The sequence below is a fragment of the Aedes aegypti genome, chromosome 1 (genome assembly GCF_002204515.2).
Source record: "Aedes aegypti strain LVP_AGWG chromosome 1, AaegL5.0 Primary Assembly, whole genome shotgun sequence".
Lineage (NCBI taxonomy): Eukaryota > Metazoa > Arthropoda > Insecta > Diptera > Culicidae > Aedes > Aedes aegypti.
In genome coordinates, this window is record NC_035107.1 from 228,979,245 (window position 1) to 229,123,423 (window position 144,179).

General features: G+C 37.9%; 3 protein-coding genes across 3 annotated transcripts; 1 reads left to right on the forward strand and 2 right to left on the reverse strand.

The window, feature by feature from the left end:
* Positions 1–19,527: 19,527 nt before the first annotated feature.
* On the reverse strand, positions 19,528–62,526 carry LOC5580171. Its single transcript, XM_001655530.2, has 4 exons — positions 62,080–62,526; positions 53,427–53,822; positions 42,921–43,148; positions 19,528–20,246 (listed from the first exon to the last, which is right to left on the reverse strand). Exons 1-4 carry the CDS (start codon positions 62,404–62,406, stop codon positions 20,037–20,039), a joined length of 1,161 nt encoding a protein of 386 aa, XP_001655580.2. The 5' UTR covers positions 62,407–62,526; the 3' UTR covers positions 19,528–20,036.
* Positions 62,527–86,988: 24,462 nt separating this feature from the next.
* On the forward strand, positions 86,989–91,703 carry LOC5580174. The gene is made up of 6 exons (XM_001655529.2): positions 86,989–87,716; positions 87,990–88,524; positions 88,629–90,029; positions 90,084–90,255; positions 90,320–90,925; positions 90,986–91,703. Exons 1-6 carry the CDS (start codon positions 87,650–87,652, stop codon positions 91,634–91,636), a joined length of 3,432 nt encoding a protein of 1,143 aa, XP_001655579.2. The 5' UTR covers positions 86,989–87,649; the 3' UTR covers positions 91,637–91,703.
* Positions 91,704–101,250: 9,547 nt separating this feature from the next.
* On the reverse strand, positions 101,251–103,924 carry LOC5580173 (myosin regulatory light chain 2). The gene is made up of 3 exons (XM_001655528.2): positions 103,766–103,924; positions 102,443–102,658; positions 101,251–102,371 (listed from the first exon to the last, which is right to left on the reverse strand). The coding sequence occupies exons 1-3, from the start codon at positions 103,766–103,768 to the stop codon at positions 101,958–101,960; spliced, it is 633 nt and encodes a 210-aa protein (XP_001655578.1). The 5' UTR covers positions 103,769–103,924; the 3' UTR covers positions 101,251–101,957.
* Positions 103,925–144,179: the final 40,255 nt, after the last annotated feature.

Sequence of the window (144,179 nt, forward strand, 5' to 3'; positions counted from 1 at the left end):
TGGTAAATCCTTTGCCGATATCGTAGCAGGAAATTTGAACTCCTCCCATATTCGTACTATGAGTACCCATTCTACTTGTTTCAAATCAAATGAAAAAAAAAAAACCACCGCCACAGGTAACATCTACTCCGCCTCTTCGTCTACCGAAAATTCTAATGGGAAATCATCAGACAATGTACCCACTTCAAGGGATATGTCTGCCTCTAATTTTAATTTTCCAACTGAACAATTGAATCTAATGATTGATGCAATGTTCAAAGCCACCACTATGACTGAAGCAGTCCAAGTAGGTGTAAAATTTACAAATCAAACTGTTATTGGATTACGTTTTTCTAATGGATCCAAATAATAAATTAAATATTTTAAATTGGAATGCTCGTTCTCTAAATGGTAAAGAGGACGAGCTGTTTAATTTTCTTACAGCTAATAACGTGCATATAGCAGTTATTACTGAAACGTATTTGAAACCTGAATCTAAACTCAAAACAGATCCCAACTTTTTTGTTTACCGTAATGATTGACTTGATGGGGCATGTGGGGGAGTTGCAATCATCATTCATAGGCGTATAAAACATCAACTGTTTTCGTCATTTGAAACTAAAGTTTTTGAAACTTTAGGTGTTTTAGTTGAAACACAGCTCGGTAAAAATACTTTCATAGCTGCCTATTTGCCTTTTCAATGCTCTGGACAGAAAGTTAATTTACATAAAGTTAAAAAACATCGGTCATAGAATAATTCTCAAAGTAATTCCAACGGCAGATTTTTATTTGATGAGTGCTCTTCATGATATTTCTCAATTCAATACCCTGATAGCCCTACATGTTTTTCCTCTTCTAGAAATCCATCTGCGATTGATTTGGTCTTAACCAACTCTAGTCATCTTTTTAGCCAACTGATTACTCATTCTGATTTTGATTCTGTTCCTGTTACATTTCAAATATCTCATGAAGCGATTCTCAATCCTACCAGCTCCACTTTCAATTATTTTCGAGCCGACTGGAATATATATGAAACATTTATTGACTCTAATCTTGATGTTAATATCCCTTTACAAACAAAACTTGATATTGACAATGCTCTTAAAACTTTAACAAATTCCATTGTTGAAGCCAGGAGCATTGCAATTCCAAAATGTGAAGTAAAATTTGAATCCGTGATTAAAGACGATGATCTTAAACTCTTGATCCGTCTTAAAAACGTGAGGAGAAGGCAATTTCAACGCACTCGCGATCCTGCTATGAAAATTATATGGCAGGATTTGCAGAAAGAAATCAAGAAACGTTTTGCACAATTAATAAACAAAAAAATTGAAAATAAAATTTCTCAATTGGACCCTGGCTCTAAGCCCTTTTGGAAATTATCTAAAATTTTGAAAAAAAAACCTCAGTAGCCAATACCGGCATTGAAAGAGGAAAACAAATTATTGCTAACTAATTGCGAAAAAGCTCAAAAACTTGCTACACACTCAATCTGTTCGGTAAAAATAACTGGGTTTTGGAACTACCGAAAAAGTCAGTAAACTAAAAATAAATGTCAGAAATTGAAAAACAGAGATTTTTTACTGAAATTTTGCAGAGAGCTTTCTTTTTATACCATATATTGATAAAAAATATAACATGGTGAAATTTGCTTTTCAATTACGCGTGGCGACAGTTTTCATTTTACTGACTTTTTCGGTAGTTCCTAAACCCAGTAAAATTTTACCGACCCCAGTAATTTAATCTAAGTGTGTATGCAGTTTGAAAGCGCGCACAATTTTAATTTAGGACCTTCTAGTCAAATTGAAAATCAAGTTTTTCAGGACTTCGAAAATATTCTCAATCAAGAGAACGTTTTCAAAACTTCCAGAAAGTAACATATCATTTTTAGTTGATATATTTAACAAATGTTTTCAATTAGCATATTTTTCTGACAAATGGAAAAATGCTAAGGTTGTTCCAATTTTAAAAAAAGACAAAAATCCTGCAGAAGCTTCTAGCTATCGTCCAACAGTTTGCTTATCTCCATCAGTGAACTTTTTGAAAAAGTTATTTTGAACAGAATGATGGTCCACATTAACGAAAATTCATTTTTTGCCAATGAACAGTTCGGGTTCCGCCATGGACATTCGACCACTCATCAACTTTTACGTGTAACAATTTTTTTCCGTTCCAACAAATCGGAAGGCTATTCTACTGGTCTTGCTCTTCTAGACATAGAAAAAGCATTCAACAGTGTTTGGCATGAAGGTTTGATCGTAAAATTAAAAAACTTTAATTTTCCAACATACATTGTTAGAATAATTCAAAGTTATCTGTCAAATCGTACACTTCAGATTAATTATCAGAACTCCAGGTCTAAAAGACTTCTTGTAAGAACTGGTATTCCTCAAGGCAGCATTTTGGGACCAATATTATACAATATTCCCAAGTAACACCGAAAACATCTTTCCAAGAGCAGATAGAAAATGATGTTATATAACAGCTCTATTGGTGGAATTTTTAACTACTTGAGTAATATTGAAGCTATTGAACAGTTCACAGAAAACATAACAGAAAAACATTTATTAGAAGAATGACGAATTGTCTAGGTAATATTATAGCTCCATGTACATCTAAATAACTTCATAAAGACTTAGTTCTCACTTGATGACATTGATCATCAAATCAAATGGATTTCACCCAAATGTCAACATCGACATAGATTGCCAGCAGCAAATGGTTCACTTTGACTCAAACAACTTCTAATCGCTCCTATTTACCAGTGTTTACTTCCATAATTGTGAAGTTCTGTCACACAATAGCAATGATTGTGCTCCATTTGGAAGCTGCTGGTGTTTTAGCGGTATGTTCTGCGGGAGCTGAAAACTACATTGGTGGCTGTGGCTCACCGACCAGCATGTTCAAGTGGCCTCGGCATTCAATCGATAGGCGTGTTGCTATTGCCGTTACTTCAGACTGTTTCGTTCGAATTCCACAATTGAACTTCTATAAATTCGTTCTGTTGCCGTATCAAGACGTCCTATTTCCTTTGCAGCAGTTCGTCACACTCCCGTCAAACTTAATTGAACGCCTTTTTTTCTGAATGCCGCGAAAATTATCACCGGAATGTTTACAAACAAACAATATTTTGACGTTTGGATTGATTTTGATTTTCTAGAAAAGAAGCTATAATTCAGTTATTTTAGTGTTATAATGACTATGGAAATACACAATAATAACTCATTTGAGAGTATGTTGTAAATATGCTTTTATAATGTATTACTGAAGTAAATTGTAAGTATATTTGCAGACATGTTATAAGGCTGTCGTCAAAACATAAATTAAACGTAATAATAACACATTTCTTCATCATAGCACGATTGGTTAAGAAAAGAATGCATTTTAAAGTACCGATCAAAAATATGAATCTGTGAATGCGAGTAAGTAATACCCTAAACTTTGAGACCAAAGATCTGAATTTACTTTGGTTAGTTGATTCAAATATGGAAATTTCCAAATTAAAAAAGTATTAGGTGAAATTAATGTGACCAGTAGAATTTTAATTTATTATCATAAATTTAATCAGTATCTATATCATTTTGGAATTTCAATACAAGTATGTGTTGAAAATATTAACTGTCTAAATATTTTTCAACGGCACAGTAAGCTCTGTGCCATATTGGTTTGTTTTGTCTATCAAAACAAATGTTTTAAGAAAACTGCAATTTTGATGATTACGTATTTCATTTTCCAATTACATTGATGGCGCACGAATTATTGGAGAGTTAAATAAAAAGTTGCGCCATGTATCTTGAACCGCATTGAAAACATAACTCTCATTGTTGTATTTTATATTCAACCAAACCGATTTTGTAATTTGACTTATAATTGGCGATCATTGGCTTCATCATTAGTCGAATTTTTTTCGAGTTGAAGAGGCCATATATATTCCGAAGATTTTTTTTTCTTTTAGTTGTTTTTAATTTACTATACTTTACATACAGCTGGATTTACCCATGAGTTTTTTGTAATACAAATGTTTTCCGCAAGTTCGATAACTTGCAAATAGCATAATTTCAACTTTTGAATCTTGCTGTAATATAAATGTTTTTACCAAGTTATATCACTTGCATGTAGCTTGATTTCAACATATGTAAGTGATTGTAATATGCATGTCTTTTGCAAGAATTAATTGTAGATCAAACACTCAATTACAACTAACTGGAATGTAAATGCAAACGTTACTTCTATGATGTTTGAAATACGTCTATAAATCGACTTATGAACACATTTACTACATCTTTAAATTCATTGCGAGACATCTATGAGATGTTATATAAGCCGCCATTTTTTGCGCTTTTTCAGCTGTACAAGTGTATGTTATTGAGCTAATAATGCTAGAAAAATACAACCGAAGATGTGTGAATCGTGAATTTTAAACTTTTATACAGCTAGCTGTGTTAGTTGGGTTTTCACATCTGACTTAACTGAGTTACCTCAGGGATGTCAAAAATCTTTGTTTGCGGATGACACAGGCCTCTCCGCCAAAGGACGAAGCCTGCGTGTCATCTGTAGTCGATTGCAAAAAAGTTTGGATATTTTTTCTTCATACTTGCAAAAAATGGATGATTTCTCCTAATGCTTCCAAAACTCAACTAATAATATTCCCACATAAACCAAAAGCTCTTTATTTGAAACCTTCAAGTAGACATGTTGTCACGCTGAGAGGGGTTCCAATAAATTGGTCAAATGAAGTTAAGTATCTAGGGCTCATGCTAGATAAGAATTTAACTTTCAAAAATCACATTGAGGGCATTCAAGCCAAATGTAACATATATGTAAAATGTCTCTATCCACTTATTAATAGAAAATCAAAACTTTGTCTTAAGAACAAACTTTTGATATTCAAACAAATTTTCAGGCCAGCCATGTTGTATGCTGTACCAATATGGACTAGCTGTTGTAATACCAGGAAGAAAGCTCTGCAGAGAATTCAAAATAAAATTTTGAAAATGATTCTGAGGCTTCCTCCCTGGTATAGTACCAATGAGTTACATAGAATATCCAATGTTGAAACATTGGAACAAATGTCAAATAAAATAATCAATAATTTCAGGCAAAAATCGTTACAATCTTCTATTGCCACGATTAATGCGTTATTTGTTTAGGTTAAGTTAGGTTGAGTACCTATATTGAAAACGTTTTTTTTTTATAAGCAGGTGAAATCAACTCACCTGTAAAAAATCTGAACTGCTACGGCAAATGAAATGTAATATGTTGTTAACAAAATGGTAATACAATCTTAAATTTGTTTTACCAAATTAGGATGATAGTGTTATCTACTAACACAAAACACCTAGATATAAGAAATGAATGTAATGTTTGGAATGATACTAATGAAGAAATTAAAAAAAATGCGCTCGCGATCCTGCTATGAAAATTATAAGGCAGGATCTGCAGAAAGAAATTAAAAAATGATTTTCACAATCAAGAAAAAAATTTAAAAAAAAATCATTTGGACCCTGGCCCTAAGCTCTTTTGGAAATTATCAAAATCTTGAAAAGAACTGGAATGATACTAATCAAGGAATTGAAAAATTATGATAGGAAGTGAAAAAAAATCGTATGAATCGATGTATTGTCACATACATATATCTCTAAGAATGAAAATCAAACAAACGATGCCAAAAATTTCAAAAAGTTGATTTCAAAACCCAGGATTGTAAAGGTTAACTCCAAATAATTACCACCCTTTTCCTTCACATCATACGTTGTGATGATTTGCGTTGCGGTAAAATTCCTCACTCGACATTTTTGCAAGAAGAAACGGCAATCATGTCCACCGAAAAACGCGTGGCCATTTAACCCTTGTTCCAGGGATGGCGGGCAGCTAGCGGCAAGAGGCGACGGTTGTCACTCATAATAACCGCACGAGTTCCTTCCGGGGAGCGATGGATGATTTCTTTCTCCCGCTGAGGTAGAGAGCGGGTGGTCAAACAGGGTCGTGTCCAAGTTTTTTGGAAATATGGTATTCACCGTCATCCGAAAACCAGTTATTAACAAAGGAAGGTGTGCTGCCTAGCCCCTGACAACTCGAAGAATAGCATTCGCGAAAGCACACCAAGTGTTGGGTTGCCAAACGGGATGATGGATGCCTTTTGATTTCATGGACGCGAAAGGGAAGTTATGAGCATTTCGGACGATGTCGATCGAAACGTATGCAAGGTGGTTTCTCGAAGTTCGATTCGAAAGAAACACCGTATTCCATTCACTCTCTACAACTATACTCTTGCATTTCTCGTAGATATCGATTTCAAGTTACCAACGGGCCTCCTCCAGACAGGTATAAATTCACTTTCATCGATCATGCCCTAGGGAAAACAAACCATAAACCTCTTATCAAAGCCATCTCACGGGTTTTGTGGGGTTCAGCAGCACCACCGGTACGGTGCAATGCTGACACCTCACCGTCGTTTCATGGCATTGCGCTATTCCCGGTTCCTCTACCCGAACAGGAAATAAAATCTAAATGATATCACATTTAGTTTTTCAGATAATTTAAATTTTGATTTCAATATTAGATATCGGTTGGTCTGACTTAAGGGTTAACATAAAATAAATACATGGAAGATCTTTGTAATAATGGGGGCCCAGATAGCCGTAGCGGTAAACGTGCAGCTATTCAGCAAGACCAAGCTGAGGGTCGTGGGTTAGAATCCCACCGGTCGAGGATCTTTTCGGGTTGGAAATTTTCTCGACTTCCCAGGGCATAGAGGATCTTCGTACCTGCCACACGGTATACAAATGCAAAAATGGTCATTGGCAAAGTAAGCTCTCAGTTAATAACTGTGGAAGTGCTCATAAGAACACTAAGCTGAGGAGCAGGCTCTGTCCCAGTGGGGACGTAACGACAGAAAGAAGAAGAAGAAGAAGATCTTCGTAATAATATAACTAGTATTCAAAGTGATTACTGAATAAGATGAACAAATTTTCGTGTCAATGTCATACACAGATATCAGAAAGATATTGTCTATCTAGCCTAAAAATTTTCCTTGTGATTGCTAACAAAAACTGAAAACAAAAGTAGCTTTTATCAATATACATTGCTTGTTGGTCCAGTATCTTTTCGTAATGGAAATTTTCTTGATTTCACTGGACATAGAACATAATCGAACCTGCCACACGCTGTACGAATGTGAAAATGGCAACATTGCGAAGAAAACTCTCAGTTAATAACTGTGGAAGTACTCATTGAACACTAAGCTAAGAAGCAGGCTCTATTCCAGTGAGGACGTAATACTAAGAAGTAGAAGATCCATTTGAAATAATGTTTTTAAGAATAAGAACAATAAGATATCTCGTATTGTTATTGGAATGAAAATCTCAAAAAGACTATTTATACAGACCACACTTTGTAAAAAAAAATGGTGTCAATTGATTATGAATATGCTTCCTTGCTCGGGTGAGCATTCCGCGTGACTATCCAGTTCTGTGCGTTCCGCTCGATTCGCTGTACCAACATCCCATCCCAGCAGAAGTTCATTGAACTCCGAATCGCTTAGCAAACAGGCCCAGAGGAAGCTCGGACAGAAATGAATGTGACACTATCAGTCATATGTTTCTTCGCTCAGTAACTTCGCGGTCCATATCCAACGAAGTCTATCCGAAAAAAATACCAGGAAAAGCGAGAGTGGAAAGCAAACAACAACAACGGAACAGAAAGCAAGCGAATTGGCAACAACAACAAAAAACCTTTAGCATATAAATTGATAAACGACACCCGGGTCGAGCATGTGCCATGCCGTAGTTCAGCAAAGGCAGGAAAGCAGGGAGCAGGGATGTTGGTCAGCAGCACTTTACCACCAACTGGCTGGAGCACTGGGAAAATGGCCGGTGATTTCGATGTGTGGTGACTTTAGCTAGCAGTCCTGAAGCAGGGCTGATAGCAGGCCAATTTTTAGAGACTTGGTCACTATTTTCATGCAACTCTCTAGACAGTCTCTTTTTTCAACAAAAAGGTCTCCATAATACTTCGTTCCCATTTATCCATGTCAATGAATGCTGGTACCGAATTCTAAAGGCTCCTAAAATTTCTTCAGAGCTTCTCACGTGACAATTCTACAGAGTTTTTAGGAAATCATTCATCATCAGATTCTACGAGAAAAAAAAATCGGGAATTCGTCTAGTGGCTTCTACAGAAAATTCTCCTGAAATACTTCCATTGAGGTTCCCCCAGAAAGAGATCGATAGATTTGTTCATGAAACATCCTAAAAATCGGTCCAGAGGTTCCTCCATCTATGGGGATGCTTAAAGGAATTTCTCCAAAATTTGCTTTACAAAATTATTCAGTACCTCAATGCTACTTCAATTAGTTGTTTTCAGTAACATTGATTACAGTATTTTATTCCAGCTGCTAGCTTTTATTCCAGTCGAAGTGCTAGCCAATATTGAAAAGCATCCTGGAAATACCGAAACATCTTCCAGTATTTTCTTGTCAGCATTAATATTTGCAACATACCCGTGATATGGCCAGCCTCACTGTGCAGACTTGGGTTTGCAGATAATCCTATCAAATTATCCACGTATAAATAACGTGATAAACGCATATATTTGAACATGTTATTGAAGAAACGGAGACTACCGTACCAACCGTTTCATTTCAGGGAGATAGATAAGATCGTTCGGTATGGCGTGATTATATCATGGATCGCGTCACCAACCATCGGTGACTCCCAGATCTCAACATTATCCCACTAACCCAATATTCTTTCCATGACAAATGTGGAGATGCAGAGGTATACTCGGTCTCTAGTAACAACGGAAGTCACACTAACATTCCTTCCCTTCCCCGATGACCGTAAGTACGTGGCCGGCGCCGTTATTGACATGTTGGTATGTTTTCGATGTTGAATGGCATATGAAATTTAATATATGACTTTAGTAGGCATTCCTTGAAGAACGGTTGAAATTCTGGAATACCGAGTGGAATTTTAGAATTCATAAAAGATCTCCAGGAGTCCAAGAATGTGCACCAAAATCTCAAGTGGATGCCGTTTGAATTCTCAAATAATCGATATCGTTGGCAATACAAAAATCTAATCTACCCAGTGAACCACGCATCGTATAAGGATGTGCGCCGAAAATCTCATATTCATACGTCAAAAATCAGAATCACACAATGTGTCAAATCAAAACGAATAAATGTTAATACAAATTGTATATAATTCTCCACTACGATTCATTGTCGACAAACTTTGTTGACAACAAACCATGCCGTAAATAGTATAATCTAGAATCACATCAAGTTGTTTAAACTGACCGATCATATATCAATGCATATTAGCATCAAATGAAATCGCAATAACTTAGCAAAATTTACCACTCGAGGTTGGTATCTTCTGGCGGTGGGCTTCAAAGAACAACAAAGCGTGTGTGCTGTATAGCAAACTTCCTTTCATGTTGGCAAATAATCACACCTTATTCAAGTAGCGGTCTGTGGTGTTGTGGTATGGTACCGGTTTAGGTATCCAAAGGCCTGGAGTTCGAGTCTCACTGGAAACTTTATTTTTTATTTTTATCGGAATTTTGTGGCATCGTATTGTTGACCATGGAAAGTCTGAAAAAGGTCGTGGGAAGTGCGTATATGGCCTCCACTTTGGTGTGTATATAGCGTTTTCATGCATTTTATACGAGTGATTTGATTCATATATAATGATGTATAGCAAAAAATATATCAACCGAAATGTTGACTGGGTACGAGATTTTTCTAGTATCTTAAAATTTCTGAATTGAAATCCTAAAGCTATTATCATTTTTTTTTTCAAATTTCTTCAGTAAATTTCGCAGTTCTGCCGAAATTTTTGTACACACAGTACAAAACCTGAACTTCCAATTCGAAATTGCAATCACATTCTAATCGAAATCTCACAACTATAATTCTCCCTGTAGTAATGTGGAATTTCTATCACTATCAAAATCCTAGGAATCGTACCACAACCCCAAATATTTTTGAATTTTCATTGTAATCGCAAAATGCAATCGCACATTGAAAACCTAGAATTTCTCTCATAATTCCTATTGAAATGGCAGGTTTCTCTTTCAAATCTTTGGATTCCCTCCAAATTACCAGGGTTCTGATCAGACTCATTAAATACCCAACAAAATGTTAGTTTGCCATTTGATGATGATGATGATGATGATTTGGTTCTACCATCTATTGTAGCAAGGCATCTGCTCCCTGTCCAAATCGCTTCATTCGGGTGCCCTGATAGTCCCTCCCAACCCAGTTATATATGATATAAAAAGATAAATAAATACAATATAAATTAGAACAATCTCACCGAGTGAGTTGGAACCCCATGCAGATTTGTAACACTTGGTGAACTGGATGAACTCTTCGATGACCGCTTGACGCGCCGCGTTACTATGTCATCGGCCTACAGCTTTAGGTGGTTCCACTTCTTACACCAAATTTTGTAGTTGTCATGACAACATAATGCTTGATGCGCTAAGTTTCACGCACACCACTTACTGATCTGAGGTACCCATGGCTTCCAGAAAATTCCATGCGCACTTCAACCACTTGATTTTATATAAATTCTTAAATTAAACGACCATATTACGAAATATTTATAAAATGCATACAAAGGTATCGACCGTGATAATTTTATTTTTGCCGATAAACAAATTCAAAATAAAATTATCACGGTTGATACCTTTGTATGTAAACTAACAAACGGCTAAAAACAAAAAACGCAGTTCATAAATAAATGGTCATGTGTGTGGCTTATCGGGGAGAAATACACATGATATGGACAAACCATCCATGATTGTGTAATGATTCCCCAATAATATAAGCCATCGATCGATAGAACCTGCTTGATCACCAAACAGTATTAGGGCGCTTGAAACCTCCTTCCTTTTGGCTGTCTTGGTAGTGTCATTCTCAAAACACACCCAAGCCGTTCCCATAGGGGACGTTAGCCACAAGGAAGTGACGTTTCAAGTAATACTGTTTCATATGGTATGCCCTCTTCAACATCTAATCCAATTTCTCTCGCCGTTCCCTTACGGTACCTATCCATCTAGTATTCATTGCTTTCTTCTCCATGCTCCCTCTTACTTCGAGCAAAATAGACCGATATGCCGATAAACAAATTTATAAAATGCTTTACATGCCAACTGACAATAATTCATTCAACACCATTGAACCCCATTAAAACATCATCATTCAAGCTTCAAATAAAGAAACTTCTCACTTAACTCCACCCACACGACAATACCAATAGGGCTCTGCGCAAAAATCTTTCTCTTTCTTTTACTCTTACATAAAATGTGTAAACAACAAGGCCAGTAAACGTCAAAATCCCAAACAAAATCAAAACAGTGCAGAGCCCCATACAATGACTATCTTAGCCCCATACAATACAGATTTTTTTTTCACTTCACATTGGCCAAGCCAAAATCGATCAAATACCTTGAAAATACCATAATTTCACAATTTTTCACTATACACCATGAAAATTCATTCCTATATCCACTGACACGCACTATCCGCTACTTTTTTGAGAAATTTCTTCCATATTATCGAGAACAATGCATTTAAAACAGGAACCGCTTCCGCGCACGTCCCCTCTGACCGAGCCTGCAGTTAGAATTCACAAAATTCTAGTTTGCCATTTATACACAAACTATACCATAAAACTAAATTTTCCCACGATACACCAGGATTACTTTCGGAGTCCAGTGGTTTGCATTGAAATCAAAGGAGGTCCTACCGAAATCTCAAACTGTACCATTTGAAACCCCAGAGCTCCCATCGGAATTCGGGATTAAGACAAAATTCTTAAGTTTCCTTCCGGATTCCGAACGTTCGTATTGAAATCTCAGATTTTTTCTAAAACAAAAAAAAATCTTTATAAATTATTCCAGTATTACCGAAATTATTAATCACCCAGAATATATGTTAATGAAACCGTGGAATTTCTAACCGAAATCTATAAATTTCCATCGAAATACCTGTACTTCAGAAAACGAAAACTTTGTTCCAAATCCAAATCCATCATTCCTTCAAAAATTTCAAGGCTCTTTCTAGATTTTCAAGATTCAAGATTCTCTCCAGTGTTCCAGAATGATCTTCGGTACTCCAGAATTCCCACGAAACATCTGAAATCTTACCGGAATCTAAGAATTCTCCAAAACGCCAGCAATCTCCCTTAAATCTTAGAATACTTCCCATAAAACCAGAACTTCTCATTTCTACTGAAATACCGGAACTCTCATCAAAATCTCAGAATTTTTACAGGAATTCAAGAATTCCAAGTCCACAGCTCGCACCGGAATTTCAAATCACCAATCGAAATCCAGCATTCGCACCAAAAATTTATAACACCCTCCATAAACCTTGCACGCTTTCTGTAGTTTCCAATAAATCCAGAATTTCTTACTAGAAACCCAGAGCTTTGATCAAAAACCTAGAATTCATAAAGGAATCTTGAAAGTTTTTACATGATATGCAGAAATCCCTCCAGAATCCTTGCAAAATCTCAAAATTCCCACCCATGGAATCAGAATTGCTTTCAGGGTCTATGAATCCCCACCAGAATCACAAAATTCCAATTGGAGTCCCAGGAAACCTTACACGAAATTCCAGGGCAATTTTCATTGAAATCATTGATTTCATCCGGAACTCCCCCATAATTTCTTCTGGAATCGTAGATTGTCTTGAATATATCTTTGGGTTCATTATAGGAGAGTTCACCAAGATATTTCAGTATTTCTACTGGAATCCAAAACAACTCTGTAAATTTTTGGCAGCCCAGCCTAAATCTTGGAATACCAACAATAAAACCAAAACTGCCACCGGAATTTCAACTAAAATCTCAGAACTCAGAAGTTTTGATAACTTAGAGCTCCCATTGCATTCTCAATTCATACAAGAGCCTTATAGCTTCCTTCAGGATTTCTGATCACCATTTGGGATCCAACGCTCAAAAATTTAGAACATGCACCATAAACCACTAGAATCATTAACCCCCACTAACTATCTCCTATCTAAAGTTCGAAATTCCTTTGGTTCTAATATTCCTTGCAAGAATATTATCACCAGAATTACCAAACTACTCTGGAATATCTACATGCATCCAAGAAGTATTGCTACTGAAATCGCAGGATTTCTGATTCCAAGAATTTACACTGATTTCTAGAAATTCGTATAGAACCCTCAAAAGCTTTTAACATATTCTTGGTAATCTCTTCACAATCTAAGGTCCCCACTCATTTCAAATCACAAATTCCCCAACGGATGCGCGCTTCCAAAAGCAGACTTTTTTCGTTTTTTGATGTCTTATGATCAATATAAAACCCCTTCTAAAAAAATCGTATTTACTGCTACCCAGATCAGTCATTATAAGCCGGGAAGGGATTCTTTCATCATTTTGATATATGTGGAAAATATGAACTGCTTTGAAATCACCCTCTTTGCGGTGGTAAGCATAATTTCTATAGTTTTGCATAAATAATCATAAAAATTTTAAACTAAACATCGAGGAGGATGGGTGAAGGGGATGCGCCAACTTCCAGCGTCACCAAAAATAGAGGCCAAGGGTTTGCTGCCGAATACTGACCACAGTATATTTGATTAGTATATGACTGAGATACAGCTATTTTCACATAAACACTCTTATATAAATGCGGATTCATCGGTGTCCTCTCCCGGGAGGACCTTGGACCTATAAAGGTCCAAAATGCCTACTTTGGACTAAGTTCATCATTTTGACCAGTTTGGAGCACAAGAATCTGTATTACCTTTTTGTTTTCATGATGCTTAGTAAATTTGCTATAGAAAAACACTAAAAAGCCGAAGTTTTTCGTGTCAAACAAAAGCAGGGAGGAGTATGGAGGGATGGGTCACTTAAGGGGATTTTTTTTTATTTCCGTACAAAGTGGGCCGAAGGGTCTCAGATTTTCATGAAACTTTTTCCACAGGCAGGGCTCATCAATATATGAATAAAAAAAAATTGAGAAAAATTCAGGGTCGCTTATTTTCCCGGAAAACTCAGTTGGATTTTTCTGTTGTAATGTCAAATTTCAAAAATGTATGCAACCATGAAAATGATTTTAAAATTAGAGCAGAATGGCTTTTTTCCCAACCTTGGAAAAGGTCCTTGTGATGGTATCGGTGGCAACATTAAGCGAATGGCTAGAGATGCTAGTATTAGAAAGTCAGCAGAAATTAATAACGCCAAACAATTTTTCGACTGGGCTGTGTCGCAAAAGGTGAAAGACCAATTTGAAAAAGATTGGGAATTTATCCATGCAACTGAAAATGACTATTCAGAGGCTGAATAATTTCTTCAGGAAAGATTTTCTAACCTTGTTCCAATTCCTGGAACAAAAAAATATCGTTCATTTATACCAAAAGACGAACGAAGCATTTTTGCTAGTGAATTCTCAGATGCACATGAAAACCAAGAAAATACAGCATGCTTTGTTCTTAATAATACAAAGAAACGAAAATCTTCTGGTGTTAGCAACCAATGACAATCTTCCCGGTTGAAAAAATAGATAGTATTAAGATGAAAATGTAAGTTATATACTGAATAATTGAATAAATAAAATTAAAAAAATAATAATAATAATAATCTTATTTGTTCTATAGAAAAGAAAGAATTCCTTTTCAGTGTAATGAAAAATTGAGGCAGAATTTTTTTTTTTTTAGTTTTTCTTGGCGGTGTAATGTTTCATGAAAAATATCATCCATTCCGACTTATACTTCATTACAACCAATCCCATATCTTTTTTTCAGATGTTTTAGAAAATTTGCAATTGCTTTGATAAAAAATTTTTGTTTATCCGATGCTTTGATTGAAATATGGGTTTCCAAAGAAAAGGCTTGTATGGTCTTTTTCCACAAAATTGGCCATAACTCAAAAATGAAAAAAAAAGTACATTTCAAAAATTTCAGCGATTAAAGCTTATGAAATTACCTTCTCAAAAATATATTTTTGAAAGTTTTTCACTAATTGGAACATAGTTTTTCCGGCTTTTCTTTACGAATTTTCTCAACGGTGGAAAATTTTGTGGAAAACTGTTTACAGTTAATATTTTTTTTTATTCCTGAGAAAATTTGCTTTCATTTTCATAAAAAATGTGTTTCTAAAATGCTTCTTTCTTGAGTTATGATTTTTCAAAGAAAAGGCTCAAAATGGCACATTTGCACATTTTTTACAAAATTGGTCATAACTCAAAAACGAAAAAAAAGTGCGTTACAAAAATTTCAGCGATTAAAGCTTATGAAATTATCTTCTCAAAAATATTTTTTTGAAAATTTTCCACGAGTTGGAGTTTTTCCGGCTTTTCTTTTCTCAACGGTGTAAAATTTTGTGGAAAACTTTTTCCAGTTAATATTTTTTCATATTCCTGAGAAAATGTGCTTTCATTTTCATAAAAAAAAACTTTGTTTCTATGATGCTTCGTTCTTGAGTTATGATTTTTCAAAGTAAGTACAGTCGCCTCTCCACATCTCGATATCGAAGGGACCATCGAGATAGGGAGAGATCGAGACATAGAACAAATTTTTAACGAATACTAGATTAAAAATCACTCCGTTGCCAGGAAAATCAATAACAAACAGATGTCATTTCGTCTTCGCAAATTGTTTTCAATCTCTAAAATCTAGTCTAGTTACCTTTGCTAATGGGCATATCGACATACGGAGAGAAAATTGGGAACGAAAATCACATCGAGATAGGGAGATATCGAGCTAAGGAGGATATCGAGATATGGAGAGTGAAAATGTATGCAGAATGAAGGGACCGAAAAAATCATCGACATAGGGAGAGATATCGAGATGTAGAACATCGAGATGTAGAGAGTCGACTGTAGTGTCAGGGGAAAACAAAATATTTCCATCTGAGTTTTCCGGGAAAATAGGCGACCCTGAATTTTTCTAAATTTTTTTTATTCATATATTGATGAGCCCTGCCTGTGGAAAAAGTTTCATGAAAATCTGAGACCTTTCGGCCCAAACCCGTACGGAAATAAAAAAAAAAATTCCCTTAACATAACTTTTTACAGAATTGGATTCGGATGACTATTGACTGAGATCGAAGCATTTTTGTGAACTAAGGTCCGTCCTGCCACTTTACGAGTTAATTGAAGTTTTTATTGTTTATTATAAGCTATTAAAAAAAATCAAATCTGCTAAATTTAGTCGTGTATGTCTAATAATCCCGTGATAACTATAGTGTGAAGCATAACATTTCCATGCTTCAAATCCCGAGGCACCGTTCACATGATTTCCAATGACACCCGAAGCCGCATATCATGGTCAGTGAAAACGGTTCATAGAGGGCAGACAATTAATCGTTCCATTAAAAATATAAAATTTCCATAAAAAATGCAAAATTTGCCAGTAAAGAAACAAGGGTAAAATCAACAGAAAAGTTAAAAATTTCCATAAAAAAATAAAGAAGTGCATAGAAAAAACAAAAATTTCCATAAATAAAAAAAATTTGAGCAATAAATAGATTCAAAAGTGCAGTAGAATCGACAATAATCTCACTAAAAAATATCGAATTTTACATTTAAAAACCTCAAAATGTCCTTATTTTCTTCACAAAAAGCAAGAAATAATTATAAATTTTCCACAAAAAAAAGCCAAAATTTGCAATAAATAAACAAAAATTCGCCCATAATAAATCAAAAATTTCCATTCAAAAAATCAAAAAGAGCAATAGCAGTAAATGCAAAGTTGCAATAAACAAACCCAACTGAGCAATTCAAAATGACAATCAATACATGAAAATGTTGTATAAAATTCCAATATTTAAGTAAAACTTTCCATAAAAATAACGTAATTTTCCAATAATGAGTAATAATGTTTGTAATGGATTTCATAAATTTTCAGTCAAACTGAAGCATTGTTTTCACAATTGGAGCTAATTAGTCGTCGTATGTAGATGTAGTAATTGCATTTTAGAGTTCGATAATTAATTACGTAAGAATTTAGGGGAGGGGAGAGCGCGGAGATTGGCCGGGTTTGAAAAAATATTTCTTGCCATATAGAAAAAATAATATTTCATACAAAAAATCATACATGGAGGGGAGGCGAGGTTTCGAAAAATCACAAAAAATGTTTTTTAATACACCCCATCGTTAGGCGCTACAATTTTAATTATTTCGGCAAAGCTGAAATGAAACATGGAACATGGGATATCTAATCTTCCAATATTAGGAACACTTATGTCACTGCTTTGGTTATGTCCAACTAAATTGATGGTAGAAGCTTATGCTCTCATGCCCCACCAGCCAGGGAAATGGTGCTTACAAACTAAGCATCATTTGTGGCAACACTTTATGCGGCATGATGGAACTTTGCCGAGCGCGCTAAGTGTTGTTTGACCACTGACGTAGTTGCATGAAGTCGGTGAGAAGGTACAAAAGTAGCGTTACAGCATGCTTAACCATATTTGTAGTACTGAGACAACCCATTAGATCTAAAAATGAACCTATTAGAAGATACTTTAAAAAGCGTTATGTTCGTATGCAAATAAAAAAAAATATATAGGAAAAAACTCATCAATCGAAGTATACACATTTCTGCAACTGCTGTGGGCAGTTACACCAAAGATGAAAGTGAATTTCCGTATTATACGTCCGTATTATGTTTAAAATCACTCGCCACTAGCTCAGTAGAGAAACCTATCATACAAAAAAAAAACACACACATTATTACTCATTATTGGAAAATTACGTTATTTTTATGGAAAGTTTTACTTAAATATTGGAATTTTCTACAACATTTTCATGTATTGATTGTCATTTTGAATTGCTCAGTTGGGTTTCTTTATTGCAACTTTGCATTTACTGCTATTGCTCTTTTTGATTTATTGTGGGCGAATTATTATTTATTTATTGCAAATTTTGGCTTTTTTTGTGGAAAATTTATAATTATTTCTTGCTTTTTGTGAAGAAAATAGGGACATTTTGAGGTTTTTAAATGTAAAATTTGATATTTTCTAGTGAGATTATTGTCGATTCTACTGCACTTTTGAATCTATTTATTGCTCAATTTTTTTTTATTTATGGAAAATTTTGTTTTTTCTATGCACTTCTTTATTTTTTTATGGAAATTTTTAACTTTTCTGTTGATTTTACCCTTGATTCTTTACTGGCAAATTTTGCATTTTTTATGGAAATTTTATATTTTTTATGGGACGTTAATATTTTAGCCTTCATAGAGGAAACACTGCTGCAAGTCGAGCGATACGCACTAATTGATTACCGTTGGGCTTTTTTCTTTCACTAATTATCAACGTTTCATCGATTGTTGCAACAGCAAGAAAGTGGTCGTTGTAAATTAAATTCGGAATTTCTCACCTTTTCGAATGCAGTTCAAAAGGGTTGATTTAGGGTAGATACCTTTCAATTTATTAATAGATTAACTACCGTTTGCAGTACTATGGACTAGATATTTGGTACAACGTATCTCTGTGCTTTACATCTAGAAGGATTTGTGGTGAAATTATTAACATCAATTTTTACACCATTACTTTCATTACACTAGACTACCACTGGAGGCGATTACTCGTTATTGTTTAAATCTACATTTCGCAGATATAGGAGAGCTACGGTAGCAGGAGGGCGAGGGTCAAATTCCAATCAACTGGTGTGTGGTACGTTTCTTAGCTAGATACTTCTTGTTTAGTTTTTAATGCATTGGGGACTTAAGCTCGCTCAAGTTCACTGAGCTCATCAACGCGTAACTGCTTCCAAACGCGCGCGCTGAACGGAACATGGAAAAGTGCTAATAAACCGTTGAACTTTAGTATCGATTAAGTTTCACTAGCAGCCAGAGGGGACGGTGCCAATTGCAGGATAGGATCAATGCAAATGAGCTTCTCGCACATATAGATTTTACACAGGCGAGTACCTACCAGTAGCGAGTGTAAAATCAAGACATAAAACGCTGTCATTGTGCTACGGGAATGTCCCCGTGCGATGCATATGAGGGATGTCAAACGATTGAGAGGGCTAGGGTGAAACAGAAGGAATTTCAGTAATTTCAAAATAAAATTTATGATATTTTCTGTATGAAACAAATGAGAGAATCAGAAGAAAATACTAGAATTATTGAGAACTAATGGTCCAAGCTTGTTGATTTAAGTGAGAAAACTAAGGCTGCCGCCAATCGTGGTCAGTTGTTCCGAATTAGGAAGATTTAGGAAGGAGATCTTCAACTCCATTAGGGCAATCAAGGTTTCCTTCCAAATCGTAAAGCAAGGAGACTGTCGAGCTTTGACGGAAACTCTTAAAGATCGCAAATTGCTTGAAGAGAAGAAGCACAGTTTTTTTCACTTATGACGACAAAACTGAACGTTTCTTCAAGGTCGTCTTGAAAGGTCTCCCAAGTGACTAGAATTAACCTAAAGAGATCAAAATTGAAATATATGATTAACTTGGATTATTCCCAGTCCAAGTTATCATTATGGAAAAAAGAACTCAATCTGGCGTTCTTCGGAAAGGGCTTTCTCAAGAATATTATTTTGATCACTTTAACAAAAGTTATCTAAAAGTGGGGTCATGGTGCAAAACATAACAAACAAAAAAATAAAGTGATAAAAATTACAATTATTGAAAAGTTTTACATCCAGTCGTACCCTATTGAAACAAGATTGGCGGTACGTAACGCACTTTGCATAGCTATTTGCATTGATTTAGTGGAAACGCAGGAGAGTTTCCCCGGTTAGTTAGTTCCGAAGCAGCGGCGTTGGTTGGTTGGCGGTTTCAAGAGGGAGCGGTTTATTTTCTATTTATTAATCTCTCCACGCATCAACAGCAGTGGCGTTTGTAAACTGTGTCGTTGAATCAAGACCCACGGTAATCGCCATGTACCCTCTCTGGTAGACCAGGTGATTAACTCCTGGCTTTTGCTACTACACACTATTTTCTTCGTTATTTCAGTCGGCTCTCGTACGCGTCTGCGTCCCCTCAATGTAGTGCTAAAGGTTGTTCATGCGGGTCGCTAAAAGGTTAGAAGCTATTGACCACGGGCCACTGGGGGGTGGTCCTGCTTACTCCTGTACGGTGAACGTGAGTTGCTTTCCGGTGCGGGACTCGAACCGGTTCGGAGGTTTGATGTCCAGTATGGCGCAGATGGCCAGTGCCAGCCCGACGGCCATGAACGATGTCACGAACAAACCGGACCAGATCGGGGCCGTTGTGAAGCCGATGCAGTCCCAGGCGCTGCCGAACTTGGGACCATTTTCCAGCGCCGGTTGGACCTGTGTGGGCGAGGGAAGATGCGAACAATTAGCTTTGGTTAGCGGCTAAAGATTTACTCATAGACAAGATAGAAATAATGTCAGTTTTCGACTATTTAAGGCGGAACAGACAAATGCACAATGTTTTATTTTGTCGACTTAGTGCGATTCGTCTAATCTATAGCTTTTAGCGATATGGTTTGTTCGAAGAAGTTTATATTGAAATGCATCTTGACTCGAAAAGTGAGTACACTGAAACCTCTATTTACGTAATGGGTAGGGGCAGAGGCGCGTCCACATTCGAAACCATTGGTAGGACAAACGTTGGCAAATATTGAATGTTACTATAAGACCAAAAAAGCTTTCCGTCTTTACAGGGCTGGTAGTGACTGAGTACCTTAAAAATATGATAATACCAACTTGTCGCCTAAAAAAACCTATATGGAATCAACAAGAAGCCGAAAAGATTCAAAAAAAGAATATAAAACAAAACTTAAAAGGAGCCATAAAATAAGAGTTGGATTCTTCATACCTTCAGAGCAGATATTTCTCTAAGATCTAAGGCTTTTTTTCAGAATTCCTCGTGATATTTCGTCAAGTATTACTGCTCGTATTACTGTATGTATTTTTTCATGATCTTCTCTAGGAATTCCATCAGAAATTGTTTCAGATATGTTCGAATATTACTACGGAAATTTCTAAAGATTTTCATTTAGCTATTAGTTTCCAAGGAATTTCCCCACGAATATTCCTATGGAATTTATCCAACAACTTTGCTTAGGATATCTCAAAAATTTAACCTTAATTTTCCTAAGAAGCTTAACAGAAATAGACTTTCTTCAAAGATTATTTCACAAATTATCAAAATTCCTCCAAAATTTCTTTGAGAAATTTTTCAAGAAAGCCCAAATTTCTCCAAGATTTTATCCAGTGATTCGCCCATAGATTTCCCTGGGACATCATCCAATATTCCTGGCCAGAACATCTTCTAAAATTCAATTTAGAACTTCTCCAGAAATGCCTCCAGAAATTTCTAGGAATTTCCTATGAAATTGTATTTTAGGATTAATATAAGATTTCAACTAGAAATTTATCTGAAGATACCCTCAGCTATTGCTCCTGAGATTCCTTCTAAGATTTCTACAGAAATTCATTCTTTATGAGGTTTTCTGAAGTGAGTCTTGGAAGTTTTTTTTCAGGAATTTTCCAGAGAAACGCTAAGAATTCGTTTCTGAAAAATAAATCCGTGAACTTTCGAAGAAGTTTTAGATGATTTCATAGATAAATTGCTGAGATAATCGAAAAAAGATCTCGAAAAAATTAGACAGAATCTCGAAATAAATTGTGCAGGATTGATTGGAGGAGTTGTTTGGAAACTTGCTGTAGTATTAACTGGTGTGAAAACTCAAATACACTTTTTAAGATTGCATGGGAATGATTTTTGGGAAACATTTTAAGAAATGTCTGAAAAAACTGCACGAGTAATATTTGAATTGAATACTGGATAATACTTGGGTGAAACACTATAGCGATTCGGGACCCAGATATCCGTAGCGGTAAACGCGCAGCTATTCAGCATGACCATGCTGAGAATCGTGGGTTCGAATCCCGCTGGTCGAGGATCTTTTCGTAAAGGAAATTTTCTCGATTCCCAGGGCATAGAGGATCTTCGTACCTGCCACACGATATACATATGCAAAAATGGTCAGTCAGCAAAGAAAGCTCTCAGTTGATAACTGTGGAAGTGCTCATAAGAACACTAATCTGAGAAGCAGGCTTTGTCCCAGTTGGAACGTAACGCCAGAAAGAAGAAGAACTATAGCGATTCCTAGAAAAATATATACTTACTCGAAGAAACCCTCAAGGAATTCCTGGATCCCTGGGAGGAAACGTAGATGAATTTTTGAAGGTATTTACATGAACAGGTGGAGGAATTCTTGCAGGGTTTCTTGAAAAAAACCTTTGAGCTATTCCCAACAATCCCAAAACAAAAACTCTAAAATAAAACTTTGAGTATTTTTTTCAGGAGAAATTCTGTGGAAATCTTTAGAAGATCTCCTGCAGTAACAATTGGAGAACTCGGTTATAGGAGCAGTGGAAAAAATATCTGGAGGAAATTCTAGGATAGCTTTGGAGAAAAAACAATATTTGAGGAAATTAATGGAGGCAGTAGTTTTGGATTTCTCATGGAAGTCCTGGAACAAATTCTGGAGAAGTTTGTCTAAGCATACTCTGAAAAATCGCTGGAAAAATTTCTTCAAGAATTGGCAGATAAATCTCTACAAGAATTTCAGGAGAGATCCCTCTCGGAGACCCTGACCCTGTGTTATGTTTTTGAAGTGCTCCGACGTGTTTGTGTGTATAAAACTTCAAGGAATTCACCGGAAAAGTAAAAAAACGAGAGTTGACGCTTATGAATTACTTCCAGGAACACTCACGGAAATTTGTCCTAGAGCATATAGAGGGTTGATCGTTGATATTTTTAAGAAACCATCCATTGATTTATTCAGAATTACCATAGAAGATTGCTCCATCAGTTCTCTTAACGGTCAAAGAAGTTTCTTGTTAGAAAGCTTGTGATAAACTAAATGTAAGCTATATGCTGATTTACCTTAATGTTGTAGGCTAGTTATGCACTCAGCGGAATACAGGCCTTCGGATCTACAAGCGTAACAAGTGATCTTCCACATTGATGGACAATATTAATATTCATATAACTCTTCACTCTTTTGAGAATAGGCCTCTAAAACTAAATACATAATCATCGATTTTAGCCAAGGATCGACTTAACTTAAGTATTGCAGGAATTTCTCCACTCTATTTCTACTGTCCGTCATTTGGGCAACTGTATTTTTGGCTTCTTTAATGGGAAAACTGAAAATTTGTTACATGAATCATAGCTGGTTTACAGAGTTCTTGTCTTGTACTTTCATTAAGGATTAAAGGCTGCAAGCTAGAAATTCCTCCTTTAATCATTGTTCTTTCGAAGGATTATGAATAAAGATAATATCCCTATGGACTCATTAAGATATATTCTATGGTTTCATATGTTTATCATCAGATCCACAAGCATAACGAGTAACCTTTACCAATAACTCCTTGTAGTAAAGGACTTCAGATGGTATTTGTACATTTGGCCGAATACCGTTTGGCCAAATGTCGTTTGACCGAATGTCGTTTGGCCGACTGTCGTTTGATTGACTATTGTTTGGCCGAACACCATTTGCCCGGATGTGCTACTTTTCCCCGAATGTCGGTTACCCGAATATCGTTCCCTCGAACGCCAGTTTCCCCGAATAGCCCATTTCCCCGAAAAATCGTTCGTATCCCCGAAAAATGTTCATATATTTCACCGCGGTAAACGAGCGGTTCTTTAAAGTTGCACCAACCTCGACATCTTTGACTATATGTATTTAGAAGAGAATGACCATATATCACCTGCTTTTGATTGCTTATCGTTCTTTCTAGTACACTACGCTGTCACTGAAGACTATTCTTGCCCTTTTTTGAACTGTATCTCTTTTAAGAAAAACGGGTTGTTCGAAGAAATGGAATTCGGGGAAAATGGATGTTCGGAAAACTAGCGGTCGAGGAAATTACATTCGAAAACAGAAGGGAGTATTCTTTCAACGTGGGGCAGTTATTTCGAGAGGCACACTTCTTTAAATTATTAAGACCTAAGCAACTAACATTTAAATTTGAAATTTTCGTAAATTTTTAATATTTAATTTAAATTTGATAGTCACAATCAGTTCTTCAAGACGGTGATTATTTTCGTTATAGCTGCATTCAATTTCTACATAGTGGTAAAACTGTCATAATGATGGCTGACGTTATGAATTCTAATCCTTTCATCATAGATTTTACCTTCTTTAACAAGTAAGATTTTCATTCAATTGATAATGATAAAATAATCATGGGTACTATTCATCAATCTGCATGTTGTGGCCTGGAGTAATGTTTACTTAGGAAGGGATGTCATTATCCTAGAACACGTACTCTGCAAGGTTTCATTCATTATATACACATAGCTCATATCATCCTGGACGAGATATGGACTCCACATCTTGTATCCGACTTGCTATTCATAGTTTCTCATTAGTTTCATTTTTCGGCTAAGAATTCAACTGAAAGACCTTTTCGGCAAAATGGCTTTCGACAGAACGGCATCTGACACTTTTTAATATTCTACCAAATGTTTTGTAGAACCATAAGTAAGGAGGTTGTCCAAAAACTGTTTGGAATACAGGTCATGGGATCCACAAGCGTAACGAACGACTTTTCAGCAAGCATGGGAACACTCACTCGATTTTTGCGTTCGCTTCACTCTCTTCCACACGCAGTCAAGAGCGAGGTTGCCGTTTCTCCAGCCAAACTCAATTACAAATGCGCTTCTTCGCTGAGTGACAAGTAAGGCAAAAACGGTAACATAATTATTGATTACCGACTTCGTGTGCCAAAGGCATCCGATTGCAGTAACGTATGTTTATTTTTTATTTCAATTCCGTTGGAGTGGCATTCATGTTTGAGTGATGATGAGCGCTCACTGAATGACAATACACCCGGCGGAATGATCCAGTGAGTGGAAATCTGTTCATTCAGCTGAATGCATTCAGTGATTGAATACTGAACGCGTTCTTTCGTGTCTCTCAGTTACGAGCGGATTTATTCTCACTCCACTTCGTGTGTTTTTCGATTTTCGGTTTACCTCAATCGTTTGTTATTCGCCGGGATTACGCTCACCCTAGTTGCGTTTGGCTGTCACTGAACATTCGGTGGCAGCAGATACCTTGCTATTGTTCATCGGTAGCGATTGGGTGAACGAGTGAATTTTCCCATGATTGCTTTTCAGAACATTTCGAACAATCACTTCTGTCAAGTGATGTGTTCAACAGCTATATTAAATTATCCAATTACTCCTTAGAATACAAGCTTCCAGGCCTACAAACGTAATCAGTAATCTTCCTCACAAATAAAATTCAGTTCAAACATCTACACTCACAAATAAAATTCAGTTCAATTTTAATTTCAACGTCCATTTAATGTTGTACAAGATCTCTCTTGGGTCAATAGACTGGCCCTTAAACAAAAAAATTGTAAAATTCAACGGGGCACCCCCTTGATATGTGCCTTAGGATAAGAAAAAAGCTCTCTCAAAATTTCAACTCATTTGGTTGCTCCCCCAGCTGGCGCATTCAATTCAAAGTTTGTATGGAATATTCGTCTCAAATATATTGAAAATTGACCCTATGTCACTGTTTCGTGTCGTACATTAGTTAATCGCGTTCAATTGAGCCTAGAATGACAAATTCACTAGTTGATACGCTAATGAACATAGTTGCCGAAGGTTGTATCTGGATTTAAGCTCATTTTCATTAAGCTTTCAGTTGTTGAAAGTTAGGCTTAGATCAGCACTCCCGTACAATCACACATGTGCATGCACCTTGTGCCGCAGCTCGCCCAGCGTCATAGGTGGCTATGATGCGCTTAGTGGCTACCACCCAGCTAAGTTGAAGGAATACTAAGCAATATTGCAAATCTACTTCAGATAGTTAAAACACCAACTTTATCAATTTTAATCATCATACAACCTTCTACAATATTGTTTGCTATAGTATCAAGTAGTGTTTTTGACATTCTGGGTTCAATTGAACGCGATCAACAATTTTCCTGACTCAAACAGGAGATGATGTGCTGTTTCCTATATGTTGGAGCTGAAAATCCCATATTAACTTCAATTCAATTGCGCCAGCTCATGGAACGTCCAAATGAGCTGAAACTTTCAGGAAGTCTTCCTCTAACCCTAAAGAATAATCCTGGCGGGTGCCCCGTGGAATTATACAACTTTATTTTTCTCCCATACTGAGGTGGGCCAGTCTATTGGGTCAATGTCTTTAGATCTACATGCGTAACTTATTATCTTTGCAAGTAAAACGTATAAGGCTTATACAGTATTGACTCAATGAATTATATTCTATCAAGATTTTAGTTCAACGAGTGTCCCAAGAGTTATTCAAGATTTTTTTTTAATTACTGGTCATGAGATCCACAAGTATAACAAGTGATCTTTCAGAACAGATCGAACAATGGATATACTCATAAAGACTCATAGAAGCTAAGATCTACCAAGTGTTGAATTTAACGGCTAATTAAGGCTATTCAACTCCTTGGAATACAAGTCTTCAGATCTTCAAGGAGTCCTTTCCTTACAGGCTCACATAACAGGTGCTGCCTGGGTTTGTATTCAACGAGTGTTGAACGTTATCCAATAACTCCTTTGAGTAAATGTCTTCGGATTCAAAACCATCACCAGTAATCTGAAGAAAATGTATGAACAACATGTTGTGTTCACTGATTTTTGCCTCGCATGAATAAGGATCTCGTACCCAAATTTTTGAGAAATCTTTGGTTACATCTGTACATTAGAAGACCACTACTAAAAGAAGTTCTTGGAACAGCGATACAATTTTTTAACTCAAAACTTGATATGACATATTTCATTAGTCCTGTTTGGCTGTACACCTTATTCATTATCATCAGATAGGTTACTGGTAACACTTGTAGGTCTGAATTCTTCAGATGTGTTCTAAGAGTGCCTTACATATTCGTTTCACCTAATAATTGTAAAGTTATGATTGTTTAAGACTGCTGGAGTATGAACCTTTTTCAGTAACCTTCAAAAGATAACTGGTTACACCTGTAGTTCCAAAGTTCCATTCTCAAAAGAGTTCTTGGATAACATCACACAGTTGTTGGACTTAAATATGAGTAAGACATGGTTTAAAGCGTTTCATTGGGTACAACCCTTACTCGATCATTTGCAGGAGATCATCAGTTAAACTTGTAGATACTTGTGTGAGTATGAACATTAATCATTATTCATATACTATCGCCTTGATTTTGGGTCCCTTCACATTGCTCGATGTCGAGCAATGAGAAAACGGACTCGCTCGCCAAGGTGGGCGCTATGGAAGGTGATATTTATGACCGACAAATCTCCTTCAATGATTTTTTTTTCAATTGCTCGTCAACATGCATTGATCAGCTAGTAACAAAAATGGGATGCCAAAGAATTGGGCAGGTGTTTACATTCCATTCTCCCGCAGTTATCGAAGAAGCCGTGGTTCAAGGGGTTGGACTTAAGTCGAGAGGTAATGTGTCGACTTATGTCCAACCACTACTCTCTAGGCTCTTATTTCTATAGAATAGGGCTCACAGATAGCAATCACTACAGCTGCGGTGCAGGTTACCAAGATATCAACCACGTAGTTTGGAAGTGCCTCGAATACGGTATTGCCAGATCTAATTTTTGTGCATCCCTCAGGGCCCAAGGGAAACCAGAAAAGGAAGGCATTAGGGATGTGCTGGGTAAACTTGATCTTGTGTACATGAAGCTTATGAACATTTTTTTAAAACAAGCTAATATCATTGTTTGAGTCCCCTTATTGTCGGTCCACTTGTCCACCTTGTGTCCTTGTACCAATGTTGGCTGAGCAGTCTTCAGGGAATTAAAAACGCTATTTTTTATTTTTCCCGACGTTTCGATCCGTTTGGGACCTTTTTCAAGGGTTCTAAAATTTTAATGTTATAATCAATTTTAAAGTTTTACATGTAATTTTAAGTCAAACACAAGCTTCCGAATTCTCACTCACTTTCACGATAATGGATTTCTCCATCACCACAATTTTCAGCGAAAAGCTGCCTTGCGAAATTATCCGTCTACAAAACAAAGCGAAAATAGATAATGGCACAACTCCACAGCTGTGAGAATTTTATTTTATCATTCTCCTCTCCATGGAGAACTTTTCATGTGTCCATCGCCACAAGCAGCAGTTGCTTTTATGCATCAAATTAACTGCTGCTTTCGTCAAGTTGATGTGGTAGCATGGATAGCGTGCACGCATCGCGGCTGTTTTTAGCTATGTTCTAGGTTCGAATCCAATCGGCGGCACCAGTTTTTGTTTATCCACATAGTGATAATTCTCGGGAGAAGTTGGTGAGCGAAAATATGATGGGGTGAAAAAGAAATTATCCCCGGAGTGGAATGATTTTCGGTTATCCTCCATCGTAACTCTAGGGAAAATAAGTGTGAGCGAAAAAAGATATTCACGTGAGGAAGCGAAAAAGCATTCTCCTTACGTGCGAAAAATCGTAGATTTCGCATCATTGGTACGATAATTCAGAACCCTGGTCAAAAATAATTACCAATCACTACGGTTTTCTAGTCAAGATGGCGTTGCTAAACGCTAAAATGTCATGTATGTCCCTTCGAAACCCGTCTTTTTGTATCTTTACAGGTTGTCATTGTCCTCTCAACGTTCGACCAGCATCAAAGCAAACCCGCCACAACTTAAAGCTGCTAAATGTCAACGGAACGATCCCATTGTCCTATCCCTTCCTTGAAATTATTGTTACCCCTAACCTCGACCAAACCGCGAGTTTTTTGGTTCCCCAAAGCTAACATAGGAAGCTAAGAAAACACCATGAATTTGTAAATAAAATCAAAGATCTCGGCTCCGTAATGCCTAATGGCACATGAGCCTAATAAATAAACGATTAAGTAAAAAAAGAACATTAGTCATTAACCTCCGAAAGATCGTGGTCACGCCTTTAAATTCGAATGTCTTTACTTTGCAGTAATTTCTGAATAAATTTGTCGAAATCAAAACTTGACAGGACAAATTTTGTTGTAAACCTTATTTAATAACGTCAGAAAGGTCGCTGATTACGCGTATCGATCTGAAGTCCTGTACTCAAATGAGTATTTGGATAACCTTCGATTGGCAGTGAACACAATTGATTACAGTTTTTTTCATTCTGCGTGAATATGAATTGCAACGAAAAAGATCTCAATGATCACTTTTATGTATCTGAAAACTTTGTGTTTATCAGAGTCTTTTATAACTTTGGCCGTAGGAGGATCTTGAAAACTTCGAGAAACATCATCTTGTAAGTTTGAGATATCTTGGAAGAAACCATTTTGTATGAATTGTTCAAGGAAGCTCCATATTACCTATTGGCTCCATCCCATTACCCCGAACACCACTACCCCGAATAATATGAGATACACTGCAGTACCTTGTTTTTGGGTTAAAATATTGACCATATTGTTATAAAGAATTGACCATCCATGCATATGTTTCTAATGTAAACTAGTTAATTAATGGTGCATAAAACTCATCGATAAAATGTTCATCATATATTTTCCCTTCTTCCATATGTAAGCTATTCTTTCTAAATATCTTGTCGGCAACTTTCTTCTTTCTTCTTCTTTCTCAGACAGCGGCTGTTTCTCAGCTCAGTAGGCACTTTCGAAGTTCACGGATTCATTCACAAATTACATAGCGCCACAAATTGCCATTTCTGACACCCACCCGTAACAATTTTTGCATAGAAATTGTTTGAGGACAGTTTGAGGACAACCACATTGTTTGCCCCCTTTAGCGTTATGAAATTAGGAATGTGCTTTTAATAACATAAGCCTTTTATTGACTGAGGACTTTCCTTGTCAATTTACCATTTTTCTACGCGCAGGGATGTCAACATTTTTTCAATGCAGTAAGATCCGTCCCGGAAAAATTCGAACCCAAAACCCTTAGTATGGCCTTACTGAACAGCTGCGTGCTCACCGGTATTCTTGGTGGTGATCATATTTCATTTTTTTTTTGTAACAAAGATATTCCTTTCTTATGAATATAGGTTTTGCCATAGCATCACGTTGCTTCAGTGATTTTTCACGCCATAGCTGCAAGCATTTCACCAGAAATGTGTCCTTCTTTCTTAAATAGGATGTTCTTCTAAATTTTCGTTGGATAAGCTAAACGCTAGTCGTATAGAACAACTTTTTTTTAAAGCAGGGCATCCTTAAGACATTCATTGAAGGTAATCCTGCTATAATTCTAATCAGAAATTTTTCATGGTTTTATATGGGGAGTGCCAGCGTCCAAAATGAGACTTTATTACATCCTTAGTTTGAGCATATTATACCTATTCTTTTCATAATAAATTCACCCTTTCTTTTAAAATTGATCTCAAAATGCTATTTATTCGGGTAATGGCGTTCTGGGTAGTGACCCATTCGGGGTAATGGCGTTCGGGGTAATGGCATTCAGGGTAGTGGCGTTCAGGGTAGTGGCGTTCGGGGTAGTGGAAAAGAGTCTACCAAACATTGTATAGTCCACATCTAATTTTTTTTGATAAATTGACTAAAACCAAAATGGCGGATATCGATCCCTTAAAGAACAAAAGAATATCTTCAAAACCAGTTTATCAATGATCATTATCGACGCAGGTTCTGAAAATAGAATAGTTTTTTGAGAACTTGGGAAAAACGATTGAAAAAATATATTGAGAAACAAATAATAAGTTATAGCGATTTGAACACTTTTTTGACGGTAAAAAATGAAGCTGCTGGTAGAGATATATTAACTTGAAGTATTCTTCAAAACCACACATGACACATGTCAGTAATCTGAGTGAAAACTTATGAACAAAAATAGTTCTCAACATTTTTGTTTTCATATACAACAGCGCAAATAATTTTGAAAATTGATTCACACAATAACAACAAGTTTTGTGACAAAAGATACGCTTTGATTTATCTAGAAACATCTTCGAACGAACCATGTCGCAAAAATCAAAGGTTAAGGTGATTATAGAACAAAGCCACACCTCAAATTTTCAAGAGCACAAGACTTGAGAACCAAACAGCGCTCCGCGTTGAAAATCTGTCCCGTTGGTCAACACCAGCAAGCAAGCAATTTGATTGGTTTTCAACGCGAGCTGTTGTCGGATTCTCTCGTCTTGTGCACTTGAAAATTCAAAGTTTGGCTTTGTTTTATAATCACCTTAAACGCTATTCAAAGAACGCACGAAGTCGACCAAATAAAACACTGTGGAATGCGGAGGAACAACATAAGTTGCATAATACAGTTTTTTTTGTTTTCCAAAATAGGAATTCGTTTTATAAATTGTTCGATTGTAACGCGCTAACCGCCGGGAGCTCTGAAATTTTGCGGCTATACCGTTGATGTGCAAATTAAAGAGTTCGTCATGGATGAATGAAAGCCACATGAATGATGAACGAGCAGTTGGATGTCGAATAATTGCAGGCATTACCATAGGTCCAGATCAAAACACGATTTGATCGTGTTACGAAACTGTGTGAGTAGGGAGTGCAAATCTTTAAACGAATTACTTATGAGCTCCTGTAAAGAGAAACCAGTGTAAGCAAATATCAAAGAATATCGCTCAATTATAGGTAAGTCGTTTGAGCGTCAAGTTGTGCCTTGGATCGAAAATATACGAGTTTTTATTAGAGACAGCACCAAGTCCTCTAAAAATAGGAAGCTAAATGGGTTTTCAGGAGTGCTGATGAGAGTGTTAATGTATTATTATTTATATCGACAAATAGCTTGACGGTATACAACAGTAACTTATTTTTCAACCAATTTTCGGATCCTTGTGTGGTTAAATAAAGTTGTGTTAGATTGATATATTATTTCATGTATTGCCCTTTTTCCGAACCAAAAAGCCAATGAAATCGAAATAGGCTTGCAATTTTTAAGGCACGGCAAAAATTTGAGTCGAATTAGTTTTAAACATTGTTTCTTCATGGCATGCGTTTGTAAAACATCGAGTGCCACGGCACGAAGGTAGCGGATTGAAGAAAGCCGACATGATTAGGTTGAAGGTATCACCATTCGTACAAGACCAACTGGATCAACCTGAGATTTCGTGAGGGAGGGCGATCATCCCTCTGGCAGTCTAACGATACTCCATTATCTGATGTTATGTTGCTTCTGGCAGCTCGCAAGTTAAAGTGTCAGACAGCGAGATGGCACTGCGTGTCATACGCGTCATCGGTACATACGTATTTGGTAATCTCGCGCGTATGCAACAATTTTCACGTAGGGTAGAAGCACCGGTTACTATCAGTAGTCGTCCCACTCGAAGATTTATTATCATTGATTGTAAGCTTTTTTGTTTGCGGATGACATGGGCCTCTCCACTAAAAAACGAAACCTACGTGTCATCTGTAGTAGATTGCAAAAAAGTTTGGATATTTTTTCTATAAAAATGGAAGATTTCTCCTAATGCTTCCAAAACTCAACTAATAATATTCCTACATAAACCAAAAGCTCTTTATTTCAAACCTTCAAGTAGACATATTGTTACGATGAGAGGGATTTCCAATAAATTAGTCAGATAGAGTTAAGTATCTAGGGCTCATGCTAGATAAAAATTTAACTTTCAAAAATCACATTGGAGGCATCCAAGCCAAATGTAATAAACATGTAAAATGTCTATTTCCCCTTGTTATTAGAAAATTAAAACTTTGTCTTAAGAACGAGCTTTTGATTTTCAAACAAATTTTCAGGCCAGCCATGTTTTATGCTACACTAATATGGACTAGCTGTTGTAATATCAGGAAGAAAGCTCTGCAGAAAATTCAAAATAAAATTTTGAAAATTTCCAATCCGAAAAGATCCTCGACCGGTGGGATTCGAACCCACGACCCTCAGCTTGGTCTTGCTGAATAACTGCGCGTTTACCGCTACGGCTATCTGGTTAAGTAAATTGAAAACTTTTTTTCTCCTATAATCAGGTGAAATAAACTCATCAGTAAAAATTCTAAACTGCTACGACAAATGAAATGTAATGTTGTTAACTTAATGTTAATGAAAGCTTAATTTTGTGTTACCAAATTAGAATGATAATGTTGTCTAACACAGAACACCTAGATATTAGAAATGAAATGTTTTGAATGATACTAATAAAGCGATTGTAAGCTTTCATATAACATGCAATTTGTGAATACAGGACAGTCCATATAATTTATTCCTAAGCTAACCAAAACCGGTGCATCTACTCTAGTTTGGGGTGATGTGCACTCTCGATCTTCGGGTTGGGGGGTTGCTTCTGCCTTCAGAGACCTACACGTGCATATTAGATGATCAGTGAATGTTTATGGCACCCTTTTTGATGCCGGCGGCGCCTATTAGGTTGACTTGAATGGGTGTGCTTGTTTGTGAACATGGACTTTGCATGCTTGGTTTTAGACGCAGAAAAGCTTGCGTGAGTCGGAGTCGTCGTCGCCGAAGTCTTCTGTAGACTTTGGGTTACTAGCGAGTTAGACTTCTTAGCGCTTGTGATGGGTGCAATCTCGTTGCGTGTGTGTGTCGGCTGAGTATGTTTAGGTTGTAGTTTGATGACTTATGCATAAGTAATAGATGGGAAGATGCTAGTAGCAACACGAAGGGCCTAAATTAGTAAATCTGACTGAGAAACGACTTCGGTGAGTACCCGTGTTTTGGGCACGTCGAAATGGTATTACATGGCGAGATGGTGTTTGGAGATTTACGTCATTCGAGTTAGGTACGTCGTCGAAGAGAAAATTGACGACGGTTTGTTTGAGTTTTGGTTTTAATTGTGAGGAAAATCTCAATTATTGCATGTAAATAAGACATCTAAGCATAGATGATTGTGGAGCTGATGGTTTTGTCTCTAGTTTTCCTGTGTTATTTTTTCCTAGTTGGAAGTCTGTAAATGTCAGCAGTTGTTGTACAAGCAGATCAAGAATCCTGAGAGGATTCTGAACAAGATTCCTGAGAGGATTCTGAACAAGAATCCTGAGAGAATTCTGAACAAGAATTCTGAGAGGATTCTGAACAAAAATCCTCAGAGGATTCTGAACAAGAATCTTGAGAGGATTCTGAACAATAAACCTGAGAGAATTCTGAAAAATAATCTTGAGAGGAATCTGAACAAGATTCCTGAGAGGATTCCGCACAAGAATCCTGAGAGGATTCTGAACAAGAATCCTGAGAAAATTCTGAACAAAAATCTTGAGAGGATTTTGAACAATAATCCTTAGAGGATTCAGAACAAGAATGCTGAGAGGATTTTGAAAAAGAATATTGAGAGGATTCTGCACAAGAATCCTTAGAGGATTCTGCACAAGAATCCTTAGAGGATTCTGAACAAGAATCCTTAGAGGATTCTGAACAAGAATCCTGAGAGAATTCTGAGAGGATTCTGAACAAGAATATTGAGAGGATTCTGAACAAGAATCCTGAGAAGAATCTGAACAAGAATCCTGAGAGAATTCTGAACAAGAATCCTGATAGGATTCTGAACCAGAATCCTGAGAGGATTTTGAACAAGAATCCTGAGAGGATTTTGAACAAGAATCCTGAGAAGAATCTGAACAAGAATCCTGAAAGGATTCTGAACAAGAATCCTGAAAGGATTCTGAACAAGAATCCCGAAAGGATTCTGAACAAGAATCCTGAGAGAATTCTGAACAAGAATTCTGAGAGGATTCTGAACAAAAATCCTCAGAGGATTCTGAACAAGAATCTTGAGAGGATTCTGAACAATAAACCTGAGAGAATTCTGAAAAATAATCTTGAGAGGAATCTGAACAAGATTCCTGAGAGGATTCCGCACAAGAATCCCGAGAGGATTCTGAACAAGAATCCTGAGAAAATTCTGAACAAAAATCTTGAGAGGATTTTGAACAATAATCCTTAGAGGATTCTGAACAAGAATGCTGAGAGGATTTTGAAAAAGAATCCTGAGAGGATTCTGCACAAGAATCCTTAGAGGATTCTGAACAAGAATCCTTAGAGGATTCTGAACAAGAATCCTTAGAGGATTCTGAACAAGAATCCTGAGAGAATTCTGAACAAGAATCCTGAGAGAATTCTGAACAAGAATCCTGAGAAGATTCTGAACAAGAATTCTGAGAGGATTCTGAACAAGAATATTAAGAGGATTCTGAACAAGAATCCTGAGAAGAATCTGAACAAGAATCCTGAGAAGATTCTGATCAATAATATTGAGAAGGTTCTGAACAAAAATCCTGAAAGAATTTAGAACAAGAATCTTGAGAGGATTTTGAACAAGAATCCTGAGAGGATTTTGAAAAAGAATCCTGAGAGGATTCTGAATAAGAATCCTGAGAGGATTCTGAATAAGAATCCTGAGAGGATTCTGAATAGAATCCTGAGAGGATTCTGAATAAGAATCCTGAAAGGATTCTGAACAAGAATCCTGAGAGGATTCTGAACAAGAATCCTGAGAGGATTCTGAACAAGAATCCTGAGAGGATTCTGAACAAGAATCCTGAGAGGATTCTGAACAAGAATCCTGATAGGATTCTGAACCAGAATCCTGAGAGGATTTTGAACAAGAATTCTGAGAGGATTTTGAACAAGAATCCTGAGAAGAATCTGAACAAGAATCCTGAAGGGATTCTGAACAAGAATCCTGAAAGGATTCTGAACAAGAATCCCGAAAGGATTCTGAACAAGAATCCTGAGAGGATTCTGAACAAGAATCATTAGATGATTCCGAACAAAGAAAGGTTTCTGAACAAGAATCCTGAGAGAATTTCGAGCAATAATCTTGAGAGGATTTTGAACAAGAATCCTGAGAGGATTCTGATCAAGAATCCTGAGAGGATTTTGAACAAGAATCCTGAGAGGATTCTGTACAAAAATCCTGAGAGGATTCTGAACAAGAATTCTGAGAGGATTCTGAACAAGAATCCTGAGAAGAATCTGAACAAGAATCCTGAGAAGATTCTGAACAAGAATCCTGTGAAGAATCTGAACAAGAATCCTGAGAGGATTCTGAACAATAATATTGAGAGGATTCTGAACAAGAATCCTGAGAGAATTTCGAACAATAATCTTGAGAGGATTTTGAACAAGAATCCTGAGAGGATTCTGAACAAGAATTCTGAGAGGATTCTAATCAAGAATCCTGAGAGGATTCTGAAAAAGAATCCTGAGTGGATTCTGAACATAAATCCTGAGAGGATTCTGAACAAGAATTCTGAGAAGATTCTGAACAAGAATCCTGAGAAGAATCTGAACAAGAATCCTGAGAAGATTCTGAACAAAAATCCTGAGAGGATTCTGAACAAGAATCCTGAGAGAATTTCGAACAAGAATCTTGAGAGGATTTTGATCAAGAATCCTGAGAGGATTCTGAACAAGTATTCTGAGGGGATTCTGCACAAGAATCCTGAGAGGATTCTGAACAAAATCCTGAGAGGATTCTGAACAAGAATTCTGAGAGGATTCTGAACAAGAATCCTGAGAAGAATCTGAACAAGAATCCTGAGAAGATTCTGAATCCTGTGAAGAGTCTGAACAAGAATCCTGAGAGGATTCTGAACAATAATATTGAGAGGATTCTGAACAAGATTCCTGAGAGGATTCCGCACAAGAATCCTGAGAGGATTCTGAACAAGAATCCTGAGAAAATTCTGAACAAAAATCTTGAGAGGATTTTGAACAATAATCCTTAGAGGATTCTGAACAAGAATGCTGAGAGGATTTTGAAAAAGAATATTGAGAGGATTCTGCACAAGAATCCTTAGAGGATTCTGAACAAGAATCCTGAGAGGATTCTGAACAAGAATCCTGAGAGAATTCTGAGAGGATTCTGAACAAGAATATTGAGAGGATTCTGAACAAGAATCCTGAGAAGAATCTGAACAAGAATCCTGAGAGAATTCTGAACAAGAATCCTGATAGGATTCTGAACCAGAATCCTGAGAGGATTTTGAACAAGAATCCTGAGAAGAATCTGAACAAGAATCCTGAAAGGATTCTGAACAAGAATCCTGAAAGGATTCTGAACAAGAATCCCGAAAGGATTCTGAACAAGAATCCTGAGAGAATTCTGAACAAGAATTCTGAGAGGATTCTGAACAAAAATCCTCAGAGGATTCTGAACAAGAATCTTGAGAGGATTCTGAACAATAAACCTGAGAGAATTCTGAAAAATAATCTTGAGAGGAATCTGAACAAGATTCCTGAGAGGATTCCGCACAAGAATCCAGAGAGGATTCTGAACAAGAATCCTGAGAAAATTCTGAACAAAAATCTTGAGAGGATTTTGAACAATAATCCTTAGAGGATTCTGAACAAGAATGCTGAGAGGATTTTGAAAAAGAATCCTGAGAGGATTCTGCACAAGAATCCTTAGAGGATTCTGAACAAGAATCCTTAGAGGATTCTGAACAAGAATCCTTAGAGGATTCTGAACAAGAATCCTGAGAGAATTCTGAACAAGAATCCTGAGAGAATTCTGAACAAGAATCCTGAGAAGATTCTGAACAAGAATTCTGAGAGGATTCTGAACAAGAATATTGAGAGGATTCTGAACAAGAATCCTGAGAAGAATCTGAACAAGAATCCTGAGAAGATTCTGAACAATAATATTGAGAAGGTTCTGAACAAAAATCCTGAAAGAATTTAGAACAAGAATCTTGAGAGGATTTTGAACAAGAATCCTGAAAGGATTTTGAAAAAGAATCCTGAGAGGATTCTGAATAAGAATCCTGAGAGGATTCTGAATAGAATCCTGAGAGGATTCTGAATAAGAATCCTGAAAGGATTCTGAACAAGAATCCTGAGAGGATTCTGAACAAGAATCCTGAGAGGATTCTGAACAAGAATCCTGATAGGATTCTGAACCAGAATCCTGAGAGGATTTTGAACAAGAATTCTGAGAGGATTTTGAACAAGAATCCTGAGAAGAATCTGAACAAGAATCCTGAAAGGATTCTGAACAAGAATCCTGAAAGGATTCTGAACAAGAATCCCGAAAGGATTCTGAACAAGAATCCTGAGAGGATTCTGAACAAGAATCATTAGATGATTCCGAACAAAGAAAGGTTTCTGAACAAGAATCCTGAGAGAATTTCGAACAATAATCTTGAGAGGATTTTGAACACGAATCCTGAGAGAATTCTGAACAAGAATACTGAGATGATGCTGAACAAGAATCCTGAGAAGATTCTGAACAAGAATCCTGAGAGGATTCTGAACAATAATATTGAGAGGATTCTGAACAAGAATCCTGAGAGAATTTCGAGCAATAATCTTGAGAGGATTTTGAACAAGAATCCTGAGAGGATTCTGATCAAGAATCCTGAGAGGATTTTGAACAAGAATCCTGAGAGGATTCTGTACAAAAATCCTGAGAGGATTCTGAACAAGAATTCTGAGAGGATTCTGAACAAGAATCCTGAGAAGAATCTGAACAAGAATCCTGAGAAGATTCTGAACAAGAATCCTGTGAAGAATCTGAACAAGAATCCTGAGAGGATTCTGAACAATAATATTGAGAGGATTCTGAACAAGAATCCTGAGAGAATTTCGAACAATAATCTTGAGAGGATTTTGAACAAGAATCCTGAGAGGATTCTGAACAAGAATTCTGAGAGGATTCTAATCAAGAATCCTGAGAGGATTCTGAAAAAGAATCCTGAGAAGAATCTGAACAAGAATCCTGAGAAGATTCTGAATCCTGTGAAGAGTCTGAACAAGAATCCTGAGAAGATTCTGAACAATAATATTGAGAGGATTCTGAACAAGATTCCTGAGAGGATTCCGCACAAGAATCCTGAGAGGATTCTGAACAAGTATTCTGAGGGGATTCTGCACAAGAATCCTGAGAGGATTCTGAACAAAAATCCTGAGAGGATTCTGAACAAGAATTCTGAGAGGATTCTGAACAAGAATCCTGAGAAGAATCTGAACAAGAATCCTGAGAAGATTCTGAATCCTGTGAAGAGTCTGAACAAGAATCCTGAGAGGATTCTGAACAATAATATTGAGAGGATTCTGAACAAGATTCCTGAGAGGATTCCGCACAAGAATCCTGAGAGGATTCTGAACAAGAATCCTGAGAAAATTCTGAACAAAAATCTTGAGAGGATTTTGAACAATAATCCTTAGAGGATTCTGAACAAGAATGCTGAGAGGATTTTGAAAAAGAATATTGAGAGGATTCTGCACAAGAATCCTTAGAGGATTCTGAACAAGAATCCTTAGAGGATTCTGAACAAGAATCCTGAGAGAATTCTGAGAGGATTCTGAACAAGAATATTGAGAGGATTCTGAACAAGAATCCTGAGAAGAATCTGAACAAGAATCCTGAGAGAATTCTGAACAAGAATCCTGATAGGATTCTGAACCAGAATCCTGAGAGGATTTTGAACAAGAATCCTGAGAGGATTTTGAACAAGAATCCTGAGAAGAATCTGAACAAGAATCCTGAAAGGATTCTGAACAAGAATCCTGAAAGGATTCTGAACAAGAATCCCGAAAGGATTCTGAACAAGAATCCTGAGAGAATTCTGAACAAGAATTCTGAGAGGATTCTGAACAAAAATCCTCAGAGGATTCTGAACAAGAATCTTGAGAGGATTCTGAACAATAAACCTGAGAGAATTCTGAAAAATAATCTTGAGAGGAATCTGAACAAGATTCCTGAGAGGATTCCGCACAAGAATCCCGAGAGGATTCTGAACAAGAATCCTGAGAAAATTCTGAACAAAAATCTTGAGAGGATTTTGAACAATAATCCTTAGAGGATTCTGAACAAGAATGCTGAGAGGATTTTGAAAAAGAATCCTGAGAGGATTCTGCACAAGAATCCTTAGAGGATTCTGAACAAGAATCCTTAGAGGATTCTGAACAAGAATCCTTAGAGGATTCTGAACAAGAATCCTGAGAGAATTCTGAACAAGAATCCTGAGAGAATTCTGAACAAGAATCCTGAGAAGATTCTGAACAAGAATTCTGAGAGGATTCTGAACAAGAATATTGAGAGGATTCTGAACAAGAATCCTGAGAAGAATCTGAACAAGAATCCTGAGAAGATTCTGAACAATAATATTGAGAAGGTTCTGAACAAAAATCCTGAAAGAATTTAGAACAAGAATCTTGAGAGGATTTTGAACAAGAATCCTGAAAGGATTTTGAAAAAGAATCCTGAGAGGATTCTGAATAAGAATCCTGAGAGGATTCTGAATAGAATCCTGAGAGGATTCTGAATAGAATCCTGAGAGGATTCTGAATAGAATCCTGAGAGGATTTTGAATAGAATCCTGAGAGGATTCTGAATAAGAATCCTGAAAGGATTCTGAACAAGAATCCTGAGAGGATTCTGAACAAGAATCCTGAGAGGATTCTGAACAAGAATCCTGATAGGATTCTGAACCAGAATCCTGAGAGGATTTTGAACAAGAATTCTGAGAGGATTTTGAACAAGAATCCTGAGAAGAATCTGAACAAGAATCCTGAAAGGATTCTGAACAAGAATCCTGAAAGGATTCTGAACAAGAATCCCGAAAGGATTCTGAACAAGAATCCTGAGAGGATTCTGAACAAGAATCATTAGATGATTCCGAACAAAGAAAGGTTTCTGAACAAGAATCCTGAGAGAATTTCGAACAATAATCTTGAGAGGATTTTGAACACGAATCCTGAGAGGATTCTGAACAAGAATACTGAGATGATGCTGAACAAGAATCCTGAGAAGATTCTGAACAAGAATCCTGAGAGGATTCTGAACAATAATATTGAGAGGATTCTGAACAAGAATCCTGAGAGAATTTCGAGCAATAATCTTGAGAGGATTTTGAACAAGAATCCTGAGAGGATTCTGATCAAGAATTCTGAGAGGATTTTGAACAAGAATCCTGAGAGGATTCTGTACAAAAATCCTGAGAGGATTCTGAACAAGAATTCTGAGAGGATTCTGAACAAGAATCCTGAGAAGAATCTGAACAAGAATCCTGAGAAGATTCTGAACAAGAATCCTGTGAAGAATCTGAACAAGAATCCTGAGAGGATTCTGAACAATAATATTGAGAGGATTCTGAACAAGAATCCTGAGAGAATTTCGAACAATAATCTTGAGAGGATTTTGAACAAGAATCCTGAGAGGATTCTGAACAAGAATTCTGAGAGGATTCTAATCAAGAATCCTGAGAGGATTCTGAAAAAGAATCCTGAGTGGATTCTGAACATAAATCCTGAGAGGATTCTGAACAAGAATTCTGAGAAGATTCTGAACAAGAATCCTGAGAAGAATCTGAACAAGAATCCTGAGAAGATTCTGAACAAGAATCCTGAGAGGATTCTGAACAAGAATTCTGAGAGGATTCTGAACAAGAATCCTGAGAAGAATCTGAACAAGAATCCTGAGTGGATTCTGAACATAAATCCTGAGAGGATTCTGAACAAGAATTCTGAGAGGATTCTGAACAAGAATCCTGAGAGGATTCTGAACAAGAATCCTGAGAAGATTCTGAACAAGAATCCTGAGAGGATTCTGAACAAGAATCCTGAGAGAATTTCGAATAAGAATCTTGAGAGGATTTTGATCAAGAATCCTGAGAGGATTCTAAACAAGAATCCTGAGAGGATTTTGAAAAAGAATCCTGAGAGGATTTTGAAAAAGAATCCTGAGAGGATTCTGAACAAGTATTCTGAGAGGATTCTGAACAAGAATCCTGAGAGGATTCTGAACAAGAATCCTGAGAAAATTCTGAACAAGAATTTTGAGAGGATTCTGAGAGGATTCTGAAAAAGATTCCTGAGGGGATTCTGAACAAGAATTCTGAAAGGATTTCGAACAAGAATCCTGTGAGGATTTTGAACAGGAATCCTGAGAGGATTCTGAACAAGAATTCTGAGACGATCCTGAGACGATCCTGAACAAGAATCCTGAGAGGATTCTGAACAAGAATCCTGAGGGGATTCTGAACACGAACCCACAACCAATCAAATTTATCACAAAATCGAAATTTGTGTCTAGATCTTTGACCCCAGAAATTTCATCAAAACTTTCTCGAACGGCGATTGCACTTTACCTATCAGCGCAAACCTGTTTTCAATCGCTCGATTGTCACCCAACACCGTTCCCCAAGCCATCCAATCAGTATTCGAATAGTATTCAAATCAGCATCGCCTAATCGACACTACTGACCCTCTGCCACAGATTACCCCCATATGCGACCACTTGGCCGCCTGAGGCACATCTTCACAGCAGTAGTACCATTTCGAGACTCTCTTCTACTACATGACCCGTTCGAAACACCTACTCGAGTGTCATCCACCTGAAGAAGAGACGATTTGAAAGTGAAATGACGGCGTATCTGTTTTCAGTCTCTGAAATGACTTTACATTGCGCCACCACACTTCTCGCCGTTTGGAGTAGAGGAAGATGATTTAAGATGGCAGCTTAAACTCAATTGCATTTTACGGAGAAATAACAAAGTTTTGCTTGATACTTGTAATGTAACACATCAGATAACTATTTCTTATTGACGAATCAAACATATTTGCAGGAAAACAGCCTATCTTTGAAGTAAAATATTCATTTTTTTAAAGGTTGAGATAAGACTAGTCAAAATATCAAAGTATATGTGTACAAGGTAACGTATCATAGAAATCAATTAGGATTAAAAAAAGGTATTAAATAGTAGGAAAGTTCTTAGAACAATATTATACATTTTATCCAAAGAGTGCATTTTAAGCCACTTTGCCCCAATTCGAGATTCCTCCATTCTCAGAGATCTTCATATTGGGGAGCTGCGGCGCGGTCAGTAATTGTAGCACTTTTGAGTCGAGCCGTCCCACGCCTCTGCGGTGAGTACACACTCACTTGAGGTACGCACCACTTCGGTGGCGGTGATAATTTTCAGGTGTTTGCGGTGCCGCAATAATACCAAACGCTTTTCATTGTGAAGACTTTGCTCTTGTTTTGGCGGTTCGTTATAAATACTATGATTGATAAACTTGCGAAACGTGAGACAAGACGTTAAGCCACCCGCCACATTCAGTTTCAGTGTTGCAATGCCGTTTCCATGAGGGTACCCACCTGAATGTTTTCCAGTGTTAGAACAGTGGATCCATTGCGGAATACCAGCTGCCTAGAGCAGGAGTAGGAGAATCCGAGGGGTGCGTACGGGGTGTCGGCTTCGCTGATTTCCAGAGTGGTATCGGGCGTTTTGCTGGTATCTTTACTTTTAGTGTCGATCAGCTGGACATCTACCTTCGGCATGCTCCAGTAGCCGGCGTCTATCTCGAAGCGGAACTTGAGCGTTACCTGGGGAAAAGAATATGAAAAAAATTTTCAATGACTAAGTAATTAATTATCAACCCAACATTGAAACCTTTCCGCCGAAGGACGAAGCCTGTTTGTCACCAGTAGTAGATTGCAAAAAAATGGATAATTTTTCTTCATACTTGCAAAAATCGGTGATTTCTCCTAATGCTTCCAAAAGTCAACTTATAATAATCCCACATAAACCAAAAGTTCTTTACATAAAACCTTCAAGTAGACATGTTTTCTCAATGAAAAGGGTTTCAATATTGCTGTGTGCGTTTGAAATGCAAATATCAAATGCAGGAACACTAAACGCGGTAAGATTTTCCACAAACAACCCGATGTCAAAGATAGCTTTTCATTGCTAGGTTGGCGGTGATATAAGTAATCGTTGCTAGGTGTCCTTTGATTGTTTTGTCTTACCGCATTTGAAGCTCGTTTACCGTTTTGATTCATATTACGGACAGCTTCAAATTCCGGACACTCTACTTCGTATGGGAAACTTTTCACACGAAATATTTCAATATTTGTCGTTCAAAGGTTCCCACTTTCGAGGCTCGTTTTGATAAGCATTTTTCACGGAAATCTATTAAAATTTAGAATGTTCAACTACCTTACACGTCTCTCTAGTGGTTGGGTAATTTCAATTGATGATTTGGCATTCCCAACTATGATTTTCATGAGCTGTCTGGAATTCGAATCAAAGTGTCCGGAATATGCGGCAAAAGTGAAGAAGCGTCCGGAATAAGAATCATGAAAAGTATGCACATTTCCATTTATTTCAATATTTTTTTTTGTTGCGGCATCGAAATCTTCACCCACCATCCGAAAGTTAAGTGGTTTAGGAGTTCGGTGACGCTGAGGAATCATACAGAATGATATATTTTATACGCTTTTTGATAAGTTAAACTTCACTGAGTGCTTAAGTGTTCGTAATATGAATCAAAACGGTAGTTGAGATTTGCACCTCAAATGCAAACAGCAATAAATTGGTCAGATGAAGTTTAGTATGTTAGATAAAAATTTAACATTCAAAAATCACATTGAGGGCATTCAAGTCAAATGTAACAAACACATAAAATGCCTTTATCTATATTAACAGAAGATCGAAACATTGTCTTAAGAACAAACCCTTGATCCTGCAATGTTGTATGCTGTACCAATATGGACTAGCTGTTGTAATACCAGGAAGAAAGCTCTGCGAATGCCAGAGGAGGACTCCAAGCTAAACTGTACACTATGGTCCTCCGAACTATTAGGGGGAATGGTCTTCCGAAAATCTAGGGGGCTGGTGTCAGGATTTGGCAACTGAAGTTGAGGAGTTGAGTTCAAGGTCGGTTGAGGATCAAGGGCCGGTTCTTCAACCTCAGCATAATAAACGTACACAGCCCTCACTCCGGAAGCACTGATGACGTTAAAGACGGTTTTTACGCGCATCTCAAACGCGAATACGACAGCTGCCCATGCCATGACGTCAAAATCATCACAGGAGATCTAAACGTATAGGTTGGCCAGGAGGAGAAGTTCATACCGACTACTGGAAAGTTCAGCGCAAACCGGCTTCCAAGCACAGCCTTCCATACCGATACACCTGGAGATCACCGCAATAGACAGAATCACTTTCTGATTGATAGACGACACTTCTCCGACATTATCGACGTCAGGACTTCTCGTGGCGCTAAATCGACTCTGACCACTACCCAAGTAACACAGCTTGCTATATAAAAGTTTAAAATTCACGTTCTAAACATATTCGATTGTATTTTTCTTGTATTATTGACTTAATATCAAGCACTTGTATAGCTAAAAAAGCGCAAAACATGGCGGCTTATATAACATCTTGCATATAGATACACAAACTCATAGAACTAAAATAAATGTGCAATGCACAATTTATTAACGTACTTCCAACATAATTGAAGCAACAGTTGAAATGAGAAAATTTATTAGTTATAATATAGTTTTTTGTTAGTAATAAATACTCACAAAAGACAAGCATATTTCAACCACTTGCTTTTGTTGGTATCGAGGTCATTTCAAGTGATATGACTTGGAAAATACAATTGTAACAGCAAGCTATATTAGTTGAAATATAGTTATTTGCAAGTGATTGAACTTACAGAAAACATTTGTATTTCAAACTTTGTATGTTCTCAAGTTAGAACGAATCCAACAACATGCCTAGCGTAGTGAACTCTAGAAAATTGACAAACAAAATGTTTGGAATTCATATGGCTACTGAAACCCAAACAAAAATTCTAAGTGATGAAATCGATGATCCCCATAAATATGTCAAATTACAGGAACATTGGGCAAATGCGTTATAATTAAGAGTCATATTTTCAATGCGGCTTTTTTGTTTCACCCTCACATAATTCATGCGCCAGTGAAGTAATTAAAAAAGAAAATACTGAATCGTCAGAATTGTAGTTTTTTCGTAATATTTGTTTTGGTTTACAAAGAAAACAATATGGCACGAGCTTACAGTGCCGTTGAAAAATGTTTAGACAGCTTATATTACCAGCACAAATTTATTGTTCAATAAATAGATACCGGTTCATCGTACGATATAAATCCGAAGTAATAAAAAAAAAGAAATAACTGAAAATTGACCTGTTACATTATATTTATAATAATGTCTCTTATCAAGATCACCGAGTTCGCATCCATTACCTCAAGTCTTTGCTACCATAGGTTAACATATTTAGCCAGTAGTGTAGTATGTATTTTCTAACTCTACTAGTCCAGCTTTAATTTGGATATTTGTTATCATAACGCTCTATTTATGTCCTGACAACAATCTAATTCGACGTTTATAAAAGAGCTTATAATAGACATCAATAATACACCTTATGAGCATGATTGAAATTTTCTCTCAAATAGGTTATTATTATGTATTGCGATTGTTGTTATAACACGAAAATAACTAAATTAGAGCATACTTTACAACGAACCGAAATCAATCATAACATCAAAATAATATTTGTTTGTAAATATTGCAGTCGAAGGACGCAATTATTGCAGTAACTCGTATTTTTTAATGCATTGAGAGCGAGAATAATCATGCAAGCCATAGATGGATTTGCGGCTTTCAGAAAAATAAATGAAACCAAACACTTAACAAGGCTGCTGGCGGACTGCTGGGAAATAAATGGACCATAGTGATGCGGCTGCAGAAAAACATGATTGAAGCTAAGTTCTATCTTTGAATGTGAGACAAACTGAGAAAGGGCAGTTCTGGCCAAACGTTAAAACTCCAGCAGGTCATTATTCATTAGAATGCTTCAAAAAGATGCAGTTTTCTATCAACTGTGGAGTTTTTACCAGCTGATAGTAAGCTTTAATTGTGACCGCAAGATCGTTTATGAAGTGAACATTGGTAGACGGGAACGGGAGTAAACAACAATTGCGAAGGTCGAAAAGAAAAAATCGGTCATGACAATGTAGCTTCAAGATGATGTTTGAATTTTGTTGACGATCATTTTAAAATACATCTCTAGAGCTTATTTGTGATTAATATTTAGAAGACAGAATACAAAACAAATGAAGTTATATAAACGTTCAAGGAGCTATAATTTTACGTAGATAGCTTGTCAATCTTTGATTCAATGTTTGGACATATTATATTTTGAGGATACTAATTTAAGACTTAAACATCACACAAGCTGTCACGGTATTCGCATATAATACACTTATACAACATCATTTACTATCTGTTGAATAGAAAGATGTTTTCGGTGTTACTTGGGTATCTGGTGATGGTTAAACTGCGCCCAAAACATTACGTCGTTTACAACGTACGGTACTAACGGCCAACCCAGTATGACCTAGAGCGCTTTAAGCAACCGGATTTCGCGGCTGCATACGCGCAGTATCTCGAGGTCGATTGGTTCGACGAGGAATGTACTTAGACAGATTCTGGAGGAAAAGAATGCAGCGCGTGGACCCGGCACAACGTGGAACGTTATGGACGGAAACAGCAACAGCAGAACAATATTTTTCGGGAGAAAAAAACGCCCGCTGAAGGAGATGGAGTGCGAGCAGATGGAACAACTGTGCCGGTCTCAAGAAAAACGTTAGTTCTATCAGAAGCTCAACGCATCCTACAACAGCTTTGTGCCGCGAGCCAAGATGTCCAGGGATAAAGATGGGAGCATCTTGACGGACGAGCGTGAGGCGATCAAAAGCTGGAAGCAGCACTTCGACGAACACCTGAATGGCGCTGAGAACACAGGCAATGAAGGTCCGGACAACGGAGGAAATGCCTTCGTCAGAACTGCGCGCGATGGAAAACAACCAGAAGTTCATGTAAAAGTTCCTCCAGGTGTTCATGTAAAAGTTTCTGTAGGAGTTACTCCGAAAGTTACTGTAGGAATTCCTCCGGAAGGTTCTGTATAAGTTCCTCCGAAAGTTCTTGTAGGAGTTCTTCCGGAAGTTCCTGATTGATTGATTGGCTCTTAATTATGGGGAAGTTCAGCCCGAAGTTGGTTCATCCCCGACCGGAAATTCCTGTTAGAGTTCCTCCAGAAGTTCCTGCAGGAGTTCCTCCGGAAGTTCCTGTAGGAAATCCTCCGGAAGTTCCTGTAGGAGTTCCTCCGGAAGTTCCTGTAGAAGTTCCTCCGGAAGATCTTGTAGAATATCCTCCGAAAGTTCCTCCCGAAGTTTTTGTAGGAGTTTCTCAGGAAGTTCCTATTCTTGTAGGAATTACTCGGCAAGTTCCAGTAAGAGTTCCTCCGCAAGTTCCTGTGGGAGTTCCTTCGAATGTTTTTGTAGGATTTCCTACGGATGTTCCTCCGGAAGTTCCTGTAGGAGTTCCTCCGGAAGTTTTTGTAGGTGTTTCTCAGGAAGTGCCTATTCTTGTTGGAATTCCTCCACAAGTTCCTGTAGGAGTTCCTACGGATGTTCATCCGGAAGTTCCTGTAGGAGTTCCTCTTGAAGAACCTGTAGGAGTTCCTTAGGAAGTTTTTGTCTAAGTTCCTTCTGAAGTTACTTCGAAAGTTCCTACAGGAGTTTCTCCGGAAGTTTTTGTAGGAGTTTCTCAGGAAGTTCCTACTCTTGTAGGAATTCCTCCACAAGTTCCTGTAAGAGTTCCTCCGCAAGTTCCTGTAGGATGTTTCTGTAGGAGTTCGTACGAATGTTCCTCCGGAAGTTCTTGTAGGACTTCCTCCGAAAGTCCCTGTAGGAGTTCCTCCAGAATAACCTGTAGGAGTTTCTTCGGAAGTCTTGTAGGATATCTTTCTGAAGTTCCTTCTAAAGTTCCTGGAGCAGTTCCTTCGAAAGTTCCTACAGGAGTTCCTCCGAAAGTTTTGGTAGGATTTTCTCAGGAAGTTCCTATCCTTGTAGGAACTCCTCCACAAGTTCCTGGAAGAGTTCTTCCGCAAGTTTCTGTAGGAGTTCATTCGGATGTTTCTGTAAGAGTTCCTACGGATGTTCCTCCGGAAATTCCTGTAGGAATTCTTCCAAATTTTATGTAGGAGTTTCTCAGGAAGTTCCTATTCTTGTAGGAACCCCTTCGCAAGTTCCTGTAGGAGTTCCTTTGGATTTTTATGTAGGAGTTCCTACGGATGTTCCATCAGAAGTTCCTGTAAGAGTTCCTCCGGAAGTTCCTACCGGAGTTCCTACGGAATTACCTGCAGGAGTTCTTTCATACGTTCCTATAGCAGTTCACCCGAAAATTCCTCTGGTAGTTCCTCTAGAAGCTCCACTAAAAGTTCTTCCTAAAGATCCCCGGATTTCTTCCGGAAGTTCACTAGTAGTTTCTCCATGTGATCTTCCGTTCTTCTAGGATTTTATCTACATACCTCTTCTAGAAGTTACTGTAAAGTTTATCCCGTAACTTCTTCTGGAATCTTCTTGGAATGGATTCCTCCGTTAATTCCCCAAGGAGTTATATTCTCCGACGATGATTTCCCCCGCGGCGGAAGATCTCTCGAACTGATGCTATCCGGGCAGATGCCTGTCATGTCTACCTATCTCAAGTGATATTAATTTTTCTGCCTTTTGACTTGGTTCCTTTTATCTGTTCAAACCTACGGTATTTCTGAGCTATAAGTACTGGCTGCAGTTGGCGCAGAAGAGAGACTTCCCGAACTGTGGACTGATTAACATATTATTTTATTCTTTATTTGCAGGATATAAAAGTGGCGACGAGGATCATGGAAACGTGTGTTGAAGATAATCGATTTTCTTTGGGGTGGCGAATTGCCAATTGTATCTGTTTTTGAAAGTGTGGTGAAATTGCCAATTTGTGTTGAACCAAATTGTTCTTCAGAGCTGACGAAATTGTCGTTTATTGTGAGCATAGTTGTTCTTTTGTGAAGCGATTGCTGTATGGAGATGAACGAAAGTATATTCTAAATCATTGTCCGCAAGGTTCCTTAAGAATTCCTCTAGAATATCCCCTTGAAATTCTTCCTCCTCCTCCAGTTCCCCAGGAGTAGCTCCGAAATTTTCGCTAGGAGTTCCTCTAAAAATTCTTATGATAGTTCTGGAAATTCTTATGGTACCGTAATCCGGGGTATCATTGATCAGCGGGGAAACATTGATCGGCATGACTCATCTCATCAAAAGTACGTATTATCATTTATTGATGAAACATTTCCAAATTATGAATGGTGCTTCTCTTTCTTATATTCATGAGCTGATGAAAGTTAATGTTTTTGAGAAAATTGAGTTCACCTTATACGTAAATTTATGAACTTTTTGAAATAATGATTTTAATTGTTAAGGATGACACTACCGAAGATTCATGTCTCACACAAAGTCCGCAAACGATATAAGCAAGGAAAATGTGATTCTTACTAAAAATGGAATCGCCGAAAACGATTCCGTTGTCAAAACTTTTATAAGTATGCTCAATTAGGCAACATTACCGAATTACTGTTAAGAATGTAGAATTCCCTTAATAAATTGCCTACCTTTAGGCGTATTCCGTGGTTCGAGGTGTTTTTAATTTTAAAATAACTCAAAAAGTAAATGACTTGTAAGCGTTTGGCCTTCATATTCGGCTTCAGGGGACATGGTTTAAGTAAGTATCGACATTTTTAGTATTACCGAACTTTGTTTATATATGTGATCAATGTTACCCCATATCAGATAATTCAAAAAATCGCCTAAAACATTTTTTTTTAGCATGCTTAAATCTTTCAATTGACAAAATACAGTATATGGTCTCGAGCTATGGGTGGCAGTACTTGTTTTAAAACTATAAAATTTGCAACATTTGCATTTTCAAACGAAATATTAAAGAAACATTCAGAAAAATGATCAATGTTACCCCGGATTACGGTATCAATAAGTTTGAAATCCCTCAGGAAGCTTCTGTTGGATTTCTTCCGGAAGTTCTTCGAGTAGTTTTTTTTTCGGAAATTCTGCTTGAATCCAAAAACTCTTCAGGATTTCCCAGGAGTTCCCTTGATGGCTAACCCAGCAATCCCACTAGGAGTTCCTTTATGAATTTGTTTGGGAATTCCTCTTGGAGTTCCTTCGTGATCCAGTATTTTCTCTAGAAATTCTTCTGATTGTTCCAGATTTCGTGCAGGAAAAATCCTATAGATATTATTTCTGGACTTTTAAAGAGAACCTTATTACTGAGTATTCTTGGATGAAATAGCAAATAATTCCCTAGAGAGCTTCTGGAGTAATTCTGGAATTTCTAACGTTATGCCCTGGAATGTTTTCTCCGAAAGTTCCTGAAGGAGTTCATCCGGAAGCTCCTACTGGAGTTCTTACGGAATTGCCTGTAGTAGTTTCTTCAGAAGTTTCTATAGCAGATCACCAAAAAATTTATTAGAGGAATTTCCTCTGGATGCTCTTGTAAAAGTTCTTCCTAAAGATCCCCGGATTTTTTACGGAGATCCGGAAGTTTTACTAGGAGTTTCTCCAGGTGATCTTCGGAAAGGTCTCCTTGGATTTCCTCTAGATAACTATTCTAAAAGTAGCTGTAAAGTTGATCTGAAACTTCTTGGAATGGGTTCCTCCGTTAATTCCCCAAGGAGTTGTTCTGGAAGCGAATATATTCTAAAGCTTCGTTCGTAAGTTTCCTTAAGAATTAAGGAGTAGCTCCGAAAGTTTCTCTAGAAGTCCCTACGAAAATTCCTCGAAAAGGTCTTATGATAGTTCAGGAAGTTCCTCCTGGAATTCCTTCGGAAGCTTTTGTAGGAGATCTTCCAGAATTTCCCCTAAAATTCTTATGGTAGTTCATCGAGAAGTTCCACCAGAAGTTTCCCCTTGGAATCTATCAGGAAGCTTCTGTAGCAGTTCTTCCGGAAGTTCTCTGAGTAATTTTTTTTCCGGAAGATCTGCTTGGAGTTCATTTGAAAGCTCCTCAAGCTAACCCAGGAGTTCCCTTAATGGCTAACCCAGCAATTCCACTAAGAGTTCCTTTATGAATTTGTTTGGGAATTCCTCTTGGAGTTCCTCCGGAATACAGTATTTTCTCTATACATTCTTCTGATTGCTCCGGATTTCTGCAGGACAATTCCTATAGAAATTATTTCTGGACTAATTATAAGAACTTCAGCGTTATTACCTAGTATTCTCGGATGAAATTGCAAATAATTCCCTAAAGAGCTTCTGGAGTATTTCTTCAAAGGAATTTCTAATGTTAAGCTCTGAAATGCCCTAAAATGAAATTACATATGGATTTCCCGAGGCAATTTTTCGAACAATTTACGGAGCAATATCTTAAAAGATTCTCTGTGGAGTCTCTGAGAGAAATTACTGGAGCATGTAGTTACTTGGGGGATTCCTAGAATAATTCATGGAATTATTCCTAACATGTTTCATGGAGGAGCTCCCAGATGAATTTTCTGCAATGACTCCCAAAAAAATCAAAGTGTTTTCTGAAGCAAACGCTGATTAATTCGCGGAATATTGATTAGTTCTTGCAAAAATCTCCTGAAGAAATTTTTGAAGTGGTTCCTGGCGAAAACCCTGAAAAGGTTCTGGTAATAATTTCTGTATAGAAATATATGGCGGAACTTGTGGAGGAGTTTTCGAAAAATAAATCCCGGAGATATTTCTGGAATTTGTCCCCGACATATTTTCAAGATATTTTATGAAGAAATCCCTGGAAATATTTTCGATTCGGTTTTCAAATGAATTACTGGAAGATTTTCCAAAAGAATCCCTAGATAAAGAAATGTTAGAACCGATTCCCGAAGAAATTTCCAAATTAATTCATGAAGGAATTTCCAAATAAATGTATGGATTTTTTTAAAGGTATTGATGGAGAAATTTCAGGAGTCTTCAGAAGAATTTCTGAAATATTTATCCGGAAAATTACTGAAAAGAACCTTGAGGAATCGCGAGATTATTTTTCTGAGAAATTCCAGCAGAATTTTCTGAAAAAATACCGAGCGTCGGAATAAAAAAACCTTTCATAATTCTTTGAATAATTGCTGAAAAAATATGATGGAAAACGTTATATCTAAAAGAAAAAGAAATATCAGGGATGATTCAAACAGGGTTCTCCCGTAGTCGTAACGGAAAGATTCGTTAAGTATTTTCCGTCATTCTTAAGGCTATGACCATGGGCATACAAATTTCAAAATTTGTGTATTGACAAATTACCCTGATGGGGAAGGGGTTAGTCTGAAAATCCCGAAAAAATTACCACTTGGTTAATGGACGGCCCCTAATTTAGTTTCACCAAATTTTGATGATAGTGTTGCCTTAAGCAGAACACCATAAGAAATGAATGTAATGTTTGCAAGGATACTGATCAAAAACCATGTGAGTCCCAAGGCTGTTTTCCGGACCAAAGGTAGAATCGAACCCATATTCTTAGCATAACGCACGATTGATAGTACCGAGCAGGTTTAATATGACGATTATGTTATATAAGCGACTATTAAATTCGTAACAGTATGAAAGGAAGCATCATCAAATCAGGTTAATCGTCGTACAATTGGTAATAATGCTATAGTTGATGGATGAAAAAAAAACGGAAAGATATTTATCTGCAATCGTAACGATAAAAATAAGGAGTGGTCCAAACCCCATTTAAACCTGCAACAACTTTCCAATCTCGCACCAAAGTATTTTCTTGTTCCCCAATCCATAGCATTGATTCCAACAAAAAAAAATTTAATGCCTGCGAACAGCCGAAAATTCCAGTCATACTACCTTTCCTCCTATGATTATTTGGCAGCCCATAATAAAGTCAACTGTTACAGTTTATCACGGTTAGTAGTTAAATCTTATGTTTTGCATGACATCACTGTAATTGCGACTTATTAAAAAATTGCCTTAATCTTTGACTAAATTTCTGCTCACCTTGGTGGTATCCTCCGTCTTGAAAGTGACCATCAGCGTGCTTTCGCCCTCGCGAGAATCGTACGTCACGGTGGTGTGCTTGTTGAGGACAATGCTCTCCTCGTCGGTGCTGTTAATGCTCAGCACCGGAGCCGAGGTCATGTAGATTATGGCCTTGTCCTTACCGTTGTAGATGGCGTCTTCCATAACGGGCTCTTCGGTGGGTCCCGCTGGCGTGGTGCTCGTAGCCGAATCGTCCTGTTTGGCTTCACGCTTCCACAATTTGTGGTGCGGTTCGTCCCAACGGCTGGCCAAAATTCCGAGCACTTTGTGCTCGCCGTAGTTGGCCGTTGAATCGCGATAGAGGGCTGCCAGTTCCACGTCTTGCTGAACAGGGGAACCGACCAGGTTGATTATCTGCGAAAGGCGGGAAAAATGATTTCACAGTGTAGTTATAGGGGATATGAAATTTGCTATAATTATGGCGGTATGTATAGCGAAGACTCTTCTTTTTATAGCGAAGTTAGGATACCATCTGTTTGTCATCCTGGTGAATAAAATCGCCATAAACACACAAAATAATATTTACAAATAATCATCTTAAAATGAGAATGTAGTCCTAGAAAAATAAATAAATCATGGAAAATTCATGGTGCCTGCAACCCAAGAACGAAGGAAAGACCTATTGAAAGCATGGGTGGAGGGCGGCTGTCAAATGGGAGTAAAATTGGAAAGCCGCCAACCTTCAGAACCAGTTTTAAGGCTTAACGCGGAAAAGTGAAAATCATTATTCGCAAAATTACAGGTAATCAATGCGCTTGAAGAATATTGTTTGCAAGCAGTAATTTGCTACGTGCTACTGCGCTGTTTTTTAGGTGTTGAAATTTTGAGTGTATTAAAAACGGTATATTTTATCCTAAATATAATTCGTCGATTTAAATTCAGATTTGCAGTAAAACAGCTTCTGGAACTAGAGGTTTTTGTTGCTTCTTTAAGTGAAAGGAGCAGTCAGACTGATCCCGTGTTTTTTTTTTTCTTGCTCGAACATAGATACCAGTCCAATGAAATTTATGTCGAACTACATGTTGTCGCTTTGAAACTCTTTGAGTGAATCCAAAATTGACTGTTTCTTTTCAAACATATTCCCTAGATGCCACATGCCACAAAAACTACATGGCATTGCTTTGAACATTGTTTTATCCAGCTCTTTACGCTGACTATAAAATTACAAGGGGTGATACGGTTTTGACATTTCTTGCCTACAGATTTTATAGTGAAGTCTTGATAGGCAATGATTTTATTGTGTTGTTTGAACTGCCATTAATATTTACCTGATTTGTTTTGCAGCTACAACATCTTCGTGTTCAATTTTTTATACTTACATCAAACATTTTTCTATAATTTTGAATTATTTTTTTATTATTTTAAGCAGCCTATGAACATGCCCTATATCAATTGCAGCGATTTTCAGTAGACAGGATGTCCCGGGCCCGCTCCATCTGACAAGCCAATCGAACCCTCTGTTACCATAGAAGATGGTGTCTCCATCGATGTCCATAGCCTGATTTTAAGTAATTATTTATAAGGATTCATCAGAAGATATGCAATGGGCCCAAATTTCAGTAAATTATTGGATAACGGGATTAAAGTTAACGCGCAAGATTACATCGTCACTAATCATTTTACATTCTATTGTGTATTTCTTTCACTACTGGACTGCGAAGAACGGCTACATTAGTGCGAAAATGCGATTAAAAGTGTGGGATTGCATTGAATCATGTCGGTGTCTTCAGAACACTTATTCTTTGAATTGTGAAGAATAGGCCCGCTGAAGACATCGGCTCGATTTTATGCGATTGCGCACACTTTTTGAGCAGAAGCAATGTGCAATGGAATTGTATACCGCACGTTTTCCGCTTTTTCCAATCATTAGATACCGAAAAAATACATTTAGGGTGGCTGATTCAATGGTAGTGTGTGTACCAATAATAGTGGTAGTGCGGTTTCAAGCGTGTTATAGGCAATTTTTATTTTTATGTGTATTTTTCTAACATGGCCCTAGATAGAATGATATGAATATGTATAAAAAAAATCTTGGAAATTATTAAGAAAATAGTATAAAACAATTAAAAACCTTAACTTTTTTGCTACCTTGCAACAATAATAGTGGGGCGTTCCTATAATAGTGAGTTTCAATGGAAAACCAATGTAAACAACTATCATAGGAACAGAAGTTAGCAAATACCACTATTACTGGAACATGTTCCAGTAATGGAGCAAAAGCTTTTTTAAAAAAATCAGTACCGTAATCCGGGGTAACATTGATCATTTTTCTGAATGTTTCTTCAATATTTCGTTTCAAAATGCAAATGTTGCAGGTTTTATATTTTTAAAACAAGTACTGCCACCCATAGCTCGAGACTATATACTGTATTTTGTTTATTGAAAGATTTAAGCATGTTAAAAAAAATGTTTCAAGCGATTTTTTTTATTTAGTTGATATGGGGTAACATTGATCACCTATATAAACAACGTTCGGTAATACTGAAAATGTCGTTACTTACTTAAATCATGGCCCCTGAAGCCGAATATGAAGACCAAACGCCTACAAGTCATTTACTTTTTGAGTTATTTTAAAATTAAAAACACCTCGAACCACGGAATACGCCTAAAGGTAGGCAATTTCCTAAGGGAATTTTACATTCCTAACAGTAATTCAGTAATGTTGCCTAATTGAGCATACTTATAAGAGTTTTGACAACGGAATCGTTTTCGGCGATATCATTTTTAGTAAGAACCACATTTTGCTTGCTTATATCGTTTGCAGAACTTATGTGAGACATGAATCTTCGGTAGTGTCATCCTTAACAATTAAAATCATTATTTCGAAAAGTTGACAAATTCACGCATAAGGTAAACGCAATTTTCACAAAAATATTAACTTTTATTAGCTTATGAATATAAGAAAGAGAAGCATTATTCATGATTTGAAAATGTTTCATCAATAAATGATAATACGAACTTTTCATGAGGTGAGTCATTCCGATCAATGTTACCCCGCTGATCAATGATACCCCGGATTACGGTAATTTAATCGTTCTAAGTATATTTTTTACGTAAAATAGAATAGAAAAGCTTTCTAATGACGTTTTCAGATATGAAAAACGAGCTTCCGCTATTTTCTGGCGAGGGGTTGCTTAAACCCATTACTATTGCCTCCATCACTGGTGCATACAAATAAAAGTATTTGCTAGAGACCGCAGCTAACTCAGAGTTTTAAAGAGAAACTAGCTGCCTTCGCTAATGAATTATCATTGCAAGGAAATATACTTCTCTCGTGCATTACTTATTTCTAAGGTCCATGGCTATCCATGGCTCAGCGACCGTACGTCCTCATACCTTAATCTCTTTTGTCAAATGACCCAACTTTTGATAGGCTCGCTCAAGAAAGCCATCGTAACCAAGGACAAATCGATTCGGGTTTTGTAAAACCACTGGCGTACATCTAAGTCCAGACGGAACTTCGTATTTAGTAGTTTGAAATTCCTATTCAGTTTGTGAATTTGACTACAATCCAGTTTCATCCACTTAAAATAAATTAGCATTATTGCAAACAGTAAAATATGAAAAGAATACAACATCTGAAGTATTTTTTTAGATTCAGTCTCCTGGATACACGAATGACGTTTGAGCGGTGCCGTGTTATTTACGTGACCATGGCAACAAGTGAATTCGGCACCGCTCAAACGTCAAATTAGTGAACTCGTGCATCGGTCCATAAAGATTGCTTTGATCCAACTGTAAAATATTGCTGTGTGCGTTTGAAATGCAAATATCAAATGCGGGAACACCAAACGCGGTAAGATTTTCCACAAGCAACCCGATGTCAAAGATAGCTTTTCATTGCTAGGTTGGCGGTGATATGAGTAATCGTTGCTAGGTGTCCTTTGATTGTTTTGTCTTACCGCATTTGGAGCTCAGTTATTTGAGATTTGCACCTCAAATGCAAACAGCAATATTATAGTATGGGCAAGAAATGTCAGAGAGGGGTGATTCAAAATTCATGGCATGCTAGCGTAAAAAGCTGAATAGGCAAACGTGATGAAAATTAAGGGGTTTCTCGTAGGTTTTTAATGAAATAAATTTTGAGTGTAATCCAACGTTCATATATCTGCACAAACATGCTTACTGAACTCGTAAAAATGTACAAATTCAATTGAATCAATGCCGAAAAAACTACACGTTATCACTTTTAAATTTGATTTATATGCAAACAGGGTAAAAAACTGCGTTTTATTGAAGTTTTATTTTTATTGAAATAAAATTTTGAGTATAATCTTGAAAATCTATTACTATCCTAAAATGTTTTCTGGACTGCTGCAATCAAATAGATTTAAAAAGGAACGCTGCTATTGCTTTTAATTTTGGTTCATAGGAAAACAATAGAGAAAAAAGATATTTAATTATTTTTTTCAGTAACATATATTGAAAGTGTAATAAAAAAATTGTCTTATTGAAGAACATTGCAGAAGGAAGTTTTAATTCTTTGCAGTTTTGATTTTCATACAGTTTTAAGTAACAAATTTGTATTGGTTAAATTACTCTAGAGGAAATTGGAATTCCTCTAGGAACAGTTTTTTTTTTAACCGAACAAAACTTGAGGATATGGACATTAGTTACATTAAATTATTTTGAAAATCGTTTGAGCCATATCGTTTATATATAGCGGAAAATCCATTAACCCCTCTACCGGCAGCTTCATATTTTACCGCTAAAAAAAAATATTCAAACTACGATAATTTTTTTGTTTCTCGATTTTTTCACAAGATCTCAAAAAACTCTTCTAGTTTGAGAATCCTTGTCGATGTTAATCATTGGTGATCTAGTTTTGAAGATATTCGGATGTTCTTTGGGAGACCAACATTCTTCATATAAAATATTTTTGGCGGCCATATTGTTTTTGGTCAATTTATCACAAAAATAAAATGTGTACTATATAATACCAGGTAATAAACAGCTACTCTGAAAAATTGGTTCCAATCGGTTCTGTATTCTTGGAGAAATCTAAAAATTACGATATGAGGTTTTTTAGAGTTTTCAAGATCTTTATTTGTACAGCGTGGTACCAGAAACATAAATATTCATTACTCAAAGACGACTGCACCAAATTGATTCATTTTTTTCACAACATCTCGCATTAATGTACCGTTTTGATTCATATTACGGACACTTAAGGCCTTAGTGAAGTACAACTTAGCATAGATCATACGAAATAAATCATTTCGTATGATTTCTCAGCGTTATCGAGCGTCGGAAATTCTTAACTTTCGAATGGTGAGTAAAGAATACGCTTCAGCAACTTGAATAATTTTAAATAAATCGAAATGTGTGGCCTTTTCATGATTCTTATTCCGGACGCTTCCTCACTTTTGCCTCATATTCCGGACACTTTGATTCGAATTCCGGACAGGTCATGGAAATCATTAATAGAAAAGTCAAACCATCAGTTGAAGTCGTCAAGCCACTAAAGAGACGTCTAGAGCAGTTGGACATTATCAGTTTGCATAGATTTTGATGAAAAAAGCTTATTAAAATGAGCCTCTAAAGTATGAACTTTTGAACAGCAAAAATTGAAACATTTCATGTGAAATGTTTCCCATACAAAGAAGAGTGTCCGGAATTTGAAGCTGTCCGTAATATGATTCAAAACGGTATTATTCCAAGGAGTGAATATCCCAATACGATGGAAATTCTGTAGGCTAAGATATTTACGCGCCGCACAGTGCTTCGAATGTATGGGACCTCGGGACAAAAATCATAACTTCCGTTATTGTCGTTTTAGCTCAATAATGTTTATAGGAAAGTTGTAAGGCATCATTAGGCCTATAATTGACATAAATGATCTATGTGATAAACGTAACCGCATAAGTGACATATTCGCCAATTTGTGTATTTAGTTTCATAAATTTGTGATCTCTTCAAAAATTATTCGAGATGGCAAAATTTTATACAAGAAAAAATTACTCGCAATATATTGATCTCATGAGCGGCGTAAACGCCAAGAGATCATAGGTTATTTTCCAAATTATCACAGATAAAATAAAAATATAAAATCACTTTATTAGAAAATCTCTATTATATCAGGTTTATTTAAAAGTATTTTTTAGCGAATAGATCAAAGCAATAATCTTGACGTTGCATTTGATGATATTTCATTACTTTTTTTTGTTTTGCAGAAATTCTTCTTCTTTCTGGCGTTACGTCCCCACTGGGACAGAGCATGCATCTCAGATTTGTGTTCTTATGAGCATTTCCACAGTTATTAACTGAGAGCTTACTATGCCAATGACCATTTTTGCATGTGTATATCGTGTGGCAGGTACGAAGATACTCTATGCCCTGGGAAGTCGAGAAAATTTCCAACCCGAAGAGATCCTCGACCGGTGGGATTCGAACCCACGACCCTCAGCTTGGTCTTGCTTTATAGCTGCGCGTTTACCGCTACGGCTATCTGGGCCCCATTTTGCAGAAATTATAGAATCGAATTTTGCAGCATAGGATAGGTGTACCAGTTATCAACATAATGGTTCCTTATTTCGCCATACGTGATAATTAGATTATTTTCAGATTTTTGATCATTCTGTGTGTTGCAGCACTTTGAGACCAAATATATCTTGATGCTGAAACATTCAAAAATGTTCAAAATGTGAAAGTTTTCGAGAAGACACATATGGCCAAATAGGGAACCACTATGACCATAACTGGCACACTTTCCCTATATGCCATTGAATCCTTGTGATTATTGAAACCTAATAATTATGTCTATATATAAAAAAATGAAAAATCTTCCAAACTTTGAGCGATGTTGATCAAACAATAAAAGCAGTCGATCTAGCAATGAAGTTCTTGGGTATCAAAAATGCCATTTTTGACGTTATGATATATGTGAATTAACCCAAATGGCAAGAAAGTTCACCGCACAAATTCAAAGCAGAGCAGTACAGGCTATTGTAAAAAAAAAATTAATCCATTTTACGAAATTTTTCAGCAATACCATGCTCAAGGCCGTGGGTTCTAATCTTACCAGTTGAGGAACTTTAAGAGTTGAAAATTTCCTCCAAGAATGCATGAATGCAAAAATGATCAATTGGCAAAAAGGGCTCAATTAATAGCATTGGAAATAATTATTAGAACACTAAACTGAGAACCATGCTCTGTTCCAGTTTGAACGTAACGCTAAAAGGAAGAAATTTGGAAGTATTTGTAAAATGTGCTTTCAATGCAGAAATGATCAATTGGTACAAACGCTCTCAATTAATAACAGTGGAAATGCTTATTGGAACACAAGCTGAAAAGCTGCTTACTGTTCCAGTTGGAACGTAACGCCAAGAAGAAGACGTTCACTGCATCTATTATAAAAAGTGCTTCGTCCGCCCTTGTTCAAACTGCATAGGAAGCTAAAGTAGGTGATTATTTTGTTTCAATAGATCAGCATTGCACATGTGTACAAAAATCATGTTTATTTATCGCAAGACCATCATCCATAAAACCAAAGATTGCAATCGAAAGATCAGACAGGAGCAGCTGTAATTTCAGTGTTTAAAAGGCATCCTAAACAAAAACTGATACAAAAATTAGAGAGGTGTTTTGAGGTGAGTTTTTGTTCTAGTTGTTTGAAGTTTTGCTAGTTATTTTGTTCTATATGAAAATGAAATTGTATGGGAACTTTCGTTCTCACAAAATTCCTGTATGAAAAAAATCACAATTACTTACAATAATATGTATCGAACTTATTTAGTTTGATGCATACCATTTTGTACATCACTGAAGAAAATATCATAAAACAACATTAATCGCTACAATCGCCATTGTAATTCGCACAAATTTACAGAATCCGCGCCATTCAATCAAACTGTTCTACAACTTGGGTTGACCTGGTCTCATAAATAATTGCGCTCACGATGTTTTGCTACTCATTTTACACATATCAAATATATGTAAACAAAGTAGTATAGTCTGCAATAAAATAGTTGATTTTTTCTCTTTTGTCCAAGGGGCGCAGCACTGTGCACCGGACCCCAAGGAATTTTGGAATATTTCCGGATCCAGATGACCAATTATCAATATCGACAAATATTCTAAAACTAGAAGAATTGTTTGAGAGCCTGTGAAAAAATGGTGCAAAAATATCGGTAAATAAAGTTGATTTGCTTAACAAAAATGCAATATATAAGTATATATTTTATTATTGTGTTGGTCATCACGACTTTCCAAAAAATATGTTTTTCTAGGGCAGTTAGAGCGGAATCCGATAACTCTAAATACATAAAAAAAATGTTTCAGTTACATTGGTGACGCTATAGTCGAAGAATATATTCCATCATTGGTTTGAAGAATCTCCAATCAATATATTTACTAGCGATGTATTCCAGTCAGTCCTTACATTGATATATGTATTCCAGTAAGCTTTGGATTGAGAATCGCTCTCTGGGTTATTTAAAATGTAACAGGGACATGATTAGAATCAAAGTCAGCATGAGTAACCAGTTGGCTACAAAGGTGACTAGAGTCGGTTCAGACCAAATCAATCGTTAAAGTGCTGACAATTATTTCCAAAAGCTTTGTAATAAATGAAACACTAGTTTTCTATTCTCGTTCCCCCTGTTGTACATACCTCGGCATTGATGTTGTAATCGAGCGGGTTGGAGCTCAGCTCCTCCTGGGCACTGTACACATACTCGTGCTTCTCGATTATCCTCCGGAAGCTGGGGAAGTTATCGTCGTTCAACTTGGCCGTTCCGTTCCGTAGAAAAACCACCACAGCCGCCGCATTGGAGTACACATCCCGCAGAAACTTATCGTCGAGCCCTTCCAGAGCAGACACTTGGACGCCCTTCAAATCACTCACTCCCCAGAAGAGAAATGGGCCACTGTAGTGGGCCAACGCCGAACCGAGCACCGTTCCCAACAGAATCACCGTTCCCAAATTGAACTTGGCCATGATGAAAACGATATTTATAACGACGCAAACTCTTGAAAGTTATTTATTCGCAACTACGGACCGACTCGACGACCGACCAGTTAGGTGAAAAATCTACTTCGGCGACAGAAACGGGTCGATATTTCGATCACGGCGTGTTGGACGGAAGCGCGCATGCCCCACCGCCGGAAGAGTGCAGCGAGATGAGGTTGTTCTGCTTCGACCAGCGGATTGTTTTCAAACCGGCACCACGTGGAGGGATTGTTTGCAAACAGCTGCCCCATCAAGGGGGTGGGGAGAAGCGTTGGGCGAGGGGCGAATTGAGATCATATATCTAAACGAGGTAGTTGAAATCTAATCGAACTCAATTAGGCGTATATTGAGAATGAATTGAGAATTTTATGGAGGAGACATCTCCAAACGAAATTAAAAAGAAAAGCGGTGTTCTAGAGAGTATAAGTAATATCATCAAAATCAAAATATATTACTTTTTAGAAGATCTCTACTATGCTGATACAAGTATTCCCCGCCGATCTGACCACAGCTCCCCACACGTGATGGAAATTTGAACCATAAGACATGAGACATGAAGACATAAGCGATAGGGTGATGTGCTAGTATCTATCGTATTAAGCATTGATCAGTGAGAACTGCAATTTTCCCAGTATTGCAGTGAATGATGCTGATACAAACCGATGCCAAACAATTCTTTCTTAAAACGGCTTTAGCATTGTACAAAAACATTTTGATAAATCTTGATCTCTTTTTGGAAATAATGCAAAGAAAATGCATCTTATCGTATTCTCAATCCGTCGTATCGTTTTCAACTCCGTCGCAATCAGTTTCCAGATTCGTTTCACAACTTACGGCTCACTGTGTGTATTGAGTGGTTAAAACACAACATATCAACGCTATAATAAAATGTTTTACTAGAATATATAGATCTACGGGCATCTCCCTTCATTCCTTCAGCATGATGGAATATACTAATTTCCTTTAAAATTAATTGTTCGTCATCAAAATTCAGCCCAAACATATGAACACAATTGCTTTTGACCGTACAATTATGGCATTTGCTCACAGTACAGCGAAAACAACACAATCAAAGGAATCGTATTTTTACGTCGAGCGTCGCGCACACATTGATGCACACAAGCTTTTTTTTCTCAGTACGACGGATTGGACTTTGTTTACATTCTCAATTATACGCGGCAGTTGAGGAAATTTCGTAAAATTTGGCGATTTATTAAAGTTTTACGGCGTGTGATTGGAATGAAATCCTTCAGTGAAGAAGTACGAAGGATTTCCATAGTGAAAATAAGTGCCCGGCGAAGTAAGTCACCCACGGGGGCGGAAAGAAACTTGTGTTGGAAAGTGGTGTGACTGATGTCGATCGCTAAGCATTTCTCGATTACTTTTTCAAATCGACGTAAGTAACTTTCATACGGTTTTGAGAAAACTAATTGAGAAGAATCACAACCTGTCTTCTAAAACTGTTTTAAAATGAATCACCTTTATAACATTTTTTCACCGTGTACATCGCTCAAATTTTGCATACAATCAGATCGCGTTCAAAAACTAGTTAGTTTCTATTATTTTCAACAAAAATAATTATAACTAAATGATAAGCCGTTTCATGCAGTTACTTTCGACGTTTTTCTATCAGTGTAAAATCGGCTCAAGTAGTGTTTTGTTTTGATTCGTGGTTAAGTCACTTTGTCTCTCTATACAGCGGGGCGGCGAAAGTAGTGGTTAAGTTGCGAAAGTTGAAAATCTTACTTTCGTCGTTTTGTAAATCCGGAAATTAAACGTTCTAAAAGTGAAAAATCGAGTTGAGTAGGAGCGGAACATGTGGAATTTCGCCTGCGAAACACGTAGGATCAATAAAGTAAGTTTATTCACTTTTTTGACTTGAGACTATTTGAATAATTTTTCGAGATTTCTCTCAAATCGTGTTCGTCCATGCGATTTCGGTGAAAAAGTGTAAAGTGGATAATTGAACTGAAGTTATTTATCGAAATACAGTAGTTTCATTGCATTTTTGGTGTACAGGTGGACGAATCATGAAAGCTTTCACAAAATTACATTTGGAAAATGAATCTATGTTGCAGGTAAGTTGGAATATCTGCCGTAGTGGAACATTTTAAGTTTGATACGACGAACAGTAGCTCTTACGACGAAGTAGAACGAAACCCTAGTTTAATAATTTTTAGCTATAAAAATCATCAAAATAGCATGACTGGCGAATGTATAGTGAGGATGGCGTGCAGTTTCGGAATGTGTTCGTATGTTTGATGGTTTTAAATAATGAACCACGTATGGACAATGAATAGAACAAAAAAAGAAAAGTTTTAGAAGTTTCAAGTAAAGACGCGAAACGTGCATAGTGTGTGTGTGTTGGTGCCAATGAATAATGCGAGAAAACGAAAGGGTGCGAGAGCTGAGAGTGAGCGCCCACCTTGAGAATGTGTAGCAAAAGTGTATGGAAAATGAGGAAGAAGAGAAGAATCAAAACGGTGTTGTGCTAGGGTGGATCTACGATAAATAATATATAAAACGTTTGTAATGATTAGCGCATAGGGTGGAATCAACGAATCATTGTGGTTTAATGTGAAGCACTTTTAATAGCAGTTTGGGGGGGGGCAAAGTAAATTGCTAGTAGTATTGTGTGGAATTTATCGTCTGGAGTAAACTGGATCGAACAAGATGAATTTTGATTGGAAGAGTATACGTGCACATTGGGAATATGATATATGAAGAAGATAAAAAACAAGAGTGACTCGAATACAAGAGAGACTTTTTTACGAATTGACGGATTTACTTATTTGGCTTGCACGTCATTGATTGCCCAAGCAGACAAAAGTTTTAACGAAGTTCCAGTATAGCACACAAGGAAAAAAAAAACCGGTGAGATCTTTTCATGATGGATTATGTTTCATTTTACATATATATATATATATATATATTTCATATACTTCTATTATTGTATGTATTTTGGGTTGGGTTGAGACCATCAGGGCACCCGATTGAAACGATTTGGACAGGGAGCTTGGGACTGCCTCCTCCCTGTTGTTAACATTTCGTGGATTGAGGGCGGGCTCTTCGACCCCATCTATTGGGAGTATTCCGTCAATCGAGGGCTTGATTGTACAGTTGTTAGTGATAACTTTCTTCTGGAAGGAGATTCTCTTCCCCTGACGCGGGTTTCGTGCAAGTGTCTCTGCTTGCGGGTCCGCACAACCGTTTTTGGCCCTTCATACAGGAGACTGACTGATCACAAACAACAATGCAATCTTGATCAAATCGCTTTTCAGATTATTCCAGTGCTATAGGCAGATGCCTTGCTACAATAGATGGTAGAACCAAATCATCATCATCATAAAAATCATCAAAATAGCATTAAAATAGTTTTGACGTATGTAGGACTAGGTCTGTCTTCTCTATACAGGAGTAAAACTGGAATTTCAAAACCAAGAGCGTTACGTTGGCATGAAATATTTTAAAAGTTTATAACTTTTTGCTGGCCTAACGAAATTCCTTGATTAGCACCTCAATCGATAGACAAGGCATCAAAGGTTCATGTCGTTTACTTACCGAATCCCACATACCTGTCCAAATAGTTTAATAACTGTTTTAAAGGAGAACGTAGATTTCAAGAAAATCTATAAATAAGGGTGGTAGAGAAAAGTAGACGTCATTTGCTTTTCACTCTCCGCTTGGATCTCATCTCAGCAGGCTTGCTCTAACCGGGCGTGCTTCTCAGGCACAGACATCGATAGCGAAGGACCCCCCCCCCCCCCCCCCCCCGTTTGTCTTGCCTCGCTCAAATCGAAGCGGCCGAGACAAGATGCCGTCCGAAGCCAAAGCCATCACCGCTGCCGCCGCCAAGAAGAAGAGGAGGAGACAGTCCACAGGAGAATAAGATGGTTGAGGCCGCCATCACAGCCCTAAACGAACGGAACGGGTCCTGCCTGCAGGTGATCGAAGAAATACATCGGCGGAAACTACAACTGCGATGTCGGCAAGATTGGCAAGAGTGAAGTGAAATCCCGAGAAACTGTGGCTGTGGCTGGCATCGGAGAATCATCAAACCTCATCGAGCGAGGAGGATTTCAACCAGTGCGCCGTCAAAATGTGTCCGTATTACTCGAATTCAACAATTCAGTCGGCCCTTTTCTGGGTCAACAAATGTGTACTAAAGAGTTATTTGTGTAATATTTCTCAATGTGTTTACCACATACTTGCTATAATCTTTTAATTCTTCTCGTAGCATCATACATTTATATATGATTTGTTATAAATAATTGACAGTAGGGGCCTTCCTTATCCGAGTGGTTAGAGTTCGCTGAAGGTGTCTGAGTTCGATTCCCGGTCGGTCCAGAAAATTTTCGTTATTGGAATTTCCTTTACTTTCCTGGGCATAAAGTCTCATCGTACCTGCCACACGAAGTACTAATGCGAAAATGGCAACTTTGGGAAAGATAGCTCTCAGCATAACTGGGAAGTGCTCTCTGTCCCAGTGAGGACGTTATGCCAAAAATAAGAAGAAGAAATGACAATACGGCAAATTGAAATTTACTGTGGCAATGACGATATCGATGACTGGGGCACTTCTCCGAACGGAGAGCTCCTCATTGTTCTTAAATTCACAAACCATTACATTCTGGACTATAACTAAAGGAAGGTTGCAATTATGACAATTGACTTAAATTCAAATGCAGCAAATCACATGGCGTAGTTCACGTCATGCAGTCGTGTCTTGCACACAACCCAGACTGATTTTTTAAAGTATTTTACTTTGAAATCCGAAACTCTGAAAAAGATTCCAAACCAAATCACAGTTCTCCCTTAAATCCATAACGTAATTGAATACTCACAATCACAGCACCTATCATCTGTCATCAAACATCCTATCAGCTGCAAAAAGCTACTGCACCACTGTTGTTAGAGTCTGACCCAGAATTGATCGAAATTGTGTCCATAGTAGTCCTACGTCAACGCCGCGGTAATATAACAGACATTACCCAACCCAATTTCTTTTTATATTGAAAGCAAATGTTTCCCTATTTTATAAGTTTTAAGGTGAAACAGTTTGGAATCTAACTTCTAAGCTTGCACTAATACTTTAAAAGCACAAATCTCGCCATTGTGACGGCCATCTTTAGATTCCAAGATGTTTCACCATTAACGCGAAATATGTTTCTGGTAGTGACGACTCGTACGTAAACACAAGTGTATCAAAACACGGGACACCGTCAGGGTTGCCACATTAATATCTATATTTTTTGACGTTAACTACGTGTTACGGCAATAAACTGGGTGTCAATTGAAAATCTAAAATGATGCGACCGCCACGAAATTATGTAAGATTTTGAATACTAATAACTCAGCCATTTATCGGTAGATTTTCAATATTTTCCCACCATTCCACACTGGTCCAGGAAGCTAATTTAGGCGGACATGAGGTTTTCGTCAAGATTTATTGATTTTAGAGCCATAGTTTCTTCTGAGAATATGTTCATAATTTTCAGTACCACAAAATGTACGGATCAAAACGGTGATCTTAAGAGTGACGTATACGCCAACTTTTTTTTATTTTAACGAATCGGAAGTTGGTATGTTCAGCAAAGTTGTAGCAAATGATCATAGAAACAACTTTGCCGAACAAACTTTTTCTCGGTTTTGCTTCAGAGCCGAGATAATTAAGTATTTTTAATAAAAAATCGTTTTTAGCATAGCATAGCATAGACTGACTGTACATGTCAATGGTTGCTACTCCGTGATTAATCCGAACCGGTAAGAATTGCACTTCGATCCAAATGAATAAGGGATGGGATTTTCTGCATATTCTCGAAGTGCAATTTTAGCAGCTCTCATATTATTGATCAATAACGGCGCCGGCCGTGGGGGGCCCAGATAGCCGTAGCGGTAAACGCGCAGCTATTCAGCATGACCATGCTGAGGGTCGTGGGTTCGAATCCCGCTGGTCGAGGATCTTTTCGCAAAGGAAATTTTCTCGATTCCCAGGGCATAGAGTATCTTCGTACCTGCCACACGATATACACATGCAAAAATGGTCAATCGGCAAAGAAAGCTCTCAGTTAATAACTGTGGAAGTGCTCATAAGAACACTAATCTGAGAAGCAGGCTTTGTCCCAGTTGGGACGTAATGCCAGAAAGAAGAAGAAGAAGAACGGCGCCGGCCAAGTCCTTACAGTCAGTTGGGAAGGGTAAGGAACGTTATTGTGTAATGATCGTTGCTTCTAAAGACCGAGAATACCTCTGCATCTCCACAATCATCACGGGACAGGTTGATTAGTGAGGGAGGAAAAAGATCTGGGAGTCACCTTATGGTCGGTGATGCGATCCATGGATTAGGAGGGAAAATACGAAACTTAAAACTAGTGTTGCATTTTTGTATCGCAGTAAAAATATATTGAGAGAAATTATAAAAAAAGTCGACATTCATACAACTATTACACGGCAGTGGTGTTGTCCGGCATGCCGCATTACCAAAGAAAAACATGAAAGATTCTGGGAAAATCATGCCACAGAATTCAATCGGACTGCAAATTTTGTATACCGTAAAACGGGGTAACTTTGATAATGCGGGTAACTTTGATAGTGCGTAACCCACCGCATACTAAATGAAATATCATAATTTCTGTCAATCAGTTAAGCAAAACTTATGCAAAACTAAAGAATATTAGTATGAAACTTCATGTAAGAGCAGTTTTCATCTTAATCAAGATTATTTTAGGCTTTTGATACGAATTTCAAAAATTTACACAATTTTAGCATTTTCAAAACGCTTACAAACAATCTGTTCTACGATCACTATTTGATGTAGTTTTGAATAGTTGGCCACTTATCTTTGATAGCCTAGTTATCATAGAACTTGAATACGGTCTCAAATATCTTAGCGAAAAGCATATTCACAAACTGGGATCATTTTTGTAATCTAAGTCAGAAATTTCCATATAACGTTAAACGCCTAGAGGTATGCAATGCCCTACAAATGTTCGTTATTCATTCAATTTTGTTCGAATCATACTCCATTATCAAAGTTACCCCAAAACAGAAAACCAACTTTCGATTATATGAAAAATTATATATCCATTCAAAATGAATATTTTGCCAATTTATCGACTGAAATCGATAGCTAGGATGCCAGTACTTGTTTTAAAAATATAAATTGCAAATCTTTGAAACAGCATGCAAAAATATTCAAGTTTTCTTCGAAAAAACTATCAAAGTTACCCCGTTTTACGGTATGTATTTTATACGGCTCAAGTTGATTTCCAACCCGGTGATCTTGTTTAGGAATAGATTAAATCCTTGTAGAGGAAAAGACGATGAATTTCTTGCAGAAGCTTCCAAGCTATAAAAAAAAACTTAAAAAATATATATTTTCGTTGCTTTATTTATAAGTTATTTTCAAACCCAACTTTTCTTACCTACATTCAAAACTGCAAAACCATTCATATTTTATATTGCAATACCAAATTATCTCAAATTTATGCATAAAATATTTAAAACAAGAATGTCAAAGACAAACTCAAGAAAATAGAGTCTAAAATTCCGGATAATCGAGTGCGATCTGTATCACGGATAACTTTAGAATAAGTACATTTTTCACAGCCTTAGCTGTTCAAAGCAGGGTTGGGAAAAAATCTGAAATTCATTCTACAGTGGCCAAACAAAGCCAATCGCAATCAGCGAAGCCAGTGAAACTCACGCCTATCGCTGCCTTGAAAATTAGTGTCATTTAAGTAGTCGTTTCTGTACAGTTTATATGATTTGAGCTACAAATCATCATGAACTACAGCAGCAGCGGAAGTTGTTTTAGAAATTTCAAGCGAACCATCTTTCGGATAGAAACTTCAGAACTTCGCTTGATTCGACGCGAGGATCTTCTCACGCAATTGTGAAGTTTTGAACAGAGTGTTTTTTTTTTACCTCGCCCGACGTGATCAGCAAGCATTCCAAGCTCTTGGTATCGTTTTATTGTGTCACTCACAGTTGATTTCGCCATATTCAGATTTTTGCAAACACTTTAACGGGTTTTCCTTGACGAAAAAGTTCAAATATTGCCCCGCACAACACATTGGGATTCATTTTGAAGGAATTTTAAACAACAGCTGTACTAATCTCACGACGAATAAGGGATCGTTCAAAAATTATGTCACGCTCCAAGGGGGAGGGGGGTGTCTGTTGAGACTGTATCTTTGAGACTGGGATTTCTGCCAATTCAAGTGTGAATCTCTGAAATTCTTGTAAAAACTATGAGATTCAGCTGATTTCTAGTTCCGTTGGGGTTTCAGAGCAAAACTTCAATACAAAATGTTGGTAAATTGGTGTTCCGTAAACATGTGCGACTTAAAGTGTATCCGAATGTGGCCCCTTCTCGACCCACCCTGACTACTCCACTGAGTGCATGAATATCAACAGTAAGCGTGAGTACCATGTGAGTTACCAACAGGAACTCAAGTGCCGTGAGTTCCCTATGAGTGATGTATCCCCGACGAGAGTTCCAGTGAGTTCCGTAAGTGAGTGTCAGCTAGCGTTGGGCGATTTTGAATCGATGTTCTGAAAATCGATGTTTTCATTCCGATTAATCGATTTTTTGAATCGATGTTTGCAGCACCCGAAATCGGGTGAACCGATTTTCTTCTTTCGATTTTTTGATTCGATTCATTTTGGTGAAATTAGTTATTATTCATTGATGAGGAGATGAAAAACAAACAGGAATATGGAATATTTACAATCATCTCTCCATAACTCGATATTCAAGGGACCATCGAGTAAGCCATGAAAACCAACTTTTACTATGGTTCTCTAACTCGATATCGAGATACCGAACATCGAGTAAGGGAGAGTTAACTGTAGTACCGTAAAACGGGGTAACTTTGATAGTTTTTTCAAAGAAAACTTGAATATTTATGCATGTTGTTTCAAAGAATAATAATTTATATTTTTAAAACAAGTACTGGCATCCTAGCTATCGATTGCAGTCGATAGATTTCCAAAAGATTTATTATGAATGGATATATATTTTTCGATTATATAGAAAGTTGGTTTTCTGTTCTGGGGTAACTTTGATAATGAAGTATGAATCGAACAAAATTGAATGAATAACGAACATTTGTAGGGCATTGCATACCTCTAGGCGTTTAACCTTATATGGAAATTTCTGACTTAGATTACAAAAATAGTCCCAGTTTGTGAAAATGCTATTCGCTAAGAGATTTGAGACCGTATTCAAGTTCTATGATAACTAGGCTGCCAAAAATAAGTGGCCAACTATTCAAAACTACATCAAATAGTGATCGTAGAACAGATTGTTTGTAAGCGTTTCGAAAATGCTAAAATTGTGTCAATTTCAATATTCGTATAAAAAGCCTCAAATGTAGACCTGTGCGCCGAAATATTTTTAATTGGCGGTGGCGTGAGAGCATTTTTATACCGGCGGCGGCGGCGTCATCGGCGTCACGCCGTTAACAAGTTTCGGCGGCGGCGGCGGCGGCGTGCATCGGCGTGGAAAAAATTGGACATCAAAATGTTTGATTTTGTCTTCTTTTTTCCGGCGTTACGTTCCCACTGGGACAGAGACTACTTCTTAGCTTAGTTTTATACAAGCACTTTCACAGTTGTTAAGTGAGAGTTTTTCTTGCCAAATCGATTCCATTTTCGTATTAGTGTTTCGTGTGGCTTGTTCGATGATACTTTATGCCCAAGGAAAGTATGGATATTTCCTAATATACGAAAAAATCCTGAACTAGCCGGGGACATTGCCATTAGGCTAAGAAAGGCCTCCAAGATACTCTATGTCTTGAAATGTCAAGAAAATTACGTTAAAAGTCCTCTAGCAGTGGGAACTCACAACCCGAACCCCAACATCATGCTAAATATTTTCGCGTTTAATGCTAGACACATTTGGGTGCATTAATATAAACTACAATTAAAACGATGAAACAGTTAATGCATTATCAACATAATTCAAAATAACAGCGATTGAAATTGTTGTCCCATGGTTATTTCTATGGGAAATCTTTTCAAGTAAACTTATGGAAATATTCTTGGTAGCAATCACCTGATATATCCCCTGGTAGGATACTATCCGAATATATTTGAAATATTTATTCATTGTCATTAATCTTCGGACAAAATCTGAATAAAGTTCCTGGACGAATCCTTGAGAAAATAATTAGGAATCAAAACAAAAAAAAAATACTCGAAGAACCAGAAAGGAACTCACAGAATATTGGGTAAAATTACCAATGAAAAATATGTGTGATTTATCAAAAAACTGTGTTGGGCAAGTGGATCATTTGGCGCAATTTTTTATGTCCCTCATACTCAATACATAACAATAAGATAAATCGAAATAAATGACGATTTGAAGAATAATAGTTCCTTATTTGTTATCCAAAGAAAAAAGTTTGAATTACATTATTAACGTTTGCTGTACATAACAAAGAAGTTGACTATTGATTTTTCTGTATCCATTTACCCCACGGTACCTTATTACCCAAAAAAATATATTGAAGAATCCCTAGAAAATGGTTTAAGTAGTTATTGGAGTAGCTCTTGAACAGGAGCTCTAAGAGGAATATCTGTAGTGCGTGGAACTCCAATTAGCACACAACTTTTCCATCAAACACAATACATTTTCGTCGATTAAAAAATAATACTATATTAACCCCTCTACTGGCAGCTTCATTTTTTACCACCAAAAAAATATTCCGATCGCGATAACTTTTTTGTTTCTCGATATTTAAGCACCATTATTTCACAAGATCTCAAAAAACTCTTCTAGTTTAAGAAACCGCGTTGATATTAATCATTGGTGATCTGGTTTTGAAGACATTCCGATGTTCCTTGGGAGACCGACATTTTCCATATAAAATGTCCTTGGCGGCCATTTTGTTTTAGGTCAATTTTTCAAAAAAAAATAAAATGTGTACTATACAAAACTAGGTAATGAGGAGCTACTCTGGAAAAATCATACAAATCGGTTCAGTATTCTTGAAGAAATCTGGAAACTACGATATGAGGTTTTTTAGAGTTTCCAAGATCTTTATTTGTCCAGGGTGGTACCAGAAACATAAATGCCCATTACTCAAAGACGACTGCACCATTTTTTCACAGCATACTCGCATTTATATATCATTTCGAGGAGTGAATATCCGAATACGATAAAAATTTTGTAGCCTGAGATATTTACGTGGGTTATGACTACGCATCGGTCCCCCAAGGAATTTTGGAATATCTCCGGATCCAGATGACCAATTACCAATATCGACACATATTTGAAAACTAGAAGAGTTTTTTGAGAACTTGTAAAAAATGGTGCAAAAATATCGCGAAACAAAAAAGTAATCGCGATTTGAATATTTTTTTAGCGGTAAAAATGAAGCTGCCAGTAGAGGGGTTAATACATAAGCATAGGCATTGATGACCGTACAATTCGTAGTTGCTACTCCGTGATTGACCAGAATAATCGAAATTGTACAGGGAACCACCCGAATAAAAAATACAATACAAAAACAATATCACGTATTGTAACATTACCATTTAATATATTGGAAATACAAACAGTATGTGTAAAATGACAATACAATTACAGTACAATATATTGTTTTGAACAGTTCACTGTATGGTATATGAGATTTCTGCAATATAATGTATGGGTGGTTAAGTATCGTAACAATACAAATATAGATATTTTCTCATACAAACATTTTGAAAATACAATACGATATAATGTTAATGTATTGTCTTGATTAGCAATTCGTGTATTGTTGTACAATACAAAAACAATTCAACGAACTGTATCATGGTTGCATTCGTCTTTACAGCTAATGTCAAGTGACTTCTAAAAAACTACTTATTTTAACTTTTTGAATATTTTTCACCCAACATTTCTTGCTTTCTGAACTTGTTTTGTTTATTTCTTTCAGCAAAGCTACATAGAAAAAAGCAACAATTGTTTTACGTGAAAATAGGAATTTGACCAAAATTGTAAGGTATAAAACCAATTAAAAACAATACAATGTTCTGTTACAATATATTGTTTTGTTTTTGAATTGTATATCAAGAATAATATTGCTTCGACATTTAATTACAATACGCTGTATTGTATCCAATACGTTATATTGTACATTATTCCATTCACTGAATCCGAGATCCGGGCAGGAGATGTAGCTTGGGAGTAGCATACCATCTTCAATGTAGATTTTCGAGGACTCTGGAATCAGTAATGTCAAAAACGGCGCCGGCCACGTCCTTATGGTCATCGGGGAAGAGAAGGAACGTTAGTGTGACATCCATTGTTACTAAAGACCGAGTATACCTCTGCATCTTCATGGCTGTCACGGGCAGGAATTTTGTTAATGGGAGGGCTTAAAAGCTACATGATCAGGATTCACCTTGGTAAGTGATGCGATTCATGTAACCTCTGTATAAAAAGCTATCTATCAATGCGTCGACATCTTGAACATCGAACTATTCAAAGGTTTTAATCTCAAAATTTTATAAAACATGAATAAGCGCTTACATCAACACTTTAAGTGTCGAACCATCCATAGGTCGTTCAACAAATACATAAAAATACATGTCCTGGTACAAATGTGTTATTACAAGCATGAGACGAGCTCATCAGTTTGGTAATCCATCCTTGACTGACCAGTCACAATCTCAGCGTCAACACGCATAAGCAGGGATACATAATCACTCCGATGGCGTGCGAATGAAGTGCTTACTGAAAAAATCACTCAAAGCGCGCGAAAACTGAATCGGACAGCTTGGGCCTTCGCAAAGCACTCATAATACTATATTAATACAGTATACATACTATGAAAAATAACCGAAACTCTAACTAGAATGAAAAATTGAATCAGTCATTGACTTGGTTATCATGTCATTTCATAAGAAAATTGTTATTGTTTTCTATATTAACAGAATTCCTAGTTCAATGTAAGAAGTCAAGTCAATAACAAGTATAGAAATTCAACCGCTCAGATAGAACGATAAAAATGTGCATAAAATAATATGTTTGAGTTTATTTAAAAAGTGGTATTTTTAACTTGTGAAACCATTATTGTTACATTTTTCTGATGGAAAACAAGCGCTGTGTTTGGAGAATTACTTTCTTTAGCAATGGTTGCTTATTTATTTTATCAATCCATTAAAAATTTACATTGAAAATATAGGTGCGCTTATAGAAATTTACATAGCCACCATACAAAAATCAATCTTTTATTTTTTTGAACCGTTATGAATTTTTTTGAAAGAATTCTTTTTGAAATCAGCAAAGGAATTTTTGAAACTACATTGGAAAAATTTTTGAATGAACATTTGATCGATAAAATCGAAGAAGTATCTTCGGTGGTATTCCGGCAGAAGTCGATGAAGAAAATCCATGTGAAAATTACTGGAGAAACTCTAGGAGATTTGATTGAGAATGTTCAGAGTGATTCTCAATGGATTACCTACTTACAAATGCGATTGAGAAATGTAGGTATCCTATATCCATGTGATCCTTTGAGAAATTCCAGACTGCTGGCAGAAATCTTCAAGACATCTTTGTAACAATTTCTCGATAAATCCGTATAACAACGTTCGAAGTTATTACTAACGGAATTTCTGAAGTGCTTCTTAATCAAATAATTGGAGGAATTAGTGCAGAAATATATGAAAAAATCCCGGAAGGGTCCTTTTTTTGTGGGTTTATAAAAAAATTCCTACAAGATTTTTTTTTGAAGAAACCCCTGCATTATTTGTTATAACACTATTGTTTTCAAAAAAAGATTGTAGGGTAAATCTCTGAAGTAATTAATGAGAGAATATTTAGAAAAATTCCTTCAGTAAGAAATTTTCAATCAGTTCTATAAGAAATGCCAGAGGAATCTTAGAAATATCTGTGAAATTATTTAGGAGGAAATCACTGGAGGAATCCCTAAAACAGTGGTCACCAAACTGCGGCCCGTGGGTCGCATGCGGCCCTCGAGAAGGATTTGTGCGGCCCGCGAATGGATTTTAAATATTAATGTAATGTTTTTTTACTACTTTTAATGTTATATTTTTTTATATTAAGGTTCATAATCCTTTACTCTTGAAACTTTGCTCTTGAAAAGTCAATCTTCGAAATCACACATTTGATAGTATCTGCGTTCATCCATCTCTATGACATAAGGAGTGACATGAAACTGACTTTTTTTTATCAATTAATTATCAGCTCACAATCATTAAAAGATTCAAAGTTTCTAAAACCAAAAATTTTCTTGAATTTTTAAAGAAGTTCTGGTAAATAGCAGCCTGCAAAAAATCTTCAAATCCCCACTCTTTTGAACATACTTCAGTTTACAAAATTGTGCCATTTATGCTTATTCTGCGCGGCGTGTGAGGTGAGACGAGTCGAATGAGGGACAATTGTCGACTCGCTTCCATTTGATTAACATTAGTCGTCTCACGTCATTCGAGGTGAGAGCGACTCGTCTCGACTCACACGCCGCGCAGAATAAGCACAATTATCTTAGTCTTTTAGAGGTGTCCACAGAATTATGTTATTCGAAGTATTTCAAGATTAATTGCTTTTTGAATGTTTCCAACTGTTTCGATCTTCCATAAAAAAAATTTTGATGAGCTGACTGAGTATACTAATGTTGTATACTATTTTTTTGTATAGATTTTTCAAACTCAAATAATGGCGCGTACATGGTTAGTTTGAGTTTTCACAGAATTTTCGTGTTTTAAGCTCAGGTGAACCCACACTTTTGCACGATGACTTGAATGACTGCTTCATTGATATGTTGAATAGTTGAATAGTTTTCAGATTTTACGCTAAAATTTTGTGAGTAAAAAAGAATATATGATTATGATCTTAAAGAGACTTTGATTTAAAATTCTAGTCAATCCAATGCTGAGAAAATCATCCATGTTTTAAGTGTGTGTTTTTTTTAAATGTCACAACTTTAAGTAAAAATTTAGTACACAAATCTCAAAATGAATTTTCATGAATACTGTTATATTACCTAACATAATTTATAAAAAAATGGCCTTGTTTCTCTGACATTTATTTCCTTTGCACAAACCCTTTCCAAACCCCTCTGTTTTGGTCATGAGGTTCCCAGAAATGTTTATCCATTTTCATCGAAATAGTGATTTTTTTTTTGCAATCACATTAAAAGCTGTTAAAATTAATCCTTACAAATCTTGCGGCCCGCGACTCATTTTGAAAGCGGTGTGATGGCCCGTGTAGTCGGTTAGGCTGAGGACCACTGCGGCCTAAAACAAGCATATGAGAGAAAACATTGAAAAAACTTCTTTGGAAATAATTCCTGGGCATATATTTGCTTCAATTATTTGAGAAATATTTTATAATCCTCCTTTAGAGATTCCTGAGTAGTGTCTTGGAGTAACTCCTGGAAAAAAATCAATTGATTTTTATCAAGGATATTTTTGAGATTCGTCGAAAGCTTGCTGATGGAATCTGTGTAAGCATTCTTAGAGTAATTGATGGTCTTATAAGAATGCTAAAGAAAATTCTGAAGGAATTCGTACAGGAAACTCTGAAGGAGTTCAAGGAGAAATCCGTGTTTGTATTCCAGGATAAATCCCTGAAGAATCTCTGAAAGGTTTCAAGATGTAGTTGATAGTTAAATTCCTGAAGTTCCCAAAGAAATACAAAGAGGAATTCATTGATTAATTCCTTGATGAATTTCTGTAAGAATTTCTATAGGAATTCCGTAACCAACATTGAATTATTTTGTTAAGCTTTTTTTTTAAATAAAATTACCAAATTTTACGAGCCGAATTATTTATCGGCGTGAAAATACAAAATCGGCGGCGAAGTGCTGGTCGGCGTATGGCGCGCCGCCGATGCCTCATTCGGCGTCGGCGTGACGTGAAAATGATCGGCGGCGGCGGCGTGGCGCGGCGGCGCACAGGTCTACTCAAATGCACTTGATTCCAATGAAAATACCTTTGACATGAAGTGGCATACTAATTCTCTTTACTTTTGCCTTCGTTTTGCTTAACTGAGAAACAGAAACTTTGTTATTTCGTTTAATATGTTGTGGGTCTCGCACTATCAAAGTTACCCGCATTATCAAAGTTACCCCGTTTTACGGTATGTTGAATTCTAACGGATTTGATTGAAAGATGTTAAAAGCAAAAGCAATGTATTTGGTATTTTTTCAAATTTAATGAATTTCAGTTTGCTTTCGATTCGAATCGATTCAAAAACATCGATGCAAAGGATTCGATTAAATCGGAGAATCGATTCGACAGCTTAAATTTGAATCGATTCAGTAACATCGATGTTAGGGACAAATTCGCCCAACGCTAGTGTCAGCTGTTCCAGAAAAATACAGTCCACCCCGACCCGACCGGAGTTGGCCACGGTTAACGCGCCAACCATAGGGTTTCAGTGCTAGTAATGGACCCTTTAGTAGCTGAGGTTCATTCTCGACGCTTTTTTGCAATGATATATTAGATAGATATACGTTTTGTGCAGCCTGTCAACAAGTTCCATGTCTTTACTTCATAGTGGGCTTTCAACAAAATCATTCGATTTAGCCCGTGGAATACTCATCTGTCCATTCGATTCACATGTTAAAACTATTCAAATATCTGTATTTATGCACCTTAGACCAAATATTTTGCCTGAAACTGTTGAATAACAATGCAATCGAAGTTCCCCCGGGGGATTTTCAGAGGAATGGAGTTGCTTTAAGTGTTAATTTTATGATTGGGGGTCCATACGCAAAGAGTTCATAACCGGCATCGACTCTCATCTGCTGTATTCCGATGGGAATTTTTGTGATATCGTTAAGAGTTTTAATAACTTCGATGCGAACCCTCATGTTTAAGGGGGAACCCCATTCTAACTAGACCTGTGCGCTGAAATATTTTTGATTGCATCAGCGTGGAGAAAATTAAAGATCAAATTGTTTGTAAATTTTCTTTTTTTTTTGCGTTAGACCCCTTCTGAATCAGAGCCTCCCTTCAGTTCAGTGTCCTTATTAACATTTCCTCAGTTATAAGCTCTGAGCTTTTTTAAGCCATTGACCATTTTTGTGTTTCGTCTGGCAAGCATGAAGATACTCTATACTTTGGAAGGTCGATGAAATTATGAAAAAAAATACTCCAGTGGCATGATTTGAACCCTACACCAGAACTTAGCATGATCAAGCTGAATAGTTGTGCGTTTAATGCTACGGCAGTTTTAGCTCTAAATTGTTCTTGCAAAATTTTGTGTGGAAGTTTTCATGAAAGGAACTAATGAAAAATATTTTAGAAGCATGAATGATGGAAGTCTGATGAAATATTTGCAGAACAGAACGGGAACTAAATCCAAAGAAATCACCACGATTATTTCGGAATTTATAACTACTTTTTAATAATATCTATACAAAATTTAGAGATATTTGCTAGAAGATTTTTTGAAAAAAATATTGAAGAACCAGAAAAACATTCCCAGGAATATTTAGGAAAATTCTCCCAGCAATATGAGGGTCCTTAATTGAAGAATTATGTACGAAGAATATTTGGAAAAACTTTTCCAGAACGGCCGAGAACTGAATAGCTGAGATTTTGGTAATTTTCAATACCGAATCGTGATACTTATTTTACCGACATTGCGATTAATTCGGCAAATAATAACCGAGATATCAGCTGTAGGGTTCATTTTTAATTTGAACATCTAGTCCAGGGACGAAAATACTCAATCTACCCTCGCTTATATTGACACTTGCTGGGTTGAATCTTCGTTGATTTTTATTTGTTTTTATCCTCACCTTGACAACACAACAAAGATTGGCAAAGCGCTTGCCGCAAGATTTTCGGTTTCCTTTAAGCCTGCTGATACTCAACCGCTTTATGAGTATCGAAAACAAAAAATGATATTCATTCTAACCAGCTTGACTTTTTTACATTCCGTTTCGGGAAGTTGTAATTTTTGCACGAAGCACACTAAAGACGCGTCAATATAATCGATTCCGTGCATCGGATTGTTCATTACCCGTATAGCAGAATATTGTTTAATTAATATGAACCTCATTGATAATCAATTTACTAAAACTGACACTCTTCTGCTTCTGATAATCAAAAACACCAACGACACACGGGCATCGTTGTTTGTTTTCTTCATCTACTTTTGTGCCATCTTCATTGGTACACTCATATTGATGGTGGTGCGGTTACTTTGATGGAGGCATAAATGTCAGCGAATTGAGTATAGTGAGCATGATTTTTTTCGTCCCTGATCTAGTCACCCTAGAAACGTATTTTTGGTTATCTCTTTCACTGTTTTGTTTTGATTCTGCGTTCCGTTCCACAGCGTTCCATGAGCTAGATGACGTTTGAACCATTTTTAATCTGAACGATGTGCAAATTAGCGGCGTACAAATTAAAAAGTGTTCAGATTAAATGTGGTCAAACCAACGGGGGTACCCGGTATTCCAGATTTTTGAGGCCCCATTTTACGAAAATCTGAAAGATCCGGATAAAATTTTAAAATAATTTGTAAGGTTCTCCGTATACAACATAAACAATCCAGACTTTTCCAGACAAATTTTTCAAAATCTTCCAGATTTTTGAAAAGTTGATTTGGAATCCCTGGTTGTGAGTATTATTGGAAGTATAACTGAAGTTTTGGGATGCATACATTAGGAGATTCAATGCGGAGTCCTCTGAGATTTTTTTTAAGAATCTCTAAAGGAACGCATTGAACAATTTCTGAGAAATTTGGGGAAATATGGAGATGGTGGTGTACCCAAAATAATATATCGAAATGTTCCTGAAAAAAATCCTTGGCGATTTCCTGGAGTGACGCTTGAGCAAGTCTAAAGAGGCATGGACACCATCTTCAGCTATTTAGCCGTACAGATTGTTATATAACACTAGACAATGGACAAACATGATCCAATGGCACAGCCGTCGAGACATTCCTGACGAAAAGTGTCGTCAATGGATAAACTGCCCATAACTGCAAAACAGTCACATTCGACATTTTTGACAAAATGGAGTTAATACCATGGAGAGTCATCAAATGATAAATACTTTTGATCAACTTACTGAAATCTGTGAGATTGTTCTAGAAAATTCGAAAAAAAAATACCAAGTTGTTATGTCACATTGGTAATTATAACCGCATAACAGTCACATTGAGATTATAAATGAGCCTCGTAATGTAATAGCAATGAAATTTCTATCAGAATTATTTTCTGACTATTCCTCTAGTATGCGATTTGCGTTGTACACAACATCAGCCTCAAATAAGCATTTTTGTGTTCCTGGTAATTTTTTGAAATTTTAGTTTCCTCCCATACTGCCATAAAATGCACACTTGGTTTACTCAATGCCTACTTTAGTCGAATGCCTACTTTAGTCGAATGTTACAATTATGCAGTTATGGGCAGTAAAGCGAGTCAACTAATCGGTCCACGGAATTCATTGATTGACTTATGAAAGATAATCTGTTTTAATTCCATAAAGTGAAATAGATAGGATTTTAAAATAAATTTCTTATTTATTTATTTCTCAAACATACTCAGAAAAACTGTTTTAAAATAAAAACGCACCATAAAATGATTTTTATCTATTAAACATCTAACGAAATTCCAATATGTTTTTTTTTTCAATTTACTCTACAATAAAGTTAAACTGATCCTTACAACCGGTAACACAATTTTCTAACAATTTCTGCTAGATTGCACCTACTGATAATAGAAAAAAAAACAAAAACATTTAGATCAATAATATTGCTTCACAAAAAAAAAATATTTTTAGGACCAATTGTCATTTCGCTTAAAAATTAAAAAAAAAATGCACCATAAGCATCATCTGGCTGTATCATAGATATTCGTAGGATGACATAAAAAATCTCAGTTATACTCCACTGCACTGTGACGTCACGCATCAATTTTGACAGGTACTGGTCCTGTTGTTTACAGTTTGGACTTAGTACTTTTTTCGAATCATTCTTAATTTCGTGAAAGTTTGCTGCGAGAAGAGGTCAAATCCACTGCAGATACCCACGGATTATTCGTATTCGTATTATTCTATCTTCCTACCGTGGAAAATCGTCACCATCAGCATGCTGGTGATAGAAATGCGAAGATGAAAAAATGATGGAAAAAACGATGGAAAGTCCGAAACGTAAACAACAGGACCAGCAGCTGTCAAATAAGTGAGGTTAGGCTCGTCATATGCAGCGCTCTATTGCTAGTTCTGCTAAAAAATAAAAAAAAAATAAACCTAATGGCGGGTGGCGAACTTTCGCACAGTGGCAACATAAGTTTGATTTATTTTATTTTTGATGGTGTTTTCATATTGTTTTATTGATTTAATTTGACATAAACAGTAAGAAAGTTTTATGTTTTACCTATAGGGGGAAATCCCCCAGTACCGGACAGCACCCAATACCGGACTAAGTTGAAAAATTGAGAAATCATGGTCCAATTAAGATAATGTAGGGGACAAGCACCAATTTTCGACCCAACACTAGTTTTCGACCCTTTCATACAATTTCGGCCTACTTTGTATGAGAATCCGAAAATTGGCACAGAATTCTTGTAGGTCGAAAATTAGTGCTTTTAGAAAAGAAAGCTATTATGGAGACTAAAGTTAAAAAATCTTTAAAAAAATGACGTATCGTCTTAATTTTGAGCCAATTTAGTAATTATTTTGATTATGAAAACATACTTTGAATCAAGCAAGCATGATCAAACATAGAGTAAGGTGGGGCAAAAGTTCAACCTTAGTGGTATAATCAAAGTTTCCAGGAAAATAATAGCAGATGAAACAAAACAAATACCATACAGCGAACCTTCAACATAATGGCTATAACTTTGCTGAAGAAACTTGTGTCAAAATATTTACGCATTTTTAGTTATAACAGTTTCAAAATTGATTGTCCTAAACGAACTTTTGCCCCACCGGTGGGGCAAAAGTTCGAATCTAGTGTGGGGCAAAAGTTCGTTGGCTAAAACACAAAATATCAATACTTTTATGCCAGGCATAATTTATACCAGCCGTAAACTTATGTTTGCCGAAAAATACACACTAAATTTTCATCAAAAAATGCCCAAAACAAGGTTAATTGTAATACACCCAAAAAATAGCAGTTTTTCGCAAAACTAAGTGAAAATGTAAAATTTTTGTGAAATTTTTCGCACGATCAGGCAAATTTCGCTAAATTTAAAGATAATATGTAGATTTCAGGTAATTTGAAAAATTTTCCGTGGGTTTATACATGGGTCGAACTTTTGCCCCGCAGATTCGGACTTTTGCCCCGCTATGAGCCAAAAATTGATTCCAACTATTTATGGAAAAACTAATACACGTCAAAGCATCCTTATGATAGGCCTAGAAACACCCTTACATAAAATATTAAAAAATATGTTATCTTCATTTGGTTCCATGCATCGAAAGTTTGACCAAATATTACAATATTTACGTCGTAAAACAACAAATAGCCATAACTTTTCCAAATCTCAATCGATTTTTATGATACTTGGAGTGAAAGTCTCTTACTTGAATAGCATTCGAACCACCATGACATTTCTAAGTTTTGATTTGATTTGAGCTAGAAATCTTAAAAAGAAACTCTTGCCCCACTCGAACTTTTGCCCCACTTTAATCCTAATTTGATAGTATGAATGTATTTTGTACCATAATTGAACTAAATATGGACAAATTACAATTTTGGTTAAGCATCTCCTGTCCCCCAGTTTCGGACAGCTTGATTGTTATATGATATCTTTGTAATTATTGTACATTCATTTTTCATGGATTCTGTTAATCATGGTATCAAACATGCAATATAATCAGGAAGAATGAACATTCAGAACAACATCGTAAAATGTCCTATTTTTCATCATATATGAAAGAGTTTTTTGATGGACATCTTGCAAACTAAGAAAAACTCAAATTGTTCATGTAAATGTTGTAAATGCATTGAATTGGTAATTATATACTTTTCCTATAGTAAACACATTTAATGATGTTCAAATTTACAGAATTCGAGGCATTCTCAGATTATGTCCGGTATTGGGTGCCACCTTTCAAGATCGATCAATATGGCACTAAAATACATCATCAAAATGCAATGTCAAAATTCATATTTATATTTTCAAATTTATTTTTGTCCGCTATAAAAATGATAATATTTATCATAAATGGGTAACACGAGCACATAAAACCAATATTTTTGGAATTATGAATTGTGTGGCTTAAGTGTCGGGTACTGGGGGATCTCCCTCTAGATATTTTTATGGAGCATAATCGATTAATTATGGTGAGAAATAGACAATATGCAAAGCAAATGCAAAATGAGATATATCTATATAATATTCTGCAGAAATTAAAAAAAAACTCGTGAGTAATTTATATCAAATTTCCTAAAGAGACTGCAAGGATAATCCCTGACCTTATTTATGAAGGAATCTTTTGAAAAAATCGTACAAAAATCTTCAAAAAAAAAAAAATTAAAAGTTTCAAAAAAGAATAAAATAAAATATCTAAATGAATTCTGTACAAAAAAAATCAAAATGGATTATTTATCGCTAAATGAATTCATTCAATCATTAATCAAATTATTTATATGACAAAGAGTCTTATGAATAGCTATAAAGTTATTTATAAATAAACAATAATAGCAATAGAAGAAATTTCAGGAGGTATCTCCCGAGGTATCTATAGAAGAGTGCTCGATCGAGTTCATAGAAAAATGACTGAAGGATCTCCAAGAGGAATCAATGGAGAAATTCTTTGCAAAATCCCTTGATGGTTTTCTGAGAAAATGTTCGTGGAATGCTTATATACCTAAATATTAGAACGTAGAACTTTTTTTAATGATTTATTTTTCCTAGCTGAATTATTGATCGGCGTGAAAACACAAGTTCGGCGGCGTTGTTTTGACCGGCGTATGGCGCGCCGCCGATACATCATGCGGCGTCGGCGTGACACAAAATTGATTGGCGGCGTGGCGCGGCGGCGCACAGGTATAATTCTAACGATTCGGAGTCACTATAATTCCTATCAAAATCTCAACATTCTCACATGAATTTAAGAATTTCCACTAGATCGAATGTTTTACTAGATTTCAACGAATCTAATTAAATATATTGATCAAAAAAAAAAAACAAAAGAAAAAACATAGCAATTTTACTGGACTAACAAGAATTTGTAAAGGAGATTGCTACCAGAGCTGCAAAAAATCATTTTTCAATTCAACCACCATTGCGAGAACAGATTTTTAATTCCAGTAACCCTACCGGAATAACTGGAATATCACAGAAATACTTACAATTTCCGGAATTTAGCATGCTGTTAAGAAAACGTACAGTGAGCCTCAAAATTAAGAATCCGTGTCGATATTAATCATTAATCTTGGATTTCAACGTATTTAAATATTCCTAGAGACCGACATTCTCCATATAAAATGTCTTCGAAAGCCATTTTGTTGTACGTTCATTTATCAAAAAATAAAATAAAATGTGGACAATGTATTGTTTCGAAAAATGAATTTCAGATGACGATGAAAATTCTGTAGCCTAAGATATTCACGTGGGTTATGGTGCAAAAATATCGAGAAACAAAAAAGTTATCTCGATTTGATTTTTTTTTGCGGTAAAAATGAAGCTGCTTGTAGAGGGGTTAAACACTGGCATTGGTTTCCGAAAACCGCTCAGAAAAATCTTAAATGTGAAATCATCATTAAATTATGCACATAGAGAGAATACCAGATGTTTCGCTCAATTACACTATTGTCTCGTAATCGACTAGATTCCATGCTCGATTACGCAAATCATAGCGGATTCTTGTGTAAATGGGTTCCTGCCATTTGGCCGAACGCCATTTGGCCGAACGGGTCGTTTCGCTGAATGCTGTTTGGCCGAATAACGAACAAAAAAAAATCAAATTGCTTCTACTGATCAGTAGGATCCATAAGTGTGGCCCAATAACTGATCAGCTAATCGATTTTTATGATGTGGCCGAACGTCATGTTTGTCGCTATACCAGTGCTCCAAGAAAATCGCGTCAAGGCTCTTAGCTGATGGTTGATTCCGTTTCGTACCATCGGTGTCTATACCCTTTTCCCTCTATGAACATGGTTCTCAGCATTCTGCTGCATTTTACATTGATTTTTCTTTTATGTACCATCAACTGATAGCTAACTGCTACACGTTTGTAGTAAGCGCTTAAGTTATGCATTGTTTTGAATCTTGGAATGGGACGAAAAAGACCCAAAGCCCTTACAATGTTTTATTTATGACTGTAGAAATTGTAATAAATCCCTTCATATTGATTTCAAAACTGTTAAGAATAACATTGATAAAATATATTATTGAAAATGTAGTAAATGAGAAATTATATTTTGAACTCTTTTTTGTTCCATATTTGTGTCAAATTTTTCATAACTGCGGGGCAACTGTAGATGTACAACTGTTGCAGCTCATTGGGAATCCCTCATTTAAACTACACCTACTAGTGCTTCCCCACGTTGTTTTCGTGCAATAGCCCCACCCATGATTCTTTGAAACACTACTTACAATTCAATAGCTACAGTGCAATATATGGCATCGCAAGCAATGATCAATGATCAATTTCTGCTGCTCAATAGGTTATCGCTAAACAATAATAATACAGGGAAAAACGGTTCATCAATTGATTGACTCTGATGTCAACTAGGTAAATGTACGCAATCAAGTCACTTACGGTACTTTCCAAAACATCTTAGATCTGTAGTAGTTCCATTGTCGCTAAATAAAACACTTCTCCAACATGTTGATCACGCATTCGGCGTTGGCGCGCCGAAAGAGAGAATCAAAACAAATCTTCAATAGCAGGTGATCGTATTCCAACATACCGTCCACGAAAGAGAGACCCTATTGAAGTCCCAACACAAGCTTAAAGCCCGTCTGGCTGGGAGCCCAACCGAAGCTCTATTCGTAACAGTTGAGAGTGAGCGGCGAACCGAGCCGGACGCTTATCGGAAAGCACACGATCGTGATCAGCTCCAGCCCAGGTGCGTTCCATTGCAGAGCAAAACCTGAAGAAAGTGACTCATGCTCGCATACTCGCTTTGCTGGGGCCAATCGTGGAAACGGGTACACAGTCTACACTGGATGGATGGAAAGTAGTGGACATGTCTTGTTGTGCAACTCTGGCGTCGATATCATAACATTCTGTGCTGTTCGGAATACAATGTGATTGATAGGAAACTCGTGGAAGATTGTGAATCAAGTGAGTGAGAATGCGGATGCTTAGTGATACGTTTGGTGTTTTGGCGATCGCCACCATCGTCACGGTTATTGATCAAGGTAAGTTTGGATCGAGTGAGTGGTCATTTTGCACAAGCGACTGTTCTGATTTCCTGTTGCTTTTGCGTGCCACGTCAGGGAGAGACACATAAGTTTAAGTGATTGAAATTCTTTAACCTTGTCTGATTGATCTTGGTATTGATTGACGAGAGTTCTTGCAACGTATGTTACCGGTGAAAGGTTTCGCCCTGGGAGTTGCATAAGCAATTGGAAATTGGAGTGATCGACGCGTCACGAGCGCCCTGATATTGATTGATGGCTCTCTCTTTTCAGCTGCGGCGGTCAATTTGGTGGCTTACATATCGCAGTTCGGTCTACATGGGGAGATCTCTTTCTCCCAGTATTCAGACCGGCAGGTCCAGATAAGCTCCGATTTGGAAACAACTCTGCAATACCCTGATCAGGCGTGGAGTTGGGGCGTATATCAGTTGCCGGTGGACTACGCGATCGTGGATGGACGGGAAAGGTGTGACGTGAAGCAACTCGGAGAACAGTTGTGGTCGTTTGACGATGACTTGGGATTTCTAACGCTGCCCGGGAATGAGTCCGTGCAATGGCTGAGCGACATTCCGTTGACCGGAGAAAAGGGTCTGTGGGGGAAATCTCTGGTGCTGTTCGATCCGAACAGTGGTTTTAGGGTTTGTGCTACGATCACGACTCGCGATGGATCTCAGGATCATATTGCAGAAGCCAGGTTCAACAGTCCCATCACGGGGTCAATCTATTTTCGGTGGCTAGCGGCCAAGGAGACGAATCACTCGGATACGTTGATCTACTCAAATCTGTTTCACATCAGGGAGCAGTCCAGGTAAAAATACAATACTCTGGAACCTCAATTTGAGTATTCCTAGCCATTGCATAAAAGTTTTAGAATATTAAAAATATTACAGCACTAATTCATGTTTTTCTCAGGAAACTCAACAATCCCGCTTTTACCGAGCACTCGTGGAAAATTTACGTGACGGACATCTTCGAAAACGATAATGCCGAGGAGAACTGCAACAAACTCCAGCTAGTGTTCGACCCTCAAGTACGAGGCACCGGAAAAGCTATCGGTGACATAGACACTCGCCTCGGAAACCTAAAGATCACTACCAACTCTCAGAAGAACAAATTCCCACAGCTGTTCAACGATCGGGAGCTGCGGTTGTTACCCAGTGATCTCTACGGACCATCCCGTAAGCTGTACGTTGTAATCTTCGACCCTATTCACCCGGACACGTTCCTTGCCTGCTCGAAAATTCGTCATCTGAAGGCGAAATCTGCCCGAGCTATGGTCAACGGTCAAGGAATGCGAGGGGAAATTCGATTCGTCCAGCGATCACGATTTGAACCAACCTGGATCAATGCTTCGTTCGCATCTGTTACCAACAACCTTCAAGATAACGTTAACTATGCCAAAGATGTCGCTAGTTTCAAGATCAATCAACTACCTCTACAGTCCTACTCAGCCAATCAGGACACTTTCTGTCATACCTCTGGATCAACCTTCAATCCAACCAACGTCGAAATGCAAAGTACCCCTCCACCTGGTTATGGGACGCAAGATCAGTACCCGATTGGAGACCTCACCGGGAAGCTTACAGGTCGTAATAAAAGGGAAACCCACCGGATGTTCCTCCCTGGAACAAGTGCCGAACTTAGTGGATTCTACTGGGATGCTTTCCTTCCACTGCAGGGAAGGCACAGCGTAATACACCGAGGATTCAGTGTACAACGCTACAACCGTACTGATCCCACCAACATCACACATACGCCGTGGGCTTGTGGGCCTGTTACTCTCTACGAAATCAGCCGTTCTTACCAAATTCCCATAGTTACGGCTCAAGTTCTGTTCCGGTATCCGATCGTCGGGAGAATCCTGTTCCGACAGGTTAAGGACGAGTTCTGGAGCGATACGGCCGTGATCTTTGAATACCTTATCCACGCAGATGGATCAACGGTTAACAATACAGCCGAGCATCGGTGGACAATAACAGATCAACCGCCGGGGAAGGACTTTTACGACTGGCAGAATCGGTGCGTTAGCTCGGGTGGAATTTACAACCCGCAGAAGGTTTCGGTTGGTGTTTCCAACTGGGAAGAACGATGTGCTTCCCATTCACCGGAACTGTGCCGCATGGGTGATCTTTCCAATCGACTGGGAATGCTGGAAATCGCTGGAGGGAAAGCAGACGCCGAGCGGATAAGCCGACGGATGTTTGTCGATGGAAATCTCCCGCTGAGTGGCTTTGCTAGTATCATTGGGCGATCCTTGGTGATCTACGACGATCACGGACCGAAAGCTAGAGGTGAACGTTTGGCTTGTTCAATGTGAGTGTGTTAAAACTTTATTTGAGTGAATTTGAAGAATTACTTATGTTCTAGAATCGGAGGATATCACCGACGGAAAGTTGTAGCAAGAGACTGGTACTCCAACGGAGACCCGTTGACAATCAAAGGAAAGTTAGAAATGGTACAACAGTCCGAGTACGACTTGACGAATGTTGAGGTCGATTTCAAGGGTCTGATAGAAAACAGCGGCTATCACGTTCACATTGTGAGTTTTGTTTTGATAGGTTCAACTGTCGATCAAGTTCTATTCACCACATTTCTCATTCTAGGCTCCCGTAGAAGGCGACCTGCAGTTTCCATGTGAAGATTCTACTGTCTACGGCCATTGGAATCCACGCTCCGTGAATCCCAAACTGTCGCCACCACCAGCCCAGGGCAGTACCGATGAATACGAACTGGGTGATCTGAGCGGGAAGTTTGGCACCCTTGACGGAGTTTCTATGTACGAGCAGTCCTACAACGACTCCCGACTACCACTTTACGGATACGAGAGCATCATCGGTCGTTCAATTGTGGTTCATAAGAAGGCGAGTAACCGCCGGTGGGCATGCAGTACTCTTGAACGCGGTTATAGCCCAAGTGAAGCCAGGGAAATTCGAGCGATCGCATCGTTCCACCATCCGGCAGGGTACGCCTACGGGTATATCCGGATGACGCAGCTAATCGGAAACGATGGCAGTCAGAGCGATACCATCATCGAGGTGAAGCTGAGATATCCGGGAAAGCACGATCGAAATATGACTGCCAACCATAATTGGCACATTTGGGTGAATCCAGTTGGGGTGGATGCTACTGTTAAACAAGTTGAGACACGATGCGTGGCCGCAGGATACGTATGGAATCCGTACTACACACAACTTGCTGATCCGTTGAATGTAAGACCGCTCGTAACTTATCATAGTTCGCTCTACAATACTTTTCGATTTCTATTTCAGCAAGATTTGTACCGCCAGGAGTGTGGACCAGATAACCCCCTGAGGTGCTACGTAGGTGACGTATCCGCCCGATTAGGACCCATCGACATCGGTGGACGGCGAATGGTCTTCGCGGACAGTAACTTTCCGCTAGAAGGGACGCAGAGTGCCCTTGGCAGAGCGATCGTAATATTCGGGCCCGAGTTTTCTGGAGATCGTTTCGCCTGCGCAAAGATAGAGCCGGATCACGACATCGTCAAGTACATCAATTTGAAGAAACCACCGCGATTTGTGGTGACGCAGTTTTTGGAGGACGTCCGAGCCGTGATGGGACTTCCCGAGTGGATGCTGGCGATCGATTCACGCAGTACCAAAACTCTGCACAACGACGCCTGTATTCAGATGATCATTCACTTCAAGGGTCCGAATGCATTCCAGATTGAGCAGGACTTTTCACGGCTGTTGGCCAGCGGAAGACTTGACAGTCCAACCATTAACATATCGGGCTATGTGAATGCGAAACGGAAGAAGACACTGTCCTACCGTACCTGTGGAGTGCGTGATCCGAATGATAAAGATAACCGGAAAGGTTTCTTTAGCAGTGGAAGTGGGGCTGTTGAATACTCATTAGGATTACTGTTACTTGTAATTAACGTCATTTGTTTTGTTTAAGAGAATTTGTGATATAAACAGATCGATGTTATCCTAGGTGATAATCAAATACATTACTCAACAAAAACGGTTTTTTTTTCTTCGTACTTCTTTCAGATAATTCTGGCAAAAGCTTGCACGGGTTCCTCACGAGACACAGAATATAAACACAAACACACAGACGTAGCTCTCCCAACTAACAATTAGTGCAAATGTAAACATTCTCGAAGCTTTCTTAATATGGCTTTATGCTGATTAAATATGCTATATAAACAAATGGTGAAAATCGAAAATACTTAATAGCTTAGTGTTTAGTATTTCGTGGACATGGTTTACATTAATCCTTTGCTATGCATATAACATATGGGCTCGATGATTATGATTTATACGTTGTAATGAATATCGGACGTTTATTTATTCCTGTACATAAGCGTTACTAGTGGATAATCTTGGGACTTGCGATTTCCAGCATGCAAGCAACGACACGATTGGTGAGCTTTTTTGAGTTGAAGAAAACATACGGACTGGAACATGGATTTGTATTAAGAGGTAATTTAAAAACTAAATTGTATCGAATGCAATTATATAGCAGATTCAATATTTTTCACAAGATTTTTTAGATGATGGCAGCGGGCGATTTTTCCGGCAGGAACCATTCCAAGGTAAGCAATCAACTGTGCGAGATTTTTCTATACTGCTGATTTTCTATAAATGTTAGTCCCGAAATTATTATTCCTAGGGGTCTATTTTGTAAATCGAACAGACTCGTGTGACTCATCTATAATCACTGTCGATCAAAGTAAGCATGCATATTCACCCGTCGACTCCCATTGTAATCCAGTGACATACATAGAGTGACAACTGTCGAACAACTCGAGTGACAGACCGTGTCGAACGATATATTTTGGTCGACAGTGATTCCAGTCGAGTCATTTTGATCGACTCGATTTATAAAATAGACCCCTTAATTTTTCACCATAAGATCGGTGGTCTATTTATTACTTGCAGAGTCTAAGATCAATCGTCTGCAGATCCTGGCTATAAATCGGTGCAGACAAGTGGCCAACCTGTCCGGGCCCATTTTAATAACTTCCGCTCCAATACCATCCCTTCCAGCTACTTTGTTGTTCTTGAGCGTTTTGATAGCATCCTTAACTTCACCTATTGTGGGAGTTGGCACGTCTGCTTCAAGGCTTTGCGCGTAGTCAATTGTGACTTCGGGTAGCTTGAGTCGTTCCAGATTGTAGCGTGGAGGGCGTCGGTACCGAATTTTGTTCACAATGGAGAGTCTTTGGCGCACTTTAACCGCTACAAGGTAGTGGTCCGAATCGATGTTTGCGCCTCGATAGGTTCTGACGTCGATAATGTCCGAGAAGTGTCTTCCATCAATCAAAACATGGTCGATTTGCGATTCGCTCTGTTGGCGTGATCTTCAGGTGTACCGATACGGGAGACTGTGCTGTAAGTTGGTACTACGTATGGCCATGTTCTTGGAGCCGGCGAAATTTGGGGTCACTGATCCCGAATCAAGTCTAAAAAATCTTAAAACTTGTTGAAAAATCGATCAATTTCAGAATTGAATGTTGTGAATTACAGAATACACCACATTAAACGCCTAAAGCTATGAAATTTTCTTTGAAATTAGTAACTCGCTCACAAAAAGAACACTTTTTTTCTCTGAAAAAAATATTTTGTTCTCAATAGGGTAACGACTGTTTATTTTGATCTTAAACGCTAACAGTTGGCGCCAGCGGCAAAAATTACAAACAACAACCTTTTGAACATTCAGTTTCTCTTACCGACCGCTGAGCGGCGACACTGATATTTGTATTCCACCCACTGATCGCGCTATGCTGGATTCTCAAATTTCTCAAACTTTCAACACAAGCGCATGGAAGAATGGTAGTCGGAGAACTGTCAAAACGTATGGAAAAGAATGAATAACTTAATAATCATCAATTAGGAAACTGGATCAAAAAAGTAGTGATTAGAAATCAAGTGTAAAGTGAATACATAACTTTTTGTGTTTAGTTCATCTTCCGTGCTGCTTTCTTTGCTTCAGGATTTCGTTTTTGCTAGCATTGAAAAAGAGCCATCTATTTGCCTTTTGAGTTTTGAATATCGCCCTATTGATCAGAAGGGTGAAATTGATCATCGTATCTTACGATTTTATTTAATCGTAATGGAGCACAAATATCAATGTAAGCTGCAGTAAATGAACGTTGTTTGTCGTAACTATTGTCAAACTGTGTGTTGTAAAGTTTTTTGCGTTAAAAAATGTTTATTACTATGAAAATAATGTAAAATTTCAAAATCATGCACGGTGCAGTATTGACAAACACCTATGAACTTCTATTTATAAGCAAGGATTCGAACATGGTATAAACCTGAAAGTTTGTGAGGATGCTTGAGATATATCCCCAAACCAGACTTCATCATCAAAACTCGTACCAATTAGCTCATATGGCTGAAATAATTGAATTTTTGTTAGATATCATTGAATTCCTTAGGAAATTGCATACATTTAGGCGTTTTCAGCGTTATTCTTGAAATTTAACTATTCGTTATTTATATAAATATTGCAAATTTTCGGTACATAAGTCGATGAGGCTCACCTTCGTACTTGTTTTCCTGCATTTAGTTGTTTGGCATTGTTAACATTATAGAAAACAGACTAGAAAAACCGTGAAAAATGATCAACTTCACCCGAAATTACGGTATGTCCGATGTCATGATTGAAAAAGAGCATAAAATTAGCGCTTTTTTTCTTAACATGGGCAGATCACCCCTATTTTCCCTAGCCAAATGGCATTTCTGTTCCCTTCAAGGGTGAAGAGCGGCTGTCAAATGGGAGTAATATTGGAAAGCCGCTAGCCTAAGTCTAGAACCAATTTCCTTTTAAGAACCAGCGACACGTTGCACCGTGGCCCAAGGCTGGCCAAAAGTCAAAAATATGAAATTTGCAAATTCCTTCTCGAATATTGAGTATTGAATAACAATTCTCCGAAGTTTCAGATCGATCGGTGTATTTTTCGATTTTTTATAGCATGTCACCTGGAGAGATGTCAACTGAAATTTACCCTTTGAATTTTTCAAATTTTTTGAAGGTTGTTTTATAGAAATTGCATTTTCTGTGCTAAATCATGGCCAATTTTTTCTCAACCGATCTCATTCGAAAGAATATACCTTAGGCTTTCTTGTGACGATGTTTCAAAATATATTTGACATGCTTACCATTTGAGAATGTCAATAAGTGCATAACATAGAGCTCCTTCAAAAATAAGGCATTTTTCAAAGGTAGTGCAAGATATCTGCAAGATATGTGTGGCAAATATTCCATAGTATTCGATGTACTATGGCACTTGCGCTTTTTTGCGTTAAGATAAGAAAAAATATTTTTTAGTTACACTGCGAATCTGACTATTAGACCATTATACTTGTTATAACTATCGCATTTTTTTTACCATTATAAGCTCCCGAATAGATTCAAAAACGAACTCAAGCTTGTCCACGATGTTTAACTTCAAATTGGCATCCAAATGATGACCTTTCATTTGATTTTGATCTGGATACGGTTTTCATTGATTGAATTAAAAAAAAAATGCTATTTTAAGCTAATTCTGACAAATGTAGGGGAATTTGGGGTAAAACCGACACCCTAAGCTCAATGATAAAATGTGTGTACTTTCGCTTGTTAAGCAAGCCTAAAATTGTTGTAGAATCACATATTGGTTATAAATCTAACAATCCTTGCGATGGCTGGATGATATATTTGGATTATATAGTGATTTAAATCAAATTGAAATATCATCATTTTGAGGTGGGACAATTGAGAGTGCGGGTAAGATCGACACCCTGTTGGGGTAAAACCGACACATGTAATTTGAGTAGAATTCATAAGTTGTGATCAGCACCATCACATGGAATATTAAGAAGAATGCTTTAAACATTACTTTCGACTTTGATGACCCCTTCATCTAAAGGATTGTACACATATTACGTAAATTATTTAGGAGAGGCCAAATATCCACTAAATAAATGTGGAAATTTCAAATAACCCATGCTAATATTAAGAAGTTGGGATGAATTCACATGGATATGATTAATTTGTGTTCATGGAATGCGATTTGGATTTTTTCCACATCGATACGAAACGAAACGATACGCGGAATATCTTGTGCTGATAATGACGAAACGAAACGAAATTTAAAAATGTTTCGTGTAACTCGATACGAAATCAAATATCTCACGGAAGATTTCGAAACGAAACGAAATTTTTGAATTTGTTTCGCGGAATACACGTTTAAGTTTTTTTTTTCTTGCCAAAAGCTGGAAAATTGACAATAGGCATACAAAACGTCTTTTTAAATCCTCTACCATATGGAAACCTTAGTGTTGCTCAGCGGAATCCTTACATGTTTTGGTAGGTAAGATTTTTTTTCTGTTTGTTTGAAATCTTCTTAATAACTTTATAAGGTTTCATTTCAACATACATATCTGACATTCACACAAGGCAATGGGTGGGTTTGATTTAAATGTTACAACTATGAAGTGTTAATTAATTTAATGTGATATATTCGTTTTGTGAAACGAGCATGCTGATTAAATTAGCTGCAGCTTCTCAATCAAGGATGGATGAGGATCAGTTTGGTGAAAAAGCCCATACCTTTCCGTTTTCCTGATTTTTATCATTTTAAAAAATAACGTTTGAATGGTTCGACGCTAAAAGAGTCGACTTATCGTTTGTTCACGTTGTCTTAAGAGTATTGATAGGTGATTTATTGAACTGAGGTTGCATGAATCGCATCACTTACCAATGTGAATCCTGATCATGCAGCTATGATTCCTTCTCACTAACACAACTCCTTCCCATGACAACCATGGAGATGCAGAGGTGATCTCGGTCAATGGACAATGGATGTCACACTAACATTCCTTCCCTTCCTCCGATGGCCGGCGCCGTTATTGACTTTTTAATGTCTGAATTTCTCGAAAGTGTACATTGAAGATGGTAAGCTACTCCCAAGCTACATCTCTTGGTTCCTTGTTCAACTTCGATTATTCTGGTCAATCACGGAGTAGCAACTACGAATTGTACGGTCATCAATGCTTATGCTTATGCTTTATGCGGACTAGTCAATACTACAGTTATCCCACAGTTATGGATAGCACACAGATATGGATCAAAGATGGATTAAACGGAGAATAACTCATCGAATAGAGTAGCAATTACGCAGAACCCATTTTACCTACGCGAACCATAAATCTATGCAGCATCGCAATCAACAATAACATGCTTAAATACATTTGTTCCATTCGTAGGAAATAAAATGTCATACATATGCCTAGAAGCATTGATTCATATCTGTGGGGCATTGAAACCCATTCGCGATGACGGAGGCAATTACCACAGTTGACCCTATGCGTAAAGCTCCCATTTCTTTGCATGGCAAAGCATAGGAAGTCATCAAATGCTTCTAAAAAGTTCAAAACTATATTTAATTAAATTCTGTTTAGTGTACGGGGTTAGATTTATTATAAGCTATAGAATCCGCAGAATATTGAGGAAGATATATAAAAATCAAAATAATGTAGCCCATCAATAGTCTATCAACATGTACTGAAAAGAATTTAAATAGCTATTGCAATTTATTTTATATAAGCAATTGTAATTTCACTTCCTATACCTTGCCGGGTTAAATTTTCGACGCTTTACGCATAGAGTAAACTTTTTCCAGATGGCAGCACCGTACCTTCGTTAGATCGAATACCACAGTTAGAAACCTATGAATCTAAGATAAGACGATTCCTAAAGAAACGCCAAAACGTATGCTTTCACTAGCACACCATTTGTTTGCCTCGCAGATAATTTGCTGTTATAGTGTTCTGATCCATGATATGAGTCGATTTGATCCATAGTACGGACGACCCATTTTTGACTGTAGCTAGGAGAAGAAGCGAACGCTTTGCCTTTTTTGCTCGAAATTAAACTCGAATTTCGCGAAATTCCGTTTTATTCCGTTTGTTTCAATTTTCCGTGGAAATATTTTAACAATTTGGCGAAACGGAACGAAACAGCAAAATACAAATTTCGCCTGTGCGAGTTCCGTGGAATTCCGCGGAATTTCGTTTCGAAGCGTATTTGACGGAATCATTCGGTATTTCGCATACCCTTATTTTCGAAGATGAATTTGTGGCGAATGATTGGTTGTGAAAATAAATACTGTTTTATTTTAACAAAACAGAAAAGTGTAATTATAAAAACTGTCGAACCTCATGGTTTGTAAATAAACAATAAGATTAATTTATTTGAAATTGCAATGCTTTCACATTAGTTTCGTTAATTCTTCAATTTTAAATAAAAAAAATCCTTCATAGTGGTGAAATAAGTTTAAACGTGATAACATAGAAATATTTTTTTCAACACCTAATGATAGCTTGTGGCAAGTCATATTTTACAAGTTAATCAGTTCGCCATCCGTGAACTTCACTGGAATTCGAAAATATAGACTCACATAAACTACAGAAAAAGTCTTCCGACAAGAAAGATTCCCTGAAGTTAGATTATGAAGCAAAGAAATGTGTCGATTTTACCCCAAATTGTCGATCTTACCCCGAGTGGACATTTATTTGTCAATAGCGTTTTCAGCTGTCAAAAAACCATAAACTAAATTTTCTCCATGTTGTATCAACGTAATAATAGTAAATGATGATGTAAACGCAGAACTGATTTTCACATTTTTAAAATTTCACATGCGAAATAGTTAAAGAATAACAGCAAAATATTGCACCTGCTGGTGCTTCTATGTTATCCAACATGGTTTTGTTGTTTATTTTGGCAGTTTATTGGTAGTGTCTGTTGTAATGTCATTCGAAACACAACATTTCACAAGTGAAGATAGAGCGTGGTGGAAACTGCATGAAAATCTGCTCAAAACATGAAAAATCAAAGGGTATCGATCTTACCCACAGTGTCGGTTTTACCCCGATTACCCCTACGGGAAATATCGATTTTATGTTTCAGCTACTTTTTCTATCAAAATACCTCTAAAAATTATGTTTTGTTAAATAATTAGCATTTGTGAACGTTTTGAGTGAGAATTGTACTTTTGACCAACATTTGTATGGGATGCGGCCACTGTGCGTTGGGGTAGCAGTAAAGAGCCGCCAGTATCTCCCTTGATTCCCTTACGATTACAAACTATCCACATCGTTCCACTCTTGTTTTTCGCCTAGTACTTATGCAATCTTTTAACATGTATGCACGCTGATAATTTTGTATTCTGGTTCGATAAGAAATTTTAAAAATATGCTCAAGTTCAGCTCAATCGTATGAAGAGGATTTTCTTCTTAGGAATCATATTTTTTCGTTTTTTTTTCATGACATAGGGTCGGACAGTCCCCTATGGTCGCACTAGTGGCTTTTTACGGCCGTTTCGCTATAAATCTTTTCAAAATATTTTTTGACATGAAGGTCAGAAGCTATTTATCTAAGTACCATTGATACACAGCTTGATTTTGTTCATAAAATGATCGAAATAATTAGTTTTGTTAAAACTTGAGCTCCCTTGCGCCTATAGTAAACCTATTGTTCCTATAGTAGCACTACTGAGAGAAACTATTTTTTATTATACGAAATAATTGATAAATTTAGAACTTTTTTTACATCAAACGAAAGCTTCTGATCAGTGAATCAAATTATCATCAAAACAGACGAAAAACAAACAACAATGCAAGCTCGCTCACAACCGTTTGACAATCATAAAGCGCAATATTGTTGCAACCTTTTCAACTAGCGATTAATCAGTTATTTTAAAAACTAAACCAATTTTTTTTATGGATGCTGTTCGATAATTTGTCAATGTTTACCAACACGGAGAATGTTCTCGAAAATTGCAATTCGAAGCCCAGAAAATCGCTGTGCACGCGGTGATCGATCATTGTCATATTCTGTTCAAGTGATGATAAACTGATGTTGCGGAATGGAATTGTTGCAACAAGAATAGAAGATGACAATGTCGTTGTTGCTGCGTGTTGGGTGACAATTGATTCACTGCTTCTGATACATACTTTGTAGGAAAAATATAAAAGTTTTGTATATATATGGTTTTGATTAGTGTTTTGCCAACGCCGTGATGCTAGTGCTACTATAGGAACAGAAATTAGAAATAGTGCTACTATAGGCACATGTATTCCTATAGTGGCACAAGCGACAATAAATACAAACATATAAGTTTTCGTAGTTTTCATATTTTTTTCCACAACACCAAGATAAAAAGCTTTCAAATGATGTAAAAATAATGACGCTAGCGTTATTTTTCGATTTTATACGAATATTTGTTCTTAGGTATGCGGCTAATGGTACATCGACCCTACCTTTGCCAAATCTAAATAAAAAAAATAGCAACAAATCATAGATGTGTCCCCGAGGAGAAGCTGCCCTGCAGGCTGAGTAGAAAGTTGGTGAAGTGTACGGTCGATTTGAACATTTTCTTGTTGCATGCAACATTTTTATTATACACATATGTGAAGGAGACGCATGGTCGTTCCTAATTTCAAGTTGTACCAGTAAGGTCTGGTGCTACATCCTCCTGACAAAAGTCAATTTACAAATTTCATAACGTTGAAGGGGTAGATGAGTGAGTTTACCCAAGATGTTACAATCCTATTGTATGATTGTTCTTTTCTTTTTGGAGTTACGTCCAACTAGGACTGAGCCTGCTTCTCAGCTTGGTGTTCTTATGTGCACTTCCACGCATGCATGTAGGGGAAAAGCACTAAAACGCAAAACATTTTTAAAAGGAATTGCATCATAAAATACCACGATTTTAGGCAATATGTTTCACTGACAGCAACACATTCGCGAGCATGTTAAGGTGAACAAACCAGAATCGGGCAGCAAAACGATTGGAGGAACGGCAAAAATGTATGCAGATGACAGCTGTGTCAGTACTCTGACCAGACTATTGGAGATTCAAAAGTTTAAGAGATCCCAAATAGCCGTAGCAGTGAACGCGCATCTATTCAACCATACTGAGGATTGCGGGTTTAAATTCCGCTGATCGAGGATCTATTCGGGTTTCACATTTTGTCCTGGTCTTATTTTCCACACGATATATCAGATGCAAAAGTGCTCAAAAAAAGCTCTCAGTTAACTGTGGAAGAGTTCGTAAGAACAATCAGTTGAAAAACAGGCCTTGTCCCAGTTGGGGTGTAGCGCCAGACAGAAGAAGAAGAAGACAAAAACGTCTTTGTAAAGATCTATCAGTTACTAGAGTGTTTAGTAGCAAAATGATTTACGTCGTAAAATTTGTAAGAGACTGTTGCTATCGTTAGTATAGGAGCCAGCTAAAGGATTGATCCTATACATATAGATAGTTACACATCCTATCGGCCTGTATCAACCCGGTAGTCATGTACCATTAGATCAGTTCAAGCTTCAAAGATGTTTACTGTGCTAAATTCAAAAAGCTATTAATAGCAACAGCTATGCTTAAAATAGCAAATGCGCCTCCAACAGGCAAATACGGTCATCTGGCAGGACACCATCGAGAACTCGAGTAGACAATTCCCTCTCTCAGACAGAACGACATTGCCTTCTTTCACCTGAGAAAAGTAAAAGACCATCCAACGGCTCTTGTTTCGTGTCTCGTTAGAACGAGATTCTACTATTCGAAACCGAATCACATAAATCACCATCACCACTCTTTCTTAACTGGAAAGATCGAGAGAACGAAAACAAATTCTTTCTCTTGCTCCAGGAATGCCAGTACTACTTTCACTCGTGTTAGTGTGATTTTCATTTAACAGAAAACACATTTATTTTTGCAAATTAGAACAAAAAAAAGTCAAAGTGCTTCTCCTACGCGTGCATTCCTCCTGTCTCACTTTGTTTTTTCGAGTTCGCTACACGGTGATCTGACTACGCTACCCTGCTGTGACACTGTAAGAAAGACGCAATCGAGTTTGTAAGTTTTTCTCCTCGGTACGAGAGTTCTTTTGCACTTTTTTTCACTTTATTTTTTAGGTTTTTTTTTCAGTTTTCTATATAACTTTATTCTTCTTATAGCTTAAAAATTCATGTCTTATCATAAGAAAATAAAAATTAATAATTTAGAATCAGATGATGTAAGCAAATGGAATTGTGATTAACATGAAGATGTTCTCCGTATTGTTGTTGTTGTTGTTGTTGTCACTGCTTGATCTTTTTTGTAGATGTTGTTTTTCTCTTTTTTTATACAAGTTTAAGTTTGGTATTAAAATAAATAGAAAAAAGGATTGTTTTTTAAATGGGTTTTGGGGTTGGGGGGATGAGGGGATGTGGAAGGGGGAGGCGAGGAGTTTATTCTTCCTCTCCCTCTTCGGTGCCGGTGAGCATTCCGATCAGGGCAGCAGTGTCGATGAAGCCCTTATCGTCAATGATCATCTGGTCGAAGGCATCGTCAACCTCATCCTCGGAGAACTTATCGGAGCCCCAGTGGGTCAGTGCGTAGCGGAACTTCTCGCCATCGATCTTGCCGTTCATGTCGAAGGCCTTGAAGGCGTTGATGACGACATCATCGTCATCTTGTCCTCCGCCGGACATGCGGTTGGCGAACAGCGTCAGCAGCTGGGTGAAGTTGAGTGGGCCCTGTGCTTCGCCAAGCATTTCGTCCAATTCCTTATCGGATACCAGTTTACCCAAAGCATCGAAGGTCGAGCGGAGATCGTTCTTGCCGATCACACCATCCTTGTCGTTGTCCATTAGCTGGAAGGCCTGTGAGAGGAAGAAACGAGGAAGACGGTTGATGATACAGTTCAAGAAAGGAGCGTTCAATATCTGCTTACCTCCTTGAATTCGGCGATCTGCTTCTGGGAGAAGAGGACGAAGACAGAGGATGGGGCCTTCTTAGCCTTGCGGGAGGAAGAGCCGCGGGTGGATCCTCGCTGCGAACCAGAGTCCGAGGGGGTTGGTGCCGCTGGAGTCTCAGCTGGCGCAGGGGTATCGGCGGGAGTCTCTTCCTTGGAGGAGGCCTTCTTCTTGGTCTTCTTTGGCTTCTCAGACTGGAAGGGGATTGGCAGAAAGAAAGATCACATCATACCATTAATCAACTATCAAAGTGCCAAAATCTCGCCGAATTGACGACGCTGCGTTAGATTCCATCTTTCCGGTCTACGTCTGCGATGATCTTGATTAGTCACTGCGGAATGGTGGCCAAACGAGCCAACATGATCAACGGTAATGCGAAGGCAAAGGTATCTATTTTCGGAAGATCAAGTATTTCACGACCTATATGTGCTGGCGGCGCTCGGATGGTGCGTGTGCATGTAGAATATAGATTTTTACGTAACCACCGACAAACACCTCACTTGAGAGAGACGTCGCCGTCGACGGTGCTCGGTGAAAAACAGGACTATTTTTAGAAATGTGCGAGTGAACAGATTTTCCACACCGAGTAGCTTCTGCGATGTCTATCATAAGTAGAACTAATTTTCTCAATACAGTTTGCCGACTAGAAAATTCAAAACTGCGATGTCACCACCCATTAATTGGAAACTGATTCAACTGATTAGATAATAACTTGAAAACTTTTAAGAATTCTTAACATGATTGCTCAAAAGAGAAAACTGCGGAATCACAATAATCTATCACTTCAATGATGATGCAACCTCGCTAGGCGTGGAGATATTCAGCGAGCTCGCATTCCAAAGGCTCGATCGTTTGACATTCACTGCAAGCAAAACTATGACGTAATCATTGAATTTACTGTTCAGCCACCGGAATAAGCTCCAAATTCGGCTCTCATCATTGAACTCTCCTTCAAATGCACAATTCTGAATCGTCTTTCAGAAGTGTATCCTTTAGACCACTTTCTTCACCTCGATCGCTATTTTCTTCCAATCTCCTCACATTATTTCAAGTTTCATCACCTTCCCGAACACGTGCACATGTCCAAACTTCCAAATCTTCCACGAATCCTTCGCCTTCCCACAATCCGTTATCATAATCCATATCGCGATCACTTTCCATCACCACAGATCAATCAAAAAATCTTCACTTCGCAGACCACAGGAATCCAAAATCCGCAGCAGCTCCACCAATATCTCCAATCTCCATCAAAGGCAGATAAAGATGATGATCACTTAGAAAGCCCCACACTATCTCCTTACCATGGTGCTTGGGTGGTTGGTTCTTAACTAGAGCGACTTAACTTGGCCGAAGCTCCTGAGCGACTGATTGCTGTAGAGCACCGGCGTTGATAAGTACAGCTGCCGTCGAGTTTGACCCGTACATATCCCGATTGGGTCGGATTGGTGTCGAATGGCTAGGACTCACACATACACACACCCAAGTGCCGAGCGGACAGGGCGCTATGCTGTGCAGTTGCCTTTTTCGGCAGAGGCCCCTGGGTTTGCTGTTTTGCGGTGGCCCGAGCCGGCTGTTGGGCCGGTCGAGAAAATCGCTAGCGGCCAGCTAAATTTAGACGCCCACATCGGAGGGATCGGACCAATACAGACGTGAGCGAATCCCCCCATACAAAAGGGGGAAAGAATAACGGCGCCGGAGGGAATCCGCGGCCGAGAAGAATGGCATTCCCGTGTGTCCCGGGAAGTGTGGACGGCTAAACGCGCATACGCAACAGGTTTTCGCTCCGATGGTGGGTGAGTGGGTGGAAAAATCTCGGGTGATGATCTGTACTGGCGGCGGCGCAGGTTGAACACACCAGACGACGACAACGCACATACACATCGGCATATGACACGTAAAAGGTGGGTACGGGTTGAACTTTGTGCAGGATTTGCGTACTGGGGGCTGTTACGCACAAAATGAAAATTTAGAGTGCGATCAGGCTGTTGACTGCACAATGGGGTTACAGTTGTGAAAAGATGGACAGAATATCTATATAAATAAAAATGAAATGGTGTTTGTATGTCAAGAAATGGCTTGAGAAAGGGCTATCGGATTTTTAAAATTCGATCTTAATTATGTCCCTGAAGTGTTCCGACGTGTTTGTGTGTATAAAAAGCTCAGAATATTCCGCGGGAATGTCTAAAAAAACGGGATTAAACGAAACTGTCATTTTGAATGGGACGTCCATAGCGTTTTCCAGCAGCCTACTTGATGGAAAGACGAAGTTTGCCGGGACCACTAGTAATCAATAAACTGAAAAGTATATTTTCTTTCAACACTCAGCTGAATATGGAATCACCCCAAAAAAAGTTTAGCATCACCTCAGAACAGGTAAATTCACATTGCTATATCTCGAGATCCTTACGACTTGCAAAGAAGCGATCTTCAGCAAAGTTGTTCAGGGGATCAAGGACATCCGGAAGGCCAAAAGTTTAGTTCGCGATTTTGCCGCTAGGTGGCGGTAGTGAGCATGTAAAATTGAGCATTTTAAACTAGTTCTTGTTTGTGATCCATGCTGTTCAGAAAGCCTTTGGTATTTGGAAGTTGAAGTGATTAGGGACAGAATCATATTAAATTAAAGTGATTCAGGTCTGATCAATTCTATATTCAAGTGTATCAGATCTGATTCATATTCTAGTGATTCTGGTATGACTTACTCCATGTGCGAGTGATTTAGTTAGGACTCATATTCATCATATTCAAATTATTTAAGTCAGAATCTCTTTATATACAAGTGGTTTAAGTTTGATTGACTTCATATCCAAGTGATTGATGCCTGATTCTCTCTATATTCATGTCCTTCGAGTTTGATTCACTCTATATTCAAGTAATTCAGGTTTGACTTGAATATGGAGCCAAAAAAATCAAGTCAAATTCACTCCATGTTCAAGTGACTCAGGATAGATTTGTTTTGTATTCAAAAGATTCAAGTTTTGTTCGCTCCATACCCGCAAGTGTTTTACATCAGATTCACCTTATAATTTAGTGATTCAGAATAGATTCACTTGATATTCAAGTGAATCAGTTCACTCCATATCCAAGTGATTCTTTCCTGATTCACTCATATAGGGAAAGACGGGGTAAGAGCGCCCGCCGGGGTAAGACGGACCACCTTTAGTTTGGCATAAAAACGGCGATTTTCTTGAAAGTTCACCAAGCACTTTGCATAAACACAAGATTTTTGACATTTCAAAGCATTCAGGGTGATGCCAACATTATTTTTTTTCATAACAAATGTCAAAAACAATGTTTTTGCTTGTAGATACTGAATTTGATCTAATTTTAACAGATGCTCACTTAAGGGTTTTGGAAGGGATTTTTGTGTCAAAACATAAAAAAAATACCCGTCCATGCTTTAACATAAATGTGAAATATGCTTCAGTGAAGTGAAATATGTATTGTAAATTTTTAGCTTTGAAATAAGGCTCTACTAGTGAAAATTGCGTAAGCGGGGTAAAACCGACCACTGTTGATGGGGTAAGACCGCCACCCCTAATTTATACCAAATATAATGTCTAAACCATTTTAAAAGTTGTAACTACGTTGTACATTATAATTCAAGTTAAATAAAATCAATTTTGTTAAAAATACAAACTAAATTCGCATATTTTTCAAAAATATGGGTGTCTTAAGGTAATGATAAGTATACAGTAATGACCCGATTTTGTCAGCCCCTTTTTGCGGAGAGCTTTTTGCTCCCACGGTTTTAATTTCAAATTTTTTCCAAATCTTATTCAACTCAGTCAAAGTTATTATAAATATGCATAAAATAGTGAAGAAAGAATTATGATAACTTGTTTTATTTTTGAAGGAGAATTGAAAAAAGTTTTGAAATAGGGGCTGACAAAATCGGGTCATTACTGTATATCTAAGTATTTTGAATTAATTAACTCTAAAAATGATTCAATATCCACTTCAATCAATGTAGAATTCATAAAACAATATACTTTTTACAATAACAGAGAACTGATATAATTTTTCGCAAAATTGTGAACGAAAATCGAGGTGGTCGCTTTTACCCCGTGGGTGGGCGGTTTTACCCCGTCGCTAAAAACAATCGTGATGAGAAATCACTTTTTCAAGCTTCAAGAAATAAATAAATTTTTACAAATACAAAGCCTGTGATATTTTTTGATCATGCCCAAGGCTTCAAAAAAAGACATGCTGCATCGAAAAAGGATTCATTGATTCTTGATTTTGACATGTGAATTAAATTGCTTGGGCCCAGTCTTACCCCGTCTTCCCCTACGACTGTTTCAGGTTTGATTCACTTAATGTTCAAATGATTTCAAGTGATTCATGCTTGATTCACTTCATTTTCAAATGGTTCAAGTTTGATTCACTTTATGTGCATGAGTTCCAGGTCTGATTTATTTCATATTAAAGAGATTTAGGATTATTACAGTGATTTATGTTTGATTCGCTTCATATCCAAGGGATTCATGTCGGACTCGCTCCATATTCAAGTGATTCAGGTTTGATTCGCTTTATATTCAAGTGCTGCAGGTCTGAATAACTTCATATTCACTTATTTCAAGTACGAATTACTTGATATTCAAGTTGTTCAGGTTTGATTCATCTAGAATGTAGGTGCATTTTCAACTTTTTCAGATATGACTCCATGCTCATGCTGGTTAGGGCTGATTCACTTCATTTTCAAGTGATTGAATCACTTTAAACACCGCTAGCGCATGACGGCTCACCATAGTAGCATGTCCGAAAGAACTGGAAACTATTGAGAACCAGAGCTACAGGTCCAAAGGTAGATGGTTGTGATGGCTATGACCGTGGTCATCATATAAAGAACAAGCGGACGATGCTGTATCGTGTCAGCACCGAGGAGGCAGCCTCTCTAGCACGATGTAGGTAGCGCAACCCTGGTTAGGTGGCCTATCGAAGACTCTTCACCAACCAAGAAAGGCAAAAGTAGAGCAAACGGATTGATTTTACGGCAACAGACCCGGCAACGAATAAAGGACAACGATTGGAAAGTTGGATCTTGGAACGTGAGAACTTTGAATGAACCCGCGCGTGTTGGGCTCCTGGCTCATGAACGTCATTCATCGCCAACACTTCATTCAAGTACCACATCTACTACAGCGGTAGCGACAGAGCAGAACGTGGAGTTGGCTTCATAGTGATTGGAAAGCAGATGAAGCGAATTATTCGGTGGAAAACGGTAAGCGACCGAATCTGTGTGTTGAGAATGAAGGGCAAGTTCTTCAACTACAGCCTGATGAGCATATATGCGCCAATGAACGATAAGCCCGATGACATGAAGGATGAGTTCTGTGCCCAAAACAAGTGGATGAGTGAAGTGCCCAAAACAAGACGTCAAGATAGTCATCGGCGACGCAAATGCGCAGATCGGGAAAGAAGATTTCTTCCGACCCGTCATTGGAACGGAAAGCCTTCATTCCGTTACCAATGATAATGGCCTGCGGCTAGTAACCTTCGCTGCTGCTAGAGGGATGGCAATCAGCAGTACATACTTCGCTCGAAAGAATATCCGCAAACACACCTGGCGACACCCAAGTGGCGATGCCTGCTCCCAAATAGACCACGTGCTGGTTGATGGGCGACATTTTTCAGATGTCATTGATGTCAGGACCTTCCGAGGCCCTAATATCGACTCGGATCATTATCTCGTTGTAGCTAAAATTCAGGCGCGGTTATCCAGCGTCACGAATTCCACAACAAACAGAACGCTGCGCTTCACTATACAACGCTTGTCGACTGATGGGGTAGCTGCGCAATACCGTCAGCAACTAGACGAGCAGTTGGGAAGAATCAACGATGCTGGAGACGTCGATAGCGTATGGGACCCTATCCACGAAGCTGTGACAACATCGGCATGGGAAGTGATCGGCACTGGTCAACGACGAAGACGAAACGACTGGTTCGATAAAGAATGCCAGAGAGTGACAGACATGAAGAATGTCGCCAGAAGCCGTATGCTTGTGTCCGGTACCCGACAGAACAGAGAGCGGTACAGGGCAGCGAGAGCCGACGAAAAGCTAATCCACCGCAGAAAGAAAAGGCAGCACGAAGAAAGTGTGGTAGCTGACGCTCAAGAAAGCATGAACCAGAATGATATGCGGAGATTCTATGCAACGGTCAATGGTGCGCGGCACAATACCGTACCAGTGTCCGCCATGTGCAATGACCGAGAAGGGAATTTGCTGACCGATAAAACGGCGGTGGCTGCCAGGTGGAAGGAGCACTTTCAGCAATTGCTGAACGGTGAGAATGGAAATTTTTACTTTCGATCATATGAAAAAAATATATCCAATCAAAGTAAATCTTTTGGATAGCCACCAATTGCAATCGATAGCTATGATACCAGTACTTGTTTTAAAAATGTAAGCTATAATTCTTTGAAACAGCATGCATAAATATTCAAGTTTTCTTTGAAAAAACTATCAAAATTACCCCGTTTTACGGTACGTAAAATGTTTCAAATAGCATGATACTGATGACCGCAAAATCGCCTAAATTTATGCTTTGGCCATATTCCATCGTGCACGTGGCGTCACCCAAGCAACACAGATGTTATAATAGAGTATTTTTAAACTATATATGACCAAATTTAGTCATATATCAGTTGATAATGCTCAATTATAACATGTGTGCTACTCGGGCAATACTACTGTAGTGTTCTAATCTTAAATAATTATAGCCTTATATGCTGTTGTAGTGCTTCTTCTGTTGTGAAATATTTCAAAAGTTCCAGAAGATTTTCTTCTTCTTCTATTCTGATCGGTGGTGCTTTTCTTTTGTGCGATCCCACCTTCTAATGGACCAGCATCTAAGGCTATATGTCCAACCTATTTCTATTTATACTCCGTGGAGTTTACAATGATCAGATCTTCTTTATCGATCTACAGAATGTTTATTGTGTCCGTAGACTTTCCTATTCTTTTAACGTCCGTAGACGAGTTCCCTTGCTGCTAAAGGGTGAAGGGGGTGGGAATCGAACCCATGACCATCTGATTATCCATCAGGCGTGTAGACAACTACTCTACATCCCCCCTCATTCCAAAAGATTCTTTGAATTAGAGAGTAGAATCGACCCAGGGAAATATCGAGTCATGGAACAGGAATGTTTTGGAAAGCTGTTTTAAGGGATCATCATTTTGTGTATTTCTTTCACTACTGGAATGCGAAGTGCGGTCTCACAAGTGCGAAAGTGCGAAAAAAAGTGCGGGATTGCAATGAATCCTGTTGGTGTCTTCAGAGCACTTGTTCTTTGATTTACGAAGAATAAGTCCCCCGAAGACACCTACCCGATTTGACGGAATTGCGCACTTTTATTAGCGTTTCCGCACTTGTAAAAACTTCTGCGATAGTCCAGTGATGATAGAAATGCGCTGTTGCGGCGTGCAACGGGGTTTTGCTCTGGTGAGCGTGAACGGAACGATCTGTTGATCGTCCGCTAACCTGTTGCTTGGTGCAACAGGGCACAGGACCGATAGCTCGACTGGAATATGATTCTGATGACTCAAGCCTTCACGGAAGGCTGTTTTTTGGTTTCCACTGGTGGAGAAAGGAAAGGCGTTTTGCTTCACTTGACTAACTGTATTCTCTCTACTTGTTACAAAGCTTGAAACGAAACTGATCTTAACTAATGAATGATTCAAAGAAACTGAAACGTAACTGATTGTTGCAAAGAAACTGATGATGTTTTTGCGCATGCTGCAGTGGGTTCGATGATGATGATGATGGTTGTGCTGGTGGTGGTGCAATCTGTCTGGTTGGCTGGTAAAACGAATGAGCAGAAAAGAGATGCAAATTGTACTTGGCGCGACAACTTGGCACCAATGGGGTATTTTCCGCTCCCTGTTTTGATGCTGCAAACCGGGTAGCGGCAACCAGGCAATTCCACCAAAATTTACAATCATTAAGCTGCTGCAAATCCAGCGTCCGGTTTGTTAAATCGCTGGCTACGAGATGGCTGAAGAAAATCAGCCCAATCCGCATGTTCAAGCACCCATTGTCATCGCCATCGTAAACCTTATCGGGCGAGGAGGATTTCAACCTGTTCGTTGGCAAAATGTGTCCGTGTTACACGATTCTCACAGTTCAATCGGCCCTTTTCAGGGCTAACAAATGTGTACTAAAGAGTTGTTTGTGTTATATTTGCTAATGTGTTTACCACATTCTTGCTATAATTCATCTCTGATTAGTTATGAATAATTGACAAAACGACAATTTGAGAATATTTCCGAAGACGCTGCTGCAGTGCTGTCGGAATGCAATATATTTTCTATTGTTAAGGAATGATTCAAATATTTTGAATTAATTGCTCCAATATAACAATGATTAAGTATACACTTAAAAATCAATTCTTCAATATAATGAACTAAGCTTCTGAATACATGTAAAGTGATTATTTTCTATTAACACAAAATAATAACACAAATGTCTATAATAAATCAGAATTGACTTGTTGCATGTCAATTCTCACAGTGTGAGAATTAATTGGATTTTTAGCAGATTTCTTTCATAAGTTCGTGACGGTCTCAAGCCAGGAAATAGAAGAGGCTAACGTTATCCAACGTCAACTTGGCGGTCGTATCTTGGAAACAACCTCTTACTTTTTTATTTCCTACAAGCTGTTGTTACCACCATATCCTTAAAACTCATTTTAGAACTTATTAGTCTTAATAACCTTAATAAAACTTCGATAAATCTGCGTTAAGCCCGAAAAGGCCCACACTACAGGAGGTTGTTAGGACTATACCTTAAAGCCGTTTTTTAAACTTCTTAGTTTTTTATCTACCCTTGTAGTATGCTATAAAACATTCATAAGAGCTATCGTATAACCTAATTGAGCTCAACTATCGGTATTAAATCTTTTACGACATCCTAATACACGGAATAAAACCAATGTCGAGAGCTTATGATTGAACAAACATCAACCAATAAGTTGTTTATAATCCATAACCTTTTTTAATATTGAAACCATCATGATGTCTACCGACTCATAATAATCAATTAAAATAATATTTTTTTGCGTGGCATAAAATTTCCTTACGTTCGCGTGTAATTACTGCCAATAAAAATTTACTGGTGGAATGACATACAATTTTTCGATTTACAGCAACGCGCCACAATTTTGACATCATAATAGGCTACAAACTTAAACAGAGTATGCGAGTTCGGTAAATAAAATCACCGAAACAAATCGGTAATTCACGATATTACCGATGTTTCGGTAATCAAGCAGTTTTTGACAGCGTGTCAAAGACAAAATTACCGAACTACGGTGAACTGTTGAAGATCTGTCAAAAAAAAAATACCGAAAGATCTGTGAATCGTTAGTATTACCGAAAACTGTAAAACATTTTACTGATGTTTCGGTAAACGGACTATTAGGTTACCGAATTCTGTAATTTGGCTGAATGACAGCACGATTCATATTGTATATTTTTGTTTTCCCGCTGCAACGAATCTCTGTGGTGTATCGCTGAACTATTATTCTCAGCATCCGATAGACTTTAGAGACACTTCGTTATGATCAAGGTGAGTAACATGAACTGAACGTTTTATCTATCTCTAACATAATTATTTGCAGTCCAGCCATCAGCCTCCGCTGCTCTCTCGTTCCCGGCGCATCAAGGAAACTGAAAATATGACATCACACCCGACGTCATTTCTCACATCTGTTGTCGCATCAAAATATTAACTACGCCATGTATTTTGCTGCATTTGTATTATAGTCAAATGTCATAATTGCAACCTTCCCTAAGTTATAATCCAGAATGTAATGGTTTGTGAATTTAGAAAGATATATGTTTGAAGGTTTGTTTCTTTGTTTAATGCAATTTATCAATGCTTAATAACTCTTTTTGAAAAATTCGGTGGCCCTGAAAAGGGCCGTTTGTTTGATTAACACTGTAGCACCGAAAGAATCGGTCGATGAAAGAAGAAACAAGAATAATAACTCTTGTTTTCCACCCGAATGTTGCGCGTGAAGGTCATGTCGACACAAGAACCGCTGAGATTGGTTGGCTTAGAGGGATCCGAAGCTAATTTGAGTTTCAGGTACTTCTCTATGAAATCCACAAACTCAATATTTTCCTGGTTGGTAAGATCGATGTTTAAATTTCCTGTCACGACCATTGGTCTGTTCTCCTTCTGATACTCGAATAAATTCCGCGTCATGAAGAACTTCTTTTGCTTCGTTGTGGTATTCGGATCAATAAACACGCAAAACAGAAACGTTGCTGGCCCATTTTAGTTATCTCTACAGCGCAGATATCACCATAATGGTCTGAACGGCCCATTTTGGCGGCTTTGGTCGATTTTCTTCAGCCATCTCGAGCAAATTAGGGAATATTACACAATCAACTCTTTAAAACACATTTGTTGGCTCTGAAAAGGGTTGATTGAATTGTTGAATTTGCGTAACATGGACACATTTTGACGGCGCACTGGTTGCGTCCTCCTCGCCCGATGAGATTTGCGGTGCGGATGACGATGTGCGCTTCAACAAGCTACCATTAACAACGCGGTTATTTTTCCTCAATTTTAGATCCAATCTTCTCTTCATCGATCCTCTTTTCTATGAATAAAAGGGACAACAAGCAAGTTTGTCATCGTTTTTTCATCTCAGGGCGCAATATTGCATCACTTCCTAGCGTTTTGAAGTGAAATAGTAGTTTACGGAACAAGTTGCAGAATGATGATTTTTACAGCACGAGTCGTAAATAATAACGACGAGTGCTGTAAAAATCGAGTTCTGCAACGGGTTACGTACAATATTTTTTGCAATTTCGTAGAAGACCACTTGAGGATATCAGAAATTATATAGGAATGCATTCACCATCATTTTACAATTTCTGAAAAATTGTCGTGTTATGATTCATTATGTAACTCAAAACAGTTGCGAAATGAGAAAGCGTTGCGTAATGAATCATTACAGCACTGGTTTCAGTTGAGTAATGACTATTTCAGAACTGCATACTTCAGTGCAGGAAAGTAGGCCGTTTCATGACAGATTGGCGTGCAGAAAAACAGCCTATTACGATGAGAAATTGCAAAAAATTGCTAACAAACCTGCACCTTGTCACCTTTATTCACAGAAGAGAAGATCGATTAAGAGAAATCGATCATGCGACTTGCGCCCTTATTATAGCACACGCTTAAATTGTCATTCTTTCGAGCTATTAGAGCACGTCTCAAACCATGTGCTTTCTTAGATGGAGCATTTAATTTAAATACTTTTGTGAGGTTCTAGCCAGTTGGCTTAGGAATTTTTGCACATCAATTATTAACTTATCGCAAATTAATCGTTTTCCTTAAGGTGTTCATTTTAGTACTTCTTCCTTTATTGACAGCAGTGTTATTTATTGGCAGTTTCAGTATAGTTACATATCAGTTTCAAAATAACAAGATTTCTGGGTAACTGATGTGTAACAAACGAGTAACTTGCTGACAGTGGTCAACACTACATGCCAAAAATTTTCATACGTATTGTGAATTTTGATATAAGAACTTTTCTATTTTATGACCAGTTTTTGTTTTCATAGATATTTTTCCAGTGATGAATTAAAATTGTTGGATTCACAATATGCAACCTCTTTAACCGCTTTTTAACAGTTGTCATAATTTTAGATTGGCTGTCTTCAAACAGTTATTCGGAAGTGTATCTGCAGCAAGATGAAATTAAATGACGGTTTATGATAGGCACTCAAGAAAATCCAACAGCGGGACACGAAAAAACGTGATTTTGGAATCACAAACAATAAACTAGAAATGGGAAACACTGCTGATATGATTAACAGTGCTTATCTCCATTTTGTATGGCAGTTACAATGGCATAATATCTAAGCAATCCAGGTATCATGTATAATTCAATTTAAATTTATAAGATATTTCATGAGCGCGTCAATTTTGAGCAAGTGAAATGATTGATTTCAACACAAATTTAAATCTGCATATTAAATTTAATATTTACTTGTTCGAAGATCACACGTACAACTTTTGTTGACATTCAATTGTAAAATGGTTGTTCGGTTTCAAAACTGTCAGAATGAAACAATTAATTCAACGCCGTTTCTATTATTTCCGTCGCCAGCAAACTGCTTATGTAACGACCAACAAGTTACATAAGGCTCGACTTTTTGCGCTATTTCGGTTACATAGCAGTATTTTTCCATGTTACAATTAATCCTATTGTAACTATTGAAAATGTTAAGTAGTCGTTGCTGTTACTTACTTGTAACAATGTGTGCTGCTTGGGTAAGAATTGATGAGGAACAGGAGCTTACTCCCTCCAACGATTCTTTCTCGATGAGGTCATTTTCCCTAGTAAATCCCATTGTACGCCGTACTTGAGCTCTGTAACAGTGAGGAATACTATATGTACTTAAATGTTGCAAAATTAATGTTCAATTGTTTGTCGTACGTATATGTGCATTGATTTCCTTTTTTTTATTGTTATTATTATGAAGAACGTTTAATTAGGGAAAAAGAGCAAGATAAAAACGCTGACATAAGAAAATCAATATGTGCAGTAGCAATAAAAAAAGGGAAAACAAAAAAAAACTAATATAAATAAAATAAATAAATATATTGATAAAACAAAATAAAATAAAAATTGAAATTGAATAAAAAAATAATAATAATAATAATAAAAAATAAATATTATAACAGAAAAAAGGTAATAATAATTTAATAAATACACAAAAAAAGAAAACGAAAATTTTGAAGAAAAAATTATGATAAAATAAAATAAACGCAAAATAAATAAAAAAATTAAAAATGAACTATTCGAGAAGGATATTTCTTTTTTTTTTTAATTTTTTTATTTAATTTTGTTTTTATTTTATTTTATCATCATATTTTCTCTATTTTTTTTCTTGGGGCCTTCCTTAGCCGAGTGGTTAGAGTCCGCGGCTACAAAGCAAAGCCATGCTGAAGGTGTCTGGGTTCGAATTCCGGTCGGTCCAGGATCTTTTCGTAATGGAAATTTCCTTGACTTCCCTGGGCATAGAGAATCATCGTACCCAGGGTTGCCACTACATTTTTGAAAATGTCAAAATCAAAAGTCTGGCAGGCAACATTGATCCTAATTTTGGCGACCCAAATTTCAACAGTTACAAAAACTAATATAGCACACTTCAACCCAAATTGAACTATTGCAGAAGCTGTACGGTGCAGAAAAAGTGTGATAAAAGTGCACGTGTTCAACTGATCATCTCGACGCGTAGAAAATTATGTCATAAATAGATGCATTTTTAGTAAGGTACCCCGGGGCAAGTGAGAATCTGGGGTAAGTGGGACGTTACGTCATAGCTCACTTAGAAAAAGTTTTTCATGGGGGTATTTTTCTAGAAAGTTGAAGATACAATGACAAGGAATGTATTGAGTACAAAACATATTGTTATTTTTATTATCATGGGGTTCATGTAACAGTTGTCAATTCAGCGCCATTTTAAACTTGCATGATAATTTGCGACACGTTTCACGGCTTGCATTGACTCGCAAAACATAAATGTGTTATAAATCTAATTTCCATCAGCAAGCTACAACTTCAATTATTATTACAAGCTGCTTACGATAAACCAGTATTTTGTTTTCATTTCATATGAAATTTTCGATGGTCTAACATACCCCAAAATATCTTCGTACGCGGGGTAAGTGGGAACTATCAAAACAAAAACCAGAATCAAAACTTTTCGTAGACGTTTTATACATTTTCCTAGAGAGTAGCACTAAAACATTCAAACAAATGATTTTTACCAAAAAAGATAAATCTAAAATTACTTAATTGCATAAGAGGAAGAAGAAATGTGTAATTCTTCTATATGTTTTTATTAATCTTTTATTTTTGGAATACGACTTTAAAATTGATCAAACACAGAGATGAAATTTGAAATGCATCATGAGAAAGATCATTTTTCTATCTTATTTGAACTTTATTTGTTATTTCTACCAAATTTAGTAGTGACGGAAAACAATTCCACCCTATTAAGCGGTTTTCTACTATGCATATAAGTAATAACAAAACATATTTATAATTTCGACAATTATTGATGGTTTATGTGCTAATTTGTAATTAACAACTTATAAATTATATATTTTGAACATGTTTAATTCCTCTTTACGCTTTTATTGAGGTATTTTCAGTTAATATTAAATGTGAGGTGACATACTATTAAATAAACGTTTTCTTTCTAAAGCGTTACGTATTTTATGGTTGATCCCTTATGTACATCAAAAATGTACTCGAAATTAAAAATATATGATTTATCAATCTTTTTATTGTAATGGTTGACTTGCTGATGTGGATTGACGCATGAAACTGGATGTGTCCCACTTGCCCCGTTTAGCGAGGTAACTGCGTCAAATGGCTCATTCTAAAACTTTCCTCCAAGGTTTCCACAATTTCGAAATTATTCGATCGGTTTCATGCACACACCAGCAAATATGTTGCCAAAATGTGATTGTGCTGTTGGATTTGAAAAATATTGACATTTGCAAATTTTATTGAACCATTTGATTGAACTACCGTTTTTTTAGTTCCCACTTGCTCCGCGGTACCTTAGTGAAGTTTCCTATTTTTTAAATCTTCATAAGCCTTATGAATGAAAACTAGGGCCCGTTCACAAATTTCATAACGTTTAAGGGGGTGGGTTTGTGTTTCTTAGGTTTTACAGCGCATACGAAATTCGAAAAATATTCGTACAAATTGTGTTACGAGGGGGTAAGTGGGTGTTTACCAAAAATGACCATTTTTAGCGTTATGAAATTTGTGAATGCACAATGGTCGGAAAAAAGTGAAGTTTGGCCAAAACTATTTTTATCGCCTTAATCGATGAAATAAGTAATCTGAATATGTTCTTTGGCGTTTTTGTTGTTTCAGAAGGGGTTATTCACAAATTACGTAACTTTGAAAAAGGATTTTTTTTAAATTAAAATTGTTATCAAACTGGACTGAAAGCACAAATTTTGTTTATATTTGATCGAGTTTGATCAAAATGTGTATGAATAGTGGTTAAATATATTTTAGATAAACTTTGTATGAAAAATATCAAAATATATGTAAAATATTGAATTATTCAAATAGCTCTAACTTGCAAATCAGCAAATTTCTGCAAAAATTTTAAAGGTTTTTTGTGAGATCTAAGGATGCTTTTTGATGTGCAATATTCAAAATGGCGGCGACATGACGCGACAAGAGTTGTTTTTCATGTTCAAAATCATCAAAATTACTAAAGTGTAATATTGAATAGTATTAAAACTTCAAACAAATATTTTTTTCCATCCTTATGCTCGATAATAGTGTTGAACCATAAGCTTTCAGATAGTGGGTAACTTTGGGGAAATATTGCATTCCTAAATTATAAATTTTGTGCTCTATTTTATAGTTACAATTTTCAATTTTTTGACTTCAGCCGATTTGCCGTTATAAAAGTCATAGAAATTTAAGTTTTAGTTCAATTTCAGTTAAGGATCATAATAATATAACACATGAGGTATATTTTAAATTAAAAAAAATCATGAAAATCTCAAAAAAGTTTTTGGTAGTTTTGGCCGCCCCTTTATATGGAGCCCGACCATTGTGGAATGAACACCTATGCTTCACTAGAATTAATCAGGACAAATTCACTTAAAAGCAAAAACGAGTGAAACGTATGAAAAGTATGTTTTAATGTTTCCAAAAACAAACCCGATATTAAATGACAAAGTTTTCCTCGTTCCGTCAATTTATATATCAATTTTCAATGAACTGATTTCTGAACGAAAAATGCGATTTCAATTTCAGCATCGTATAGCAACAAAAGCTACTCAGTTAAATAAAAATATAAAGCATATTGAATACTTATACGTTGTGGCTAGTTAAAAGTATTGCAAGAAAATATATTAGAAAACGTCCACAGATATTCTGACTAGTGCTGTGAAGTCTGGCTGGATTAGAAAAGTCTGGCAAAACAAGCAGTTTGTCTTTTTGTCTTTCCATCGAAAAAAAGTCTGGCTGTGCCAGATTAATCTTGCATAATGGCAACCCTGATCGTACCTGCCACACGAGATACGAATGCGAAAATGGCAACTTTGGCGAAGAAAGCTCTCAGTTAACAACTGTGGAAGTGCTCATAAGAACACTACGCTGAGAAGCAGGCACTGTCCCAGTAAGGACGTAATACCAAGAAGAAAAAAACTATTAGAGAAAAAAATTTAAATATTAATTTCATTCTCACTGCACACCGTCTTTTTTTTCTATGTCAACCAAATCTAAAATTGGGAAACACTGACACAGATAATTTGGGGGCCCAGATAGCCGTAGCGGTAAACGCGCAGCTATTCAGCATGACCATGCTGAGGGTCGTGGGTTCGAATCCCGCTGGTCGAGGATCTTTTCGTAAAGGAAATTTTCTCGATTCCCAGGGCATAGAGTATCTTCGTACCTGCCACACGATATATACATGCAAAAATGGTCAATCGGCAAAGAAAGCTCTCAGTTAATAACTGTGGAAGTGCTCATAAGAACACTAATCTGAGAAGCAGGCTTTGTCCCAGTTGGGACGTAATGCCAGAAAGAAGAAGAAGAAGACACAGATAATTTAGTAGCACTTTATTGTACGGATTTTAGTGATTTATTGGTAGCTATCACAGAGAACTTCTTTTCGGAATATTAACACTATTAGGACCGATTAATATATCCTTATTAAGCAATAAATTCATTCAACTGCATACATCATAGTAAAAAAGAAAGAAGGGAAAATATGATGAACATTTTACCGACGAATTTTACACCATTGATTACCAGTTTACGCAAACATGAATGTTCAATCATCTATAACAGTATGGTCATCATATTTGAATGCAAAACAAGAAACTGCATTGTATCTCATAGTATTCGGGGTAATGGCTTTCGGGGTAGTGACCCATTCGGGGTAGTGGCGTTCGGGGTAATGGCGTTCGGGGTAATGGGACGGAGCCACGCAAATGTCCTCAAAACTCCTGACCCTGGCAACATATTTTATTGTGACTATACAAAACAGGTAGCCGTAGCGGTAAACGCGCAGCTATTCAGCAAGACTAAGCTGAGGATCGTGAGTTCGAATCCCACCGGTCAAGGATCTTTTCGGGTTGGAAATTTTCTCGACTTCCCAGGGCATAGAGTATCTTCGTACCTGCCACACGATATACACATGCTAAAATGGTCATTGGCATAGTAAGCTCTCAGTTAATAACTGTGGAAGTGCACATAAGAACACTAAGCTGAGAAGCAGGCTCTGTTCCAGTTGGGACGTAATGCCAGAAAGAAGAAGACAAAACAGGTTCTGTAAGAACTCCTCTATCCTCTGATACCAAAAACATAAATATTTTTAACAATAATGCGTGATTTTCAAAAGGACACGACACTTTAGACGGCCTCACAGTTAAGGTCGAAATACGCGTATCTGTCAAAGGATACAAACTCTTCTAGAATTAAATGGTATAGTCCCGCATAGAAAAATAAAATTTGTCGTAATTTTCAAACAATAAGATTCTTTTATCTGTTGGAGTCAATATATCACAAACGGAATCGAAAGTTATCGTGATTTGAAAGTTTTGAGCTCATTCCTTGCTGTGCGCTTGAACAAGACAGTTCAGTCTTTGGCAGTCGGTAGTTTTTTTTTTTTTTTGGTTTTTTCTCCCACCGCCCGAGTGGGTTTTTACCAGTGCAGTTTACTTCTGTAGTGCTATAGACCGCGCACCGTGAAGGAAGCGAACCAGATTGGCAAAGGTCAACTGGTATCGTGCCACCATTTGATTAATATTATCACCATCATCCCCCGGTGATTGGTTCCCCGCATACATCAGTGTAGCAGACCAGCAGCGGTCATCGAACGGGAACGGATAAGTATCAATTTGTATACCTACTCCACATCTATTGAATTGCTTTCGCATCTCCGAACAAACAGTGTTGAGTTCAAGGTTGTTTGTTGTTTCTCCTCTGTCTCTCTCCCGGTGCAATTTCGGCCGTATAGGGGAGTTGGGTACAAAATAGCCCACTGATTGGTTAAGTTTTTTTCTCGATTTTTTTTTTTTTTTTTTTTTTTTGTTAATTTATTTTGCCTATTTAGGGGAGGTGTGTACAAAATAGTCCACTGATAGGTTATTTTTTTTCTGCATTTTTTTTTTGTTTTTTTTTTATTATTATTTTTTTTGTTTTATTTTTATTATTATTTTTTTTATTATTTGGTTGCGGTTGAATTCTTTTCCGCATGGACGAATCGGATGGAGGCGATACGCCTCCTAAAGATCTCGTTGCTCGAACGCGGTTTTATCAACCGTCTTCGGCTGGGCCTTGGGTTGTCTATTTCCGGCGCAAAAATAAGATTTTGAATGTGCTCTCGATCTCTAGAGAGCTGACGCGTAAATATCCTGGGACCGTTATTCACCAAGTGAAGCAATCCAAGCTGCGTGTAACTGCACCTAGTTACAAAGCAGCGAATGAGATTGCTCAGCATGAGGCTTTTACTGTGGAGTACTTTATCTACATACCCGCCAGAGAGGTCGAGGTGGAAGGGAAAATTATCGACGCGAGTCTGACATGTGAAGACATTAAGACTGGCAAAGGCATTTTTGAGAACCGGTCCATTCCTGATGTGGCTATACTGGATTGTAAACAATTGCAATCAGTTTCCATGGAAGGAAATAAGAAAGTGTTTTCGCCGTCAGCCTCGTTTCGTGTAACTTTTCCTGGTTCCGTTCTCCCGAAATTTGTTTGCATCGATAGTGTTTTTTACCCAGTGCGCCTATACGTGCCGAAGGTATTTAATTGTACCAACTGCAAACAGCTTGGTCATAGTGCTAGCTTTTGCGACAACAAGCCCCGTTGTGGCAAATGCAACCAAGCTCACTTGGAAGATGCTTGCACACAGGAAGCTGTAAAATGCAGCTACTGTCGTGAGGATCTTCATGACTTGCAGAAGTGCCCGGCATACAAAAGGCGCATTCGAAATGAGAGTCGCTCCATTGTGAAGCGCTCCAAGAAGACATATGCGGAAATGGTAAAATCTTTAAAAAAATCCGCAGAAGAGTCTTCATCAGCCATCCCAGTTGGTAACTCTTTTCAAGAGTTGTCTTCCGATGAAGCGTACGACGACGAAACCGATGGGGGAGATTCTTCGGAGGTACACGCACCCGGTAAAAGAAAGTCTCCATCTTCTCCGGGACTGCGCCGTAAGGTATTGAAATCTTCCCTCAGAAGTTTGCCTAATCCCAAAGGAGGTGGGGCAAATTTAAAAATCCCGAAGAAACAGGTCTTTGATGCTTCCGTTCCGTGTTGCAGCAAAGATCTGCCGCCCCCGCCTCCACCGACTAAATACACTTCGAAAAGAAGCTCTAGACAAGATAGCAAGAAAAAAGCTACTGAAGTCCCTCGCTCTTCCTCGAAAACCCCCCGGGCTAAGCGAGGACTGTTAACTTTTACGGCCCTTGTGGATCGCATATGTAATGCTCTCGGAGTTTCAGACTCATTCAGAGGCATACTCGACCTTTTTCTCCCCGCAATAGAAGAGTATCTCAGGGAATTAACTATTTCGTGGCCCCTCCTTGCTTCGATCATATCTTTCGATGGCTAATTCATCAAGTGAGGTACAAGATATGATAACTGTGCTACAGTGGAACTGTCATAGTCTAAAACCTAAATTAGACACATTTAAGTTTTTGCTTCACAATTCCGATTGTGATATATTTGCACTCTGTGAAACATGGCTTTCTTCTGAAGATGATTTTAACTTCTACGATTTTAACATTATACGCCAGGATCGAGATGATAATTACGGGGGTGTGCTTTTAGGGATCAAAAAGTGCCATTCATTCTACAGAATCCCCATCCCGACTCATCCAGGCATAGAAATCGTTGCTTGCCAAATAAACGTAAAGGGTAAAGATCTTTGCGTAGCTTCTGTTTACATTCCTCCAAGAGTTTCAATAAACCGCCGTCTTCTTTGGAATGCAGTCTCCATGCTCTCATCTCCAGTTTTAATACTGGGTGATATGAACTCACATGGTACTGGATGGGGCGAATCTTATGACGATTATAGAGCGGCTATTTTCTATGACTTATGCGACGATTTCAACTTGAACATTTTGAACACAGGTGAAGCGACACGTATTTCATCCGACGGCAAAGAAAGCCGCATTGACCTATCTTTGGGTTCAAGTTCACTATCATTCGATTGCATGTGGAAGGTGATTGATGACCCCCATGGTAGTGATCACTTGCCCATAATAACCTCTATCAGAAATAATCTTGAAAGGTCAGAACAGTCAATTCAGGTTCCTTTTGACCTCACTAGGAATATCGATTGGCAAAAATTTGCATCAGCGGTAACTTTCGGTATCGAATCATTCAACACTCTCCCACCGTTGGATGAGTATCGATTCCTAACAGAATTGATTTATAAAAGTGCATTAGAATCCCAAAAACAACGAGTTCCAAGTGCATCCTTCAAAAGACGACCAGGCACGCCTGGTTGGGATGATGAATGCACTCAGTTGTATCGAGAAAAATCTAATGCCTTCAAAGCTTTTCGTAGATATGGTACCTCAGAACTTTATTTAGAGTACTCGAAGCTCGAAAAAAGACTGAAGAATCTTATTAAAGCGAAGAAGCGTAGCTATTGGCGACGTTTTATCGATGGCCTCTCACGAGAAACTTCAATGACGACGCTTTGGAGAGTGGCTCGCAACATGCGAAACCGCTCATCCTCAAATGAGAGTGACGAATACTCCAACCGATGGATATTCAACTTCGCAAAAAAGGTCTGTCCTGACTCAGTTCCAGCTCATCCGCCTTTTTGGGAAACTCCAAGAGACGATTCTTTGGACAGACCATTCACTATGCTGGAATTTTCTATGGCTCTTCTTTCATCAAACAACTCCTCTCCGGGACGCGATATGATTAAGTTCAATCTTCTTAAAAATCTCCCCGATATCGCTAAAAGACGGTTACTTGACCTGTTCAACTCATTCATGGAGCACAACATTGTTCCACCGGAATGGAGACAGGTCAAAGTAATAGCAATTCAAAAGCCTGGGAAACCAGCGTCTGATCATAATTCATACCGCCCGATCGCTATGTTATCATGTTTAAGGAAATTGTTCGAAAAAATGATCCTATCGCGACTCGACCACTGGGTCGAATCAAACAACATGCTTTCCAGTACACAATTTGGCTTTCGCAAGGGCAAAGGAACAAACGATTGTCTAGCGTTGCTTTCATCAGATATTCAACTAGCCTTTGCGGACAAGGAGCAATTGGCTTCGGTTTTCTTGGATATTAAGGGCGCTTTTGATTCAGTTTCCATAGAAATATTGTCAGAAAATTTGCACAATAGTGGACTACCTGGAATATTGAATAATTTCTTGTACAATCTGTTGTCAGAAAAACACATGAGCTTCACTCTCGGTCAACTGACAACTTCCAGAATTAGCTATATGGGCCTTCCCCAAGGCTCATGTCTGAGTCCCTTGCTTTATAATTTTTATGTTAAAGATATTGACAACTGTTTGGAAGAACCATGCACGCTAAGACAACTTGCAGATGATGCTGTGGTTTCTATGAAGGGCCCACGAGCGGAAATCTTGCAAAGACCATTGCAAAATTCCCTTGATAATCTATCCACTTGGGCTAGAAATTTAGGGATCGAGTTTGCTCCGCAAAAAACTCAACTGGTCGTATTTTCAAGGAAGCGGAACCCTGCCCAACTAAAGCTTAAGCTTTTGGGAACAGACATCGACCAGTCTTTGACTTCAAAATACCTTGGGGTCTGGTTTGATTCAAAAGGCACTTGGCGAACTCATATTAGGTATTTAACGGAAAAATGTCAACAAAGGATCAATTTTCTACGAACAATTACCGGAACATGGTGGGGTGCTCACCCGGAAGACCTCATAAAACTCTATAAAACAACCATTCTCTCTGTTCTAGAGTATGGCTCTTTCTGTTTTCTCTCAGCAGCAAACTGCCACTTGATTAAATTGGAACGAATTCAATATCGTTGTTTGCGTATCGCCTTAGGGTGTATGCACTCAACACATAATGCGAGCCTAGAGGTTCTGGCAGGGGTTTTACCGCTACAGAACCGATTCTGGGAGCTCTCGCTAAGAATACTTATTAAGTGTGGAGTGAGCAACACACTCGTCATCGAAAACTTCGAAGAATTGCTCAAACTGAACACTCAGTCAAAATTCATGAGAGTTTATCTCTACTACATGTCATCTGACATTAGCCTTCCATGTTATAACCCTCCACGTGTACGCTTCGCCAATGACAGTTCCTCTGTTGAATATGATCTGTCCATGAAACAAGCTATTCATGGAATTCCAGATCAACTTCGATGTATAACTATTCCACGTATTTTCAACGCAAAGTTCCAGCATGTTGATTCCTACAGGAGATATTTCACTGACGGGTCTCGTATAAATGGATCCACTGGTTTCGGTGTCTTCAATGAAAATTCTTCCGCCTTCCGAAAACTTCAGGAACCTTGCACGGTTTATGTTGCTGAGCTGGCAGCAATCAACTTCGCTTTGGGGATGATCTCAAACATGCCCGCAGACCACTTCTTCATCTTTTCGGATAGTCTCAGTTCAATCGAGGCACTCCGATCGATGAAACCCGTAAAGCATGCATCTTACTTTCTTACAAAAATAAGAGAGCAGATGTGTGCACTGGTCGAAAGATCATACAAGATTACCTTTGTATGGGTCCCCTCACATTGCCTAATTTATGGCAATGAGAAGGCGGACTCTCTCGCAAAGGTGGGCGCTGAGGAAGGTGAGATTTATGATAGACGAATTTCACACGATGAATTTTTTCATTTAGTACGTCAAAGTTCTCTTCGCGGTTGGCAAAGCGATTGGCTAAATGGCCAACTGGGACGGTGGTTACATTCCATAATTCCTAGAGTTTCCTTGCGAGCCTGGTGGAAAGGTTTGGACATAAGTCGAGATTTCATTCGCGTGATGTCAAGACTTATGTCCAACCATTACTCGCTAGATGCACATCTCCACAGGATTAACCTCGCGCTGAGCAATATTTGTAATAGGTGTGGTTCCGGTTATGATGACATCGATCACGTAGTTTGGCAGTGCCCGGATATGGACGCCTCCAGAGCGCAACTTTTGGATACCCTTGCGGCCCGAGGTAGACAACCCTATGTTCCAGTTAGAGATGTGTTGGGCACCCGCGATCTTATTTATATGGTCGCAATTTACGATTTTCTTCGCTCGTCTTGTATAAAAGTTTAATTCTCTTGTGTTCTCTTCCCCAGTTTTTTTTTTGTGTTTTGTCCACTTTGTGTTGGATTGAGGATCCTGGCCATCCGGCAGTCGAATACCGGCAAGAAATCGCTACCAACGCCATGAAACGAGAATCAAGATGCCACGTTATACCTCCCGGATGAGCTGCTGAGAACCCTGATTCCAATCCCTACCAAGTCCTTCCTTCAAAAATTGTGACCACTAACCTCGAGCTGCCACGAGTACCCTGGCTCCATCCCATATTAATCTTGAAAAAGCCAATTAATTGTATGTAATAAAAATACAAAAAATGAATTTCGGCTCTGTAAAGCGTTAAACGCATTTGAGCCTCAAATAAACGAACTAGATAAAAAAAAAAGTTTTGAGCTATTTTGGAAGGGAAATTCACATACTTATAAATATTCCCCAACGGTGCATCATTATTAACTTGTAAACCAGCCAAGTTATCACCAGCTTTGCATTTAGCATTCAAAACATGTGATATCCAAGCACCTTCTCTGTAAATTTGAAATCATTTCGTCAAAAAAATCTAAAGTTACAGTGATTTGTATTTTTATGATTATTTCTGTGAAGTTTAAATTATGGCTGATTTATATGCCTTTGTTATGAAAGTGTACGTAAGTTGCAAATTAATTTCATAATTTCGACACATATTTACTTAACAGATTTGCATTCTACTTATATCTTACATTGAAGAAATGCAGTGTTTCGTTAAGGTGAAGATGAATCGAAGCCAAACCTCAAATTTTTAAAAGCACAAATCTGGAGAACCAAGCAATCGTTTAAGCTGAAAACTTAATCGATTGGTCACTCCCTGGTGGGGACCAATCGATTAAGTTTTAAGCTCAAACAGGTGTTTGGTTATCCAGATTTGTGCTCTTGAAAATTTGAAGTTTGGCTTCGATTCATCTTCACCTTAAATCATAAGCAAATTGGTTCGGTTTTGTGAATTTTGTTTCATTTCTGCGCGTTTTGCGGGGCAGTGTTTCGTTATGGCCCAAATAAGCATATTGGCGAATCTGAACAATTTGAAAGTGGCACCATGTTGGTCAGTCAAGGTTGGATGATCAACTAGTGAGATCGTTTTATGCTAGTGTTTTAAATAAGTTAAATATAATGGTGCACATTTTGTTCATGACAGCGAAGGGGATACGTTTATATATGTGTTTGTTCAAATAATAGTTAGTAGGAGTTTATTGTAGAAATTAACCTTGTTTCATGTTTTGCAAAATATGTAAATGCAACAAGCCTTATATTTTGTTTAGTTCCTAGAATTATAGGATATTACAAGCGTCGACATTTCCTTTAGATACTGATAGATTACTTTTTGGATTGATGCTACATGATTTGCATCATGCGAAATCTTTGAATAGTTCGTCATCAATGGTATCGATTATATATTGATTCTGTTATGTTTTGTGCATATAAAAGGATTACTATTTATGTTATTTTATTCATAATGTTGATGACTTCATTATGTTTTAAGAGAGGTATAACAGGGTATAACCAGTGAAAATGATGTGATGATCCCTAGGACTATTGTAATAAAGCGTTTTGTTTACCAAGACGAATCTGTAATATAACCACTTCCAATTTTCCAAACTCCCATTGACTTCTCGTGGAAGTGCAGAGGATTCCAACGGCTTCCTCAAAGATAGTATCACGTAAATACTTATTCCATAAACCCAATTGACATGTATTCGGACGCAGCAGGATGCGGTATTGCTTAGTACAAGGAATGAGAATTCCATTACTTACACACTGAGAGTGCTGCGACTAATCCTAAGTAACATCCGTTGGTTCCTTGTGCATGTATAGTTGCTCTTGTAATAACGGAGAAGCAACAGTAGGCGGTCAATCATGCTATTAAATCACATTGATCAACATATTGATACGAATTTGTTGCAATTAGTAATGGTAAAAACATTGAACGTGGTAATTTAATACTCAAAATTAACATTATTGTAGGTCCAAAACTTCAAAGTACTTTAGAAGTGTTGTCTCTAGAAAAAGTATTCTCAGACTAGCTGCGAAGAGGCTTGAATAATCATCTTTTGAATGCCGAGTGTCAGTCATGTGGACATTTTTATTTGCAAATTCTGTGCTAGTGCCATAAAAACACTCTAATTTAGACTTCATAGAAATAATGGTATCTATACAAATCACTATAACTTCAGATTTTCTCGACGTTATGATTTCAAATTTACAGGGAAGATGCTTGGATATCACATGTTTTGAATGCTTAATGCAAAGTTGATGGTTACTTGGCTTGTTTACAAGTTAATAATGATGCACCTTTGAGAAATATTTATAAGCATGTGAATATCCCATGCAAAATAGCTTAAAACCTTCAAATCATGATAACTTTCGATTCCCTCGTTAGAATATTTTCAAATTCACGGAGAAGATGCTTGAATACTATATTTTTGAATGGTAGGTGCCGAATTCATGAACATTTTTTTCTGTTAATAACGGTTTCTGGCACACCGTGGGTACATTTTTTGTTGGACTATATGAATTCCACAGCTCTAGACTATTAAAAACTGTTTTTGTTATGTATGGAAAATAGTGACAGTATATGATACTGTTCAGACATTGTTAAATTATATGGGAATGAAGACTTGTGTGAAATAGTAGCATTATAAAACAACCATCTGTGAAATTCTTCGTACTGCTATTTGCGCAACACACTTACACACATGTGTCTTTTACTTTATTTTACCTTAACATTACAGTTTGGGAAACAGTTACCCGCTATAGTATTCGTGAGCAGATTCGTGAGCGTGTCGTAACACCCACTCTTGAAAAATTCCCATAACAGCTATGTGATTTTCGCAAAGTGACATACTAAAATTTTAGTTTTATTGAATAACTTGATCTGAAAATATTTTTTTATTGTCTTTTAACACTTTTTGAACAAATTGCGTGAAAAAAGATAATTAAAATAAATAATTTATGTATGAATATAATAAAATAAGAAAAGCTGATGTGATAGTTTTCTAGCGTGTGTGTTTTAATCAATCATAACAAGAGTGAACAAAGAGAAAATATTTTTCTGGTTTGTATTTGTATTTGTCGTTTTTGAGCGGAACACCAAGAATTATTCGGTTTAATAGTAGTACTGGTAAGTAATCAATCGAACTAATCACAGGTAACACACGGCTCATTTCTTTTTTTTCAATACTAACAGGCTTTGATGCAGATTTCTTTACGACGGAAACTGATACGGAACCAATCGAACCCTCCACCCCAGTAAAATTACCGGAACCAGACTGCTGCTGCCAGGGATGCCAAGTCAATTTTTCAAAAATCTGGAAGATTTTGAAAATTTGTCTGGAGAAGTCTGGATTTCTAATGCCGTATATGGAGAACCTTACAAATTATTTACAAAACCTTATAAATTCATTACAAAATTTATCTGGATCTTCCAGATTTTTGTTAAATTGAGCCTCAAAAATCTGGAATATTCGAGACAAATCTGGAAGGTTGGCAACGCTGGCTGCTGCTGCTACCCCCACAAGAATATGGAAAGCTTGGAATTCAATGTTTTCCGAGACACATTCCCGTAAAGAAGCTGTTAAAGGATTGGTATACTAGCGAAAGCTATAAGCTGCTCGGAGGATGCCAACTAGGAATCTATCGGAAACTTTTTTATTGCGGCCGGCAAAATAGTGTACACCCGATTCTGTTAGTGGAAAATTAAACATTGATAGTCTAAGTTTTTCTTAATGTGGAATTCTGCAATATGTTATCAATGCAGATTTTGTTCATTTGAAAGTGTTCTTTAGTAAATAAATGACCGGAGCTGAACGTATCAAAATAATATGTCGTACAAATAATTACTTATTGTATTATTTTATTATAATTTTGTTTGAAAAAATCGTCGTTTTCAAATGGTTACATAACTTAACCGCCTATTCCCCACATTGTTATTTTCTCATTTACTATTATCCAGTCTGTCAAAAACGTAAGCCGTATGGTTCATTTATTGTTACATTGCATGTTGTATGAAATTATTCAGATATGGTTGGAAATGGTTGAGTACACTACGGGAAACAGTACAAATATGGTTCGTATCAATGCGGGGTATTAAATTTGAATGTTCAAATTAGTTTCCCGCAATCTCCATACACTTTTCAGCACAAAAAATAATCTCTATCCTGCCAAATTCATTCAACTTTCTCTGCCTCAATATTCTCTAACTTCCCTCGCAAAAACTGTATCACTTTATTCTAGCCTATAAGGCTCTCGCATCCTTCTGTTTCCAGCAACAAGATCAAATGGGAGTTTTTGTTTGTTGTTCCATATGCAATCCAATAAAACAATCCATATGCGTGCGTGAGCAGGAAATAGAAGGGTGATTAAACGTCAGATTGCCTTCTTCTTCTTCTTTTCTGGCTGTTTTCCCCACTGGGACAGAGCCTGCTTCTCAGCTTAGTGTTCTTATGAGCACTTCCACGGTTATTAACTGAGAGCTTACTATGCCAATGACCATTTTTGCATGCGTATATCGTGTGGCAGGCACGAAGATACTCTATGCCCTGGGAAGTCGAGCAAATTTCCAACCCGAAAAGATCCTCGACCGGTGGGATTCGAACCCACGACCCTCAGCTTGGTCTTGCTGAATAGCTGCGCGTTTACCGCTACGGCTATCTGGGCCCCTGTCAGATTGCCTTATGTTGACCATTTTGTCTTGTTGATCTTTGCGCTTTGTGATGTTTATGCCTGTGTATGTATTTTTATTTATATTTACATACTTCTCTCTTTCTTACACGAGATACTCAACTGACTGTTCCTACACGCAGCGAACTGGACTATCGAAATTCATACATTTTGCCTTATGAAAGTTGGAACGATTATCGCAATACGAACGCTTTATGTATCGTTTTAGCATCACTCTACATCAAGGCGTCGATAAGCGCGTAGTGTACGCTCGGGCCTATCGATCGCAAGGTTCTTGGTTCGATTCCAGGTTGCCGCGAAAACGTTTTTTGTGTTCAAATTCTGGTTTCATAAGGCAAATTTATGAATTTCAATCCGATTTCTTGTGGCGAATTTTCATAAGGGGTTCCTATGTTTATCGATAGTCCATTTGCCTGAGTGTACGCTACCGGGGGTACGCAGCCAGATACGCAATCGTTATGTCGCCACAGGGTTGTGAGCGGTAGTGCAAACATACTCCTCCCTGTAGCTCTGGTGAGGGTCCTTGGGGCGCACGGCATTTACTGCTGCACCTCCAGCACCGCCAGTTTTGTCACCGGCCTTCGGAACATACCCTTTATGGTTTTCACCACTTTATAAAGTGGCCTTCACGATCAACGCTCCGTCATCGCAATCATCGTCATCATCAAAACTTCAAAAGCAGTTTTTCTGTTTAAAACTGAAAATTATTCGATAAAAAGATGTTCACTTTGTTTCGGTTGGAGAATATTATACAGTGAACACATTTTCCTGTAAATTTTCTTGTTCTTGAACGAAAAAACTGCTTTTGAAAATTCCGAAATCAATGACGGATCCTGCCCCCTTCAGGCACTTAAGTAGCTCTTCAGCAAGTCGTGGAGATCTTGTTTTGTCACGGTGGTGCCCGACGATTCCTCCTTCTACATCTTCACCGCCGATCGTGCAGCCAGAACAATATTTGCGGGGCAGCTTGCTGGAAGCCAACGATCCTGCAGTAGTCCTCGCAGGTGTGCGAACTGCTGAACCACTTTCGGATCGTCGAATGTGTGATGCGGTAGCTTCAAGCTTTCGACGGTGTGCGCACCCTTGATCAGGAAGCGCTGTTCCGATCCTCTAGCGGAGATGAGGAGGCTCACACACTGCGCTTCCTTCTCGAGCCTGGAGACACCAGCGGTCCAATGTGACTCGTAGTGGTTGCGTTACTCCACGAAAACCTAAGTTGTTAATCAGTGACTACTCCATCAGCGACGATCTTTCATCCAGAAACGCGATCGTTTTTACGGAGAACTTTCCGCAGTAGAGCGTGACGCGCATCATGCGGAAGATAACGGAGGATTTTGGCTGGATCGCATGGATGTTGCAGTTCGCAGCTGATTTCCCTGAATGAAGGAGTGGGTTGGGGCGCTCCTTGCATCCGTCGATGTTGCAACGGAAGTTCTACTTGTAGCCTTCTCCACCGTGCTCATTCAGGCACAATTGGCACAGCCTCCACTTGCGTACCGCTTCCCAACGTTCAGCGAGCTGACACAGTTTGAATTTCTCGCAGTTGCGGATTCGGTGGTCCACTTTGCCGCAAATCCTGCACGGCGTCCTCTGCCTCACCAGTGGGCTCAAACTTCGGTTTTCGGCCGCATCGTGTGCGTGCTCATAATCTTCGTTTGCTTTGGGATTTCCCTGTCTTCGAAGATAGCATGGTAGACGCTTCTTCGCTTGCATCCTTCACGATGCTCGAGAGAAAGTTTGACAGTGTCCTCAGGGTCACCAGTTTGCTCTTTCTCCTGTACCGCATCCATTCAAGCTGTATTCCAGCGGGGTTAGCATCGGGTTCGCCAAATGTGCAGTTAGCCTGGTAGCTTACAATGATCAGCAAGCTGCTGAACTAGGTAATACATCGACACTAATCAAACTCGACAGCCGATCTGCTTTCGGTGGCGCTGCGTTACGAACTTTCAATAGCAGCATGTTCAGCAGACGCTCTGGCCGGCCGTACAGCATGCGCATCGTCGCTATGATTTTCGGATCTGTCGACAGGAGAAGCTTACTCCATATCGATTCTAGCACCTCTTCCTTCAAGCACTCTTGTAGTCGCGCCAGATTCTTCGCCGAAAAAGTTACACACCTTCGTCGACATCTCGAAGCTTCTGATGAACATTGGTCAATCCTCCGCCGGAAAATGTAGACAACTTCCTGGACAAAAACTGCCGGGCGAACAGTTACGCCTTCGTCGGCATTTGTTGATTGATGAACACGTCGACATTGATCGGCTTCTCCACATTTCCGACGCGACTTCCTTCTATTTTCTTTTTTTGGAGCTCTTCTCTTCCTCCTCTACGACTTCGACGACATCTTCTTCCTCCTCGGAGCTCTTTTCCTTGTCAAGACTTTCTGCTTTGCAGCTTTCATCTTCTCCGGATGACTCTTCTTCTTCTTCTTCTTATTCGGAACTCTCTTCACTTTCCGATTCGCTAACCTCTGCCAGCTTTTGTATCGTCTTCTTCTTGTACTTCTTGAGAATCTCCGGATGTCCAAATGGAGTTTCTTCCGCATCGCAACCGATCAGAAGACTGTCCGGCAGATGGATGATGGACCTCCAACTCCAAATGACTTGTTCACAGGCTTCTGGGTGACTTTCGGCGTCGAATGTTAGCGATAGGCTCCTCTAGGATCATTTAGACTGGTTATCATTATGTTATGTGGGTATTATCCGACTTTGCCAAGGATTTCACTCCGCTTCAGCTTCAGTTGCTTAAGCCTTTCTTCCATCTCCGTCCGCATTTCAGCGAAACTTGCTTCTGATGGGTTTTCCCATTTACGCCCTCTCGAACTCCAGTTCCATCTCCCGTTTCTCTTTTTCTAGCTGTTCGCGCATTTAGTTCAGCCCATGCTGCATCTCAAGTCGCTTCCGGTGCAAGATCTTCTCCTTGTCCATCTTCAGCTTCTGTTTCTATTTCTCCGTTTCAATTTTCTTCAACTCCTCTTGCATTTTCGATGAACTGGAATCACCACTTGCACCTTCATTGCACTTTTCACAGGACGACGAAACATCCGTTATTTTCGACGTGACGTCAACACAGCCGAAATGCAAAAAACAACTATGCCTCATCCTCATCGGGACGGTCACAAGCCGCGCAGTTGAAACCCGATTTTTCAGGATTTACAATTTCGAAATTTTCTTCGAACATTTTAAAATTTTCAAGTTTGTTCGGATTTGCATCACCATATCGAAAACGAATTCTCAAAGCAGTGCTAGATTGTTTATGCAACAGCTTGAAACTATATTTTTTTTATCAAAGTAAATATAGGACAATACAAACACGTTAATTAATTATTTCCTTTTCCGTTGATTTCTTATCTACCATGACCCCACAGTTATGGATCAAATAGTGTGGAGTCCAAGCTATAAAATTCAATAAAATGACATGGAAAACGTAAAATTGTAATTTCAAGCACGAATTGAATCGTTCCAAATTGGAACTTCGGTTAGTAAATTGTTTTGAGTGTAATATTTACAAAGGATTGCATAAAAATTAAAAATTGTATCGGTTTCTGAAAACTATATTATGGATCAATTTTCATATTATGGATCAAATTGTGACATATTACGGATCAGTGCGCAGATTTTCAACTCAATGCATCTGTATTGCATGATTTGGCGAAAGTTAACAATGTGTCACATATTACTGCAAAAAAAGCACTGTTAGAGCAGGAAACAAGGGTAAGATGCCCTTTTTTGTGATACTGCATTGTAGTAACTGAGACATGAACTGTTTTCGCTCCACACCAAGTTTTCCACCCATTTTTGTCTGCTAAAAATTAAATTTATAAACCTTGAGATGTTTTATTAGTTTTATCCTTAGTGCTAAAATGAAAATGTCGAATCCAATGTTTAAAATTACAGAAATCTACATTTTTTGGAAGTGATCCATAACCGTGGTAAACAATCATTTCCTGCCCCATATTATGGATCACTAGTTAGAAGTGCTAATATTGGGTATTTAGAATCAACAATCAAGAAAAATGTTTTCCAAAGATGACTTCATACTAAATCGAAGCGAACAAGCTTGTTTTATGGTGTAACATTTAAATTTTACCACCTGTGGGCGCTTATGAATGCTGACGGCACTTCTTACAGAAAACGACCATATAATAATAGCTATGTGGTACCAACCAAACATTTGTCAAAAACACCGTTATTTAGCGGTTGTATGTTGTGCTTAACATTACATATGGTAGAAGACGAATACCTAGTATTCCATGGGAAAAATATGTTTTACGCCAACGTTTATGTTTTTAGCGAGTTATTCGATGTTGAACGCCAAAGTGATCCGTAACTGTGTGGGCATGGTACTACTCACATTTTATAGTTTTCTGAATATGTTCCTCCTTCAACAGGTGTTTACGCAAGTTCAGATTGAAAGGAATTCAGATTAGAATAGTCAGACTGTAGTGTAACCGTAACTAAATATCATGGAATTATTATGCACTCAGTCACTCAGTACTGTTACCGCCAAAACATAGCATTATGTGCAACGAACTTCCAGTAGAAAGTTATTGACCGCTCTATAATTGGGTCCTAAAATGTTGAATCAAATCTTGTTTTTATTTAATGACACGAAAGAGCACGTTACTGCAACTATTTTAGCAATTTTTCCCGCTCAAATGACGGCCATATCATATTCAAACTTCAATTTAAAAATTGGGGCCATAAATGAACCTTGACACTTTTCATCATGTTTGACGTTCGCTCAATCGACAAAAACACCACAGGGCTTTAAGTTTTAACACTGGGGTTGTTCCTATCTGACATTTCGGAAGGGACACGGAAAGCAAAATATACCCAAAATTTCAGTTTAAGCCAATGAGTGTGACAAAATCTAAAAAAAATGTTTTTTGGACTCAAACAAAAGAAAAACATTGAAAAATTGAGTAAACATGTGTTTTTGGCCTAAACTTAAGCGTTTGGCACTAAAGTTGGTACAGGCCTTTAGGACCCCATTGCCTTTAGAATACTTCAGAACAATTAGTCTGTATAGCAAGATAATATAAAAGACCAAAGTTGAGTACAATACAGTTAATAACCGATCAACAGTTAATGTAGTTAGTCCGTGCGCGACCAGTTTGTAACCGTCCAGAAATACAGTGAATGTTCAAAGTTTATGTGAACAGTTTACAGTACAGAACAGTAGTTAAATTGAAATCAAGACAGAATAAACCGTAGTTGAAGCTAAGTTTACAATAAATAGCTGTACAATCAAACCTCCATGAGTCGATATTGAAGGGACCATCAACTCATGGAAATATCGAGTCATGGAACAGCTATTCTTTGGAAAGCTGTTTGAAGGGACCATCATAGTAACCAGAATTTTATGTTTTTAGTATGGTTCCATGAGTCGATATCGAGTAATGGAACATCGACTCATGGAGGGATGACTGTATTAATACAGAAGATTATGTGTGCCACTTCTCCGTCAAATAAACGTTGTGTTGTAGTTCAGCAATTTCGTGTGCCAATTCTACAGTTCCGATTATCACCGCGACCATGAATGAAAAGTGTCCGACAAGATTCCGACTACCACACAGACGCTCTTATGTGCGCAAACATAAAATGGTCCTTCGAGCCGGATTGTCGGTTTCAAAGTCGGACCTCGGAACGGTCGTCGTCGTGAGTGAATGTCCGTAATGCTTGCAAACCCCGTCGGAAGTTGCGAAGTACCAGTATCGTCGCAGTAGTGAAATGGCACCGCCGCCATCAAAATCCATCGAGCAAAATTGTTGTGAAGATCCATGCCCCAATTACGAAATTTCAGTGATTGATGCTGCCTACATCAAAGCCATGAACATCAGTGTGTGTGTAATGCCAATCTCGGCGAAAATCTTTCCTACACGGAAAACATCCAGTGCGTGCAACAGATATTGCGAAAAATAATCAGTCTTTCAGTAGTACAGTACTATCGATGGACAGTGTGTAATACACGAATTCCGTCAAACAATCATTTGTGTATCGAAAATGTCCAACAGTTCTCACAAATTCGGTTATGCAACATTTAATCTGTTAACCCATGTTGAAAGAAGAATCCATTTCCGTGGTAGCCACGACAACCTTCAGTGCGAGTTGCACCATGTTCCGTTGGTAACCGAGCGAAAAGCTGTCAAATCAGAGTAGTGTGCGTGGTGACGAAAGTATTTGTAATCTTTATGGATCAAAAGGTCTGAGCCATCAAACTGAGAGAGAAAATATTTGCAATTTCGTTGTTTACCGTCCACCGTTCAGTTTGCTTGCGGTGTGAGTCGTCTGATAAAATCGGCAAATTCTGTAAAATGGAATCGTTTGCCATTCCCTTGGAGCGAATTACTGGTGGCAATTCCGAACTAAAAACCGCTCTTGTGAAAGCCGCGCAGGAAATAAGGTTATTCTCTGTGCCATCGCCGAAGGAACACCAGTTGCTGGAGGCGATAATCGAATCGCTGCTGGAATGGAATCATCACATCAAGATGCACACCAGAAAAATGAACAAAAATGTGTTCGAATCAGCAGAGGCGCTTGAACAGGTACAGCAGGGAATACACATTTGCATTTTGAAACTCCGTACCATTCACGAGCTGATGTCGATGGAACCCATTGCTGCTTGCCCGGAAGAAGTTCCCCATCGCATACGACTTCAACAGATCCAGCAATTGTTATTCATCGCAGAAGAGAGACAAGTTCGATCAGACAGTCCCGAAACAGTACAAACCTTTCCTGTATCACCGTCAACTGAAGGAAAAATCACAGACAAACAGACGTCACACTCTCACCGATGTCCATCGACCACCTTTTTAACGGCCGATTCAAATATATGGTAGGTGGCCAATCCACCACCCGCAGCGCTCGCATCGTTTTTGTTCGCGTTTGACGTTTACACACTACCGTCATCTGTTGGTCAATCGGCCAAACACACCGATTTTAGCATTGGGCGTACATGTCATCGTGACTATGATTTTGATCGGGATTTGTTCTAAGTGTTACGTCTGTTTGTCTGTGGAAAAATCGTCCCACCCAGATGTTACTACTGTCAGGAGCGCCACTTCATCTACCGTTGCAAACTTTGTTTGGCACCAAAACGACGATTGGAATTTGCGCAACAACACCGTTTGTGCTTGAATTGCCGCCATGACACAAAAATACTGCCCGAAACGGAAAACACCATGCGGAATCGCATTCCGCGCTTACTGACTGAAGAAAAGCTGATACAGTGATTGAAGATTAATTATTGGCAGTGAAGAGCCATTTATGTTTATCATGAACTACTGTACTGAATAAAACATTGAATTTGTCAACTACCGAAAGCTAAACATTACATATAATTTGCAATTGGATTAGATGGACAAATTGATGTGAAGATTTGCGAAAAAGTTACACGTCTTCTCAGTGAGAATCGAACTCACGACTCCCCGATCTCTAGTTGGGGCGCGTTAACCACTACGCCATGAGAGGACTCATGAACGCAGAAGTTAACCTGAATTCGATTTCAGCTCAATAATCACGTGGTCCTCTTTCGCAAAGTGCACCTCTTTCGGAAGAATTAGATGCCCATCCAAACACAACGCTTTCTATATATATCCAATGCCTAGCCCGAGAGCGCATTGTTTTTTAGGTATAGGAATAGCACACTACACTAGCCAGCAACTGCGCTGGCTGAGGTTTCTATTGTGTGGGCTCCCAATGGGTCGCGACGTTCTCAAACGACCGGTTACGGAACATGAGTCCGTTGCTCGATAAATACTTGTTTTAATTATGAATCGTGGTTTACGGCCAACCAGCCGAGTGGAAGTTTAACAACTACAGAAAGCTAAACATTACATATAATTTGCAATTGGATTAGATGGACAAATTGATGTGAAGATTTGCGAAAAAGTTACACGTCTTCTCAGTGAGAATCGAACTCACGACTCCCCGATCTCTAGTTGGGGCGCGTTAACCACTACGCCATGAGAGGACTCATGAACGCAGAAGTTAACCTGAATTCGATTTCAGCTCAATAATCACGTGGTCCTCTTTCGCAAAGTGCACCTCTTTCGGAAGAATTAGATGCCCATCCAAACACAACGCTTTCTATATATATCCAATGCCTAGCCCGAGAGCGCATTGTTTTTTAGGTATAGGAATAGCACACTACACTAGCCAGCAACTGCGCTGGCTGAGGTTTCTATTGTGTGGGCTCCCAATGGGTCGCGACGTTCTCAAACGACCGGTTACGGAACATGAGTCCGTTGCTCGATAAATACTTGTTTTAATTATGAATCGTGGTTTACGGCCAACCAGCCGAGTGGAAGTTTAACAACTACCGAAAGCTAAACATTACATATAATTTGCAATTGGATTAGATGGACAAATTGATGTGAAGATTTGCGAAAAAGTTACACGTCTTCTCAGTGAGAATCGAACTCACGACTCCCCGATCTCTAGTTGGGGCGCGTTAACCACTACGCCATGAGAGGACTCATGAACGCAGAAGTTAACCTGAATTCGATTTCAGCTCAATAATCACGTGGTCCTCTTTCGCAAAGTGCACCTCTTTCGGAAGAATTAGATGCCCATCCAAACACAACGCTTTCTATATATATCCAATGCCTAGCCCGAGAGCGCATTGTTTTTTAGGTATAGGAATAGCACACTACACTAGCCAGCAACTGCGCTGGCTGAGGTTTCTATTGTGTGGGCTCCCAATGGGTCGCGACGTTCTCAAACGACCGGTTACGGAACATGAGTCCGTTGCTCGATAAATACTTGTTTTAATTATGAATCGTGGTTTACGGCCAACCAGCCGAGTGGAAGTTTAACAACTACCGAAAGCTAAACATTACATATAATTTGCAATTGGATTAGATGGACAAATTGATGTGAAGATTTGCGAAAAAGTTACACGTCTTCTCAGTGAGAATCGAACTCACGACTCCCCGATCTGAGAAGACGTGTAACTTTTTCGCAAATCTTCACATCAATTTGTCCATCTAATCCAATTGCAAATTATATGTAATGTTTAGCTTTCGGTAGTTGTTAAACTTCCACTCGGCTGGTTGGCCGTAAACCACGATTCATAATTAAAACAAGTATTTATCGAGCAACGGACTCATGTTCCGTAACCGGTCGTTTGAGAACGTCGCGACCCATTGGGAGCCCACACAATAGAAACCTCAGCCAGCGCAGTTGCTGGCTAGTGTAGTGTGCTATTCCTATACCTAAAAAACAATGCGCTCTCGGGCTAGGCATTGGATATATATAGAAAGCGTTGTGTTTGGATGGGCATCTAATTCTTCCGAAAGAGGTGCACTTTGCGAAAGAGGACCACGTGATTATTGAGCTGAAATCGAATTCAGGTTAACTTCTGCGTTCATGAGTCCTCTCATGGCGTAGTGGTTAACGCGCCCCAACTAGAGATCGGGGAGTCGTGAGTTCGATTCTCACTGAGAAGACGTGTAACTTTTTCGCAAATCTTCACATCAATTTGTCCATCTAATCCAATTGCAAATTATATGTAATGTTTAGCTTTCGGTAGTTGTTAAACTTCCACTCGGCTGGTTGGCCGTAAACCACGATTCATAATTAAAACAAGTATTGAATTTGTGTTATCGACTTTGAACTGCACTACTTTGATATTAAAGACCTGTTATTTGTTTGTGCCCGATCATCAAAACCATATTGGATCTTTTCGATCTACTGTCGGAGAATATTGGAGGTTCCAGCAAAATTGCGATGCAACGTCCTCCCGGAGCAACCGCTCCGGGACACAGTTATGTATCCTGTTTCCAATTGTCATACTGTGTTATCCACCAAAATCTGATGCCCGTCGAAATATTTCCGTTTATGTTGTATAGGAAGACTCTGGTGAAGCTGGAACTGTCATCAGTGTGATATTATCATCCAACCCTTCTTGCTACTGATTGCGTAGGAGTTCAGTAGGTGCCATCACTGAATCCTACAGATTACATTGGTCCAATCCAACGAAACTGGGTTCGTTGGAGCGTAGTAAAATCGTCATCGGAGGAGAACAGCCGCGCTTCTGCTATCTTCGTTGTGTCGATCACACAGGGTTGACATTCCACGCCAACGGTTAAAGGTCCGTTGGTGCCTCATGAGCAGCTTGCCAACAGTCCAGCGAACGAGTCACTGGGGCATGAGGAAGGCACGATACACTTCCATTGGTTCACTCAGCGGTGGAGTTCACAACGGTGGAGTTCAGTCGGTTCAACTAGTGCCTCAACGGAGGTAGACAACAGCTAGTTGGACATTCAGAAGAGCGCAACTAGAGTATCGTACCAGTGTCAAGACTACAGTGTCTTTATCGTCGAAGATTAGCCAGTCATCAGTGATCCATTCACGTTCCAGTCAAACCACAGAAGTTTGCAGAAATCATCCAGATCGTCAATCAGCAGATTAGAAAACTCCAGTAGCGAAAAGTTTGTCATTCAGTCCATATCAGTATCCAGATCAGCTAGAAGCAGAGTAGTAAACGGGTTCGTCAAGAGCATCGGCCACGTAAAGGGACGTGTATGGAGGCCAACCGGCCTCCGTTTCCAGGCAAGTTGTTTTGTAGCATTGTTTTTCGGTTTAAAAAGCACCCTCTCATATCATTCCTAGGAAATGTTCACCAGATCGGAACAGCAGAAGAAGTTCATCAATGTTCACCCAACGTAGAGAACAAACGTCATGATGGCATGCGATACGTTTCGCATAGCCGCCTCAATCCAAACACGAGATGTGGATGAGGATCCAGTGAAGTTCATCGAGACACTGAATCAGTTACCTTCTAAAGTCGAAGAAACCGATCAGGGCCGTACATTGCAGTACATTCGTAGTGTTACAATACAACCGTAGAATCCAGAAGAAGGATCAATTCAATTACCTGTCAACTTGCCGAATGTTAGTAACCAGCCAGTTACGATAGAAATCCAGTCCATCCTATAACGATCATCGAGAGGAGACTAGCAGTTCTCAGCCATTAACCACGGTCATCAGTACAATTCATTGAGTTCGGGGCATGGTGGTTCCAGTCAAAACGCGTCGTCACGTCATCCCGGAGTTGAAAGTTCGTCCCATGTAGCAGGCCAGTGAAATACATGTTGAACAACTCGTCGCAGATCTGCAATTCCGTAATCAACAGTCAAAGAGTAGATCGCTCTACCAGTCATTCAACCAATGGCATCCAGCACCACCACCAAGGAAGATTAGATAAAACGGATGGTAACCGCATCTGCGACGAAGGGAGCATCGTCATCGTTTCCATATTCCAATCGGTCAGGTTCAGCGAAATTCGGAGCATCGTCAACACTCCAGTACATCTCAGCAAAGTAAGGTCATTCGATGACATGAAAAAAACAGTTTAAATAGTTAGATAGTTGCAGTGGTCAGTACCTTATAAGAAAGTCGTTCAGATAGATAGACAGTTTTCATTGAAAGACTTAACCGTGCGTCTTCCAAGGGGGGCGGTATGTTCACGCCCAATTTAAGTTAGAAACGATAAGTTCGGATTAAATTAGCTGTACTGTTATGTAACCGTAACGCATTCACACTTAAGTGATATGCACTCATGTACTCTCAATACTTTTTCAGTAGTTTTACCGCTAAATTCGACTACAATCCACAATTATCAGTGATAGGTGACTAACCGTATCAGAATTGCCTTTAGAAACAGTTCATTACAATTAGTCAATATGCATCAGAATCCTATATAAGACCATACCATATTAAAATACGTTTAGTAACTGATCTGAAGTTAGACAGTATACAGTACAGTAATCAGTGCCATAATGTGCAATGTCCAAGAACCAAATGGTCCAGAAATACAGAACATAGTGAAACTAAGGGCCGATTTCTTCACCTTCGCTTAAGCCGTAAACCACGTTTACCCATACGATTAAACCAGGTTTAAGGCCTAAGCGGTGGTGAAGAAACCACTTATAAGTGTCCAATAAATTAAGTATCAGTTCAGAGGAATATGTGTATCAGTTAACCGTCGAATAAATGTTACGTTCGTACAGAACTTTTGCGTAGTTATCGTCTTCTCAGTGCTCATAATCACCGCGATCATGATTGTTAAGTGTCCGATCGATACCGACCACTTCAGACGCTATTATGTGCGACATCTTAGGTGGCAGCTTCTTGGGTGCTTTTGAATCCTAGAGGAAATTTTCGCGATGTAAAACTAAAGATTTCTCATCGATTTAGCGCGCACCAAGAACTCGGAATTCCAAAACTGTTCAAATTAGTTTCCCGTAATCTCCATACACTTTCCAGCACAAAAATCTCTATCCTGCCTTATTCACTTAACTTTTTCTGCCTCAAAATTCACTAACTTCCCTCGCAAGAAAGGTATCTTTTTTTTGTAATTTCTTTATTAGTATCATTCTAAACATTACATTAATTTCTTATATCTAGGTGTTCTGTGTTAAACAACACTATCATCCTAATTTGGTAAAACAAATCTAAGATATTATTTACATTTTGTTTACAACATATTACATTTCATTTGCCGTAGCAGTTCATATTTTTTACAGGTGAGTTGATTTCACCTGCCAATAAGAGAAAAAAACAACACGTTTTCAATTTACTTTATCTAACTTAACCTAAACATATAACGCATTAATCGTGACAATAGAAGATTGTAACGATAATTGCCTGGAATTATTAATTATTTTATTTGATATTTGTTCCAATGTTTCAATATTGGATATTCTATGTAACTCATTGGTACTATACCAGAGAGGAAGCTTCAGAATCATTTTCAAAATTTTATTTTAAATTCTCTGCAGAGCTTACAACAACAGCTAAGTCCATATTGGTGCAGCACACAACATGGCTGGCCTGAAAATTTATTTGAATATCAAAAGCTTGTTCTTAAGACAAAGTTTTGATTTTCTATTAATAAGGGGATAAAGACATTTTACATATTTATTACATTGGGCTTGAATGTGATTTTTGAAAGTTAAATTCTTATCTAGCATGAGCCCTAGATACTTACCTTCATCTGACCAATTTATTGGCACCCCTCTCATCGTGACAACATGTCTACTTGAAGGTTTCAAATAAAGAGCTTTGAGTTTATGTGAGATTATTATTAGTTGAGTTTTGGAAGCATTAAGAGAAATCTTCCATTTTTGCAAGTATGAAGAAAAATTATTCATTTTTTTTTTGCAATTGACTACAGATGACACGCAGGCTTCATCCTTTGGCGGAGAGCCTGTGTCATGCAAACAAGGATTTTTGACATCCCTGAGGTAACTCAGGTAAGTCAGATGTGAAAATATTGTATAATATTGGTCCAAAATACTGCCTTGAGGAACACCAGCTCTTACAGGAAGTCTTTCAGACCTGGAGTTCTGATAATTAACCTGATGTGTATGATTTGACAGATAACTTTGAATTATTCTAACAATGTATGTTGGAAAATTAAAGTTTTTATATTCTGCAATCAAGCCTTCATACCAAATACTATCGAATGCTTTTTTCTATGTCTTGAAGAGTAAGACCAGTAGAATAGCCTTCAGATTTGTTGGAAAATAAATTACCCTTAATCCATCGAAATGGACCACTATCCATTTTCCACGGCTTAAGTCACTCTGGGTGGTTGGTGTTAGTGTCGGCCATCGCCCACATCGACTCATTTTCAACCTGCGATAGCTAGCACCGTTTTCCGAGACGTGGTTTTCCTCACATCGTTTTTCCCTCTTTCTCGCCAAAAGCAC

What these genes read in the sequence shown, in the direction of transcription:
- LOC5580171 (XM_001655530.2), bottom strand. Translation starts at nt 62,406, where the DNA reads ATGGCCAAGTTCAATTTGGGAACGGTGATTCTGTTGGGAACGGTGCTC. An exon ending in AGACGGAGGATACCACCAAG is followed by an intron (nt 43,149 to 53,426) that starts GTGAGCAGAAAT and finishes TCTTTTCCCCAG; the next exon opens with GTAACGCTCAAGTTCCGCTT. An exon ending in TAACACTGGAAAACATTCAG is followed by an intron (nt 20,247 to 42,920) that starts GTGGGTACCCTC and finishes TCGCCCACACAG; the next exon opens with GTCCAACCGGCGCTGGAAAA.
- LOC5580174 (XM_001655529.2), top strand. Translation starts at nt 87,650, where the DNA reads ATGCGGATGCTTAGTGATACGTTTGGTGTTTTGGCGATCGCCACCATC. An exon ending in CGTCACGGTTATTGATCAAG is followed by an intron (nt 87,717 to 87,989) that starts GTAAGTTTGGAT and finishes CTCTCTTTTCAG; the next exon opens with CTGCGGCGGTCAATTTGGTG. An exon ending in GCGGCTATCACGTTCACATT is followed by an intron (nt 90,256 to 90,319) that starts GTGAGTTTTGTT and finishes TTCTCATTCTAG; the next exon opens with GCTCCCGTAGAAGGCGACCT.
- LOC5580173 (XM_001655528.2), bottom strand. An exon ending in AGATCGCCGAATTCAAGGAG is followed by an intron (nt 102,372 to 102,442) that starts GTAAGCAGATAT and finishes TTCCTCTCACAG; the next exon opens with GCCTTCCAGCTAATGGACAA.